The sequence below is a fragment of the Dendrobates tinctorius genome, unplaced genomic scaffold, assembly GCF_039654945.1.
Source record: "Dendrobates tinctorius isolate UK_male_01 unplaced genomic scaffold, ASM3965494v1 ptg000008l, whole genome shotgun sequence".
Lineage (NCBI taxonomy): Eukaryota > Metazoa > Chordata > Amphibia > Anura > Dendrobatidae > Dendrobates > Dendrobates tinctorius.
This window is the reverse complement of record NW_027361676.1, coordinates 20,571,207-20,715,385: the sequence shown is the minus strand read 5'-3', so window position 1 is coordinate 20,715,385 and position 144,179 is coordinate 20,571,207.

Sequence of the window (144,179 nt, the reverse complement as noted above, 5' to 3'; positions counted from 1 at the left end):
TGTAAAAATAGTTTTTGCATCACCACATATTGAGAGCTATAGTTTTTCCATATTTTGACCCACCAAGTCATGTGAGGTCTTATTTTTTGCAGGACGAGTTGACATTTTTATTGGTACCATTTTCGGGCACGTGACATTTTTTGATCGCTTTTTATTCTGATTTTTGGGACGCAGAATGAACAAAAACCAGCGTTTCATGAATTTCTTTTGGGGGGGTGCGTTTACACCGTTCCGCCTGCGGTAAAATTGATAAAGCGGTTTTATTCTTCGGGTCAGTATGGTTACATCGCTACCTCATTTAGGTCATTTTTTATGTTTTGGCAGTTTTATGCAATGAAAACTATTTTATATAAAAAATAATTATTTTTGCATCGCTTTATTCTGTGAGCTATAACTTTTTTATTTTTTTGCTGATGATGCTGTATGGTGGCTTGTTTTTTGCGGGACAAGATGACGTATTCAGCGGTGCCATGGATATTTATATGCGTCTTTTTGATCGCACGTTATTGCACTTTTTGCTTGGCGGTATGATAATAAATCATTATTTTTTGCTTTGTTTTTTATTTTTATTTTTTAAGGGGTTCGCTAAAGGGGTTAACTAATGGGACAGTGTTATAGGGCGGGTCGTTACGGACGCAGTGATACCTAATACGTGTACTTTTATTGTTTTTTTTTTATTTCCAAAAAATGGATTTATTGGGGGAATATTTTTTTTTTTTTCTAATTTATTTGTCGGCTTTTTAAAAATTATTTTAACACTTTTTTTTTTAACTTTATTACATAGTCCCAGGTGGGACATCACTGTCCTGTGACAGATCGCTGATCTGTCACATCACAGATCACTGTGACAGATCAACGATCTGTCACAGGCACTGCTGCAGACTTCCTCATGCATGCGCTTTGCAGACACTGAGGAAGTCAGCTCCCTGCAGGCCCCCGAAGGCCCCCGTCGCCATCTTGGATTCGGGGGCCTGCAGGGAAAGAGCCCCTTCCCTGCCGATGCTTCCCTTTAACCCCCGGTACACCGCGATCATGTTTGATCGCGGTGTCCAAGGGGTTAACGTGTCGGGGCGGTCCGTGACCGCCCCTGACACATTGTGCCGGGTGTCAGCTGTGATAATCAGCTGACACCCAGCTGCAATCAGCGGCGCTCACCACGTGGGCGCCGCTGATCGCGCTAGACGTACTATCCCGTCCATGGGCATAGGGTCCCGGGTCCCGTGGACGGGATAGTACGTCTGATGTCAGAAAGGGGTTAATATAGGATCGCATAGCATCATGTTCGGGTACTGATAAGCTGAAAAGCCGACCCTTGGGAAATTTACACCCAGGCATCAACTCAATTGCACAGTCATAACTCCTATGAGGAGGCAAAGACGCAGACTTACTCTCACTAAATACATCAGAAAAATTGGCCAGATAATCAGGAATATCATGAGACTGAGGAGAGGTGGAGAAAACAGGAGCATCCCTAAGAACAAACTGAGAACCCCAACTCACCACAGACCCAGATTTCCAATCCAAAACTGGATTATGAGCTTGCAACCAGGAAAAACCCAGAACAATAGTATCATGCAAATTATGCAGCACCAAAAATTTACAATTTTCTTGGTGGTCTGGGGCAACTCGCATTATCATCTGGGTCCAAAACTGAGGCTTATTCTCCGCCAAAGGAGTAGCATCAATACCCCTCAAAGGAATAGGCGTCCGCAGAGGCGTCATGGAAAAACCACAACGTTTAGCAAAGTCCAAATCCATCAGATTCAAAGCTGCTCCTGAATCCACAAAAGTCTTAGTGGAAAACGTGGATAAGGAGCAGATCAGAGTAATTGCCAAAAGGAACTTAGGTTGTACACTGCCCACAGCAAATGTGTTTCCAAAACGTTTCTCTCGTTTAGGGCAGACAGAAATAGTATGAGAGGTGTCTCCACAGAAAAAACACAGCTTATTACGCCTTCTAAACTCATGACCTTGCGCCCTAGTCAAAACCCCATAACATTGCATAGGTTCAGACGTTTGTTCAAAAGGTGGCAGCGCCTCCCGTGTAGTTTTACGTTCATGTAAACGCCGATCATCTTGAATGGCTAATGACATAGAATCATCCAGACCAGAGGGAACAGGAAATCCCACCATAACATCTTTTACGGTCTCTGATAAACCCTTCCGAAAGAGAGCTGCCAATGCACTATCATTCCATGTAGTAAGGACCGCCCACTTTCAGAATTTTTGACAGTATAACTGCAGAATCCTGACCCTGGTTCAATGCCAATAGGGCTTTCTCAGCTTGATCAACAGCATTAGGTTCATCATACAACAACCCCAAGGCTTGAAAAAATGCATCGACATTAGTCAGAATAGGATTTTCAGGTGTCAGAGAAAAAGCCCAATCCTGGGGATCGCCACGCAGCAAGGAGATGACAATTTTAACCTGCTGCGCAGAGCTCCCCGATGAGTTAGGCTTCAAGGCAAGAAATAATTTACAATTATTCTTAAAATTCAAAAATTTAGAACGATCCCCAGAAAACACATCATTAGTAGGGATCTTAGGATCAGCAGCATGTGACTGAATGAGGTAGGTGGAAATTCCCTGCACTTCAGCAGCAAGTTGCTCCACATGATCAGACAATTGCTTAATCTCCATTAGGAAAAAAAAAATCCTACTACGGCCCCAGAGCAAAAGAGGAAAAAATACATAAAAAAAAAATTCTGACACTTTTTTTTTTTTTTAACAATTCTTTCCTGCTTTTGAGTACTCTAGAATCTGCGGTATGGCTGGTGATTCTGTTATGAATGGGTCACCGAGGAGAAAAACTAATCAAGCTAAGTCACAGAAAACCAGAGAGGTTGGTAATTATGCAGATTGCAGATCCCTGATCCTAACCACACAACTAGCAGCAGCCGTGGAGCGTTCCTACGATGAATCTAGATGCCTCGTCACAGCCGGAGGACTAAATAAGCCTAAAGCCAGAAAAGGGGAAAACTAACTGCCCCAGAGCACACCCAAAAGGAAAGACAGCCCCCACACATGTATTGACAGTGAAACAAGATGAAAACACAAACAAAGGCAGGAAAATAGGCTGAGCAAATGATGGGGCCCGACTAACTAGAAAGGACAGCAAAGGAAAGACACTGCCTGCAATCTGCCAAAAAACCCTACAAAAATAATGTCCAACACTTCTGATAACGAAATTAACCCTGAAGTCACTAGACTTTTCCCACTATATAAGAACTCTGAAATATTCTGAGACAGAGCAAAAAGAGGCCAATCTAATAAGGGACAAAAAGCAAATTGGCAAATACAGATAAATAAGAGTGGAAATTCAGCACAGCCCCAGCTGGGGCAGGCTAACCACACAAAAAACTGAATAGACCAACAAAATCAAGTGTGAACATTAGCAGAAAAACTTAGCTTGAGAAGACTGGAACAGAGCTGAAAACCAAGACCTGAAAAGCCAGGAGGAATCACCAGCACCAGAATAGGGCGTTGGCTGTCTTAAATCCAGTCTGAGATTCCAGAGATCCAATCGTTATCCTCATCATCAGGTGGCAGATCTCTACTAACTAAATCAACCTCACTACCTCCTGTTACCACCAGAGGGAGCCCGGAAGGAGGACCAGAAAATGAGATCACAACAGTTGGGGTAATTTTTAAATCTACATATATATTTCAGGAGTAACACACAGACTCTCACAGGCTCAGTATGGATCCATACCATAATATAAAAAGAAGATCTGCAAGAAATAATCACACATGTGGGCCAATGTTCCAGGTGTCAATGATGCACTTAGAGTGGTGGGTGGAGGAGGACTTTCTGGCACAAAGGGTACTGTATCAATAGATGCCAGGTATATATAGTATAGTGAAAATAGAAAAAATCTCCGTATGTGATTCAGGAGGCAGACACAGACGCACTTAGGCCCAGTATGGATTCAACAAGAATATAGAAAGTTGAAAAAGGGTACAGTATCACCAGATACCAGGCATACATAGTATAGTTTAAACATTCTAAATCTCTGTATATATTTCAGGAGTCAGACACAGACGCTCTCAGACCCAGTATGGATTTGACAAGAATATAGAAAGTTGAGAAAGGGTACAGTAACACCAGATACCAGGTATATATAGTATAGTTTAAACATTCTAAATCTCCATACATTTTTCAGGAGGCAGACACAGACGCTCTCAGGCCCAGTATGGATTAGACAAGAATATAAAAAGTAGAAAAAGGGTACAGTATCACCAGGTACATATAGTATAGGTTAAACATTCAAAATCTCCATATATAGTTCAGGAAGCAGACACAGACGCTCTCAGGCTCAGTATGGATTACACCACAATATAAAAAGCATTAATAGGCTAATGGATCAGAAGCGTAGAGCTGTATACAGTGTAGGGGTCATTGTAAATCTCTGTATATATTTCCAGAGTCAGAAACAGACTCTCACTGGCTCAGTATGGAGTAGACCAGAATCTAAATAGCAAAAAAGGGTACTGTATCAGAAGCGTACAGCTGTATACAGTGTTGAGCTAATTTTAAATCTTGGTATACAGTTGTGGCCAAAAGTATTGACACCCCTGCAATTCTGTCAGATAATACTTAGTTTCTTCCTGAAAATGATTGCAAACACAAATTCTTTGGTTTTACTATCTTCATTTAATTTGTCTTAAATGAAAAAACACAAAAAGAATTGTCCTAAAGCCAAATCTAATATATAAAGCTCTAAGTTTGTATGTATGTGTGTGTGTGTGTGTATGTCCGGGATAGGCATGTGCACCGTCGCAGCTACAGCCACAAAATTTGGCACAGTCACACGTCTGGACCCCGAGAGCGTCCTAAGCTATGTTGTGAGGCGAAATTTTAACCCCGCGCGTTCCAATTCACCAAACAATTTTGCCCCTATCTACATACTGGTGGAAAAAGTGTGTGCGCGTCAAGCCCCGCCCCTCATTGTGATGTCACAATGCCTCTATTTGCATACTGGGGAAGCAGTGTGTGCGTATCAAGCCCCGCCCCTCATTATGATGTCACAATGTTTGCCATGGAGACGCTGATGTCATCAAAGGTTGCAAGCCCTGCCGCTGCTCATTATGATGTCATAATGGTTGACTATGGAATGGAGGATGTGTGATGAGTATATGGGCACCGGACTATGGGATGGAGGATATGTATGAAGGGTATATGGGAACGGGACTATGGGATGGAGGATGTGTGATGGGTATATGGGCACTGGACTATGGGATGGAGGATATGTATGACGGGTATATGGGCACGGGACTATGGGATGGTGGATATGTATATGGGCACGGGACTATGGGATGGAGGATGTGTGATGGGTATATGGGCACTGGACTATGGGATAGAGGATATGTTTGATGTGTATATGGGCACGGGACTATGGGATGGCGGATATGTATATGGGCACGGGACTATGGGATGGAGGATGTGTGATGGGTATATGGGCACTGGACTATAGGATGGAGGATATGTAGGACGGGTATATGGGCATGGGACTATGAGATGGCGGATATGTATGATGGGTATATGGGCACGGGACTATGGGATGGAGGATATGTATGATGGGTATATGGGCATGGGACTATGAGATGAAGGATGTGTGATGGGTATATGGGCACTCGACTATGGGATGGCGAATATGTAAGATGGGTATATGGGCATGGGACTATGGGATGGAGAATATGTATGATGGGTATATGGGCATGGGACTATGGGATGGAGAATATGTATGATGGGTATATGGGCACGGGACTATGGGATGGAGGATATGTATGATGGGTATATGGGCATGGGACTATGAGATGAAGGATGTGTGATGGGTATATGGGCACTCGACTATGGGATGGAGGATATGTATGATGGGTATATGGGCACGGGCCTATGGGATCGTGGATATGTATGATGGGTATATGGGCACGGGACTATGGGATGGAGGATAATTATAATTTTCTATAACTAACCACAGTTAGTTACTATGCCCGGGCAGCGCCGGGCTCTTCAGCTAGTTGGATATAATTCCACACCAAACATAAAAAAGAGGGTGGACAAAAGTATTGGCACTGTTCGAAAAATCATGTGATGCTTCTCTAATCTGTCTAATTAACAGCACCTGTAACTTACCTGTGGCACCTAACAGGTGTTGGCAATAACTAAATCACACTTGCAGCCAGTTGACATGGATTAAAGTTGACTCAACCTCTGTCCTGTGTCCTTGTGTGTACCACATTGAGCATGGAGAAAAGAAAGAAGACCAAAGAACTGTCTGCGGACTTGAGAAACCAAATTGTGAGGAAGCATGAGCAATCTCAAGGCTGCAAGTCCATCTCCAAATACCTGAATGTTCCTGTGTCTACCGTGCGCAGTGCCATCAAGAAGTTTAAAGCCCATGGCACTGTGGCTAACCTTCCTAGATGTGGATGGAAAAGAAAAATTGACAAGAGATTTCAACGCAACATTGTGCGGATGTTGGATAAAGAACCTCGACTAACATCCAAACAAGTTCAAGCTGCCCTGCAGTCCGAGGGTATGAGGGTACAACAGTGTCAACCCGTACTATCCGTCGGCATCTGAAAGAAAAGGGACTGTATGGTAGGAGACCCAGGAAGACCCCACTTCTTAACCCGAGACATAAAAAAGCCAGGCTGGAGTCTGCCAAAACTTACCAGAAAAAGCCTAAAATGTTTTGTTCTCTGGTCAGATGAGACAAAAGTAGAGCTTTTTGGGCAAAGGCATCAGCATAGAGCTTTCTGGAGAAAAAAAGAGGCATTCAAAGAAAAGAACACGGTCCCTACAGTCAAACATGGCGGAGGTTCCCTGATGTTTTGGGGTTGCTTTGCTGCCTCTGGCACTGGACTGCTTGACCGTGTGCATGGCACTGATATAGAAGAGCTAATGGTTTGCTTTATATCCCTTTAATTACCTTTAAGACGTCAACTGCCTTTTGCCTATCATTGCTATGTGTTATTCTTATGTAGACTATTAGTCTCTGTCTTCAAGAAAACTATACTTGTTATCATATTTGTTCTCAACAACATGTTCTGGGTACATTGTAAACAAGGTACGACCCTGAGGTGATGGTGGGGGCCAAATGAGCTCCATAGAGTCACATATTGTTGTAAATGGTATAAAAGTTTCCTTGTATTTCATTACGTCAGATAAAGTGATTTGACCACGGCTCATGTGTGTTGAGTCTCTTTGTCTCCAAGCGCTTGCAATAAGAGGGCGAAACCTGGTAATTCGGACTCACTGGTGATCTGGCATAGCTGACGCTTGGTCAGAACAAAAGCAGCTACGACAGTTTTTGGCACCCAACGTGGGGCCGTGGAAACCAGTCTATTCGGAATCTGTATGTGGGAGCTTCCTGGGAGGTTGAATATGCAGAATCCAGGCTGCAGCAGGTGAGAACATTTATTCTTACATTGATTCTACATCAGCAGCCTTTCTAAGGATGTCTACATATCTCTGGGTAAGACTGTACAAACAAGGTTCAAAAGAACCCACATCACCAGTGAGCAGTGAGTATGTCTGTATGAGAGTTGAATAATAGAGTAATAAGATAATGATTGTCATCTGTATTATCTGTTAATCTGTTCTGGCAATATACTAATATACTAACTGGTTGTATTCTGGTGTACTGTGTAGCACAAAGTCTGGGATAGACTCTGTGCAGTGGTTATTTTGGATTGGCAGTAAATCATATGAGGCAGTATTTTGTATAAGGATGTGGTTTTTGGTTGCTCTGGTTTTCAATGTTTCTTGTTGTTTAATAAGTTGGCTTTGGTTTTCTCGGAGTGTCAGTGGACACTGCTGTAGGTTAAAGTGTCAATCAAATCCAAAGTGCAAGATAGGCAGGCTGTGTGAATCCTTGTATGTATGTCTATGAGAACCTCTGAATGAGATGAGAGATGAGTAATTGAGTATAAATAAATCCCTGATTGATGAGGGGTTCCGTTAGAAGTAGTCCTCTGTATGTGACAGAGGACATTATTCGACTCACTTTGAGCTGAATTAGGCGGAGTGATTGAGATAAGGGATTTTTGTTATCTTCTCTTTGTAAAATCAAATGACCGCGGAAAAGTGAAAGAAAAAAAAAATCCCTGAATGAGCACGTATGAATGAATCATCACACATCATTTTTGTGTCAAGAGATTTGTTACCTTTCTAGTTGTGGGGGAATCCCGGACAGATGCATTATAGATATTTCAAATCTACATCTGAGACTGAATGAATTGAGTAATGATATAGCTCGTGTTATATGTGGCATTACATTGCAAAGTTTCCTGAATGCATTTGGCCATAAAAGGGCAAGACTTGGTTGCTCACATTATACAGTTATCTGCTCTTACAGTGAAATCCCGTGAGTTTTTTTTGTAGAAATTGAGTTTAAATTAATTGAGTTTAAATTAAGTCTAAAGAGCTACGGCATTCTGCTACTTATGAAGGACACTCATTCTGATGGGAGGAGGAAGGATGGCGCTGCGCACTTTCTCTTCTCCCCTTCTCTCGTCTTATCTCTGCTGAGTGTCTAATAAGAGGATTCACAGAGCTGCGCTCAAATTCTCTGTGGTTGTCCTTGATGAAATGCTCGCCATTTGATTTGTGCATTTTAAAGCAACAGTACTTAATTGAAGTGGAATGAAATTTTGTAAGGTGAAGTTGAAAGTAAAATTTGATGCCTTATTTAGAAGAAAATTGTAAGTGATTGTTTGGTCATTGTAAGTGATTTCTTGGTCATTAATGTGTTTTGAACCTGCTTCTAGATGTGTGATTGATTTGTTTAGCAAATTGTGGATCAACAAAGGAGGTAGCCGACTGTATGGCTGATAAAGTAGGTCAGAGGCCTATCACACCTGGGCCTTCTTACTTTAGCCAGCGGGTTTTTTTGTTGTGGGTGAGAGGAGAGGGGAAGGAGCCCTCTGGATATACCTTGGCAGGCTCACTCTGACTTGCTATGTGTGGGCTGTAAGACAGAGGTCCAGACACACAGAAGGGCATTTCAAAAGCAAGATGAGCTGTCTAAGTTGAAGTAGCCTTCCCACAATCCATGGAGCTGGGCTGGAAGGAAAAAGGCCTATTCCTATTCTAGCCAGCTGATCTAACGGGTGAGAGGCAGAGAGCCTTCTTGTTACATCCTGTAGGTCTAACGGGTGAGAGGCAAGGAGCCTTCCCACTACACCTTGGCAGGCTCTCTCTGACTTGCTAAGTGTGGCCTGTAAGACAGAGGTCCAGACACACTGGGAGGGCATTTCAGAAAAAAGGTGAGCTGTTGACAGTAAAAAGTTGAAGCCATGGCAACTTTTTCTGTGTACAGTCGGTGCCCCAATGGGATCCAAGATGGCTATGCAAATTGTAAAAGACAGAGAAGAAAGGAAGCAGTGAAACAAGTGGGACAAATATTGAAAAAGGCAAAAATACCAGAGTGTGAATGTTTGGATGTACAAAAAGGCACAGACAAGGGAATAAAATAGCAAGTGAATAAATGATGCTTGAGATTGTACAGCAGTATGAAGGGTGTATTATGAATGTTTTGATTGACAAAGGTTAACCAGAGACCCAGACAAAACAGATGGACTTGTACAGTAAACACTGTGATCAGACTCAGACAAACCCAGACTGAATAGCTACTTGTGTGACCTGTGCTACTGACCTAAGCGAATTGCGCTAAATCCTTTTGAGACAAGATCATATGTAGTGACATAAGAAGCTGACATAATAGTGTGGTTAGTGGGTAGTGGGGACATTGACCTTTGAGGAGTAAGCTGACAGTAGACATCAGACGACCAACTACATCAGGACCTAGAAGGGCGACTAGAATAAGAAAGATGCAGGTGTATTATCCCTGGTGCCCCTCTGACCAGGTAGCTTTGTTGAAGCAGTTGCCTGATCCTGAAGACCAACCATTCCCGTTTTACAGACACATAGAGGAAGTACAGCAGACATATATAAGTGTACCTGGGCAGACCTAGAGAAGTTGGTGAGTTTAAAGGCAGGTGACGTACTAGGACATATAATTAAGACACACACAGATGTGGCAAATAATCAGGCTTGGGGCATGGATGATAAATCTGCACTGTCTGGGGAGACGTACTGTGAGTCACTAAGACAATGGGCTACAGTGGAACATCAGAGCAGTCTGTACTCCTGACTAACGTGACAGAGCAAAGAGGAGAGAGTGTAGAGATGTACTTTGGACGGATACAGCTGAAATGGGCAGACATGGGGTACATTTGCATAAACCCACTTGATGTTAGAATACTGGTGAATGCATTCATTGACGGTATGAACAAAGACTTACGAGACGCAGTACAGACAGCCAGACCTGAATGGAGATACATAGATCCGAAAGACCTCCTTAAGGTAGCAAAAAAAGTTGAGCAAACAAGGACGGTAAGATGACCTGTCATGTATATTGGAGCACAAGGAAAAAAGTGGAGATGTAATAAGGGACCTAAGGGCATTGAAACAGTGAGGTGCTGGAATTGTGGTACTTACAAAACTTATTGTTAGTGACAATACCCTTATGAATTTACTGGGAGCAGATGTGCTGAGTGCGATCCTGGCCACCATACAGTACTGTCCTGAGGGTATTACAGTAACAAGTCCCCTCTCAGCTAAACATTTGTGTGAGATTGCGGCAATGGTGTATATGACAAAAGTGGTGAAACTAACACCTGACACCAAAATGCCTGAGGATGAGGAAATGGGACAGGTGCCAGACTCTGTTTGGGCAAGGGGAAAAACTAATGTGGGTCAGCTGCCCATTTCCCCTGTCATGATTAAAATGAAAGAAGGAAACACTCCTTGTTTAAAGCAATACCCCTTGAGCCTAGCCAAATCAATGGCCCCAGCAGAGATATTAGAGAGTATGTTAAGGCAGGGGTTCTGGTGCAAAGATCTTCCCCCTGCAACACCCCTTTGTATCCCATTAGGGAAAAAGTTGTTTTGCACACGTTCATGGGGAAAAAAACAAACCCTGTTCTTAATGCAGATTTTGAGTTTTTTGTAGAGGGTTCCAGATACCACCAGGATGGACGATTCTACACTGGATATGCAGTAGTATCCTCACATGAGGTAATCCAAGCTGAACCACTCCCTCCTCAAATGTCGGCGCAGGAGGCAGAGTTGAAGGCACTCACTGAGGCGTGTAGAGCCGCTGCAGGTAAAGTCGCTAATATTTACACTGATTCGAATTATGCATGGGGAATAGCCCATGATTATGGCTCTATCTGGAGAATCAGAGCATTCCTTACATCAGCTGGAAAGCCCATTAAAAATGCAGAGCTGGGGAAAAAATTGATGGAGGCATTGATGTTACCAGTCCAGGTTGGCTTTGTCAAGGTAAAAGCACACACAAAGGTGACTCCGTGGAGGTAGAGGGCAACAGAAGGGCGAACGAGGCTGCTAAAGTAGCACAAGGCGGCCTAGAGAGAGCAGTGGACGGTGGCGGGGAGTCAGTGTATTCCAGCCACATTGGGTCTAGATGTCCTAAAATCCCTCCGGCAAAAGGCTGCCCAAACAGAGAAGGTACACCGGGGGAGACTGGGAGCTGAGCTGAACTCAAATGGAGTATGGAAGAATAAGGATAAATTGTGCCCACCAAAGTCCCTGTTTCCAATCATGGCGCAAGCACATGGCCCCACTCACACCTCAAAAAGTCACATGTGTGCCATGGTAGATGCCTTCTGGATCGCTCCTGGTTTCAGTTACGCAGCCGCGAAACTTGTACAATCATGCCTCATCTGTGCACAGCACAACCCAGGTAAAACAGCAAAAGTCCCTAAGAAAGCGACACCTAGGCCTCGCTACCCGTTTCAGAAATTGCAGATTGACAACATACAGCTACCAAGGTAGGAGTGTATGCAAATGTCCTAGTATGTGTAGATCTCTTCTCTGGTTGGCCGGAAGCCTATCCGGTAAAATGTGCAAATGCTAAAACGACTGCAGACAAACTGATGAAAGAACTGATCTGCAGGTATGGTGTCCCAGAAACCACAGAAACAGATAGGGGTACACACTTCACAGGAGAAATAATGAGGGAAGTCATGCAGGCATTTCGGGGCCCCATACTGGCAAAATTTTCGGGGCCCCCTTTAGACTCCGCCCAGGCTCCATCCAGCCCCACCTCCACCCCTCGAACTGTCCACAGTCCCACCGCTCTCTCTTGGAAAAACTCCACTTCTCACCTATCACACATTAACAGTTCCCATCACCAGGTCACACATATAGCCAGCAGCTTTTGCTTTGGCCAAAAGATTGTTTTAAGCCGCCACCATAACAGGGTAGACACTTTTGGCCAGGCCCTACTCTTCTGTAACCTATTAAATATTTGTTAAAATATGCAATACAATTTAGGTATATTTTTATTCATTTTTCAATTATCACATACAAAAAACAAATACCACCGCACTATGTCCAGACCAGAACTTACCACCACATACAAGGAGCAAATACCGCTACACCATGTCCAGACCACATATTACCACCACATAGTGACCTATAATAAGACATACAAGGAACAAATACCGCCATACCATGACCAGACTACATATTACTACCATAGTGACTGAATAATATCACATACAAGGAACAAATACCACCGCACCATGAACAGACCACAAATTACCACCACAAAGTGACCAAATAGTAGAATATACAAGGGACAAATACCACTGCACCACGCCCAGACCACATATTACCACCACATGGAGACTGAATACTACAATACTGACATTAATAAAAAAAAACATAATACTATGACCATAAGAGACATTATACACACAAGATCTGTACTTAGTATGCAGTGTCTGTGTACAGGTAATATAGTGATCAATGACATTATACACAGGAGCTCTGTATATAATGTACAGGTAACACAGTGATCACCGGTGACATTATACACAGGACCTCTGTATATAGTGTCAGTGTACAGGTAACACACTAACTCACCAATGATGTCTCTAGGTGAAGTCCTTCATCTTTGGTTTTCATCTTTCATCCAGCACAGATCGCCATCACGTCTTCCAGCCAGGACTTGTCTCTGCAGGAAATAACACAGTTATCTAGAGCTCCGCTTGCAGAACACATTACTTATTTTTTCCCAACTTCTACATTACACCACATGAAGAAAAAAAGGCGACATAGTATCACTCTACACAGTAACAGGACCGCCCCCCCATTTACAACAGTATCCTCAAGAAAATAAAATAAATACATCACTGCGGTAATAATATCCCTTAATTAGCCCCTATGGTAATAATTAGAGTTGAGCGACTTTTGGTTTTTTAGGGTCGCGTTTCGTTTCGTGAAACCCGACTTTTCCAAAAGTCGGGTCGAGCAAGATCGTCCGATTATAGGGAAAAGTCGGGGTCGTCCCGAAACACGAAACCCGATGTAAGTCAATGGGGAATAAAAGTCGGCAGTGAGAGGAGGACAGGAAACACACCTACAGTGCCCATTTGAATGCCAAAAGCATCAATTCTTCTTTCTTAAGCTTGTCAACCTTAATTAACTTCATAATACAAGTTACGCACTGAAAAATGGGGGTTATTTGGCTACAAACTGTGGGGGGGAGGGCTGGCTCCAGGTTTTCATGTGCCCTGGGCGAAAGAGCGCCCCTTTAACACATACCACAACTCATCATGCTCCGATACGGCAGAGAAATAGCGGTATAGTACAATGAAAAATACCTCACTTTTTACATCTCATGACGAGGCCCATCTATTTCTCCATACAGAATCATTGGTCCCATATAATGTTTGAAACAGTATATGATGAGCTCCACATAATGCTACAGTATATGTTGGTCCCCATGGATGAAGCTCCACTGTCTTATGGGCCCAAATAATGCTCCAAACATAATGGGCCCCATTTCTAATGCTCTAGTGTATAATGGGCCCTGTAAATGCTGCTCCAGTGTCTGATGTCCACCTTTGGAATGTTCCAGTGTATGGTGGGCCCCATCTATCATTCTCCAGAGTATAGTGCTCCCCAAAAATTGCTGTCCCAACATTGAAAAAATAAGTCTCCTCGCTAGGGAATCCCTGTACTTGTCGGACAGGTGCTGTAGCTTGCTTAACAGCTCGCCAGCCGTTCTCACGCCCAGTATGGATTACACGTGATTGCACAAAGATGAGAAAGGGTACCGTATCCCCAGATAACATGTATGGATAGCGTACACATTCAAAATATATGTCTCAGGAGGCAGGCTCAGACGGTGTTAGGCCCAGTATGGATTGCACGTGATTGCACAAAGGTTAGAAAGGGTACCGTATCCCCGGGTAACATGTATGGATAGCGTACACATTCAAAATATATGTCTATACAGCATGAGGCAGGCTCAGACGGTGTTAGGCCCAGTATGGATTGCACGTGATTGCACAAAGGTTAGAAAGGGTACCGTATCCCCGGATAACATGTATGGATAGCGTACACATTCAAAATATATGTCTATACAGCATGAGGCAGGCTCAGACGGTGTTAGGCCCAGTATGGATTGCACGTGATTGCACAAAGGTTAGAAAGGGTACCGTATCCCTGGATAACATGTATGGATAGCGTACACATTCAAAATATGTCTTTACAGCATGAGGCAGGCTCAGACGGTGTTAGGCCCAGTATGGATTGCACGTGATTGCACAAAGGTTAGAAAGGGTACCGTATCCCTGGATAACATGTATGGATAGCGTACACATTCAAAATATATGTCTCAGGAGGCAGGCTCAGACGGTGTTAGGCCCAGTATGGATTGCACGTGATTGCACAAAGGTTAGAAAGGGTACCGTATCCCCGGATAACATGTATGGATAGCGTACACATTCAAAATATATGTCTATACAGCATGAGGCAGGCTCAGACGGTGTTAGGCCCAGTATGGATTGCACGTGATTGCACAAAGGTTAGAAAGGGTACCGTATCCCTGGATAACATGTATGGATAGCGTACACATTCAAAATATATGTCTATACAGCATGAGGCAGGCTCAGACGGTGTTAGGCCCAGTATGGATTGCACGTGATTGCACAAAGGTTAGAAAGGGTACCGTATCCCTGGATAACATGTATGGATAGCGTACACATTCAAAATATATGTCTCAGGAGGCAGGCTCAGACGGTGTCAGGCACAGTATGGATTTGACGGCCCAGATTACACAGCGGAGGAGCAGGGAGAGGTAAAGATTGCAAATGCTGGGGCCCTGCCCAAGCAAGGGGGGCCCACTTGTGGGTGTCGGTACTGGCACTGGGCCCCTCATAGTACAGCGGTGTGTCTGACGGCGGGTGTGCACCACCACCGTCAGAGACACTTGATTGCACTATGAGGGACCCTGTGCCAGTGCCCGCGCCCAAGAGTCGGCCTACCCACCTGTCCAGGGCAACGGCACTCGCACGGTGTCGTGCGCTAGGTGGTGACCCCGACCAATGGGGGGAGAGGCAGCACAGTTAGGGAGTTTTAGAAAGTGGCATATGTTGATGTTGGACATTCAGCTGATGCAAAAGGCGAAATAGGTGAAGTACCAGGAAGAGGTGGACCAAAGCAAGCCATTTTTCTGTCACCCTATGTGTCATCAGGGGAAGGTGGGACAAAATCCTTGGAAACCCATGCGTGGTTCATTTTAATGAAGGTTAGATCATCCACATTTTGGGTTGACAGACGGGTCCTTTTTTCTGTAAGGATTGATCCAGCTGCACTGAAGACTCTTTCCGATAGCACACTTGCAGCTGGGCAAGCGAGCTCCTGTAAGGCATATTGTGCCAATTCAGGCCAGGTGTCCAGTTTAGCGGCCCAATAATCAAAGGGGAATGACCTGTGTGGGAGAACATCAATATGGGAGGAAAAGTAGTTTGTTACCATAGTTGACAACTGCTGTCTCCTGTCACTTTCCATCGATGCAGTATTACCAGTTGTGTGAGCGGTATTTGAAAAATCAGTCCACAACATTGTCATGAAACCCCTGTCTCCAACGCCACTTCTGCTGTGTGCACCACGAACACCTCTGCCAAGCTGCCCCCGGCCCGTACGGCTCGTGTGAGAACCATCACCGCTGCTGTGTGCTGGGAATGCCTCAAGCAACCGATTTACCAGAGTTGCTTGTTTATTAGCCAATATTAGGTCAAGGTTCTCCTGTGGCATGATGTTTTGTAATTTGCCTTTATAGCGTGGATCCAGGATGCTGGCCAACCAGTAGTCGTCATCGTTCATCATTTTGGCAATGCGGGGGTCCCTTTTTAGGATCTGCAAGGCATAATCTGACATGTGGGCCAATGTTCCCGGTGTCAATGATGCACTGCGAGTGCTGGGTGGAGGAGCACTTTCTGGCAAATCCACATCCCTCCAGTCACGCACAAACCCTGTACCAGACCTTGCCACGCCAACATTTTCACTTGCCCCACGAGATGCATCCTCCTCCCCTAAGTAATCATCCCCATCATCCTCCTCCTCCTCCTCTTCTTCCTCCACCTCGTCCAGGAGAGGTCCCTGAGCAGACAATGGCTGAATGTCATCAAGGATTCCCTCCTCCTCTTCCTCCTCATCAACATTGGCTGCAGACGCCTGCTCCTTAAGGTGCGTCAAAGTTTGCATGAGCAGACGCATAAGTGGGATGCTCATGCTTAGGATGGCGTCGTCTGCGCTTACCAGCCGTGTGCATTCCTCAAAACACTGAAGGACTTTACAAAGGTCTTTCAGCTTCGACCACTGCACACCTGTCAACTCCATGTCTGCTCTCAAAGTGCCTGGCCGTGTATCCTCCCACAAATGCATTATGGCCTGCCTCTGCTCGCACAGCCGCTCCACCATGTGCAGGGTGGAGTTCCACCTTGTTGCAATGTCGATAATGAGGCGGTGGTTGGGAAGGTGGAGCAATCGCTGCAGCTTCTGCATACGAACGGAGTGTACAGGTGACCGGCGGTTGTGCGCGCACAGTCTTCGCACCTTCTGGAGCAGGGCTGTTAACTCTGGATAATTTTTGAGGAAGCACTGCACCACCAGGTTCAAGGTGTGAGCCAAGCAAGGTATGTGGCTGAGTTTTGAAAGGGCTATGGCTGCCACAAAATTACGGCCGTTATCACTAACTACCTTGCCTGCCTCAAGATGTACACTGCCCAGCCATGACTCAGTTTGTCGCTTCAAGTACTCGGCCACCACCTCGGCGGTGTGTCTGTCGCCCAAACACATCATCTGCAACACAGCCTGCTGATGCTTTCCACTAGCTGCTCGATAGGGGGACACATCGTGTGCAACAGTGGCAGCTGCAGATGGAGTGCTCGTACGACTGCGCTCTGTGGACGAGCTTTCGCTTCTGGAGGAGGTGGAGGAGGAGGAGGGTCGAACGCCTACAGCCAACTGTTTCCTATACCGTGGGCTAGGCAGCACTGTCCCACCACCGCTGTCCCCTGTGGACCCTGCATCCACCACATTAACCCAGTGCGCAGTGATGGACACGTAACGGCCCTGGCCATGCCGACTGGACCATGCATCAGTTGTGAGGTGCACCTTTCTGCTCACTGACTGCTTGAGTGCATGGACAATGCGGTCTTTCACATGATGGTGGAGGGCTGGGATGGCTTTGCGAGAGAAGAAGTGGCGACTGGGTAGGTCATAGCGTGGTACTGCATAGGCCATGAGTTCGCGGAAAGCTGTGCTTTCCACCAACCGAAAGGGCATCATCTCAAACGAGATTAGTTTGGCAATGTGGGCGTTCAAACCCAGTGTACGCGGATGAAAGACTGAGTACTTTCTTGACCTACTCATAGTGTCTGGGAGGGTGAGCTGGACTTGAGAGCTGCATATGGTGGAAGTAGCGGTGGACAGGGCGGACTGAGAGAGGGTTGATGATGGTGATGGAGTTGGTGTTCTTTCTGATGGCCTAGAATCAGTCTTTCGTTGATATAACAGTGGGATTCCCTGACTGCTGTGGCCTTGCAACGACACCTCAACATTTGCTGCTGTGCTAACCGGTGGGCTTACAGTGGGGGAAACAATGTAGCGTTGCTGACTACCTTCGTTGTGATCAGTTGCACATGTGGCACTTGAGGTTTGGTGTTGTGTCCACGCTTGCAAGTGCATGCTGGTTAAATGTCTAAGCATGCAACTGGTATTCAAATTTTTCAGATTTTTCCCTCGGCTAAAGGTCTTTGCGCACTTCTTACAGATAACCTTGGCCTGATCATGAGGATTTTGTTCAAAAAAGTGCCACACTGCACTCTTCCTACTTTGGCAGACATTTTGCGGCCTAGCACGCTGTGATCTTTTGACCCTCTGGACAAGCTGTCCAGCAACTCTTTTGATGTTTGGAACCTGTCTTTGGAGTGCTCTGGGCCTGCCAGATAACAGCTGTTGCGATGTCGATGTCTGCTGTGGATGCTCCTCATCTGAGCTATTGGAAGCAGCACCCTCTTCCCCCAATGGATGCCAATCTGGGTCAACAACTGGGTCATCCATCACCTCCTCTTCTATGTCATGTGCACCTTCCTCTGTGTCACCGTGTATGTGGTATAGTGTGCTGGAAGGGGCACCTGAGTCTCATCAGGGTCAGAATCTGGCTCTGTACACTGCGAGGACAATGTAGTGCTCTGAGTGAATGTACCAGCAGAATCATCCATCAGCGGCTGTGCATCAGTGCACTCCATGTCAGATTCATCTTGGCCTGGGTAATTCACCATTTCACTTGATAATCCAGGCATGGTATGTGAAAACAGCTCCATGCAGTAATCAGTAGTATGGCCTGCGTCATCCTTCAATCTTGGTTGGGGTGAAGGACACAAGGAAAGGTGTGGTTCATGAACATGAGCCTCCAATGACGACTCAGTGCTTTTACTTTTTACAACTGAAGAAGAGGAGGCCATAAAGCTGGAGGCTGAGTCAGCAATGTAAGACAAAACTTTTTCCTGATGCTCTGGCTTTAAAAGCGGTTTGCCAACTCCTAGAAAACTAAGCGTTCGAGGCCTTATGTAGCCAGACGATGACGCAGGCTCAACACCTCCTGCATTCGGTCCTATTTTGCTCTTGCCACTACCATCAGATCCACCACCAACACCATCATTACCAGCTGCCAACCCCCGCCCAATTCCACGGCCTCTTCCACCAGCCTTCCTCATTTTTGGTACAAATGTAGACAAAATCCAACAAACTATATAGTATGTAAAACAAGGTGTCTATAGGACAGAGGAGATTTTGAATTTCTGCACACACTTTTGGGCACTGGACACTTTTGGATTGTGTGAGGCCCACTGATATCTGAGCGCTATGTGACAGGCTCGATGGCACAGCTGTGACCTAAGTGACTAGAGAATAAGTGAGATTTTGAACCTCTGCACACACTTTTGGACACTGGACACTTTTGGATTGTGTGAGGCCCACTGATATCTGAGCGCTATGTGACAGGCTTGATGGCACAGCTGTGACCTAAGTGACTAGAGAATAAGTGAGATTTTGAATCTCTGCACACACTTTTGGACACTGGACACTTTTGGATTGTGTGAGGCCCACTGATATCTGAGCGCTATGTGACAGGCTCGATGGCACAGCTGTGACCTAAGTGACTAGAGAATAAGTGAGATTTTGAATCTCTGCACACACTTTTGGACACTGGACACTTTTGGATTGTGTGAGGCCCAATGAATATCTGAGCGCTATGTGACAAGCTCGATGGCACAGCTGTGACCTAAGTGACTAGAGGATAAGTGAGAGTTTGAATCTCTGCACACACTTTTGGACACTGGACACTTTTGGATTGTGTGAGGCCCAATGAATATCTGAGCGCTATGTGACAAGATCGATGGCACAGCTGTGACCTAAGTGACTAGAGGATAAGTGAGAGTTTGAATCTCTGCACACACTTTTGGACACTGGACACTTTTGGATTGTGTGAGGCCCAATGAATATCTGAGCGCTATGTGACAAGCTCGATGGCACAGCTGTGACCTAAGTGACTAGAGGATATGTGAGAGTTTGAATCTCTGCACACACTTTTGGACACTGGACACTTTTGGATTGTGTGAGGCCCAATGAATATCTGAGCGCTATGTGACAAGCTCGATGGCACAGCTGTGACCTAAGTGACAAGAGGATAAGTGAGAGTTTGAATCTCTGTACACACTTTTGGACACTGGACACTTTTGGATTGTGTGAGGCCCAATGAATATCTGAGCGCTATGTGACAAGCTCGATGGCACAGCTGTGACCTAAGTGTAATGCTGACGAGAACTATGTCAGAGAGTGGACCCTCTGGATCGCGGATCCGGAGCCCCTGGGCCGAGCACGCCAGGTGAAGACCGACCCCTATACAGGGACCGTTTGGGGCAGGACCACAGAGGACGGAGGCGCGATTGCCGGAACCAAGAGGGACGGCTCCACGAACAAAAGGCCTGGGGAGGCTGCGGACAGATATACTAGCAGGGACAGGTGGCTCAGGGAAGGACACAATACGGAATGGCAAGATAAAGGATCAGGGCGAACTGGAGACAAGGAACGGCCACAAGGAATGGAAGGAAAGGAGAGCCCGGACAGACTAGGGAGAGCGAGGGGGAACGACACAGAGGAAGGCAGGAAGGATAAGGCAGAGATTGGACTAACTACAGGAGAACTGTAGGGGCCAGATTGCTACACAATCATCAGGCGTCCTCCTAACAGCGAGGACGCCTGAAATATACCAACCCCCGGAAGTGCGTGCCCTGGGCCAGCCCCTCAGCGCCGCCCACAGCTGGAGAGAGAGGACGGGAGGAGGCGTGCGCGCGACAGAGAGCGGGAGCCAGGAGCCGCCATGAGGGAGCGTGGACGACGGGCGCGAGCCCGGACGGGAGCGCGCAGGTAGGGAAATGCTGCGGTGCGCGCTGCAACAGAAGGGGCATCGGCGGGCATAGCCGCCGATGTCACAGTACCCCTCTCCTTACGTCCTCCCTTACTGAGATTGGCAAAAAACTTTTTCATAATCCGGGGAGCATTGACATTCTCCCGGGGCTCCCAGGACCGTTCCTCTGGACCAAAACCCACCCAATCGATAAGAAAAAGGGTCTTACCCCGGACTCTTTTCATAGCCAAGATGTCCTTGACCTCGAAGACGTTGTCCGAGATAACAGGTGAAGGAGGGACGATGGAAACTGGTTGGAACCGATTCAGGACTACGGGTTTCAAGAGCGAGACATGGAAAGCGTTGGGAACCCGGAGCGATGCAGGCAACCTCAGTTTGTAAGCCACTTCATTAATGCGTCCAATCACTTCAAACGGCCCAATGTACCGAGGGCTCAGCTTATAAGAGGGAACTCTCAGACGGATATGTCGAGTTGAAAGCCAGACTTTGTCACCTGGATGGTACGGAGGCACGTCCTTCCGTCTTTTGTCTGCATGCTTCTTGATTCGGTTGTTGGCACCCTTGAACGCGTCCCTGGTCTCTCTCCAAATCTGCGAGAATTCTTTAGCAAGAGAATCGGCTGCGGGTACTCCTGTAGACGTGGAGAAAGGTAACGGAATACCTGGGTTTTGACCGGTTACCACAAAAAAAGGTGACTTGGTGGTAGATTCGCTGGGATGATTGTTGTGCGAGAATTCAGCCCAAGGTAAGAGCGCGACCCAATTGTCCTGATGGGCGTTGGCGAAATGACGTAGGTAGGTGGTTAACACCTGATTAATTCGCTCCACTTGCCCGTTGGTCTGAGGATGGTATGCGGAGGAGAAGTCGAGAGATGTACCCATAAGCCGGCAGAGAGCCCTCCAGAAGCGGGAGGTGAACTGGACCCCCCGATCCGACAGAATCCGCTGAGGAAGACCATGCAGCCTGAAGACCTGGTGGATGAAGATCTCGGCCAACTTCGGGGCGGATGGTAGTCCCGGTAAGGGAATGAAGTGGGCCATTTTGGAAAAACGATCTGCCACGACTAAGATGGTGGTACATCCGGCAGAGCGGGGTATATCAGTTACAAAATCCATGGCGATCTGCTGCCAGGGGACCTCAGGAACTGGCAATGGGTGAAGAAGACCGGCGGGCAAAGTCCTAGCCACCTTGTTCTGGGCACAGATTGTGCACGAGGCAACATAGTCCATCACATCCTGGCGAAGCGTGGGCCACCAGTAATACTGAGACAGCAGCAAGAGAGTCTTTTTAGTCCCAACGTGTCCTGCAATTTTGGAGGAATGCCCCCAGCCCAACACCTCTGTACGTCTGTTTTGAGGGACGAAAGTCTTACCGGGCGGAGGAATAGCAAAATTCACAGGGGCCACGGTGATCATCTTAGTAGGCTCGATAATATGGGATGGGACTTCATCCCTCTCCGATGACTGTAATGACCTGGAAAGGGCATCGGCCTTGATGTTCCTATTACCAGGTCGAAAGTGAAGTTGGAAGTCTAAGCGGGAGAAATACAGGGCCCACCTGGCTTGCCGGGCATTGAGTCTTTGGGCAGACTGCAGGTAAGCCAGGTTCTTGTGGTCAGTGAGGATGGTAAAGGGATGTACAGCCCCCTCGAGTAAATACCGCCATTCAGCCAAGGCCATCTTAATGGCCAGTAATTCTCGGTCTCCAATGGAGTAGTTGCACTCCGCAGGTGAGAAGACTTTAGAAAAGAAGCCGCAAGGAACCAACCGTCCGGATGAAGCCTGCTGGGACAGGACCGCTCCAGCTCCAGTGGAGGAGGCATCCACTTCCAGGACGAAGGGCCTGCTGGTCACAGGCCGATGCAAAATGGGTGCTGACGCAAAGGAACGTATCAGGGCTTGGAAAGCGTTTTCAGCTTCAGGGGACCAGCTGTTGGGCTTCATTCCCTTGCGGGTCAAGGCCGTGATGGGTTTGGTAACCGTAGAAAAATGAGGCACAAACTGACGGTAATAATTTGCGAACCCAAGAAACCGCTGGATGGCCTTAATCCCCACTGGACGGGGCCACTTGAGTACCGCACTGAGTTTTTCGGGATCCATCTTTAGGCCGGAATCGGTGACGACATATCCCAAGAAGGGCAGTGACGACTGCTCAAAAAGGCATTTCTCAATCTTGGCGTAGAGTTGGTTCTCTCGAAGGCGGTGCAAGACCAAGCGTACGCTTTTGCGATGGGAGGACAGGTCGGGCGAGAAAATGAGAATGTCGTCAAGATAGATGACCACACAGGAATAGAGTAGATCCCGGAATACCTCGTTGATAAATTCTTGAAACACAGCGGGAGCGTTGCAGAGGCCGAAGGGCATAACTAGGTATTCATAATGCCCGTCACGGGTATTGAAGGCCGTTTTCCACTCATCCCCTGCACGGATCCGGACCAAATTGTAAGCTCCCCGCAGATCTAACTTCGTGAAGATCCAGGCTCCTCTCAGACGGTCAAAGAGCTCAGGAATCAACGGAAGGGGGTAACGATTTTTAACGGTGATATTGTTTAGACCCCGGTAATCAATGCAAGGCCGCAGTGATCCGTCTTTCTTCCGGACGAAGAAGAAACCCGCGCCCGCAGGAGAGGAGGACTTCCGGATAAACCCCTTGGACAGATTTTCTTGGATATATTCCGTCATGGCAGAGGTTTCGGCAGGAGAAAGAGGGTAAGTTCTACCTCTGGGAGGAACCGCTCCAGGAATCAGGTCGATGGGGCAGTCATAGGACCGGTGCGGAGGCAGGGAATCCGCCTCCTTCTTGCAGAAAACATCAGCGTAGGCGTGGTATGGAGCAGGAAGGCCGGGGAGATCCGTTGGCCTAAGCTGAGGATGGGAACGAACCAGGGTACGTAAACAGCTAGCATGGCAGGTGTGCCCCCAGCGTAGGATCTCTCCGGAGCGCCAGTCGATGACTGGCTCATGCCGCCTAAGCCAAGGAAGTCCTAAGAGAATGGCATGGGATAATTGAGGCAGGATATAGAAGGCAATCTTCTCAGAATGAAGTGCGCCAATTTGTAGCTTTACTTCAATGGTAACCGTGGTGATGAGCCCAGGAAGAGGTTTGCCATCGACGGAGGTGATTGCTCGAGGGTTACTTAAGACGACCACGGGAATCTGGAGTTTGTCAACCTCCTCCTGGCGGATGAAGTTGCCTGCTGCGCCCGAGTCCACATACGCCTCCACAGAGCCACGCCCCCGACCTGTAATAAGCAGAGCTGAAAGAGTAAGTGGGAGAGAGGGGGTCAGATCACCTAGGGGGCCCTCTCCTACCTGGCCTAGGCGGATGCGTTTCCCGGTCTCTCAGGACAAGTGCGTACGAAGTGATTGGCCCCTCCACAATATAGACAGAGTCCCTTAGTCATCCTCTCCTTACGCCGTTGTTCGGACAGCTTGATGCGATCCACCTGCATAGGCTCGGGGACAGTGTTACTAGGAAGGGCAACGGTGCGCGGAATGGGAGCTTGGTATAATCTAAAGGACCTCTTCTCCCTGGCTGACTCTCTAGCGCGTTCCTGAAAACGCAGGTCAATACGGGTAGCCAGGGAGATGAGATCTTCCAGGGTGGTAGGAAGGTCACGCCCAGCCAACTCGTCTTTGATTTTACTAGAAAGGCCTCTCCAAAAAGCACCAACCAGGGCTTCGTTATTCCACCCCAGCTCCGAGGACAAGGTCCGGAAACGGATGGCGTATTGCCCTACAGTAAGGGACCCCTGGCAGAGGTTAAAAAGGGCCTCTGTAGAGGAAGCAAGGCGTCCGGGTTCATCAAAAACCTTACGGAATGTTTCCAAAAAACTCTGGATGTTAATCACCACCGGGTCATCCCTCTCCCACAACGGATTCACCCAAGCCAGCGCCTCCCCCTCTAGATGGGAGATTATAAAGGCCACCTTAGCACGGTCCGTGGGGTATTGTTGGGGCAGAAGATCAAAGTGCAATCTGCACTGGTTTAAAAATCCCCTACACAATTTTGGGTCCCCACAGTACCTAGGCGGCTTACCAAGACGGGGAGGAGGGAAAGAGACAGCGTCCCGGGCTTGGTTAGAAGCGGCCGCAGAGGACTGCAAAGAAAGCAGCCGATCATCCACGGACGCCATATACCCCAAAATGTGAGATTGCGCATCGTGCTGCTGTGCGAGCTCCTGCTGAAGACTGACTAAGAGAGGTGCATGCGCTGGGTCAGCGGTTTGCAAGGCGGAGAGCCGGGTGTCCATGGACTTCATGAACGACATGATACGGGTCTGATTTTCTCTTAGGAAAAGCAGTTCCTTTTGAGTGGCCGCCGCGGCACCGGCGGGGTCCATGGCCTGATGATACTGTAATGCTGACGAGAACTATGTCAGAGAGTGGACCCTCTGGATCGCGGATCCGGAGCCCCTGGGCCGAGCACGCCAGGTGAAGACCGACCCCTATACAGGGACCGTTTGGGGCAGGACCACAGAGGACGGAGGCGCGATAGCCGGAACCAAGAGGGACGGCTCCACGAACAAAAGGCCTGGGGAGGCTGCGGACAGATATACTAGCAGGGACAGGTGGCTCAGGGAAGGACACAATACGGAATGGCAAGAGAAAGGATCAGGGCGAACTGGAGACAGGGAACGGCCACAAGGAATGGAAGGAAAGGAGAGCCCGGACAGACTAGGGAGAGCGAGGGGGAACGACACAGAGGAAGGCAGGAAGGATAAGGCAGAGATTGGACTAACTACAGGAGAACTGTAGGGGCCAGATTGCTACACAATCATCAGGCGTCCTCCTAACAGCGAGGACGCCTGAAATATACCAACCCCCGGAAGTGCGTGCCCTGGGCCAGCCCCTCAGCGCTGCCCACAGCTGGAGAGAGAGGACGGGAGGAGGCGTGCGCGCGACAGAGAGCGGGAGCCAGGAGCCGCCTTGAGGGAGCGTGGACGACGGGCGCGAGCCCGGACGGGAGCGAGCAGGTAGGGAAATGCTGATGTGCGCGCTGCAACAGAAGGGGCATCGGCGGGCATAGCCGCCGATGTCACACTAAGTGACTAGAGAATAAGTGAGATTTTGAATCTCTGCACACACTTTTGGACACTGGACACTTTTGGATTGTGTGAGGCCCAATGAATATCTGAGCGCTATGTGACAAGCTCGATGGCACAGCTGTGACCTAAGTGACTAGAGGATTAGTGAGAGTTTGAATCTCTGCACACACTTTTGGACACTGGACACTTTTGGATTGTGTGAGGCCCAATGAATATCTGAGCGCTATGTGACAAGCTCGATGGCACAGCTGTGACCTAAGTGACTAGAGGATAATTGAGAGTTTGAATCTCTGCACACACTTTTGGACACTGGACACTTTTGGATTGTGTGAGGCCCAATGAATATCTGAGCGCTATGTGACAAGCTCGATGGCACAGCTGTGACCTAAGTGACTAGAGGATAAGTGAGAGTTTGAATCTCTGCACACACTTTTGGACACTGGACACTTTTGGATTGTGTGAGGCCCAATGAATATCTGAGCGCTATGTGACAGGCTCGATGGCACAGCTGTGACCTAAGTGACTAGAGAATAAGTGAGATTTTGAATCTCTGCACACACTTTTGGACACTGGACACTTTTGGATTGTGTGAGGCCCAATGAATATCTGAGCGCTATGTGACAAGCTCGATGGCACAGCTGTGACCTAAGTGACTAGAGGATAAGTGAGAGTTTGAATCTCTGCACACACTTTTGGACACTGGACACTTTTGGATTGTGTGAGGCCCAATGAATATCTGAGCGCTATGTGACAAGCTCGATGGCACAGCTGTGACCTAAGTGACTAGAGGATAAGTGAGAGTTTGAATCTCTGCACACACTTTTGGACACTGGACACTTTTGGATTGTGTGAGGCCCAATGAATATCTGAGCGCTATGTGACAAGCTCGATGGCACAGCTGTGACCTAAGTGACTAGAGAATAAGTGAGATTTTGAATCTCTGCACACACTTTTGGACACTGGACACTTTTGGATTGTGTGAGGCCCAATGAATATCTGAGTGCTATGTGACAGGCTCGATGGCACAGCTGTGACCTAAGTGACTAGAGAATAAGTGAGATTTTGAATCTCTGCACACACTTTTGGACACTGGACACTTTTGGATTGTGTGAGGCCCAATGAATATCTGAGCGCTATGTGACAAGCTCGATGGCACAGCTGTGACCTAAGTGACTAGAGGATAAGTGAGAGTTTGAATCTCTGCACACACTTTTGGACACTGGACACTTTTGGATTGTGTGAGGCCCAATGAATATGTGAGCGCTATGTGACAAGCTCGATGGCACAGCTGTGACCTAAGTGACTAGAGGATAAGGGAGATTGGATTGCTTTTAAAAAAGCAGTTTGCGGAGCAGTGGGTAAACAGCAATGCCAGCCTGTCAGGAAGCCTTAAAAGGCAGCCCAACAACCAACACCACTGATACACCACTATATAGCCTCCCCTTGCACTGCACACAGTGACTGGTGTGTTGTGCAGGCCAAATTGCTATCAGCAGCAGAAGCAGTTTTTTTTTCTTCTCAGCAGGACAAAAAAAAAAAATTGGGATTGCTTTTAAAAAAGCAGTTTGAGGCCCAATGAATATCTGAGCGCTATGTGACAGGCTCGATGGCACAGCTGTGACCAAAGTGACTAGAGGATAAGGGAGATTGGATTGCTTTTAAAAAAGCAGTTTGCGGAGCAGTGGGTAAACAGCAATGCCAGCCTGTCAGGAAGCCTTAGAAGGCAGCCCAACAACCAACACCACTGATACACCACTATATAGCCTCCCCTTGCACTGCACACACAGTGACTGGTGTGTTGTGCAGGCCAAATCGCTAGCAGCAGAAGCAGTTTTTTGGTCTTCTTCCCTGCCTAACGCTCTCCCTACAGAATCAGCAGCAACCTCTCCCTATACTGAGATCGGCAGAAGTAAGATGGCGGTCGGCGTGCACGCCCTTTTATACCCCCTGTGACGCCCACCAAAGCAAGCCAATCACTTGCATGCCCTTCTGAAAGATGGTGGTGACCCGTGCATATGTCATCACGTTGCCCACAGTGTCCGTGGATCCTGATTGGCTGAAAAAGAGCGCAAAACAAACTTTTGAAACGCGACTTTGGCGCGTAAGTCGCCGACCTCGTGGCCGACCTCATCCTAGGGTCGGGTTTCGTTTCATGAAACCCGACTTTGCCAAAAGTCGGCGACTTTTGAATTTTTTCGACCCGTTTCGCTCAACTCTAGTAATAATATCCCCCATCCTGACCCCCGTGTGTCTCATTTCTGGCTTCAGCCATATGTTCTCCCATCCCACCCTCATCAGTATCCATTCTGCCCCATATGATCTCCCCTCCTGACCAATCTGTCTAAATCATATCCATTCTGCCCCATGACCCTGCCCCATCTGTCTCCAATCATGCCCGGTATCTCACATTCTGCCCCCTCCTGTGTCTCACTGTCACATTCTGCCCCCTCCTGTGTCTCACTGTCACATTCTGCCCCCTCCTGTGTCTCACTGTCACATTCTGCCCCCTCCTGTGTCTCACTGTCATATTCTGCCCCTCCTGTGTCTCACTGTCACATTCTGCCCCCTCCTGTGTCTCACTGTCACATTCTGCCCCCCTGTCCAGCATTCTGCCCCAGTGTCTTGCATTCTACTCCCAGCGTCCAGCATTCTGCCTGCAGCATCCAGCATTCTGCCCCAGCTCACAGCCTGCCCCCATGTCCAGCATTCTGCCCCCAGCGTCCAGCATTCTGCCCCAGCTTCGAGCATTCTGCCCCATGTCCAGAATTCTGCCCCAGCGTCCAGCATTCTTCTGCCCCATGTCCAGCATTCTGCCCCGTCTCACAGTCTGCCCTCATATCCAGCATTCTGCCCCCAGCGTCCAGCATTCTGCCCCATGTCCATTCTGCCCCCAGCATCCAGCATTCTACCCCCAGCGTCCAGCATTCTGCCTCCAGCGTCCAGCATTCTGCCCCATGTCCATTCTGCCCCCAGTGTCCAGCATTATGCCCCATGTCCAGCATTCTGCCCCATGTCCATTCTGCCCCCAGCATTCTGCCCCATGTCCAGCATTCTGCCCCCAGCATTCTGCCCCCAGCATCCAGCATTCTGCCCCCAGCGTCCAGCATTCTGCCCCCAGCATTCTGCCCCCAGCATCCAGCATTCTGCCCCCAGCGTCCAGCATTCTGCCCCCAGCATTCTGCCCCCAGCATCCAGCATTCTGCCCCCAGCATTCTGCCCCCAGCGTCCAGCATTCTGCCCCCAGCATTCTGCCCCCAGCGTCCAGCATTCTGCCCCCAGCATTCTGCCCCCAGCGTCCAGCATTCTGCCCCAGCGTCCAGCATTCTGCCCCATGTCCATTCTGCCCCCAGAATTCTGCCCCATGTCCAGCATTCTGCCCCAGCATTCTGCCCCCAGCATCCAGCATTCTGCCCCCAGCATTCTGCCCCCAGCGTCCAGCATTCTGCCCCCAGCGTCCAGCATTCTGTCCCCAGCATTCTGCCCCCAGCGTCCAGCATTCTGCCCCCAGCATTCTGCCCCTAGCGTCCAGCATTCTGCCCCCCAGCGTCCAGCATTCTGCCCTCAGCATTCTGCCCCCAGTGTCCAGCATTCTGCCCCCAGCATTCTGCCCCCAGCATCCAGCATCCTGCCCCCAGTATCCAGCATTCTGCCCCCAGCATTCTGCCTCCAGCGTCCAGCATTCTGCCCCCAGCATTCTGCCCCCAGCGTCCAGCATTCTGCCCCCAGAATTCTGCCCCAGGCCCCCTGGATAGCCGCTCTCAAAAAAAAAAAAAAATCTTCTTACCTTGCTATCTGGCTGTGCTCCAGCGGCGAGGCTCCCTCCCTCTCCCAGTCCCACGTGGCACACTGACTGAATGAGGAAGTGGAGGAGCAGAGCAGTGTGTGACGTCAGGTGAGGGCGGGTCTGTGGCTGGAACATTGTGCAGGGGGGGCCTGCCCAAGGGGCCCGGGGGGCCCGGCAGGCGCTGAGTCTGATTTTAAAATATAGCTGCAGAAGCCTGAATAAAATGTAGGGGGGCCCCAGCGCGGATCGTGCTGCCAGCATGGTCGGGCCCCCCTAGTCACCGGGCCCCATACACATGTAAGGCCTGTCATGCCCTGATGGCGGCCCTGCATGCAGGCCCCGGGTGTACAGGAAGCATTTCATACACCATACTTCATACAAGGTAGTGGGAAAGTGGAAAGACTAAATGGGACACTTAAACTGAAAATTCAAAAGGCCATGGCAGACACAGGAGAGAGCTGGGTAGATTGCTTGCCTCTTGCACTCTTTTCAGACACACTCCAAATAGAAAGACTGGCTTGTCTCCCTTTGAAGTCCTGTTTGGTAGTGCACCAAAGACTGGTCTGTACTTCCCACAGATGCTACAAATGCAACACGGTTCTATGACAGCCTATGTCCAGGCCTTGCAGGAAAGACTTAATGTGGTGCATAAACATGTGTTCTCATACATTCCAGATCCTAATGCCAGTGCAGATGTGCATCAGCTGAATCCAGATGATTGGGTGGTAATACGCAGACACGTGAGAAGGAGCCTGGACCCACGATTTGACGGCCCCTTCCAAGTCCAGCTGACCACATCCACCTCAGTAAAACTTGAGAGAAAACCCACCTGGATCCACGCCAGTCACTGCAAGAAGGTCCTTTCACCAGTAGAATGACTGTACTCCTCATTACCTTGCTGGCAGTGACAGGGTTACTGCACTCTACAGAGACACAGGATAAACTCTTAAATGCTGACTGGACAACAAACTTATTCGGCATCATGCTCTTCTTATAAAGGACATGGAAGGACAGAAACCGAAGGACTGTTGGATCTGTACACACAGCCCTGTATCTGCGAGGACTATGCCGTACTTAGCCTTACCTCTGGAGCCATGGGAGGTATTAACCCCACACTGCATACACAATGAGACTTTGACTCAATCTAGGTTTTGGGGAAAAGATGTGCCCCGTGATATATCTGCCTCATTGGCTATAATCGGATGGGCCGCTAATCCCTGGTTTCAGTTTAACATAACGCGGCCTAAAGGTACAAATGTGATGGCGGGAATATGACTCAGATGTCGGAAATATGGTCGCCAGGAGGAGGACTGAAATCCCTCACTCAGACCCTATTCCCAATGATGGACTGTGGTTCAGTCTTCAACACACTGGAGCAAATACCTGTGGTGAGGACAATAATTGCTTCTGCATATACACTCGCGATCAAACACAGGTTAATGATGGTGTTGAAGGCTGTAAATCATCTACGGGTAAAATAATAAGGAAAGAAAGGGGTAAATGTACATCTGGTATAAGTGGAAAACAAATGAATAATACTTAGGGTGCCCATAAGCCTATGTCAGGACTTTTGAGTTTATACCAATGTATACAGACCCCTGGTCACGTTTGTGTTCTCCCCGAAGGAGTATTCTTGGTTTGCGGACATCATGCCTATAGGTGGGTGAGCCTAGACATAAGAGGGGTTTGCACTCTTGCCAAACTGACACTAGCCACTTTCATAGTTCCTCATAGTAAAATAGACACAGCAGCAGTTCCAATTCACACCTCGTATAGAAGGGCTGCAGACAATAAGCCCCGGCCAAATGGTAGGCCGCATCTAGGAGAAATGGGGATAACAAATAAAATATTCAGCAGTATGCTAGTATACCCATTCATAACACAAATGTTGGAAAAATTAGTGGAAGCTACCAACTACCTGGACGATTAGATTCTCCAAATTCTTGAAGTTCTTAATGAAACTAATACAATACAGAGACAATTAATCGTAGTTACTAACCAACATACTATAGTACTAGATTACCTGACAGCAAAAGAAGGAGGAATGTGTCAGATAATTGGTCCCACCTGTTGTAATTATATCGACCCTGCTGGCAATCTCCAGATCAGGGCCAGTATGGACAAAATAGGTGAACTTAGAGACCAATGGTTAAAACAACACAGTGCAACCAGAGACTCCTGGTGGGGTAACACAATCTCTTTTCTAAATCCAGCAAATTGGTTTAATGGCCTTGCAGGATGGATTTTTTTTGGCCTTATATAGACTTGTATGCAAATTTTGTTGTTTTGCTTATTGCTTTATGTAGCCGTAAAAGCGCTAATATATGTATTACTTAAGCTACTGGATAATATATGCATCAAAAAGAATCTAAGGCTGAACCTTATGTAGTGTATCATAGACCCCAGGTAGCCATTGCTGATGGGGAAAATGAGTGTCCACACTGGGGGTGGTTGGGCGAAGCAGGTAGGAAGCCCCCTTATGGGTACTAGACCCATGAGACAGTAGCTCCTTTGTGGACATCAGCTGACCCTGTGGCAAATGTTATACCATTTACAAAAGGGGGAAATTGATATAGAAGAGTTAATGGTTTGCTTTATATCCTTTTAATTACATTTAAGACTTCAAATGCCTTTTGCCTATCATTGCTATGTGTTATTCTTATGTAGACTATTAGTCTCTGTCTTCAAGGAAACTATACTTGTTATCATATTTGTTCTCAACAACATGTTCTGGGTACATTGTAAACAAGGTACGACCCTGAGGTGATGGTGGGGGCCAAATGAGCTCCATAGAGTCACATATTGTTGTAAATGGTATAAAAGTTTCCTTGTATTTCATTACGTCAGATAAAGTGATTTGACCACGACTCATGCGTGTTGAGTTTCTTTGTCTCCAAGCGCTTGCAATAAGAGGGCGAAACCTGGTAATTCGAATTCACTGGTGATCTGGCATAGCTGACGCTTGGTCAGAACAAAAGCAGCTACGACAGCATTATGAAGTCTAAAGACTACCAACAAATTTTGCAGCATAATATAGGGCCCAGTGTGAGAAAGCTGGGTCTCCCTCAGAGGTCATGGGTCTTCCAGCAGGACAATGACCCAAAAGACACTTCAAAAAGCACTAGAAAATGGTTTGAGAGAAAGCACTGGAGACTTCTAAGGTGGCCAGCAATGAGTCCAGACCTGAATCCCTTAGAACACCTGTGGAGAGATCTAAAAATGGCAGTTTGGAGAAGGCACCCTTCAAATATCAGGGACCTGGAGCAGTTTGCCAAAGAAGAATGGTCTAAAATTCCAGCAGAGCATTGTAAGAAACTCATTGATGGTTACCGGAAGCGGTTGGTCGCAGTTATTTTGGCTAAAGCTTGTGCAACCAAGTATTAGGCTGAGGGTGCCAATACTTTTGTCTGGCCCATTTTTTGAGTTTTGTGTGAAATGATCAATGTTTTGCTTTTTGCTTCATTCTCTTTTGTGTTTTTTTCATTTAAGACAAATTAAATGAAGATAATAATACCAAAGAATTTGTGTTTGCAATCATTTTCAGGAAGAAACTGAGTATTATTTGACAGAATTGCAGGGGTGTCAATACTTTTGGCCACAACTGTATATTTCCGGAGTCACCATCAGGCGCTCACTCTGTCTGGATTTGACCATAATGCAAAATGTTGAAAAATGGTACTGGATAACAAGATAGCAAGTATATATATTGTAGGGTACAATTTAAATCTCCGTATATATTTCCGTAGTCACCCTCAGATGCTCACTCAGTATGGATTTGACCATAATACAAAATGTCTAACTGTATCACAAGATAGGAGGTGTATATAGTATAGGGTAAAATTGTTATCTCTGTATATATTGAAGGCGTAAACCACACACGCTCACTCAGTATGGATTATACCGTAATAAAAAATTTAGAACTAAGGTACTGTATCAGCAGATACCAGGTGTATATAGTATAAGTGAAAATGTAAATCTCCCTATATATTTCCGGAGTCACATACAGATAGTCAGCATGTATTTCTCTGTGATACCAGCCGGTACACGGTAGTGTGTGAGGAGCGTACAGCTCTATACGGTGTGGGAAATAATGAACATTCGTTCACTGTGCAGAAAAAAAGAATAAAAGTAGGAGTGCTGTGTAAAAAGCAGTCTGCACAGCAGTGTACACATAGCAATACTGCTATAAGGCAGGCTAATAATCAGCGCTGCTGCACACAAAAAAATCCTCCCTGTCACTGACAGGCAGCCTAATAACTAACGCTGCTGCACACAAGAAAATCCTCTCCTGTCACTGCACATTAACTGTACACAACAATTGCGTTCAGCACAAGCACATAAGAGCTTCTGTTTACAGGCCTAAGTGTCTCCCTAATGATAAACAACATTAGCAACCTCTCCCTACTGTAAAGATGGGCAGAAGAAAAATGGGGGTCGGCGGTGAGGGCTTTTATACACACTCTGTATATACGTATTTCAGGAGTCACCCTCAGATGCTCACTCAGTCAGTATGGATTTAACTGTAATCCAAAATGTTGAACAAAGGTACTGTATCAGCAGATACCAGGTGTATCCAGTCTAGGGGTAATTGCAAATTTCCGACTATATTTCCGGAGTCAGAAAAAGACACTCACAGGCTCAGTATGGATTAGACAAGAATATAAAAAGTCGAAAAAGGTTAATGTATTACAAGCGTACAGCTGCATACAGTGTTGGGGTGATTTTAAATCTCCTTATATTTTACCAGCGTCAGACACAAACTCTCACAGGCTCAGTATGGTTTACACCAGAATATAAAAAGTAGAAAAAGGGAAATGTATTCGGTGTACACCAGTATACAGTGTTTTTCAGTCTCAGTAAGCCAATCCAGACTCTCCGCTACAGGAAACTAGATGGATACAAGTACAGATGGAAGGTCGACTGATTTCAGAAACTTGGGAATTACTAATCATGGGAAAACCTCCCGGGAGAATTCGCAGAGGCGATGCTGACCCTCAATTACTTTGTCTGTGGAGACAGCGAAAATGGTTCTTTGTGAAGAAAGAGTTGCTGTATCGCAGTAGCGTGGATCCCATCACCGTTACTCGTCTCCATCAAATTGTGATCACAGGGAGAGATGTAGACATGGTCCTCACTGCCTATCATGATCTGTCTGGTCACTTTGGAGTGCAAAAGACAGAAGCCACAGGCCGTAGGCGATTCTATTGGATTGGCATGAGAGGAGACATTGAAAAATGATGGCAGGAATGTCACACGTCTGTGACTAGGAAAACTGTGAAAGCTGAACATAAAGCACCACTGCATCCGATTGTGAGTCGACGTCCATTTCAAATGGTAGCCATTGATCATCTGAAGGTAGAGCCCAACAGGACAGGCCATAGCTACGTCTTAACCATCACAGATCAGTTCACCAAATTTGTAGTGGCCGTCCCTGTGAAGGATTTAACTGCCCAGACTACACAGCGGTGGAGCAGGGAGAGGTAAGTATTGCAATTGCTGGGGCCTTGAGCAAGCAGGGGGGGCCCATTCGTGGGCAAAGGGCCCCTCATAGCACGCCGGTGTGGCCACCGTCAGAGACACGTTATTGTACTATGAGGGGCCCTGTGCCAGTGCTGTCCCCCAAGAGTGGGCCCACCTACCTGTTCAGGGCAACGTCACTTGCCCGGGTGCGCCAGGTGGTGACCCCGGCCCTGGGGGGGACAGCCCAGTTAGGGATGTTGAAAATTTGGCATATGTTGATGTGTAGGCTGGACATTCAGCAGCTGTAAATGGAGGAATTGGAGAAGTCCGAGGAAGAGGAGGACAAAAGCGAGCCATTTTTCTGGCAACCTATGTGTCATCAGGGGAAGGTGGGACAAAATCCTTTGAAACCCATGCATGGTTCATTTTGATGAAGGTTAGATCATCTACATTTTGGGTCGACAGATGGGTCCTTTTTTCTGTCAGTATTGATCCAGCAGCACTGAAGACTCTTTCAGATAGCACACTACCAGCAGGGCAAGCAAGCTCCTGTAAGACATATTGTGCCAATTCAGGCCAGGTGTCCAGTTTACGGTTCCAATAGTCAAAAGGGAATGACCTGTGAGGGAGAACATCAATATGGGAGGAGAAGTAGTTTGCAACCATAGTTGACAACTGCTGTCTCCTGTCACTTGCAATCGATTCAGTATTACCAGTCGTGTGAGCGGTACTTGAGAATTCAGTCCACAACATGGTCATGAAACCCCTGTCTCCACCGCCACTTCGGCTGTGTGCACCATGAACACCTCTTCCATTTTGTCCTCTACTGCTCGTGGGAGAGCCAGAACTGCTGCTGTGTGCTGGGAATGCCTCAAACAAACGGTTTACCAGAGTTGCTTGTTTGTTAGCCAATATTATCTCTAGGTTCTCCTGTGGCATGATGTTGTGTAATTTGCCTTTATAGCGTGGATCGAGGATGCTGGCCAACCAGTAGTCGTGATCCTTCATCATTTTGGCAATGCTGGGATCCCTTTTTAGGATCCGCAAGGCATAATCACACATGTGGGTCAATGTTCCAGGTGTCAATGATGCACTGCCATTGGTGGGTGGAGGAGCACTTTCTGGCAAATCCACATCCCTCCAGTCATGCACAAACCCTGTACCTGACCTTGGCACGCCAACATTTTCTCTTTCCCCCTGAGAAGCATTCTCCTCCCCAAAATAATCATCCCCCTCATCCTGCTCCTCCACCTTGTCCAGGTCAGTTGCCCTCGCTGACAATGGCTGACTGTCATCAAGGCTTCCCTCCTCCTCTTCCTCCTCCTCTGCTGTAGATGCCTGATCCTTAATGTGCGTCAAAGTTTTCATGAGCAGATGCATAAGTGGGATGCTCCTGCTTATGATGGCATCCTCTGCGCTTACCAGCCATGTGCATTCCTCAAAACACTGAAGAACTTTACAGAGGTCTCTCAGCTTTGACCACTGCACACCCGACAATTCCATGTCTGCCCTCAAACTGCCTGCCCGTGTATCCTCCCACAAATGCATTACAGCCTGCCTCTGTTCGCACAGCCTCTCAACCATGTGCATGGTGAATTTCCACCTTGTTGCAATGTCTATGATTAGGCGGTGCTTGGGGAGGTGGAGCGATCGCTGCAGCTTCTGCATACGACTGGAGTGTACGGGCGAGCGACGGATGTGCAAGCACAGTCTTCGCACCTTATGGAGCAGGGCTGTTAACTCCGAATAATTATTTAGGAAGAACTGCACCACCTGGTTCAAGGTGTGAGCCAGGCAAGGTATGTGTCTGAGTTTTGCAAGGGCTATGGCCGCCACAAAATTACGGCCGTTATCACTGGCTACCTTGCCTGGCTCAAGATGTAGATTGCCCAGCCATGACTCAGTTTGTCGCTGCAAGTAGTCGGCCAGTACCTCCGCGGTGTGTCTGTTGTCGCCCAAAGACATCATCTTTAAAACAGCCTGCTGCCGCTTACCACTAGCCGTTTGATAGTGGGACACCTCATGTGCAACTAGGGCTGGACTGGGACTAAAATTCAGCCCTGGCATTTGAAGTTACACAGGCCCACTAGTCACATGGTGACTATATAATATCTTTGTACACTTGTAGGTTACAAGAAGTGAGAGGAGATTAACACGACTATATAACATGTAGTCAGAGCTGTGCCCAGTATTTCAGCTCAGTCCTATTTATTGCTTTTAGGTACAGTACTCCTCCCAAAGCTCTGTCCCCTTTTGTATGCACGGTGACAGAATTCCTGGCAGAACTGCTATCCATTGGGCAACCAGACCCCCTGGTCACAGCCGCCCCTATTATACCTCCCAAATTTTGAAGAAGGGAAAAAGGGAGAAAGACATCAGCGCGCACAGCGCGCCACTTCAAATTTTAGGCCACGCCCCGGCCACATCCATTTTGCAACTAGTCACACCCATGTCCACGCCCAACCGCACCCATTTAGCACTGCTGATCACACTGACTGGTACTGAGGGCACAGTGGCTGGCATTATGGGCACACTGACTGGCACTAAGGAAGAAAGAAAACAGAGAGAGAGAAAAAAGAAAACAGAGAGAGAAAGAAAGGAGAGCGAGAGATAAAGAAAGAACAGAGAGAAAGAAGAAAGAACAGAGAGAAAGAAAGAGGGGAAAGAAAGAAAGAACAGAGAGAGACAGAGAAAGAACAGAGAGAGAAAGAAAGAAGTAAAGAAAAGAAAGAAAGAACAGAGAGAAAGAGAGGAAAGAAAAAGAAAGAAAGAGGGGAAAGAAAGAACAGAGAGAGAGAGAAAAAAGAAAGATTAGAGAGAGAAAGAAAGAAAGAACTGAGAGAGAGAAAGAAAATGAGGGAAAGACAGAACAGAGAATGAGAAAGAAAGAAAGAAAAAGAGAGAAAGAAATAAATAAAGATTCTATAAAGATACTATGGCAGCCCGGCTCCCATTGTAGTGCCCACCTGAGCCTCCCGATGCAGGACATATCATGATCCACTCACATGGCCGGCATCCCTGATTCCAAAGGCGATCCTGCTGTCTGCGCTGTCGGAGGAGGACATGGTGATGGAACTGAAGCATTCCTAGTTCCGTCACAATCTCTTCATGAAATTATCTAATTTTCGGTCAGCTTCCAGCATATCACTTCCGGTGGAACGTCATGTGTGAGATTTAAAATGCTCCTCGGGGCTCCACCTTGTACTCCTGTGTCAGTGGGAAAAGCCCGCTTTGTATGCTTCGTACACAATTGGCTCCACTCCGTACATCCCGTACACATATGGCTCCACTCCGTACACACACGGCGCCGCTCCTTATACCCCATACACACGCGGCTCCGCTCCGTACACCTCGTACACACACGGCTCCGGTCCATACACCCTGTACACGCGCGGCTCCGCTCCGTACACCCCGTACACACACGGCTCCGCTATGTACACGTCGTACACACACAGCTCCTCTCCGTACACCTCGTACACGTGCGGCACCGCTCCGTACACCCCGTACACACACGGCTCCACTCCGTACACCTCATACACACACGGCTCCTCTCCATACACCTCGTACACACAGGGCTCTGCTCCATACACCTCGTACACGCGGCTCCGTTCTGTACACCCCGTACACACACGGCTCCTCTCCGTACACCTCGTACACACAGGGTTCCGCTCTGTACACCTCATACACACACGGCTCCGCTCCGTACACCTCACACACAGACGGCTCCTCTCCGTACACCTCGTACACATGGCTCTGCTCAGTACACTTCATACACACGTGGCTCCGCTCCGTACACCTTGTACACATGCAGCTCCGCTCTGTACACCTTGTACACATGCGGCTCCGCTCTGTACACCTCATACACAGGCGGCTCCTCTACGTACACCCCGTACACACGCAGCTCCGCTCCGTACACCTCATACACACACGGCTCCTTTCCGTACACCTTGTACACGCGGCTCCATTCTGTACACCTCATACACACAGCTCCTCTCCGTACACCTCATACACACAGGGCTCTGCTCCGTACACCTTGTACACGCGGCTCCATTCTGTACACACATGGCTCCTCTCCGTACACCTTGTACACACAGGGCTCCGCTCCGTACACCTCGCACACACAGGGCTCTGCTCCGTACACCTCGTACACACATGGCTCCTCTCCGTACACCTCGCACACACGGCTCCGCTCCGTACACCTCGTACACACACGGCTCCGCTCCGTACACCTCGTACACACGCGGCTCCGCTCTGTGCACCTCGTACACACACAGCTCCGATCCGTACACCTCGTACACCCACGGCTCCGATCCGTACACCTCATACACACACAGCTCTGCTAAATCTACCCTGTAAACCCCTCCAGACCCCACACATACTTACCTCATCCAGCACCATGACAACCAGCACAGCAGAGTCCGGCAGACACCAAGAGGAAGGGCTGTGCGCACAGGACCTGTGATGAGGTCACAGGAGGGGTGGAGTCAGGGGTCTCATGATCAGGGTTCTGGACAAAGGCTCCTGATCATGTGACCCCTGACTCCTCCCCTCCTGTGAGCTCATCACAGGTCCTTTGTACAGAGAAGAGAGTAGGCAAGCGATGCTGTGAGTGGCTGCGGGGGGAACCTCAAGCTAGGGCTAGGATGGGGTGCATGGTGGCTTATCTCCCTGCAGTGCGCGCAGAGGGCCGGCGGCAGGAACAACAGCCAGGCCAGTGGGCGCATCAGCTGGCAAGCGGCCAGATGAGTGGGCGCTGCCGCCATGGCCCACATGACAGCGGCCCAGCGGGAAAATGCCCAGTTGGGCATATTACCTATCCGGGCCTGTGTGCAACACTGGCAGCTGCGTACGGAGTGCTCGTGCGACTGTGCTCTGTCAACGAGCTTTCGCTTCTGGAGGAGGAGGAGGGACGAATGCCTACAGCCAACTGTTTCCTATACCGTGGGCTAGGCAGCACTGTTCCACCGCTGCTGTCCCCTGTGGAGCCTGCATCCACCACATTAACCCAGTGTGCAGTGATGGATACGTAACGACCCTGGCCATGCCTACTGGCCCATGCATCTGTTTTGACGTGCACCTTTCCACTCATTGATTGTTTGAGTGCATGGACAATGCGGTCTTTCACATGCAGGTGGAGGGCAGGGATGACTTTTCTAGAAAAGAAGTGCCAACTGGGTAGGTCATAGCGTGGAACAGCATAGGCCATGAGCTCTCGGAACACTGCGTTTTCAACCAAATGGAAGGGCATCATCTCTAATGAGATCAGATTGGCAATGTAGGTGTTCAAAGCCAGTGTACGCGGATGAGAGGATGAGTACTTTCTTGTCCTACTCAGAGTATCTGATAGGGTCAGCTGGACTTCAGAGCTGCACATGGGGGAAGTAGCGGTGGATGTGACGGACCGAGAGGGGGTTGGTGATGGTCTTGGTGGTGGTGGTAATGGCCTAGATTCAGTCTTTCGTTGCAAAAACATTGTGATTCCCTGACTGCTTTGGCCTTGCGACGACACCTCGACATTTGCTGCTGGTGGTGTGCTAACCGGTGGGCTTACAGTGGGGGAATCGATGGAGCATTGCTGGCTACCTTCAGTCGGAGCAGGTGCACATGTGCTACCTGAGGTTTTGTAGTCCGTCCACACTTGCAAGTGCATGGTGGTTAAATGTCTATGCATGCAACTGGTATTCAAATTTTGGAGATTTTTCCCTCGGCTAAAGGTCCTTCCGCACTTCTTAGAGATAACCTTTGCCTCATCAATAGGATTTTGGACAAGAAAGTGCCACTTCACTCTTCCTACTATGGTATACATTTTCAGGGCTTGCACGCTGTGCTAATTTGACCGTCTGGCCAAGCTGTCCTGCAACTCTTTTGGTTTTTTACCACGTTTTTGGAAAGCTACAGGCCTGCCAGATAACCGCTGCTGCGATGTCAATGCCTGCTGCGGATCCTTCTCCTCTCCTGAGCTATTGCCAGCGGCACCCTCTTCCCCCAATGGATGCCAATCCGGGTCAACAACTGGGTCATCCATCACCTCCTCTTCAATTTCATCTGCATCTTCCTCTGTGTCACCGTGTAAGGTGGTATAGTATGCGGGAAGGGGCACCTGAGTTTCATCAGGGTCTGATTCTGGCTCAGTACACTGCGAGGGAAATATATTGCTCTGGGTCAATGTACCAGCAGAATCATCTAGCAGTGGCTGTGCATCAGTGCACTCCATGTCAGATTCATCTTGGACTGGGGAATTAAGGATTTGACTTGATAGCCCAGGCACGGTATGTGAAAAGAGCTCCATGGAGTAATCTGAAGTGTGGCCTGCTGCATCCTTCACTTTTGATGTGGGTGAAGGACACAAGGAAAGGTATTGTTCCTGACCAGAAGCCTGCACTGACGACTCAGTGCTTGCAGTTTTTGAAACTTCAGAAGAGGAGGCAATAGAGCTGGAGGCTGTTTGGGCAATGTAAGCCAAAACCTGTTCCTGGTGCTCCGGCTTTAAAAGTGGTTTACCTACTCCCAGAAAAGGGAACCTTACAGGCCTTCTTGTGCCAGACGATGCCGCAGGCTCCACACCTCCTGCCTTAGCTGCTATTGTGCTTTTGGCACATAACCAGCAGATGCACCTCCATCACCATCAGTACCAGCTGTGCCCCCCCGCCCACGTACGCGGCCTCTTCCACCATACTTCCTCATGTTTGGGAAAATGTACCAAAAATACCAGCAGATATATGGTACTGTATGAGGAGCATACAGCTGTATAAGGCGTCGGGAAAAATTTAAATCTCCGCATATATTTCCTTAGTCACAGACGCTCTCCCAGTATGTATTTGACTGTAATCCAGCCAGCAGATATATGGTGCTGTATCAGAAGTGTACAGCTGTATACGTTTTGGGGAAAATGTTAATCTCCGTATATTTGTTTCTGGAATCACACACAGACGCTCTCCCAGTATGTATTTGACCATAATCTAAACAGCAGATATACGGTACTGTATCAGAAGTGGACAGCTCTATATGGTGTATGTATGGAAAAATGAAAATCTCTGTCTATTTTTTTACGGAGTCACACACAGATAGCATGTATTTGTCCGTGATACCAGCCGGTACACAGTAGTGTGTGAGGAGTGTACAGCTCTATACGGTGTATGTATGGAAAAATGAAAATCTATGTCTATTTTTTTTAGTAGTCACACACAGACGCTAACTCAGTATGGATTTTACCGTAATCTAAACAGCAGATATACGGTACTATATTAGAAGCGGACAGCTCTATATGGTGTATGTATGGAAAAATGGAAATGTCCGTATATGTATTTACAGACTCACACACACGCTGTCTCTGTATAGATTTGACCGTTTTCCAAACAGCAGGTATACGATACTGTTTGAGAAGCGGACAGCTCATACGGTGTATGGAAAAATGGAAATGTCCGTATATGTATTTCCGGAGTCTCACAAACACACACTGTCTCTGTATAGATTTGACCGTAACCCAAACATCAGATATACGATACTGTTTGCGAAGGGGACAGCTCTATACTGTGTATGTATGGAAAATTTAAAATCTCCGTCTATTTTTTTTTCTGGAGTCACACACACACACACACACGCTGCCTGTGTATAGATTTGACCATATTCCAAACAGCAGATATATGATACTGTTTGAGAAGCGGACACCTCTATACGGTGTATGGAAAAATGGAAATGTCCGTATATGTATTTACAGACTCACACACACACACACACACACGCTGTCTCTGTATAGATTTGACTGTTATCCAAACAGCAGCTATATGATACTGTTTGAGAAGCGGACAGCTCTATACGGTGTATGTATGGAAAATTTTAAATCTCCGTCTATTTTTTATGGAGTCACACACACAATGCCTCGGTATAGATTTGACCGTTATCCATCCAGCAGATATACGATACTGTTTGAGAAGCGGACAGCTCTATACGGTGTATGGAAAAATGGAAATGTCTGTATATGTATTTACGGACTCACACACACATGCTGTCTCTGTATAGATTTGACCGTTATCCAAACAGCAGATATACTAAATGTTTGAGAAGCGGACAGCTCTATATGGTGTCTGGAAAAATGGAAATGTTCGTATATGTATTTCCGGAGTCTCACTCACACTCGCTGTCTCTGTATAGATGTGACCGTAATCCAAACAGCAGATATACGATACTGTTTGAGAAGCGGACAGCTCTATTCGGTGTATGTATGGAAAATTTTAAATGTCCGTCTATTTTTTTCTGGAGTCACACACACACACACGCTGCCTGTGTATAGATTTGACCATATTCCAAACAGCAGATATTTGATACTGTTTGAGAAGCAAACAGTTCTATATGGTGTATGTATGGAAAATTTTAAATCTCCGTCTATTTTTTTCTGGAGTCAACAGCAGATAAACGATACTGTTTGAGAAGCGGACAGCTCTATACGGTGTATGGAAAAATGGAAATGTCCGTATATGTATTTCCAGAGTCTCGCAAACACACGCTGTCTCTGTATAGATTTGACCGTATTCCAAACAGCAGATATACGATACTGTTTGAGAAGCGGACAGCTCTATACGATGTATGTATGGAAAATTTTAAATCTCTGTCTATTTTTTCCGGAGTCAACAGCAGATATGCGATACTGTTTGAGAAGTGGACAGCTCTGTACGGTGTATGGAAAAATGGAAATATCCGTATATGTATTTATGGACTCACACACACACGCTGTCTCTGTATAGATTTGACCATTATCCAAGCAGCAGCTATACAATACTGTATGAGAAGCGGACAGCTCTGTACGGTGTATGTATGGAAAATTTTAAATCTCCTTCTACTTTTTTCTGGAGTCACACACACATGCTGCCTCTGTATAAATTTGACCGTTATCCAAACAGCAGATATACAATACTGTTTGAGAAGCGGACAGCTCTATATGGTGTATGGAAAAATGGAAATGTCCGTATATGTATTTCCGGAGTCTCACAAACACACGCTGTCTCTGTATAGATTTGACCGTATTTCCAAACAGCAGATATACAATACTGTTTGAGAAGCGGACAGCTCTATACGGTGTATGTATGGAAAATTTTAAATCTCCGTTTATTTTTTCTGGAGTCAACAGCAGATATACGATACTGTTTGAGAAGCAGACAGCTCTGTGCTCTGTATGGAAAAATGGAAATGTCCGTATATGTATTTACGGAGTCTCACAAACATACGCTGCCTCTGTATAGATTTGACCATTATCCAAACAGCAGATATACAATACTGTTTGAGAAGCGTACAGCTCTATATGGTGTATGGAAATCTGGAAATGTCCGTACATGTATTTCCAGAGTCTCACACACACATATAGATTTGACCGTAATCCAAACAGCAGATATACGATACTGTTTGAGAAGCGGACAGCTCTATACAATGTATTTATGGAAAATTTATATCTCTGTCTATATTTTTCCGGAGTCAACAGCAGATATACAATACTGTTTGAGAAGTGGACAGCTCTATACGGTGTATGGAAAAATGGAAATGTCCGTATATGTATTTACGGACTCACACACACACGCTGTCTATGTATAGATTTGACTGTTATCCAAACAGCAGTTATACTATACTGTTTGAGAAGCAGACAGCTCTATACGGTGTATGGAAAAATGGAAATGTCTGTGTATGTATTTCTGGAGTCTCACAAACACACGCTGTCTCTGTATAGAGTTGACTGTATTCCAAACAGCAAATATATAATACTGTTTGAGAAGCGGACAGCTCTATACGGTGTATGTATGGAGAATTTTAAAAGTCCATCTATTTTTTTCTGGAGTCATACACAAGCGCTGCCTGTGTATTGATTTGACCGTAATCCAAACAGCAGATATATGATACTGTTTGAGAAGCGGACAGCTCTATATGGTGTATGTATGGAAAATTTTAATTCTCTGTCTATTTTTTTCCGGAGTCACACACACGCTGCCTCTGTATAGATTTGACCATAATCCAAACAGCAGATATACGATACTGTTTGAGAAGCGGACAGCTCTATATGGTGTATGGAAAATTGGAAATGTCCGTATATGTATTTCCAGAGTCACACACACACGCTGTCTCTGTATAGATTTGACCGTTTTCCAAACAGCGCGTATACGATACTGTTTGAGAAGCGGACAGCTCTATACGGTGTATGGAAAAATGGAAGTGTCCGTATATATATTTCCGGAGTCACACACACACACGCTGTCTCTGTATAGATTTGACCGTATTCTAAACAGCAGAGATACGATTTGAGAAGCGGACAGCTCTATATGGTGTATGTATGGAAAAATGTAAATCTCCATCTATTTTTTTTCCAGAGTCACACACAGATAGCATGTATTTGTCCGTGATACCAGCCGGTACACGGTAGTGTTATGAATGAGTCACCGAAGGAGGAAAAAACAAAAATACAAGCTAAGTCCAGAAAACCGGAGAGGTTGGTAGCTATCGGATTGCAGACCCCTGATCCTATTCACACAACTAACAGTAGCCGTGGGGGGTTCTTACGGTGCCCTAGACCCCTCGTTCACAGCCGGAGAACTAAATAAGTCTAAAGAAAGAAAGGGGAAATCTAAACTGCCCCAGAGCAGACCCCAAAGCAATAGACAACCCCCAACATGTATTGTCGGTGAAAAGCAGATGAAAACACAAACACAGACAAAAAAACAGGTTGAGCAAACGATGGGGCCCAACTAACTAAATAGGAAAGGACAGAAAAGATGCTGGCTGCAATCTGCAAAAATTCTGCCAAAATAATGTCCAACACGTCTGATAGAAAAAAAACCCTGGAGTCAGTATACTTCAAAAATACTATATCAGCACTCAGGTATATTCTGAAGACTGAGCAAAAGATCAATTTGACCAGAGACAAAAATGGAGCTCAGCCTGTACCAACAAATGCAGGCAGAACACAAACACTAAGTAAACAGACAATATCTCATGGAAAAATAAGAGAGCAAATACTTAGCTTTCAGAAGACAGGTATTGAACTGGTTTGCAGGAGCTCAGAGCAGAAAGGATCACCAGCACTCCTGTAGGGCGTCGGCTGCCTTATATCCACTCAGTGATTCCGGGTGTCCAATCAGGCTCCACCTGTTCAGATGACAGGTTCTTCCCAACCCAATCAATTTCACTACCTCTTTTCACCAGCAGAGGGAGTTCATCAGACATCAACGGTGAAGGGGAAAATGAACTCACAACAGTACCTCCCCCTTGAGGAGTGGTCACTGAACCCTCATCCACGCCACCAGGACGATCAGTATGGGCCCGATGAAAAGCACGAACCAATCTTTTGGCATGAATATCGGATGCAGGGACCCAAGAATTATCCTCCTGGCCATAACCCTTCCATTTAACCAAATACTGGAGTCTCCGTCTAGCCAGGCGAGAATCCAGTATCCTCTCAACCTCATATTCCACATTACCTTCCACCAATACAGGGTCAGGAGGTGCCACCACAGGAACTACTGGCTCAACAAACCTCTTTAACAGAGTGTCATGATCTGACAGTTTTAAATTGCACTGGGTGAACTTTTTTTTACTTTGGAAAGTTCCAAGGTGTCTTGACTGTCCCCGGTGGTGGTTAGTGGTATTGCACTTTAGGTTTTTGTGCACTTAATTATGGATCAGGTGTGACACCCTATAAAGGTGTGCTAGGGGTGTGCAATCACTGCCTGTGATATTGTGAGATTGTGTTCACTCTGAGTTGGAGAGCCTGGTGGAAGGATGGAGCTGAAGAGGAGTCCTGCGCAGCTTAGCCAGGGGGGAAGAGTGTCAGCGATGGTGTCTGGATGAAGGGCTGGCATGGCGTGGTGGGGTCGCAGTGATGGTGTCAGCGGGAAGTGTCTGCATGGGCTGGTGGAGTGGCTACTATGGAGAGTGGCACTCACCATGTGGGACTTGGCTGCTGAGCTGGACTCAAGCATGCTCGACTTCGTGTCAGAAGCTGAACTCATCCTTGGGACTCTGGTACTAAGCAGCTGCAACTGGTGGTGGACCCTGCTCCAAGGCTGCACTAAGGTGAAGGATCCTGTTATGGTGATGGATCCGGGTGGAGGAGAAGACGCACGCAGGTGGTGGGCTCTGTTGCTGGAGCATAAGCACAGAGCATAAAGCTAAGTGGTGTTTCCCCTGTATTGTCTCTTTCCTCATGTGTGTTATTAGTGCAGTGGTGGGATTAGTCTCCGCACCGACCCATTCCCTAGTGAGGGTTAAGGGTCAGGGTGAGCAAGGGCGTTAAGGTACGCGTAAGGCGACAGGTTCGGAGCCTGTATAGGGAATGTAAGGAGTGCAGGGACACTGGCTCAGGGGAGCTTAGGAGGTCTCCACGTCCCCCATTCCCTATCGCAGGGCCCACCATTGTTATAGTTTCCCAGGTTCCCCCTTATTATTTAAATTCGCCGTACTGGAGGCGGTGTTTCCAGAATTATTGTATAACGTGTAATACCTAAATTCGCCAGGTGGAGGCGGCGTATCCACCGGCACGTTTTATTATTTAAATGCGCCCCACTGGAGGCGGCGTTTCCAGGGTCACGTGTGTCACATGGGTTCGCCTTGCGGAAACATCTGTGTCCTGACACACGTGACCATGACATTATCACAGGCCATACAGTTTTTTTTGTTTCTGGTGAGCCTTCGCCATGTGGAGACCTATGGTATTTGCTGCCGGGCCTCACTGAGGTGTGAGGAGCGGCAAGGTGTGTTAGTGCCGCTGCTGCAGCAGTTATCAGGGTCTGGGGCCTCTGCTCAGTTAACCAGAAAATCAAAAAAAAAAAACATGGCGGCTGCGGTCTGGCTAAAAGCCCCCTAGAGTCGCTGCTGGGGAGCAGGACTGGTTCATGCATGCGGGCGCACCCAGGCAGGTGGGAGGAATGGTGCCCCACGGAGCTGCCTGGTATTCCCAGAGGTGAAGGGGTACGCCCCTGTGGTGAGCTGACTGGTGTGATAGTCCGCGGGGTTTACGCCAAATCTTCTATACCATCGAAGAAGCCACCCCTCCTGGTCGTATGGAGGCGACCAGCGAGTGTATATATTTTCCTCCGTATTCCTGTGGCTCTGGTACTAAAGCCCCCTAGAGTCGCTGCTGGGGAGCGGGACTGGTTCATGCATGCGGGCGCACCCAGGCAGGTGGGAGGAATGGTGCCCCACGGAGCTGCCTGGTATTCCCCGAGGTGAAGGGGTACGCCCCTGTGGTGAGCTGACTGGTGTGATAGTCCGCGGGGTTTACGCCAAATCTTCTATAACACCGAAGAAGCCGCCCTCCTGGTCGCTTGGAGGAAGGCGACCAGTGAGTGTATATTTCATCCATCTTCCTGTCCCCTTCTCCTCCTGGTGTGTGCAGCAGGTGCGCTGCGGGGGAGTAGGGACAAGTCTCAACCCTCGCCATTGACCAACCCTGGGAGGCTTAGACCTCATGGTAAAGAGGGTCGGAGGGTGGTGTCCCGTGGTGAATAGCGGGGGTGTGAGTGTGGTGACTCAGGGGGATGCCTTTGTTAGAGTCCAGAATGAGTTCACCAAATTTATGACAAACGAATGTGTGCATTAAACGTTCAGGTCCGGACCTGTGTGTGAACGAGCATGTATGTGTGCCACCAAAAAACATCCTGTGGAAGTGTGTTGTGGAGCCTGATCAGCTCATAACAAGCAAACATACACATACATAAACTCGTTCCCCAGGTCGGCGCTGTGGAGAGGAGTGGTGCCTCCAAAATGAACCTTTTTGCCAATTCCAGCGGTGCGTTTGTCATAAACCTGAAGTGTCAGGTAATGGTGGGGTGAACTCAGGGTCTGGGCGTCCCCGCTGTAGGTATTTCCCTAATGAGGGGTGGTCTTGAGGGTCCAGAGGCCCCTCATTAAGGAGGGGGTACTGTTATGATCTGACAGTTTTAAATTGCACTGGGTGAACTTTTTTTACTTTGGAAAGTTCCAAGGTGTCTTGACTGTCCCCGGTGGTGGTTAGTGGTATTGCACTTTAGGTTTTTGTGCACTTAATTATGGATCAGGTGTGACACCCTATAAAGGTGTGCTAGGGGTGTGCAATCACTGCCTGTGATATTGTGAGATTGTGTTCACTCTGAGTTGGAGAGCCTGGTGGAAGGATGGAGCTTAAGAGGAGTCCTGCGCAAGTTAACCAGGGGGGAAGAGTGTCAGCGATGGTGTCTGGACGAAGGGCTGGCATGGCGTGGTGGGGTCGCAGTGATGGTGTCAGCGGGAAGTGTCTGCATGGGCTGGTGGAGTGGCTACTATGGAGAGTGGCACTCACCATGTGGGACTTGGCTGCTGAGCTGGACTCAAGCATGCTCGACTTCGTGTCAGAAGCTGAACTCATCCTTGGGACTCTGGTACTAAGCAGCTGCAAATGGTGGTGGACCCTGCTCCAAGGCTGCACTAAGGTGAAGGATCCTGTTATGGTGATGGATCCGGGTGGAGGAGAAGACGCACGCAGGTGGTGGGCTCTGTTGCTGGAGCATAAGCACAGAGCATAAAGCTAAGTGGTGTTTCCCCTGTATTGTCTCTTTCCTCATGTGTGTTATTAGTGCAGTGGTGAGATTAGTCTCCGCACCGACCCATTCCCTAGTGAGGGTTTAGGGTCAGGGTGAGCAAGGGCGTTAAGGTACACGTAAGGCGACAGGTTCGGAGCCTGTATAGGGAATGTAAGGAGTGCAGGGACACTGGCTCAGGGGAGCTTAGGAGGTCTCCACGTCCCCCATTCCCTATCGCAGGGCCCACCATTGTTATAGTTTCCCAGGTTCCCCCTTATTATTTAAATTCGCCGTACTGGAGGCGGTGTTTCCAGAATTATTGTATAACATGTAATACCTAAATCCGCCAGGTGGAGGCGGCGTATCCACCGGCACGTTTTATTATTTAAATGCGCCCCACTGGAGGCGGTGTTTCCAGGGTCACGTGTGTCACATGGGTTCGCCTTGCGGAAACATCTGCGTCCTGACACACGTGACCATGACATTATCACAGGCCATACAGTTTTTTTTGTTTCTGGTGAGCCTTGGCCATGTGGAGACCTATGGTATTTGCTGCCGGGCCTCACTGAGGTGTGAGGAGCGGCAAGGTGTGTTAGTGCCGCTGCTGCAGCAGTTATCAGGGTCTGGGGCCTCTGCTCAGTTAACCAGAAAATCAAAAAAAAAAAAAAAAATGGCGGCTGCGGTCTGGCTAAAAGCCCCCTAGAGTCGCTGCTGGGGAGCAGGACTGGTTCATGCATGCGGGCGCACCCAGGCAGGTGGGAGGAATGGTGCCCCACGGAGCTGCCTGGTATTCCCCGAGGTGAAGGGGTACGCCCCTGTGGTGAGCTGACTGGTGTGATAGTCCGCGGGGTTTACGCCAAATCTTCTATACCATCGAAGAAGCCACCCCTCCTGGTCGTATGGAGGCGACCAGCGAGTGTATATATTTTCCTCCGTATTCCTGCGGCTCTGGTACTAAAGCCCCCTAGAGTCGCTGCTGGGGAGCGGGACTGGTTCATGCATGCGGGCGCACCCAGGCAGGTGGGAGGAATGGTGCCCCACGGAGCTGCCTGGTATTCCCCGAGGTGAAGGGGTACACCCCTGTGGTGAGCTGACTGGTGTGATAGTCCGCGGGGTTTACGCCAAATCTTCTATAACACCAAAGAAGCCGCCCTCCTGGTCGCTTGGAGGAAGGCGACCAGCGAGTGTATATTTCATCCATCTTCCTGTCCCCTTCTCCTCCTGGTGTGTGCAGCAGGTGCGCTGCGGAGGAGTAGGGACAAGTCTCAACCCTCGCCATTGACCAACCCTGGGAGGCTTAGACCTCATGGTAAAGAGGGTCGGAGGGTGGTGTCCCGTGGTGAATAGCGGGGGTGTGAGTGTGGTGACTCAGGGGGACGCTTTTGTTAGAGTCCAGAATGAGTTCACCAAATTTATGACAAACGAATGTGTGCATTAAACGTTCAGGTCCGGACCTGTGTGTGAAGGAGCATGTATGTGTGCCACCAAAAAACATCCTGTGGAAGTGTGTTGTGGAGCCTGATCAGCTCATAACAAACAAACATACACATACATAAACTCGTTCCCCAGGTCGGCGCTGTGGAGAGGAGTGGTGCCTCCAAAATGAACCTTTTTGCCAATTCTAGCGGTGCGTTTGTCATAAACCTGAAGTGTCAGGTAATGGTGGGGTGAACTCAGGGTCTGGGCGTCCCCGCTGTAGGTATTTCCCTAATGAGGGGTGGTCTTGAGGGTCCAGAGGCCCCTCATTAAGGAGGGGGTACTGTTATGATCTGACAGTTTTAAATTGCACTGGGTGAACTTTTTTTACTTTGGAAAGTTCCAAGGTGTCTTGACTGTCCCCGGTGGTGGTTAGTGGTATTGCACTTTAGGTTTTTGTGCACTTAATTATGGATCAGGTGTGACACCCTATAAAGGTGTGCTAGGGGTGTGCAATCACTGCCTGTGATATTGTGAGATTGTGTTCACTCTGAGTTGGAGAGCCTGGTGGAAGGATGGAGCTGAAGAGGAGTCCTGCGCAGCTTAGCCAGGGGGGAAGAGTGTCAGCGATGGTGTCTGGACGAAGGGCTGGCATGGCGTGGTGGGGTCGCAGTGATGGTGTCAGCGGGAAGTGTCTGCATGGGCTGGTGGAGTGGCTACTATGGAGAGTGGCACTCACCATGTGGGACTTGGCTGCTGAGCTGGACTCAAGCATGCTCGACTTCGTGTCAGAAGCTGAACTCATCCTTGGGACTCTGGTACTAAGCAGCTGCAACTGGTGGTGGACCCTGCTCCAAGGCTGCACTAAGGTGAAGGATCCTGTTATGGTGATGGATCCGGGTGAAGGAGAAGACGCACGCAGGTGGTGGGCTCTGTTGCTGGAGCATAAGCACAGAGCATAAAGCTAAGTGGTGTTTCCCCTGTATTGTCTCTTTCCTCATGTGTGTTATTAGTGCAGTGGTGGGATTAGTCTTCGCACCGACCCATTCCCTAGTGAGGGTTTAGGGTCAGGGTGAGCAAGGGCGTTAAGGTACGCGTAAGGCAACAGGTTCGGAGCCTGTATAGGGAATGTAAGGAGTGCAGGGACACTGGCTCAGGGGAGCTTAGGAGGTCTCCACGTCCCCCATTCCCTCTCGCAGGGCCCACCATTGTTATAGTTTCCCAGGTTCCCCCTTATTATTTAAATTCGCAGTACTGGAGGCGGTGTTTCCAGAATTATTGTATAACGTGTAATACCTAAATTCGCCAGGTGGAGGCGGCGTATCCACCGGCACGTTTTATTATTTAAATACGCCCCACTGGAGGCGGTGTATCCAGGGTCACGTGTGTCACATGGGTTCACCTTGCGGAAACATCTGCGTCCTGACACACGTGACCATGACACAGAGACTTATGAAACACGTTATGGATCTTAAATGTAACAGGAAGAGCCAATCGAAAAGAGACAGGATTAAGAATCTCCAAAATCTTGTAAGGTCCAATAAATCTAGGTTTAAACTTTGGAGAAGCCACCTTCATGGAGATATTCTTTGATGACAACCAAACCATATCACCCACCTTAAACTGCCCCAGAGCAGACCCCAAAGCAATAGACAGCCCCCAACATGTATTGTCGGTGAAAAGCAGATGAAAACACAAACACAGACAGAAAGACAGGTTGAGCAAATGATGGGGCCCAACTAACTAAATAGGAAAGGACAGAAAAGACCATAGCTGCAATCCGCAAAAATTCTGCCAAAATAATGTCCAACACGTCTGATAGAAAAAAACCCTGAAGTCACTAGACTTCAAAAACACTATATCAGCACTCAGGTATATTCTGAAGACTGAGCAAAAGATCAATTTGACCAGAGACAAAAATGGAGCTCAGCCTGTACCAACAAGGGCAGGCAGAACACAAACACTAAGTAAACAGACAATATCTCATGGAAAAATAAGAGAGCAAATACTTAGCTTTCAGAACAGGTACTGAACTGGTTTGCAAGAGCTCAGAGCAGAAAGGATCACCAGCACCTCTGTAGGGCGTCGGCTGCCTTATATCCACTCAGTGATTCCGGGTGTCCAATCAGGCTCCACCTGTTCAGATGACAGGTTCTTCCCAACCCAATCAATTTCACTACCTCTCTTCACCAGCAGAGGGAGTTCATCAGACATCAACGGTGAAGGGGAAAATGAACTCACAACACGGTAGTGTGTGAGGAGCGTACACCTCTATAAGGTGTGTGAAAAAATGAACGCTCGGTAACTGTGCAGAAAAAAAGAATAAAAGTAGGAGTGCTTTGAAAAAAGCAGTCTGCACAGCAGTGTGCACACAGCAATGCAGCTATTAGGTAGCCTAATAAGGCAACCTAACAACCACCAGCGCTGCTGCACACAAAAAAATCCTCCCCTGTCACTGCACACTAACTGTACAGTGAAAAACACTATCAGCAGAAGCACAGATTTTTTTTTCTTTCATGCCTAACACTCTCCCTATTGAGAACGAGCAGCAGCAACCTCTCCCTATGCTAACATCGGCAGAAGTAAAATGGCGGTCAGCGGTCAGGGCTTTTATAGCCACTGTGACGCCACACAAAGTAAGCCAATCACTTGAATGCCCTTCTCTAAGATGGTGGTGGCCGCTGCCCATGTCATCGCATTGCCCACAGTGAGAGTCCTTGATCATTGACTGAGAAAAGGTGCTGGAAGCATTATGGGAAACACGACATGGCCAACCTCACTATGGTCGGGTTTCGATTGGCAAAACTCGACTTTAGCGAAAGTTGGCGACTTTTGAATTTGACCGACCCGTTTCGCTCAACTCTACTTGCAATCATTCTACATAACAACTTTTTTCTATTCGTTGACCAATTCTATTTTGAGATATGTGGCACCACAATGGGTTCAAATATGGCACCGGCATATGCTAATTCTATGCAGTGAAATAAGCTGGAAAGTTAATTGCGCAGTAGGGTTCTATTCGGGTAAAAGGTGTATTAGACAAATAGGGGAATTGTTTATCTGGCTTACATTGTGCAACCACAGCAACAGATTTTGCATGAAATAGGCTGCTGCAGACCCACATGGATTGAAGATTAACACTGGTGGAGATGAATTGGTTAATGTCTGAGCTGCCTAATGGGAGTACTGTTGATTGATGGACCCACAAACTTAAGTGAATTAAAATACGGTTTATTTGTTGGAGTTGAGTACAGGCTGTTTATTTTATACGGGGATATATAGCAATTGAAGAGGAGTTGTCAGAGTAGTGGACAACCCTTTTAAGCAACAATGCATGGGCCAATATTCCTCCAGCTGCAGTATATCTGAGAGATTGATTAACTCATGCAGAAAACAATGCAAGTTATTACTGCTAAAGATGGTTTCTACAATATGAATTAAAGCTTGGTGGCTTGAAATTCTAAAATAAATAGACTTGTCAAATGCAGTCAATTTCCAAAAGTGCTCTCTACTCTATCATATCAACCTTTGAAAATCTTCATGTCAGAGGATTTTATGGACCTGGTTGCCCATGGTCATGTCCTGTAGTCATCTAATGACAGGTCGCTCATGCTCAGTAGATACCTGCTATTCTAGCAGTCTTACTTAATGCTTGGTTGCACCATCCTCACTGCACAGAGTGGACATGGGCACTGTGGCTCTTCTTCTGTCTTCTTCTCCGACTGTGCTGCTTGGTCGTGTCATACACGCAACAGAGCAAGCACAGACATATGCGCCACTAAGCAGCCACCCATGGATTTTCTCATTAAATGCATGAACTTGTCTGTCCATACTTGGTATGATGACACTTCCTACTCAAACACTTTATAAATACATTTGGACTTTTATGTGTACTGTAAGAAGAGAGTACCGTAACGAACTTTGAACACAGCAACCCATCAGAGCTCAGCTTTCATTTTATAGATAGCCGTGGTTAAATGAAAGCCGTGCTGTGATTGGTTACTATGCACAACATAAAGCTAAGTGGAAATATAGCTAAAACACATAGGGTTCTTCAGCAGAGGATTATAAATCTATAAAAAGAGGCGGGGACAGAAAAGAATTACATTTATTGATATACTAGCAGAAGAGCCCGGCGTTGCCTGGGCATAGTAACCAACTGTGGTTAGTTATAACAAATTATAATGATTATATTGCACATAAAAAACGTGCATCTAATCCTATACTGTGTGATACTGACTGCTGAGCCGTGTATCTAATCCTATTCTGTGTCATAGTCTGCTTAGCTGTGTACCTAATCGTATCCTGTGTGATACTGTCTGCTGAACTGTGTATCTAATCCTATCCTGTGTGATACCGACTGCTGAGCTGTGTACCTAATCCTATCCTGTGTGATACTGTCTGCTGAACTGTGTATCTAATCCTATCCTGTGTGATACCGACTGCTGAGCAGTGTATCTAGTCCTATCCTGTGTGATACTGACTGCTGAGCCGTGTATCTATTCCTATCCTGTGTAATACTGCCTGCTGAGCCATGTGTCTTATACTCTCCTGTGTGATACTAACTGCTGAGCTGTGTATCTAATCCTATCCTGTGTGATACTGACTGCTGAGCCGTGTATCTATTTCTATCCTGTGTGATACTGCCTGCTGAGCCATGTGTCTAATACTCTCCTGTGTGATACTAACTGCTGAGCTGTGTATCTAATCCTATCCTGTGTGATACTGACTGCTGAGCCGTGTATCTAATCCTATCCTGTGTGATACTGGGCTCCCCCTGCAGTCTGTGTCAGAGGGTGGTCTGTGTTGGCACGGTAATAAATTGTGTTATTTCCAGCTTTACAGAAGGACGATAACACCATAGAAATAATAAGAATAATTGGCCTCAGTTACCACAACTGTCTACAAAGAAAACTGTTGCTGATAGCAACCAATCACAGCTCATTTTTCATCTTTTAACCCCTTACCTACAATGGACGTAATATTCCGTCCATGTGACCATGGACCTAATTACCATGGACGGAATATTACGTCATGCCCTTTAATGCGACATCGCGACTTAAGTCGCGGTGATCGCATTAAAATGCCGACGCCATCTTACCTCAGGATAGATGGCCTCGGCATCCCGGGCAGTCTCCGCCCTGGCCCGCCCCTCTCTGAGCTGTGATTGGCTGTTAAATTCAGAACAGCCAATCACAGCGCTTCTCTTTGTTTCAGCCAATCAGATTGGCTGAAACAACAGGATCCTAGGCTAGGATCGAGTACCGAGAAAAGCCCCCAGATTGGCGCGATCGCCGATATAATCGATCGCGCCAATCGCAGCGCACAGCGGCGCAATATCGCCGCTGTGCCCTGCCAGTACCGGCCCGGATCGGTGCTGTAATACCACCGATCCTAGGCCGGAGCCTAGGACAGGCCCAGCAGGGCCTGCAGAAAGTGGTTGGCGCGATCGAAAGTGGTTGGCGGGATCGATTAGATCGGCGATCGCGCCAGCCACAGGGCACAGCTGCGGTCACGCTGTGACCGCTCTGTGCCCTGCTGATGACCTGGCCATGACCTGCCTAGGAATCGGAGCTGTGAGCTCCGATCCTAGGCAGTTACCATGGTCACCAGGCAGAGCAGGGATTGATGGGATCGATGTAATTATTTGATCCCACCAATGACAGGTCACAGCAGTGATGTGACCGCTCTGTGACCTGCCCCAGACCTGCTTCTGACCTGTCTGACCTGTCTGCAGGGGTCCTCACTCTAGCTAAGGATTCCTGCAGAGAGGTTGGACGCAGCAAGAACTCCTGTGCTGGGTATTGTGGTGCCACAGCTTGTAGCATCACAATCCCTGCAGAAGAAAGAAGAAAGAAAACTACAACTGTAAGTGTTAATTGATCCCCGATCCGCTGCCCAATCTATCTTTAGCCCCCCACCTATCTTCTTCCCCCCATCCCCCGTCCACCCCCCCTTTAACTCCCCCTCACCCCCCTTTAACCCCATCCACCCCCCCTTTTGCGCTGCCTCCATGCAATTCACCGATCAACACTTGTGCTCGCTTTTTTTTTACTCCGCACACACATCCCGTTTTTCATTTTTTTTCCCCCCCTTGTGCCACCTAACTACAACCCTAACTGACCCCTGCCCAATCTTTCTTCATCCACCCCAATCCCCCATCCCCCTTCCCCCTATTTTTACCCCCCTCCACCCCACTTTTGCGCCACCTCCGTGCGCAGCCGCCGAGCGTTGATTGGTGACGCAGTTCACCGATCAACATTCGTGCTCGCTTTTTTTTCCTCCGCACACACATCCCGTTTTTCATTTTTTTCTCCCCCCTTGTGCCACCTAACTACAACCCTAACTGACCCCTGCCCAATCTCTCTTCATCCACCCCAATCCCCCCACCCCCCTCCACCCCACTTTTGCGCCACCTGCCTGCCGTTTTAAATTTTTTTCTCCCCTTTTTGTGCCACCTAAATACAACCCTAACTGTTGATCCCTGCCCGATCTCTATTCACCCCAATCTGCCCCCTCTTTTTACCCCCCTTTGTGCCGTTTCCATGTGCACATTTAGCAGCCGCTGAATTTTGATAAGTGACGCAATTCACTTATCAAAGTTCGTGCCGGCTGTTTTCCATCTTTCTTTTTCACCTCCCCCCCCTTTGAGCCACCCCTGTGCACACATCCAGCAGCCACTAAATTTTGGTAAGTGACGCCGTTCACTTACCATATCTAGGTCCTGCTGTTTTAGACTTTTTTTCACATTTCCTTTTAGCTTTTTCTTACAGGATAGTGTGCACCAATCACTAGCTCCCCACCACATACACAGTTATAAATAAAGTACACCCAAGCACCATATTTACACAAAAAAATGTCCCGCCCATCACGTTCCTCCCAACAAAGCTATTCAATGGAGGAGGCATATTCTTACCTTGCCTCCGACACTGATAGCGAGGATGACGATCCGACTTTTCTTTATTTTTCGGATTCTTCATCCTCTTCCTCTTCCCCTTCCTCCTCATCTTCCTCCTCGGGTCCTGCGGGACCGCCACGCAGACGCTCCAGGACAGAAGATGAGGCAGCGCCCACCATGCCCGCAGCTGATTCAGCAAACCCTGTGTGGACCTCGCCCCCCAAAAAATACGAGCCACTGATTCCTGATTTTGTAGCAGAATCAGGAATCAAGTTTGACACCACCGGCCTCACAGAAATTGACTTTTTCAAAGTCTTTTTCTCTGAGGATTTTGTTAACCACATGGTGGAGCAAACTAATTTGTACACTCGGCAATTTTTGGAGCAAAACCCACGTTCATCCTATACTAACTGGTCTCCTGTGGACGCAGTTGAAATGACGAAGTTTTGGGGCCTGGTCCTCCACATGGGTATCCTGAAGAAGCATGAAATTTCACAATATTGGAGTGTTGATATTTTATACAACACTCCAGTGTTCCGAATGGTCATGGTCCGGGCGCGTTTTCAGGCCATCCTCAAGTTTCTGCATTATAATGATAATGCACAGTGTCTCGCACGAGATGACCCCAACTTTGACCGTCTGTTCAAAATTCGGCCGGTCATCGAACACGTCAACAAAAAGTTTGCTGAAGTGTACGTGCCCCAAAGGAACATCTGCGTGGATGCATGGATGAGTCCTTGGTCCACTTTAAGGGCAGGCTCGGTTTCCGTCAATACCTGCCCAGAAAGAGGGCCAGGTACGGAATCAAACTCTATAAGCTGTGTAAGAGTACCTCAGGGTACACCCCTACGAAGGAAAGGACACCAGGATTGAACCCCCTGAGTGTCCTCCTGACCTGGGAGTGAGTGGGAAAATTGTGTGGGATTTGGTGCACCCACTGCTGGATAAAGGTTATCACCTCTACACTGATAACTTTTATACCAGTGTCCCACTCTACAAAGCCCTCTTTGCGCGAGGTACCGCAGCTTGTGGTACTGTCCGCAAAAATCTGAGAGGCCTCCCGAAGACGCTACGTGGGCAGATGCTCCGAAAAGGTGAGAGCAGGGCCCAATGTAGCGACCACCTGCTGGTGGTCAAGTACAAGGACAAGAGGGATGTCTTTCTCTTGACCACCATACACGGTGATGGCAGCGCCCTCAGCACTGTACGGGGTACCTTTGCACAGGTCAGCAAACCTGAATGTGTGCTGGGGTACAATAAAAACATGGGGGGCGTTGATCGCTCCGATCAACTCCTCCAACCGTACAATGCTTTGAGAAAGGCCAAGGTGTGGTACAAAAAGCTGGCCGTGCACATCGTCCAATTGACAATGCTCAACGCATTCCTATTGTCACAATGTGCATGCCCCAGCGATACGTCGTACCTTCAGTTCCAGGAGGTAGTGGTTAAGGCCCTGATGTTTGGCACTCTGGAAGGAGCGGGCCCCAGAACTTCCGGAACTGAAGGTGCTCGTATTGTACCAGGTCAGCATTTCCCGGGGGAGGTCCCGCAAACTGGAAAAAGAGATAAATCGCAAAAATGGTGCCGAGTGTGTTACAAAAGCGGAATACGCAAGGACACCATTTATCAATGCGACACCTGCCCCGAAAAACCTGTCCTGTGTATGAAGGATTGCTTCAAATTGTACCACACCTCAATGCACTACTAAATTTCTTTACCGGAAACATTAGATTAGTTGGGGCACATCTAGATAAGTTCCTTGGGGGTCTAGTTTCCAAATCAATGTCACTTGTGTTTTTTTTTTTCCTGTTTAGGCACATCAGGGGCTCTGCAAATGGAAAATGACGCCCGCAGACCATTCCATCTAAGTCTGCATTTCAAAACGTCACTCCCTTCCGACCCTGACGTGTGCCTAAACAGTTTTTTCCCACATATGGGGTACCAGCGTACTCAGGACAAATTGGACAACAACTTTTGGGGTCCAATTTCTCCTGTTACGCTTGGGAAAATTGAAAATTGGGGACTAAATGATCATTTTTGTGGGCACAAAATAGGATTTTTTATTTTCACGCCTGGGCCGTATAAACTTTAGTAAAACACTTGGGGGTTCAAAGTTCTCACCACATATCTAGATAAGTTCCTTAGGGGGTCTAGTTTCCAAAATGCGGTCACTTGTGGGGGGTTTCTACTGTTTAACCACATCAGGGACTCTGCAAACGGTACATGATGCCCGCAGACCATTCCATCAAAGTCTGCATTCCAAAGCGTCACTTCTTCCCTTCTGAGCCCCGACGTGTGCCCAAACAGTAGTTTTCCCCCACATATGGGGAACCAGCGTACTCAGGACAAATTGGAAAACAACTTTTGGGGTCCAATTTCTCCTGTTACGCTTGGGAAAATTAAATATTGGGGACTAAACAATCATTTTTGTGGGCACAAAATAGGATTTTTTATTTTCACGCCTGGGTAGTATAAACTTTAGTGAAACACTTGGGGGTTCAAAGTTCTCACCACATATCTAGATAAGTTCCTTAGGGGGTCTAGTTTCCAAAATGGGGTCACTTGTGGGGGGTTTCTACTGTTTAACCACATCAGGGGCTCTGCAAACGGAACATGACGCCCGCAGACCATTCCATCAAAGTCTGCATTCCAAAGCGTCACTTCTTCCCTTCTGAGCCCCGACGTGTGCCCAAACAGTAGTTTTCCCCCACATATGGGGTACCAGCATACTCAGGACAAATTGGAAAACAACTTTTGGGGTCCAATGTCTCATGTTACGCTTGGGAAAATTAAAAATTGGGGACTAAACGATCATTTTTGTGGGCACAAAATAGGATTTTTTATTTTCACGCCTGGGCAGTATAATCTTTAGTGAAACACTTGGGGGTTCAAAGTTCTCACCACATATCTAGATAAGTTCCTTAGGGGGTCTAGTTTCCAAAATGGGGTCACTTGTGGGGGGTTTCCACTGTTTGGGCACATTGGGGGCTCGTCAAACGCAACATGGTGTCCAATCTCAATTCCAGCCAATTTTAGGTGGAAAAAGTCAACCGGCGCTGCTTCCCTTCCGAGCCCTGCCGTGCGCCCAAACAGTAGTCCCCCCACATATAGAGAATCAGCATACTCCGGACAAATTGGACAACAACTTTTGGGGTCCAATTTCTCCTGCTACCTTTGGGAGAATAAAAAATTGGGGACTAAACGATCATGTTTGTGGAAAAAATATGATTTTTTATTTTCACGCCCGGGCGTTATAAACTCCTGTGAAGCCCTAGGGGGTTCAAGGTCCTCACCACACATCTAGATAAGTTCTTTAGGGGGTCTAGTTTCCAAAAATGGGGTCACTTGTGGGGGGTTTCCACTGTTTGGGCACATTGGGGGCTCGTCAAACGCAACATGGCGTCCAATCTCAATTCCAGCCAATTTTAGGTTGAAAAAGTCAAGCGGGGCTCCTTCCCTTCTGAGCCCTGCCGTGCACCCAAACAGTGGTCCCCCCCCACATATAGGGTATCAGCGTACTCAGGACAAATTGGACAACAACTTTTGGGGTCCAATTTCTCCTGTTACCCTTGGGAAAATTAAAAAATTGTTGCTAACAGACCATTTTTGTGACTAAAAAGTTAAATGTTATTTTTTTCCTTCCATGTTGCTTCTGCTCCTGTGAAGCACTTGAATGGTTAATAATCTTCTAGAATGTAGTTTTGAGTAGCTTGAGGGGTGAAGTTTTTAGAATGGTGTCACTTTTGGGTATTTTCTGCCATATAGACCCCTCATAGTGACTTTAAATGTGAGGTGGTCCCTAAAAAAAATGGTTTTGTAAATTTTGTTGTAAAAATGAGAAATCGCTGGTCAACTTTTAACCCTTATAACTTCCTAACAAAAAAAAAAATTGTTTCCAAACTTGTTCTGATGTAAAGTAGACATATGGGAAATGTTATTTATTAACTATTTTCTGTCATGTAACTCTCTGGTTTAAGGGCATAAAAATTCAAAGTTTGAAAATCGCAAAATATTCTAAATTTTCGCCATATTTCCGTTTTTTTCATAAATAAACGCAAGTTATAGCGAAGAAATTTTATCACTAAAGTGAAGTACAATATGTCACGAGAAAACAATGTCAGAATCGCCTAGATCCGTTGAAGCGTTCCAGAGTTATTACCTCATAAAAGGACAGTGGTCAGAATTGTAAAAATTGGCCCGGGAGTTAACGTGCAAACCACCCTTAGTAGTGAAGGGGTTAAACAGCTCTGGGACAGCGTGGCGAGTTTTGAGTGGTGACTTTTGTGTTTCGACTTTTATGTGGCGAGGTTGGTGTATGTGTGGTGAAATGTGTGCTGAGGGTGGTATATGTGTTGAAGTACGTGGTATGGTAGTGTGTGGCGCATTTTGTGTGTGTGTGTTCATATCCCCGTGTATGGTGAGTATCCCATGTCAGGGCCGCACCTTAGCAACTGTACAGTGTATACTTTTTGGCGCCATCGCTCTCATTCTTTCAGTCCCCCTTGTCCACATCTGGCAGCTGTCAATTTGCCTCCAACACTTTTCCTTTCACTTTTTCCCCATTATGTAGATAGGAGCAAAATTGTTTGGTGAATTGGAACATGCAGGGTTAAAATTTTGCCTCACAACATAGCCTATGACGCTCTCGGGGTCCAGACGTGTGACTATGCAAAATTTTGTGGCTGTAGCTACGACGGTGCAGGTGCCAATACATACATACACTTTTTCCCCATTATGTAGATAGGGGCAAAATTGTTTGGTGAATTGGAACGTGCGGGGTTAAAATTTTGCCTCACAACATAGCCTATGATGCTCTTGGGGTCCAGACGTGTGACTGTGCCAAATTTTGTGGCTGTAGCTGCGACGATGTGGACGCCAATCCCGGACATATATACACACACATACATGCTCACCCACATTGAGCTTTATATATTAGATTATTGATGTAATATTAATAATCAAATTAAAATAAAACAATAAGTATTGTCCCCCCCTGTTGGCCCTGCTGCTGTTGCCATATCTGATCAGAGAGTAGATTGGAGGAGAAGCTAATGTTAGCTGTGCCCAGGAGAGTACAGGAAGCCTGGACAAGAAGCAGGGGGTTGTGGGAAATGTAGTTTACGGCGGTCACATGGGCAGTACTGAAGGACCGCCCACTTCACATCGACCAGAGAGAGGAATGATGGAGAAGTTGGAGTAAGGACGTAGCCTATGAGTATCTGAAGGCTTCGTTGATTGCTTTTGAGAGGTTATTTAGCTAAAGAGCCTGTGAAAAAAATAACAGATTTCAGGATAATCCTTTAAAGACTATTACTTGTACAAAATGATGTTCAGTGTTGAAAGGGTTACACCAACTTAACAAACTGTAAAATAAATGTGCATGGCAGCCTCAATTCCTATAAGATGTGAATGCAATGAAATATATATGAAAGCAGTCTCCTTGCACTCACCGCATCAAATATTCATTAGTGGCTGTTTTGTGCTGAAGGTTTTTATCAGCTGCATTTAAGTGAATAGATTATAGATGCATTATAAATGTGAGTTATATAAGTGGTCATATTCAGTGGGTATGGAAAGTATTCAGACCCCTTTAAATTTTTCACTCTTTGTTTCATGGCAGCCATTTGGTAAATGTAAAAAAGTTAATTTTTTTTCTCACTAATGTACACATCTTGACTGAAAAAAACAGAAATGTGGACATTTTTGCAAATTTATTAAAATGAAAAACTGAAATATCACATGGTCATAAGTAGGGATGAGCGACTTTGCCTTTTTTAGGGTCAAGTCGGGTTTCATGAAACCCAACTTTCTCAAAAGTCGAGTCGAACTAAATCGGCCGACTATCGTGAAAAGTCAGAGGTCCTACTGAAACACCAAACCCAATGCAAGTCAATGGGGAGGCAAAGTCGGCAGGGAGTGGAGAACAGTAAACACACCTACAGTGCCCATTTCAATGCCAACAACATCAATTCTTATTACTTAAGCTTGGCAACCTTAATTTACTTTATAATAATAGTTATGCACTGAAAACTGGGGTTATTTGGCTAAAGTTGGGGGGGGTAGGGCTGGCTCCAGGTTTTTGTGTGCCCTGGGCCAAAGAGTGTCAGTGCGCCCCTTTTACACATACCACAATTCATGATGCTCCAATACGGCAGAGAAATATTGGTATCGTCCAATGACAAATACTTCACTTCTTACATTACATGACTGATATCTATTTTGAATTCTACAATAGCTCAAAAACCGGACAGTATATTCCTCCACACAGTATTATTGTTAGGGACGGCGGAACACACTAAATATAAATAATAGGAAGTGAGTTCGCCGCCCGGGGTCCACCGTGCAGTAGGTGTAACAACCGCTGCTAAGTAATGGCAGACTAGCTATATGGTGGTATACTGCACTCAGGTTAAACGTCACCCGAGGTGTGCAGAGCGGACTCTGTTAAACTCACAGAGGTGCTTTAGTACCAATAAAGCTTAAACACTGAGCCTGTTAGCGTCACAGGTCTCAGCTGGCGTGCTACCGTGGATGCCAGTAAGTGCTGCTAACTGCAGCGCGGCGGTAACTACTGCCGCTGTACGACAGTGCCGTGAGGCATCACACTATCAGACGCCAGTGTAGCGGTGCGGTATGCACTGTGGCGTATGGCTTGCCACTGACAGGCGCTGACGATAACTCTAGTTCCCTATCCACATGCGTAATATCAGAGGGAAGGGGTTTCAAATGAGTCAGTCACCAGAATCATACATCCGTCACCATTCACACATCTAGCAAGTATAGCCTATACTAGCGCATGGCCGAGCGGCCATGCGGGCCTTTTATAGCCAAGCGCTTCCGGGACCTTCCAGACATTTGAGATGGGCCAATCGGATCAGGACAAGGACCTGAGCACGTGACCCCCGATCTCCACTGGCAAGCCCAGTAGCACGGCGAGAGGACTTAGCCTCTGGGGTGGTTTCCTGCAAAGCAGGCTGCGCTACCATTGCTGGTCCAGAGGTGACAGCCACATCCAGACCCAGAGAGCTGGTCTGAGCAGGGCGCCTGGATCGCCGAGATTGCTGTGCAAGTCCCTGAACGGTCGGAGAGGAATGGGAGACCACTGGATGTATGGATCTGGATTCCTGCTATGCAGCTGCAGGAATCTGACGCCTAACAATTATGGCTGCCACATAGTGTGCCATACACAATAATGAGCCCCATATATTGCTGCACACAGAATAATTGGTTCCATACAGTATATGATGAGCTCCACATAATGCTAGAGTACATGATGGTCCCCATATAATGTGCCATACAGTATAGGACAGTCCCCATAGAGTAGAATGAGCCCCACATATTGCTCCATACAGTATAATGAGTCACATATAAAGCTCCATACAGTATATAATGGGCCCCATATATTGCTCCATACAGAATAGGCCTCATATGTGATCCATACCCTATATGATGCCCCATAAATAATGAACCCCATATGATGCTCCAGTATATGATGGTTCCCATGGATAATGCTCCATATATAATGGGCCCCATATAATGCTCTAGTATATGATGGGCCCCATATGATGTTCCAGTGTATGATGGGCCTATACACTGTGTGCACAATTATAAGGCAAATTAGTATTTTGATCACATCATCCTTTTTATACATGTTGTCCTACTCCAAGCTGTATAGGCTTGAAAGCCAGCTGCCAATTATGTAAATCAGGTGACTTGCATCTCTGTAATGAGGAGGGGTGTGGTCTAATGACATAAACACCCTATATAAGGTATGCTTAATTATTAGGTAATTTCCTTTTCTTTGGTAAAATGGGTCAGAAGAGAGATTTGACTGACTCTGAAAAGTCAAAAATTGTGCGATGTCTTGCAGAGGGATACAGCAGTCTTGAAATTGCCAAACTTTTGAAGCGTGATCACTGAACAATCAAGTGCTTCATGGCAAATAGCTAACAGGGTCGCAAGATGCGTGTTGATAAAAAAAGGCTCAAAATAACTGCCCATGAATTGAGGAAAATCAAGCGTGAAGCTGCTATTTGACGCCAGTTTTGCCATATTTCAGAGCTGCAACATTACTGGAGTATCAAAAAGCACAAGGTGTGCCATACTCAGGGACATGGCCAAGGTAAGTAAGGCTGGAAAACGACCACCTTTGAACAAGAAACATAAGATAAAACGTCAAGACTGGGCCAAGAAATATGTTAAGACAGATTTTTGTAAGGTTTTATGGACTGATGAAATGAGAGTGACTCTTGATGGGCCAGATGGATGGGCCCAAGGCTGGATCAGTAAAGGCCAGAGAGCTCCACTCTGACTCAGACGCCAGCAAGGAGGAGGTGGGGTACTGGTATGGGCTGGTATCATCAAAGATGAACTTGTGGGACCTTTTCGGGTTGAGGATGGAGTGAAGCTCAACTCCCAGACCTGCTGGCAGTTTCTGGAAGACACCTTCTTCAAGCAGTGTTACAGTAAGAAGTTGGTATCGTTCAAGAAAAACATGATTTTCATGCAGGACAATGCTCCATCATATGCATCCAAATACTCCACAGCATGGCTGGCCAGTACAGGTCTAAAAGAAGAAAAAATAATGACATGGCCCCCTTGTTCACCTGATCTGAACCCCATAGAGAACCTGTGGTCCCTCATAAAATGTGAGATCTACAGAGCGTGAAAAAATTACATCTCTCGGAACAGTGTCAGGGAGGCTGTGGTGGCTGCTGCACGCAATGTTGATCGTAAACAGATCAAGCAACTGACAGAATCTATGGATGAAAGGCTTTTGAGTGTCATTGTAAAGAAAGCTGGCTATGTTGGTCCCTTTTTTGGTTTTGAATGTCAGAAATATTTATTTCTAAATTTTGCGTTGTTATATTGGTTTACCTGGTGAAAACAAACAAGTGAGATGGGTATATATTTGGTCTTTATTAAGTTGCCTAATAATTATGCACAGTAATAGTTACCTGCACAAACAGATATCCTTCTAAGATAGCCAAATCTAAAAAAACCCCACTCTTACCTCCAAAAATATGAAGCTTTGAAATTTATGAGTATGTTCGGTTGATTGACAACATAGTTGTTGTTCAATAAAAAAAATAATCCTCTCAAATACAACTTGCCTAAAAATAATTATGAAAACAGTGTTTAATTCTCCATATATAATGGGCCCCATTTATAATGCTCAAGTGTATAATGGGCCCCGTATATGATGCTCCAGTGTATGATGGGCACCATGGATGATGCTCCTCTGTATGATGGGCCCCATTTATAATGCTCCAATGTATGATGGGCTCATATAATGCTCCATATGTAATGGGCACCATACGATGCTCCAGTGTATAATGGGCCCTATCTATGATGCTCAAGTGTATGATGGGCACCATATATAATTCTCCACTGTATAATGCTCCCCATATATTGCTCCAAACATTAAAGAAATGAAATACCTCTCCTCGCTGGGCACTGCTCTACTCTAGACTCCTCAACGTCGCCATCTTCCAGCTCTGTGCACTTGGACTGTTCAGGCAGAGGGCGTACAGACGTGACGTCATCGTGCTCTCTGACCTGAATGTCACTGTCAGAAAACGCAGAAGAGGTCACAGCGGTGGAGCAGGGAAAGGTAAGTATTGCAAGTGCTGGTGCCCTGAGCAAGCAGGGGGGCCTACTCGTGGGCAACGGCACTGGCACAGGCCCCTCATAGTACGATGGTGTCTGTAATGGCGAGTGGGCCCCCCCACCGTCAGAGACACAGGCCTACTGTGAGGGGCCCTGTGCCAGTGCCGTCGCACACAAGTGGGCCCCCCACCTTCTCAGGGCCCCGGCACTTGTCCGGGTGTGCCAGGTGCTGACGCCGGCCCTGGGGTGGGGGGACAGCCCAGTTAGGGAGGTGGAAAAACTGGCATATGTTGAAGTGTAGGCTGGATGTTCAGCAGCTGCAAATGGAGGAATTGGAGAAGTCGGAGGAAGAGGAGGACAAAGCGAGCCATTTTTCTGGCAACCTATGTGTCATCAGGGGAAGGTGGGACAAAATCCTTTGAAACCCATGCATGGTTCATTTTGATGAAGGTGAGATCATCAATAGCTTGGGTCGACAGCCGGGTCCTTCTTTCTGTCAGGATTGCTCCAGCAGCACTGAAGACTCTTTCTTATAGCACACTACCAGCAGGGCAAGCGAGCTCCTGTAAGGCATATTGTGCCAATTCAGGCCAGGTGTCCAGTTTACAGGCCCAGTAGTCAAAGGGGAACGAACTGTGAGAGAGAACATCGATAGGGGAGGAGAGGTAATTTTGAACCATAGTTGACAACTGCTGTCTCCTGTCTGTTGCAATCGATTTAGTATTATCAGTCGGTATTATCAGTCGTGTGAGCGGTCCTCGAGAAATCAGTCCACAACATGGTCATGAAACCCCTGTCTCCAACGCCAGTTTGGCTGTGTGCACCACGAACACCTCTTCCATTTGGCCCAGTACGGCTCGTGGTAGAACCTGCACCGCTGCTGTGTGCTTGGAATGCCTCTAACAAACGGTTTACCAGAGTTGCTTGTATGTTCGCCAATATTAGCTCTAGATTCTCCTGTGACATGATCTTCTGTAATTTGCCTTTATATCGTGAATCGAGGATTCTGGCCAACCAGTAGTTGTCATCCTTCATAATTCTGACAATGCGGGGGTCCCTTTTTAGGATCTGCAAGAGATAATCACACATGTGGGCCAATGTTCCAGGTGTCAATGATGCACTGACAGTGGTGGGTGGAGGAGCACTTTCTGACAAATCCACATCCCTCCAGTCACACACAAACCCTGTACCTGACCTTGGCAAGCCAACATTTTCTCTTGCCTCCCGAGAAGCATCCTCCTCCCCAAAATAATCATCCCCTTCATCCTCCTCTTCCTCTTCTTCCTCCACCTCGTCCAGAACAGTTCCCTGACCAGACAATGGCTGACTGTCATCAAGGCTTCCCTGTTGTGAATTCACTTTCGGGCCTACCTTTGGTTGCTGGTGAAGGTAGTGGAGATGGTTGCATTGACAGAGGGGTCGCAAGTTCTCTTTCCGGGCTCCCTCTGGTGGTTACAGGAGGTAATGGAGCTGATCTAATTAACAGAGGCCTGCCACCTGATAATGAGGAGGACGAGTGGACATTGGGAGTTTCTGACTGGATTTAAGACAGCCGACTCCCTCTATCCCTGCTGGTGATTTTTTTCCTGCCTCCTGAGGTCTTAGTTTCCAGCTCAGTTCCTGCATGTTCAAGCTAAGTGTTCTTGTCATGATCCCAGTGCAGGTTTTTGAGCTGCACACCTGGGGTTAATGTCTGGAGCTCGGCGCAGGTTTTGACCTGCACACCTGGGGTTAATGATTGTGGCCTCTTTCTGGTTCTGGGAGAGCTTCTTAAACCCCTGAGAAGCTTCAATCCCTGCCAGTTATACTTTTGCCTTTGCCTAGTGTGCTAACCCCTGTGTGCCTGTTTGTTACTATAGCTTGTTTATATGGTTCTGACCCAGTTCTGTTTCCCGTTGTGAGTTTGCCTGTTGATTTTGTACTGCGTTATTATCTCTGTGTATGACTCATTGCCTGTGACCTGACAACTCTCTGCTCGCCCCTCTTGTACCTTTGCAGCTATCTCTGTGTGTGACTCATTAGCTACGTCTTGACTATTCTCCCTGTCTATGCCCTCTGGTAACTTTGTCTCGCAGTTACCCTGCTAGGAGTTATCTTGCAGCGCCTAGCTCTGTGGAGTTTAGGCCACGCCCCTAGCAGTCACATGCTTCAGGTCCTGCGGCTCTGAAGTATGCATCTACTTGGCAGGCATCTTTGAGCACTATTCACTTTACTCAGGACATGCGCATTGGCTCAGTGAGCAAGTTCAGTGTGGTGTTCCTGACAGTTCTTTTGCTGTTGTTCACATTTGATTTGGTTTTGTCTGTTTCAGTTTTGTGTGGTCAGCCAGCCCTGGCTGGGGCTGTGCTGAATTTTCATCCTTATGTTACTGTTTGTGCCAGTTTGTTTTTGTCCCTTATTAGATTGGCCTCTCTTTGCTCTGTTTTCAGCATATATCAGAGTGCTGATTTAGTGGGCGAAGTCTAGTGACTTCAGTATTTTTTCTATCAGACATGTTGGGCATTTTTTGCAGGGCTTTTTGCATGATTGCAGACAGTGTCTTTCCTTTCCTGTCCTGTTTAGTTAGTTTGGGCCCCATCGTTAGCTCACCCTATTTTCCTACCTGCGTTTGTGTTTTCATCTTGTCTCACCGACAATATATGTTTGGGAGCTATCCATTCCTTTGGGGTCTGCCCTGGGGCAGTTTAGATTTCCCCTTTCTTGCTTTAGGCTTATTTAGTTCTCTGGCTGTGTCGAGGCGTCTAGAATCATCGTAGGTACGCTCCCCGGCTACTGCTAGTTGTGTGGCTAGGATCAGGGGTCTGCAATCCGCTTAGTTGCCAACCTCTCTGGTTTTCTGTGGCTTAGCTTGGTCTTGTTTTCCTCCTCGGTGACCCAATCATAACACTTCCCTCCTCCTCCTCCTCTTCCTCCTCCTCTGCTGCAGACACCTGATCCTTAATGTGCGTCAAAGTTTGCATGAGCAGATGCATAAGTGGGATGCTCCTGCTTATGATGGCATCCTCTGCGCTTACCAGCCGTGTGCATTCCTCAAAACACTGAAGGACTTTACAGAGGTCTTTCAGCTTTGACCACTGCACACCCAACAACTCCATGTCTCCCCTCAAACTGCCTGCTCATGTATCCTCCCACAAATGCATTACAGCCTGCCTCTGTTCGCACAGCCTCTCAACCATGTGCATGGTGGAGTTCCACCTTGTTGCAATGTCTATGATTAGGTGGTGCTTGGGGAGGTTGAGCGATCACTGCAGCCTCTGCATACGACTGGAGTCTACAGGCGAGCAACGGATGTGCGAGCACAGTCTTCGCATCTTATGGAGCAGGGCTGTTAATTCCGAATAAATATTTAGGAGGCACTGCACCACCTGGTTCAAGGTGTGAGCCAGGCAAGGTATGTGTCTGAGTTTTGCAAGGGCTATGGCCGCCACAAAATTACGGCCGTTATTATTGACTATCTTGCCCAGCCCTGGCTCAGTTTGTCGCTGCAAGCATTCGGCCAGTACCTCCGCGGTGTGTCTGTTGTCGCCCAAACACATCATCTTCAACACAGCCCACTGACGCTTACCACTAGCTGTTCGATAGTGGGACACCTCGTGTGCAACACTGGCAGCTGCGGATGGAGTGCTCGTGCGACTGCGCTCTGTGGACAAGCTTTCGCTTCTGGAGGAGGAGGAGGAGGGTCGAACGCCTACAGCCAACTGTTTCCTATACCATGGGCTAGGCAGCACTGTTCCACCACCGCTGTCCCCTGTGGAGCCTGCATCCACCACATTAACCCAGTGCACAGTGATGGAGACGTTGTGAGGTGCACCTTTCCACACACTGATTGTTTGAGTGCATGGACAATGCGGTCTTTCACATGCAGGTGGAGGGCAGGGATGGCTTTTCTAGAAAAGAAGTGCCGACTGGGTAGGTCATTACGTGGGACAGCGCAGGCCATGAGCTCTCGGAACGCTGCGCTTTCAACCAAACGGAAGGGCATCATCTCTAATGAGATCAGTTTGGCAATGTTGGCGTTCAAGCCAGTGTACGCGAAAGAGAGGATGAGTACTTTCTTGCCCTACTCAGAGTGTCTGCTAGGGTGAGCTGGACTTGAGGGCTGCATATGAGGGAACTAGTGGTGGACCTGACGGACTGAGAGGGGGTTGGTGATGGTGATGGTGATGGTGGTGGTGATAGCCTAGATTCAGTCTTTCATTGCAAAAACATTGTGATTCCCTGACTGCTTTGGCCTTGCGATGACAACTCAACATTTCTTGCTGGTGGTGTGCTTACCGGTCGGCTTACAGTGAGGGAAGCGATGGAGCGTTGCTGGCTACCTTCAGTCGGAGCAGGTGCACACGTGCTACCTGAGGTTTTGTAGTCCGTCCATGCTTGCAAGTGCATTGTGATTAAATGTCTAAGCATGCAACTGATATTCAAATTTCGAAGATTTTTCCCTCGGCTAAAGGTCCTTCCTCACTTCTTAGAGATAACCTTTGCCACACTGCACTCTTCCTACTATGGAATAAATTTTACAGAGCTTGCACGCTGTGCTGATTTGACCATTTAGGCAAACTGTCCTGCAACTCTTTTTGTTTTTTTTACCATGTTTTTGGACAGCTACGGGCCTGCCAGATAACCACTGCTGCGATGTCGATGGCTGCTGCGGATCCTTCTCCTCTTCTGAGCTATTGACAGCGGCATCCTCTTCCTCCAATGAATGCCAATCTGGGTCAACAACAGGGTAATCCATCACCTCCTCTTCAATTTCATCTGCACCTTCCTCTGTGTCACCGTGTAGGATGGTATAGTATGTGGGAAGGGGCACCTGAGTTTCTTGCTCACTAGACTGCAAGGCAAATGTATTGCTCTTGGTCAATGTACCAGCAGAATCATCTAGCAGTGGCTGTGCATCAGTGCACTCCATGTCAGATTCATCTTGGACTGGGGAATTCAGGATTTGACTTGGTAACCCAGACATGGTATGTGAAAAGAGCTCCATGGAGTAATCATAAGTGCGGCCTGCCGCATCCTTCACTTTTGGTGTGGGTGAAGGACACAAGGAAAGGTGTTGTTCCTGACCAGAAGCCTGCACTGATGACTCAGTGCTTGCATTTTTGGACACTTCAGAAGAGGAGGCGATAGAGCAGGAGGCTGTTTCTGCAATCTAAGCCAAAACCTGTTCCTGATGCTCCGGCTTTAAAAGCGGTTTACCTACTCCCAGAAAAGGGAACCTTCCAGGCCTTCTTTAGCCAGACGATGATGCAGGATCAACACCTTCTGCCTTACCTGCTGTTGTGCTTTTGGCATAACCAGCAGAGGCACAACCACCACCATCAGTACCAGCTGCCCCCCCGCCCACGTCCACGGCCTCTTCCACCAAACTTCCTAATTTTTGGGAATATGTACCAAAAATACCAGCAGATATATGGTACTGTATCGGGAACGTAAAGCTGTATACGGTGTAGGGGAAAATTTAAATCTCGGTATTTATTTCCGTAGTCACACACAGACGCTCTCCCAGTATGTATTTGACAGTAATCCAAACAGCAGATATACGGTACTGTATCAGAAACGTACAACTGTATAAAGTGTAGGGGAAAATTTAAATCTCCTTTTATGTATTCCCTTAGTCACACACAGACGCTCTCCGAGTATGTATTTGGCCGTAATCCAAACAGCAGATATACGGTACTGTATCAGAAACGTACAGCTGTATACAGTGTAGGGGAAAAATTAAATCTCCATATTTATTTCCGTAGTCACACACAGACGCTCTCCCAGTATGTATTTGACCGTAATCCAAACAGCAGATATACGGTACTGTATCAGAAACGTACAGCTGAATAAAGTGTAGGGGAAAATTTAAATCTCCTTTTATGTATTCCCTTAGTCACACACAGATGCTCTCCGAGTATGTATTTGGCCGTAATCCAAACAGCAGATATACGGTACTGTATTAGAAGCGGACAGCTGAATATGTTGTAGGGGAAAATTTAAATCTCTGTATATTTATTTCCGGACTCACACACAAGATAGTCAGCATGTATTTGTCCGTGATACAAGCTAGTACACGGTAATGTGTGAGGAGCGTACAGCTCTTTACGGTGTGGGAAAAAATGAACGCTCAGTAACTGTGCAGAAAAAAAGAATAAAAGTATGAGTGCTGTGTAAAAAGCAGTCTGCACAGCAGTGTGCACACAGCAATGCAGCTATCAGGCAGCCTAATAACCAGCACTGCTGCGCACAAGAAAATCCTCCCCTGTCACTGCACACTAACTGTACAGCACATGAGAAACTGGCTCTGAGCAGAAAAAGTAAATTAATGTGCATGCAAAATGTAATTGCATATGAACACATGACCTTTACACAGAGAAAACCAAAAACAAAACACAAAACAAATATCCTGGAAAAAAGTAAAAAATATATTCCAAAAATTGCATGAAGGTAGTAATAATAGTAATAATAAGGGTATTTAGTTAACATAATTTCGATCAAAATAATGTAGAAGCCATCCCGCCACGTCAAGGCAACCCCCGTGGGAAAGTCCTAAACTCTTGTATTTAAAACCTTTCCACTTGTCAAGTGACGTAAATGTGAACAAGGACAGAGGGACTGAACAACCAGTAATAGTATAGGCCAGACAGGATGGATTTTCCAACTAAGAAACAGGGCAGTCACACCCTTATATGCACAGAATGCACAATGAAACAAATGAGAAACTGGGTCTGAGCAGAAAAAGTAAATTAATGTGCATGCAAAATGTAATTGCATATGAATACATGACCTTTACACATTGAAAACCAAAAACAAAACACAAAACAAATATCCTGGAAAAAAGTAAAAAATATATTGTAAAAATTGCATGAAGGTAGTAATAATAGTAATAATAAGGGTATTTAGTTAATATAATTTTGATCAAAATAATGTAGAAGCCATCCCGCCACGTCAAGGCAACATTAATTTACTTTTTCTGCTAAATACCCTTATTATTACTATTATTACTACCTTCATGCAATTTTTGCAATAAATTTTTTACTTTTTTCCAGGATATTTGTTTTGTGTTTTGTTTTTGGTTTCTGCAGTACTCAAGGTTCCTAAGAGGACAGTGGCCTCCATAATCCTTAAATGGAAGATGTTTGGGACAACCAAAAGTATTCCTTGACCTAGCCGTCCAGACAAACTGAGCAATCGTGGGTAAGAGCCTTGGTTAGAGAGGTAAAGAAGAACCCCAAGATCACTGTGGTTGCGCTCCACAGATGCAGTAGGGAGATGGGAGAAAGTTCCACAAAGTCAACTGTCATAGCAGCCCTCCACCAGTCGGACCTTTATGGCAGAGTGGCCCGACGGAAGCCTCTCCTCAGTACCAGACATATGAAAGCCTGCATAGAGTTTGCTAAAAAACACATGAAGGACTACCAGACTATGAGAACTGAGATTCTTTAATCTGATGAGACGAAGATAGAACTTTTTTGGTGATAATTCTAAGCGGTATGTGTGGAGAAAACCTGGCACTGCTCATCACCTGCCCAATACAATTCCAACATTGAAACATAGTGGTGGCAACATCATGCTATGGGGGTGTTTTTCAGCTGCAGGGACAGGACGACTGGTTGCAATTGAAGGAAACATGAATGCATCCAACTGCAGAGATATCCTGGAAGAAAACCTCTTCCAGAGTGCTCAGACTTCCAACAAAATAATGACCCTAAGCACACAGCTAAAATAACAAAGGAGTGGCTTCAGAACAACTCTGTGACCATTCTTGACTGGCCTAGCCAGAGCCCTGACCTTAACCCAATTGAGCATCTCTGGTGAGACCTGAATGGCTGTCCACCAACATTCACCATCCAGCCTGATGGAACTGGAGAGGATCTGCTGGGAAGAATGCCAGAAGATCCCCAAATCCAGGTGTGAAAAACTTGTTGAATCATTCCCAAGAAGACTCATGACTGTACTAGCTCAAAAGGGTGGTTCTACTCAATACTGAGCAAAGGGTCTGAATACTTATGACCATGTGATATTTCAGTTTTTCTTTTTTAATAAATTTGCAAATATTTCTACATTTCTGTTTTTTTCAGTCGAGATGGGGTGCAGAGTGAACATTTGAATTTACCAAATGGCTGCAATGACACAAAGAGTGAAAAATTTAAAGGGGACTGAATGTTTTCCTTACCCACTGTATATAGTGAACTGCAGGAATATGTTGGTTCACTTTTTGTTTTTTCTTATTTATCTTTACCACTGTTTATGTTTGAAGAGTTAAAGCTGAACCATGAAATTGTGCAACACTTGTATAATAGGAAACGTTTAATAGGATTTTATGGTAAATGCTTGTGGTTTCATTCACATAGAAGGACTTTAACTGTGGCCTGATTAGGATCCAACCTCTTGGTTTCCAACCTTTTAACCCTTTTTGAAATGGGGTTGATTGAGCTTCACCAACATAGATGTGGATAGAGACTTACTCGCAACAAGGAATTATCACTGTCATAAACCCCCTGGGAAGTTTTTATAGGAACTACCACTCTCCATTACTTTTTTTAATGACCCCAAAATTATTAATGTCAGTGCTCCTCGCTTCTCATGGTACTATTGCTGTCAGTTACATCATCAATGAGGAAGAACAGTTGGGACCTCCGATGTGGTTATGCTGGTAAGTGAAACTTTGAGTTTGTGCAATTCTGATCAAAAGCTTTTTCTGTATCTAATATACTCTAATAGAGTGTATTAATTTTCTAGGATATGTCATCACTTCATGACAAATTGAGGGCTGGAAAAATCTTAATATTGAAGAACTTTAGCACTGATTTAGCCTTCTAGCCCTCTTCTGTCTTCCCCTACACAGTGAGTGGCCGGATACACCTGTGCAGGGGAACTACAGCACACCACTATTCAAATAAATAGTGCTAGCTGCTGCTCCCTGCTTGGTATAGTGGGCAGGAGAGCCCCGCTGCAGAGAAAGCTGTGAATGAGCTTCTGCACTGAGCCTGCCTCATTTTCAGAATCTGTGACTTCTATCAGTTTTTAAAAGCGTTGTCCATTAAGTGGATATCTCCTTCTCAATCCCTATTTAACCCCCCAGGAAAATAATAACACTAACATTCACCTGCAGTGCATGTATCATTTCAGTGGTGTCGGCTCTGACTCCCCCGGGGCTCGCGTGACATAAAAATGCAAGCAATTCCCTAGCCACCAGCACTGGCTTCATTCTCCCCTCCTTCGCACAAATCAAGATAACTGAGAAAGCAGCAGCTGTCACTTCCTCTGGATGTCAATTACGTCCTTGGAACAGGAGAGTGAAGCCAGTTCTGATTGGCCATATGGCACACGATACCCGGGAGAATCAGTGACGACTAGTGTTGAGCATTCCGATACCGCAAGTATCGGGTATCGGCCGATATTAGCTGTATCAGAATTCCGATACTTAGTTCCGATACTTTTTTCATATCGAATACCGGAATCGGAAGTTCCCATAATGCTAGGAGCCCGCTCGATTTGATTCAGCCAATGGGGATCCTCAGAAGTGTGGGCATATCCTGTTATGCATGTAGGCATGTTAACTACTGGCATGGCTGTGATTGGCTGCTGAAATGATGTCATGATGCACTATAAAAAGCGCTGCAGCCGCCATTTCTGGTCACTCTGCTGTGAATTTAGTTAGGGACAGGCTGCTGTTGAAGACTGTGAGGGACAGTTAGAAATAGCAATTCCACAAAACATATAGTGCTTAACTCAGGCTACATAAACCACCACTGTAGCTTGCTTTTCCCTAGCATCGCTGTTTTCACAGCTGTCTGCAAGGGCTGTGTGAGTGCAGACCCACGCTGTGTAGTGTGTCCTGCAGGCACGTCTGCTTGTAGGCCGGCCAGCGTGTGTCTCTGCCTCATACACATTTTTCTTTTATTGCTGCTTTTTTTTTCTCCTGTATAGTGTGCTTCCATACGTATCCATATACGTTGGTTGCAAACACTAAAGGAGTGGACAGCGGAGCCTTTCAGCAGCCTTTCAGTGCTATAGCCCATTTCTCTGCACTGTTTTTGGCTGTCTGATAGGTCTCTCTGTGTGTGAGTGCAGCTCACGTTGCAGTGTGTTCTACAGCCACCGCTAGCTGTAGTCCGCTCAGCGTGCGTCACTGCCTCATACATAGTCCTTTTTTTGCAGCTAATTTAGCCAGATTTTTGCTCCTATATTAGTGTGCTTCCAACCGCATCCATTGTCATTGGTTGGTTGCAAACACTATATAGGATTAGATAGAGGAGCCTTTTTGCTGGCTTGTGCCCTTCAGAGCCAGCCAGGCTAGTATCACCCTATTTTTTGGAGCCTCATCAATTGCATTGTAGGTTAGCTTCCTGCATTGCAATCGCTCCAAAAAGTTTGTGATACTATAGCTTTCAAACTTTGGTCACATCCTTTCCTTTCCCCCCACCCAAAAAAAAGGAAATAAAGTTCACCAAACACTCCACTTTACAGTTGTCTAGGCCACATTAGATCATATTAAAGTGTAGTACACACACTCTTAGCCAAATTAGTGTTTCTTATACTGGTTAGCAGGTGTTCAGGAATAAGAACACTAAGCCACCCCTTTTTTACTTTTCTGCCTATCTTTATCAGTCTACCTAGATGAATAAGGCAGGGAGTAAGGCACGTGGTCGTGGCCATGGAGTTTCAGCAGGGAGAGGACGGGGGGATTCAGCAGGGAGAGGACGTGGGGATTCGGTATCTGCTGCGGCCACCAGTGACCCGGCATCCCCCACTTTTACCAGGCAACAGTCCTTCATGCGCAGCTTTGTAGGACCTCGCCGTACCCCACTGCTGCGTGACGAACAAATTGAAGCCGTTGTCGGATGGATGGCAGCTAACACATCCACTTCAATGACTTCCGCATCCTCCCAAGGCCAGAGCACTGAAGAGCAACCATCTGTCTCTTCACCACCTGCCAAATTGCCCAGGCAGTCTGAGAGCCCTGGACAGGAGCCATCTCAATCTTTACTTCTGTTCTCAGAATCTGTTGGCTTGGAAAGAGGTGGCCAGCCAAGCAGCATTCTAGAGCGTGAAGAAGAGGGAGTATGCAGTGATGCGCAACTGCTTTGTCCCTCTGAATCTGAAGAGGCGGGTGGGCCAGTGCCTATGGTCAGCACACCTCAGTATGCATCAGATGATGATGAGACTCAGTTGCCAATTTCTGGTGCGTACGGTGCTGGCGAGACAACCCAGGACCAGCCGGTGCTTGAAGAGGGGAGTGGAGATGATGAGGTCCTTGACCCATCATGGCGTCAGCCACAGGAAGGTGGTGGGAGCAGCTCTGAGGAAGAGATTCCCCGAACGGCCAAAAGAGGAGGGAGAGGGCGGGGGCAGACTTGGTTGCCTGTAGCCTCCACTTTGGCACCCGTGAGGAGCAATCCTCTTCCAAAACACAAAACGGGCGCTCCCAGGACTTGCAGTGCGTGGTCTTTTTTTGACACAGTTGCAGATGACATTTGCTTTGTCAAATGCAAGCTGTGTTATCAGAAAGTGAAACGAGGGAAAAATGTGACCAACCTCAATACCACAAATATGTGGAAACATGTGCGTACCAAGCACGAGGTGGAGTTACACAGACACACTGAAGATGTAGGCCAACCTTCAGCAGCACCTACCACCTCTTCAGCTCGTGTTGGGGCCTCTTCCTCCAGCTCACACACAGCTGGTTCAGCTTCCTCACTGGAACGCCATGGAAGAACCACTGCCACTGTTTTCCAGAGACCCAGTGAAATTCCACCCACTGAACCACGTTCGCAGTCATCAGCACACTCCCAGGCCACTCACCAGCAATCGGTAGCACAGGCATGGGAGAAAAAGCGGCCATACTCGGCAAACCATCCCCGAGCACTGGCTCTGAATGCCGGCATTGCCAAACTACTGGCCCTTGAGATGCTGTCATTCAGGCTGGTGGAGACTGACACCTTCCGGAACTTTATGTCATTGGCAGTTCCACAATACAATGTGCCCAGCCGCTTTTATTTCAGCAGGCAAGCTGTCCCTGCCCTGCAAAAGCATGTGGAGGGAAAAATTAAAAATGCGCTACTAAATGCCGTCAGTAGCAAGGTCCACCTGACCACCGATGCGTGGACCAGTAGCCATGGACAGGGACGATACCGTTCCCTCACTGCCCATTGGGTCAATGTTGTGGAGCCGGGTACAGATCTGGAGAGTGGCTCTGTACGTATTCTGCCAACTCCAAGGATTGCAGGAATGCAGTCTGTACATATTGAGTCCTCCTCCTACTCTAGTTCCTCGGAATCAGCACTGCGTGAGCCTGTTAGGCCAGATATGAGCACAGGTGTGGCCAAACGTCAACAGGCCGTCCTTAAATTAATTTCTTTGGGGAATCGGAGCCACACAGCACAGGAGCTCTGGAATGCCATCAAGCAGGAGAGCGATGTGTGGTTTGTGCCAGCGAATCTCCAGCCAGGTTTGGTAGTGAGTGACAATGGCCGAAATCTAGTGGCAGCTCTGGGCCTAGGCAACCTCACTCACATACCATGTCTGGCACACGTGCTCAATTTGGTCGTGCAGAGCTTTCTGAGGGACTATCCGGATCTTGATGCACTGCTGCACAAGGTTCGCCTAGAGTGTGCTCACTTGCGGCGTTCCAGCATGGCAAGATCGCGCATTGCATCTCTGCAACGCCGATTCCGCCTGCCAGAACATCGCATCATATGTGACCTCCCCACCAGGTGGAATTCAACGTTACATATGTTGGAGAGGTTGTGTGAGCAGCAGGCAGCAGTAATGGATTACCAGCTGCATCAGGCGCAAACAAGTCGCACTGTGCGCCGGACACACTTCACCACCACTGAGTGGGCCACTATGAGGGACATCTGCCAAGTTTTGCGTGCCTTCGATGACTCCACGCGGATGGCCAGTGCAGATGATGCACTAATCAGCATGACTGTCCCCTTCATCTGTCTGCTTCAAAAAACCTTACAAGCACTAAGTGAGGAGGTTTTTGAAGAGGTCGAGGATGAGCAGTTAGAAATGCCATCTGCTTCTGGCAAGTCTGCGCAACGTGCTTCCACACAAAGGCCCAGGCAGGGGACACTTAGTGAGGAGGATGACGAGGAGTCAATGGAGGAGGAGGAACACATCTCTCCAGAGGAGGGAGGTACACAAGGCTCTAGTAGTCAGTGTGTACAGCGAGGGTGGGGTGATGCTGAGCAGGCAGAGATGCTGCCTCAAGCTGGGGACAGCGTTTCCGGTCCAGTTGGCAGTCTGCAGCACATGGTTGATTTCATGCTGCAGTGCTTGTTAAATGACCGCCGCATCGCCAACATTCTCCACACGGCTGATAATTGGGTGTACACCCTCCTAGATCCTCGCTACCGGGACAACTTACAAAGCCTCATACCACAGTTGAACCGGGAGCGAAAAATGCGGGAGTACCAAGAAACACTTGTGCAGGCCATCATGTTCTCCATTCCCCCCACAAGTGTTGCTGGTAGTGCTTTTCAAAGCAGCCATGTGGGTAGAGGCAGTGGAGGAAGCTCTGCACAAAGAGGTAGCAGAGGCAGTGCCGCAGGACAAGGCAAGGCCAGTATGGCCCAAATGTGGAAAAGTTTTGTGGGACCGCCACAAACGGCTACACCATCACAGACGGCTCCAGTCAGCAGGAGGCAACGTTTCCGTCAGATGGTGACAGACTACTTGTCGTGCCCTGTTAGTGTTCTCCCAGACGGCTCTTCCCCGTTCAAGTATTGGGTCTCTAAGCTGGATACATGGCCAGAGCTTAGCCAGTATGCATTGGAGGTGCTGGCTTGCCCTGCTGCCAGTGTATTATCGGAACGTGTCTTTAGTGCTGCAGGTGGTGTGGTAACAGACCGTCGCACGCGACTATCCGCCGATAATGTTGACCGGCTTACTTTTGTGAAAATGAACAAGGCCTGGATCTCACCTGAATTTGCCAGTCCTCTTCCAGAATAAATAATTGGCTGGCAACAGGATCCAGGTCTCCTGTTGTGTTCATGTTTCTATGACCTGAACTTTATTTCCTGGGCTACAGCAACGCCCGTTGTTGCTCAGAAGTGCTGTCCGCACAGACAAAACACTCGCTCATGTGTAAGTGGGGTTCGGTAACGTCAGCTGATTCCCTGCTGTGTGTACGGCAAACTCTCCTGCTGCCTACAACTTCTGACTACCTCTGATTTAATATGTTCTCTGATTTGCCCTCTGTCTCCACTCTGTTTTGAGTATTTCCTCCGGCCTACAACACCTCCTGTTTCTGCTCTCAAGTGACGTCTGCACAATCCACACTTGTTCCTGTGGTACCTGGGTCCTGTAACATCTGCTCATCTCCAGAGTTGAGCACGGCAATGTCTCCTGCTTTGTCTACATTCCCACTACTTGTAGTGGAAATGTGGACAGAGCAGGAGACATTGCCTGACTCACCTCTAGGGAGAAGCTGCTGTTACAGAACCCCAGTAACACAGGAACAAGTGTGGGTTGTGCAGACGGCATTTCAGAGCAGCAACTGGCGTGGTTGGAAGCCAGAGGAAATACTCGAAACAGAGTGAAGACAGAGGCCTAATTGGAGTACGTTGACAGTTAGTAGTAGTCTAGAAACAATCGCAAACTGCCACCAAGTAGGCCTCGGCCTACTACCTGATTTTCCCTGGGCTCCGACACCGCCAGTTGGTGCTCAGAAGTGCTGTCCGCACAGACAAAACACTCGCTCATGTGTAAGTGGGGTTCGGTAACGTCAGCTGATCCCCTGCTGTGTGTATGGCAAAGTGTCCTGCTCCCTCCACAGTCAAACAACCTCAGATTTACACCTGGCTCCAAGTAGGCCTCGGCCTACTACCTCATTTTCCCTGGGCTCCGACAACGCCCGTTGGTGCTCAGAAGTGTTGTCCGCACAGACAAAACACTCGCTCATGTGTAAGTGGGGTTCGGTAACGTCAGCTGATCCCCTGCTGTGTGGAGGGCAAACTGCTGCTGCCTCCAAATTGTAACTACTTCAGATTTAAACATTCTTTGATTTGGCCTCTGTCTCCACTCTGTCTCTAGTATTTCCCCTGACCTCCAACACCGCCAGTTCCTGCTCACAGTTGCCGTACACGCATTCCACACTTGTTCCTGTGTTCCTGGAGTTCTGTAGCGTGAGCTGATCCCCCAATGTGTGTCCGGCACTGTCTCCTGCGCTGTCCACCTTCCCACTGCAAGTGGTGGGAATGTGGACAGAGCAGGAGACATTGGCAGACAAACATCAGGGGATCTGCTGACATTACAGAACACCAGTAACACAGGAACACGTGTGGATTGGGCAGATGGCTACTGTACGAATAAACTGGCGGTGTTGGTAGTCACGTGAAATCCTGGAAACAGAGTGGAGACAGATGCCTAATTGGAGCACGTTGACAGTCTGTTGTAGCCTACAAACAATCTAAAACTGCCACCAAGTAGGCCTCGGCCTGCACCCTGGTTCTCCCTGGGCTCCAACAACGCTAGTTGGTGCTCAGAAGTGCTGTCCACACAGAAAAACACACTCGTTCATGTGAAAGTGGGGGTCAGTAACGTCAGCTGATCCCCTGCTGTGTGGAGGGCAAAGTGTCCTGCTCCCTCCAAAGTCAAAATACCTCAGCTTTACACCTGGCTCCTAGTAGGCCTCGGCCTGCACCATGATTGTCCCTGGGCTCCAACACCGCCAGTTGGTGCTCGGAAGTGCTGTCCACACAGAAAAACACACTCGTTCATGTGAAAGTGGGGTTCAGTAAAGTCAGCTGCTCCCCTGCTGTGTGGAGGGCAAACTGCTGCTGCCTCCAAATTGTAACTACTGCAGATTTAAACATTCTCTGACTTGGCCTCTGTCTCCACTCTGTCTCTAGTATTTCCCCTGACCTCCAACACCACCAGTTCCTGCTCACAGTTGCCGTCCACGCATTCCACACTTGTTCCTGTGTTCCTGGTGTTCTGTAACGTGAGCTGATCCCCCAATATGTGTCCGGCACTGTCTCCTGCGCTGTCCACCTTCCCACTGCAAGTGGTGGGAATGTGGACAGAGCAGGAGACATTGGCAGACAAACATCAGGGGATCTGCTGACATTGCAGAACACCAGTAACACAGGAACACGTGTGGATTGGGCAGACGGCTACTGTACGCATAAACTGGCGGTGTTGGTAGTCACGTGAAATCCTGGAAACAGAGTGGAGACAGATGCCTAATTGGAGCACGTTGACAGTCTGTTGTAGCCTACAAACAATCTAAAACTGCCACCAAGTAGGCCTCGGCCTGCACCCTGGTTCTCCCTGGGCTCCAACAACGCTAGTTGGTGCTCAGAAGTGCTGTCCACACAGAAAAACACACTCGTTCATGTGAAAGTGGGGGTCAGTAACGTCAGCTGATCCCCTGCTGTGTGGAGGGCAAAGTGTCCTGCTCCCTCCAAAGTCAAAATACCTCAGCTTTACACCTGGCTCCTAGTAGGCCTCGGCCTGCACCATGATTGTTCCTGGGTTCCAACAACGCTAGTTGGTGCTCGGAAGTGCTGTCCACACAGAAAAACACACTTGTTCATGTGAAAGTAGGGTTCGGTAACGTCAGCTGATCCCCTGCTGTGGGGAGGGCAAAGTGTCCTGCTCCCTCCAAAGTCAAAATACCTCAGCTTTACACCTGGCTCCTAGTAGGCCTCGGCCTGCACCATGATTGTCCCTGGGCTCCAACACCGCCAGTTGGTGCTCGGAAGTGCTGTCCACACAGAAAAACACACTCGTTCATGTGAAAGTGGGGTTCAGTAACGTCAGCTGATCCCCTGCTGTGTGGAGGGCAAACTGCTGCTGCCTCCAAATTGTAACTACTTCAGATTTAAACATTCTCTGATTTGGCCTCTGTCTCCACTCTGTCTCTAGTATTTCCCCTGACCTCCAACACCGCCAGTTCCTGCTCACAGTTGCCGTCCACGCATTCCACACGTGTTCCTGTGTTACTGGGGTTCTGTAACGTCAGCAGATCCCCCAATATGTGTCCGCCACTGTCTCCTGCGCTGTCCACCTTCCCACTGCAAGCGGTGGGAATGTGGACAGAGCAGGAGACAGTGGCAGACACACATCAGGGGATCTGCTGACATTACAGAATCCCAGTAACACAGCAACACGTGTGGATTGGGCAGACGGCTGCTGTACGCATAAACTGGCGGTGTTGGTGGTCACGTGAAATCCTGGAAACAGAGTGGAGACAGATGCCTAATTGGAGCACATTGACAGTCTGTTGTAGCCTACAAACAATCTAAAGCTACCACCAAGTAGGCCTCGGCCTACACCATGATTGTCCCTGGGCTCCAACAACGCCAGTTGGTGCTCGGCAGTGTCTTTGGCACGGGGACTCCCTGTTGCCCAGCCTGGTTCCAGCACGCCTGCTGTTTCCGGGTAGTGTCAAGGTCACTATGCCACCAATCCGTTGTCCTGTCGTCTTGCGGCCGGGTTAGCCGACTCTACGGTGCCTGCAGTTTAGGTGACTCCTATGTGGGCTGCGGGAACTGGCACTGAAGGCTGGATCCGTAGTGCCAATGGGACATGGACCCCCTGTAGGACTGTGGGTTTCGGTAACTGCGGCCGGCTTGCGGCCTGGCTACTTTGCTTTGAATGGTTACCTTCTGCTACCCACCCGGGTTCCAGCACTGTCTGCTGGTTCTCGCCAGAGCCTTTGGCCTAGGTGCCTCCATCTCGGTATCCGAGGTCCAGCACTGTCAGCTGGTCCTTGGTAGTGCTTTCTAGCACAGGTACCTCCTGCCTAGTAACCGTGGTCCAGCACCGTCAGCTGTTCCTCGGTAGTGCCATTGGCTCTTGTAGCTTTTGCTACCTATCTGGGTTCCAGCACCGTCACCTGGTCTCGGCAGTGTCTTTGGCACGGGGACTCCCTGTTGCCCAGCCTGGTTCCAGCATGCCTGCTGTTTCCGGGTAGTGTCAAGGTCACTATGCCACCAATCCGTTGTCCTGTCGTCTTGCGGCCGGGTTAGCCGACTCTACGGTGCCTGCAGTTTAGGTGACTCCTATGTGGGCTGCGGGAACTGGCACTGAAGGCTGGATCCGTAGTGCCAATGGGACATGGACCCCTGTAGGACTGTGGGTTTCGGTAACTGCAGCCGGCTTGCGGCCTGGCTACTTTGCTTTCAATGGGTACCTTCTGCTACCCACCCGGTTTCCAGCACTGTCTGCTGGTTCTCGCCACAGCCTTTGGCCTAGGTGCCTCCATCTCGGTATCCGAGGTCCAGCACTGTCAGCTGGTCCTTGGTAGTGCTTTTTAGCACAGGTACCTTCTGCTTAGTAACCGTGGTCCAGCACCATCAGTTGGTCCTCGGTAGTGCCATTGGCTCTTGTTCCTTCTGCTACCCATCCGGGTGCCAGCACTGTCTGCTGGTTCTCACCACAGCCTTTGGCCTAGGTGCCTCCATCTCGGTATCCGAGGTCCAGCACCGTCAGCTGGTCCTTGGTAGTGCTTTTTAGCACAGGTACCTTCTGCTTAGTAACCGTGGTCCAGCACCGTCAGTTGGTCCTCGGTAGTGCCATTGGCTCTTGTTCCTTCTGCTACCCATCCGGGTGCCAGCACTGTCTGCTGGTTCTCGCCACAGCCTTTGGCCTAGGTGCCTCCATCTCGGTATCCGAGGTCCAGCACCGTCAGCTGGTCCTTGGTAGTGCTTTTTAGCACAGGTACCTTCTGCTTAGTAACCATGGTCCAGCACCGTCAGTTGGTCCTCGGTAGTGCCATTGGCTCTTGTTCCTTCTGCTACCCATCCGGGTGCCAGCACTGTCTGCTGGTTCTCGCCAGTTTCTCAGCCTTCTTGTACATTCTGCTACATTTCCAAGATCAAGCTTTTTGAAATTGTCTTTGGTAATCCTTATTGATCTCCATGACGATGACCCTGATGATGACGACCCTGAAGACCACACCAAAGAAGACCAGAAATATGACCCTAAATAATAAGACCAAGAGGACAAAGAACATGAAAACAACCACCAAGATACAGAACAAAAGACAGAAGAACAAGAAGCAGAAGAAGCAAAAGCAGAAGAACAGAAAGCAGAAGAACATTAAGCATAAGACAAAAAATCAGCATAGAAGAAATCAAAATTATAAGCAGAAGAAGACTAAGCAGTAAATGGGGGTGAGTCCGTTCCTCCTCGTGGTGCCCCTGGAAAATGCCTGCTGCTGCAGGCCAAACTGAACGCGGACAAATCCTGTTGTAAATCTTTTGTGACAGGCAGAACGTAAGGTGTAATCTTATAACTTTTATAGATAAGTACTACAGGAATGCCTATCACCATAAGAAAATGAAGAAAAAGAAGAATAGGAAGAAGATGAAGAAATAGCATATGAAAATTAATAATAGCTGAATAAGAAGAATATGAAGAATGGAAAAAAAAAATTAATGGGAAGAAGGTGAAGAAGAAGATGAATAAGGTGAAGAAAAAGTTGATGAAAAAAATGCTACTGCTGCGGATCATGAAGTGTGGGAGAAGTACAAAAGAAGGTGAAGAGCATGGAAGTTGCGAAACATACATATCTGACTAAATATAAAAAAGTTAACATAGTCAATATCTTTTTAACTCCGAACGTCTTGAAAAAAAAAAATTGGAATTAATGCTATGCCATGTGATTTGAATAAACCACTATGCTTTTAATGTCTCCTCCACCTCCCACAATACATTCTACATGATTCTTATTTGTTTTCAATTATGTAGAATTAGCCAACAAGGAAATAAATGCCTTTTTTTAATTCCGATACCGGAAGTCCCATTGACTTGAATGGGACTTCCGGTATCGGAATCGGCGATACCTGATATTTTTTTCGTATCGGGCAATACCATCCGATACGATATTTTTGGGTATCGAACGGTATCGCTCAACAGTAGTGACGACACAGCTGGAACAGTATTGGCATCATAGGGTAGTATACGTGTTATTATTTTACTGGCGAAAACATAGGGGTTGTCCGAACAAGTCCTTTAAGCGATGGCAGTTTATGAGATCAGAATCCCCCTTTAATTTGGAAGTGTGCCATAAGAAATCCCCTAACTTCACTGCTTTCTTTTGCAGGAAGAAACATTTGCAAGACATTAAGTTTGTTATTTTATTACAGATCTTTATCTGCCTCGCAAATCAAGAAGTCTTCAAAACTCGGCACACGGGTCTCTGCTAAGTCCCGATATTTGGGAACATTAACATTAATGGACATGCCTATTAATAAAGAAAGCAGTGAAGTAGAAGCGGCTGATAAACTGCGTGCTACTGTTTATCAGGTAACCAATTTATAATGGATTTATATGACTGCGATATGGGAGGACACTCAATAACTGCGTTCTGCACAACTAACAGATTTCAATCAATTTCTTCTATCATTTCCTGCAGGGCATTCATTGCTTTTCATTCTGTTGTGCTCTTTCTTGCGAATCAAGTGCTCTAACTTATTTAGTTTTATTATTTATATGGCGCTCACAAGACAACATATAAAAGGTGATTGTAATGGATCATACATGTACAGTGTTTCAGTGAAAGCCATTTCTTCAATAGTAAACCTAGATAACTTAATACAGACATGCTTTACTTTTGTGGTCCACACTGAAAAACATGACATTTGGCGCGTGTCAGAACGAACAGAGGAGCGTGCACAGTATTGCATGATTGTTGGGTAATACAGCACACAATACCTTTCATGGTAATGGAAAGTTTTTCCCACATTAACTCTCACTGAAGAAAATGAGAGTTGTGCCTTTGTCTTCCAGACATATTTACCGTAGTTTCTAACTTCCATGTGCCAGAGAAGCCCATTAGGTTGCAATTCAAACCCCAAGTGTTTTTGCAAAATGCAAAAAACTAAAGTTTCAGAGGGATTGTATATTTTCATGTTGCCCTTACGAGCTTCAAATCCCCGTCCTTGCATAATGCATACGTCATGTAATATCACAACTCATTTTGTGGAAGTCGTGACAGCTATGGTTCTGCATTAATTTAAACATGGTTTTTACTTTTGGGCCAGCAAGGGTTAATGTCAGTTTTCCTTGCTGGAAGCTGCTGTGTTGCTGGTCAGCTGATGTGGGTGATGACCACTCCCACCATCTTTGAATTAGTCCCCTGATGCATCAGCTGACTGTTGGTGATAGAGTTTTTCTCTGGTGAGCAGCCGATGAGTGTGGAGCTCTCTGGTGTCAGTGAGTATCAGCTGCTTGAGATCCTGCTTCCAAATCCTCTGTTATGTGGAGCTTGCAGTAGAAGCTTGAAAGCTAAGTTTCCATATTTCCTGTCTTTGTCAGTCTTGTGCTTGTCACTACCCCCTATGTTTACAGCATCTGCAATGGTGAGGCTACAGTCTTTACCGGGCACTTGCCAGGGTATATAGTGAGGTGACAGCTAGAGATGAGGCACATGACGGCGGCGGGGGGAAGGAGCCACATAGGGCACTAAGGGAGATTAGGGATAGGCACAGGCTGTGTTGTTAGGGTGTGCCCCATCCCTCATTCCCTATTATTAGGGCCTTCCTCCCCCTTTTGCCATCTCTGTTCTTGGAGTTTATTGTGCCGTCCGCCGTAACGACCCTTGTGGTACGTGACAGTTAGTTAGGGGTATGCATAAGGCTGCTTTTGAAGATTACAGGGGTTAGTGCTTATTGCTGCCATAGATGGGTCCAAATGAACAGGAAAATCAAAATATACTGCTTGTGAAAAAATGTCAGTGAACTTTGGGAGTATAATAATGCGAGGCCATATGCAAATAAAAAGAAATCATGCAGAATCACTGTTTTTAGAAATAAACATGATGTGCCATTGGGCCCTTATTCTGTGCTGATCGGATTTTCAGCACAGAATTAGATGTCACTAATATCTCATTAATGATAGTTAACCTCTTAAGGTACTGTCACACTTAGCGATGTACCAGCGATCCCGACCAGCGATATGACGCAGTCAGGATCACTGGTACATCGCTAAGTGGTCGCTAGTGAGCTGCCAAACAGGCAGATCTCACCAGCGACATCGCAGGAGTCGGGGGTCGCTACTTACCTGTCACACTAGGCAATGCTGATGTCCTCCCGCCCGGCTCCACGCTCGTCGCTCGTCTCTCCACAGGAAGCGCCGCAGGAAGCTGACAACGAGAAACGGTCCAGGATGTTCTCGCGCAATCAGCAATAATCAGGGGGGGAGCGGGTCGTAGATACGTATCACACACAGCGATATCGCTAGCAATATCGCTATAACGTCACAAGTTATAGCGATATTGCTAGCGATATCGCTTAGTGTGACAGGCCCTTTAGTGACAGAGCCAATTTAACCTTAATGACCAAGCCAATTTTTACAATTCTGACCACTGTCACTTTATGAGGTTATAACTCTGGAATGCCTCAACGGATCCCACTAATTCTGAGACTGTTCTTTCATGGCATATTGTACTTCATGATAATGGTAAAATGTATTCAATATGACTTGCATTTATATATGAAAAAACAGAAATTTGTCAAATTTTTAAGGTTTATCAATTTTTAAACTTTTAATTTTTGTGCTCTTAAAGGGAACCTGTCAGCAGTTTTGTCCGATATAAGATACAACCACTGCCTTTCAGGGCTTATCTTCAGCATTCTATAAAGCTGTAGATAAGCCCCCGATCTGACCTGAAAGATAAGAAAAATAAGTTTTATTATACTCACCCAGGGGCAGTCCGGTCCGATGGGTGTCGCGGGTCCAGGTCCGACGCCTCTCATCTTCTTGCGATGCCACCCTTCTGCTTGCTTCACAGGCTCCCCTTCTTTGCGCTCTTGCACAAGCGTACTTATCTGCTCTGTTGAGGGAAGAGCACATTCCTGCAGTGTGCAGGGGCTGGGCCTCTCTGACCTTTCCCGGCGCCTGTGCACTGCAGTACTTTGCTCTGCCCTCAACAGGGCAGAGAAATATGCCTGCACAGAAGCGCGATGCAGTGGAGCCATGAATCAAGCAGGAGGGCGGCATCGCAAGAAGATGGGAGGCGCCTGATCCGTGACACCCATTGGACCGGACCGCCCCCCCGGGTGAGTATAATAAAACTTATTTTTCTTATCTTTCAGGTCGGATCAGGGGCTTATCTACAGCTTTATAGAATGCTGTAGCTAAGCCCTGAAAGGCAGTGGCCGTATCTTATACTGGTCAAAATTGCTGACAGGTTTGCTTTAAATCAGAGAGTCATATCGCACAAAATAGTTCATAAATAACATTTCACACATATCAACTTTAGATCAGCATAATTTTGGAAACATTATTTTTTTATTAGGAAGTTATAAGGATTAAAACTTGAACAGCGATTTTTCATTTTTCCAACCGAATTTACAAAACTATCTTTTTTAGGGGCCATTTCACATTTGAAGTGACATTAAGGGGTCAATATGACAGAAAGTACCCAAAAGTCAAACCATTCTAAAAACTGCTCCCCTGAAGGAGCTCAAAACCACATTCAAGAAGTTTATTAACCCTTCTGGTGCTTCATGAGAACTGAAGCAATGTGGAAGGGAAAAACATATTTCACTTTTTGTTTAGAAAAAATTTACTATAGACCCAAACTTTTTTTTATTTTTGCAAGAGTAACAAGAAAAAATGGACCACAAAGTTTGTTGTGCAATTTCTCCTGAGTGCACAGATACCCCATATGTGGGGGAAATCCACTGTTTGGGCTCATGGCAGGACTCAGAATACAGGGAGCACCGTTTGACTTTTTGAACACAAAATTGTCTGAAATCGATGGCAGGCACAATGTCGCATTTGAAGATGTGCCTAAACAGTGGAAATTCCCCACAAGTGACCCCATTTTGGAAACCACACCTCTCAAGGATTTTATCCAGGGGTATAGTAAGCATTGTGAACCCATAGGTACAAAACAGAATTTGATAAGATTAGGTCGTCATATTAAATTTGTCGTCATTAGTGTTGAGTGCAAGTGCTTGCTACTCTAGGATGCTTCAGGGTATGCACCGAGTATCACGGGTGCTACAGTGGCATGCTCAGATCCCTGCTTTGCATGTTTTGCAGCTGTTAGACTCAGACCATCCTCATGGAGTCGACTTCTAACCGTTTGTGCAGACACATGCACATTTGTGGTTTGCTGGAAGTCATTTTGCAGGACTCTGGCAGTGCTACTCCTGTTCATCCTTGCACAAAAGCTGAGGTAGTGGTCCTGCTGCTGGGTTGTTGCCTTCCTACGGCCCCCTTCACGTCTCCTGGTGTACTGGCCTGTCTCCTGGTAGTGCGTCCAGCCCCTGGACGCTACGCTGACAGACAAAGCAAACCTTCTTGACACAGCTCGCATTCATGTGCCATCCTGGATGAGCTGTACTACCTGAGCCACTTGTGTAGGTTGTAGAATCCGTCTCATGCTACCACGAGTGTGAAAGCACAACCAACATTTAAAAGTGACAAAAACATCAGCCTGAAAGCATTGGTACTGAGATGTGGTCTGTGGTCCCCACCTGCAGAACCACTCCTTTATTGAGGGTGTCTTGATAATTGCCAATAATTTCCATCTGTTGTCTATTCTATTTGCACAACAGCATGTGAAATTGATTGTCAATCAGTGTTACTTCCTAAGTGGACAGTTTGATTTCACAGAAGTTTGATCTACTTGGAATTATATTCTGTTGTTGAAGTGTTCCCTTTATTTTTTTGACAGGTGAATAAGGGAGCAAAATAAATAAATAGTACAAATTATCATTGCAAGATTAAAATCCTGAGATGCCTGGCATAATTCTTTGATATTTTTTTTCTAAATGTTACTATTATTGTGTATTGATGCTGCATCTTTTTAGGATAAAGACAGAATATTGATAAAGATGACACATAAATTTGTGTTTGACAGAAATATGGGACTTATCTTTATATGTATAGATATCTTCTCATGTACATTACTTGCCTTTCCAAATGTGTTGTCCTTTCTTAACAAGACATAGCTCTGTTTCATGGTAATCCCTTGGCTTAATACTCCGTAGCCTCATCAAAATGTCAGAGATTTGATTCTAGGAAGCGAAAAACGCAAGTGCTGCAATACATAATAATCAGATCATGGCTCCGGAAATGCCGACCAACATAACACCTGGGTATTGATGTGTCATGAAATGCTTCTAATCTATATTACTGAACTCAGACTAGTCCGAAAATCTGTCACATTATATACAGTGAAATATTGCAGATATCAAGAAAACACATACATAAACATTGTGATTTCCTTCTTCAAACCATGGTGATGTGAAACGTTTACATGTCACACATGATGCATAAATTGTAGTATTTCTCACTGTGCAGATTACTGCAGATGAGGAGCTACTCTGGTGCTACTATTTTATCATTCTTATATAACGCCATACTTTAAAATGAGACATTTAGCAAACAATTGATCAATTCTTTGAGTCACCCCGCCACGTCATGGCATTCTCATATGGGGCTACATTTAGTACATTTAGGAGGCCATAATGGCACAGCGAATATAAAAAACGTAGAGTAGGACTGCCTCATATGAGAATGATGTGTCGGGGTGGCTCAAAGAATTGATCAATTGTTTGCTAAATGTCCCATTTTAAAGTACAGTTAAAAATCAATATGTGCATATGCACTTTATGTATTGCGTTCTGACCATAGGCAGCGCTGGCTTCTCCCCTTTTTTATAACATATATGCAGATGTTGTTCAGGTCTGTGGTGGGATTTGAACCCAGGACCCCAGTGCTGCAGAGCAATATTGCTAACCACTGAGTCACCATGCTGCCCCACTAGAAAACTAATAGTGGAATTTGCTTTCAATGTCTGTTCTAAGTCATCCCAAGGTTGTTTAATAGTTCAAAGTCAAGTCTCTATATAGACCAGTCAAGATCTTCCAGAGCAACTTACCCAGCCATGTCTTGTGGACCTGGCTTTGTGCCTTGTGACACATTCATCCTGGAATGGGACTTAAGAGGGCCTTATGCTTACTTCAGTTGGTAGAAAATATACAATAGTCCCAGTAATACATCAGTTCAGACTTTTTTGATTATTGAAAGCTGATTTTGGACTTTCCCTATATGGTAGAATATTGCACACTCTTATTTTTCTTTAACATAAACTGCCTCCTCCCCACCCCATCCGCCAATTGCTCTTGGTTACAAAGGTCCCAGAAAGATGATCACAGAGTTTGCAGTTGTGACCCCTAGCAAACAGCTGTACTCTAAGAGGGAGCATCCAGGTATCATTCAACTCTACACTTATAACACTCTGGCGTCTTTTTCTGTATTTGATTTACAGATGTGCCTTAAACATGTAAGTCCACTGTTAGGGTTCTAGGTAGGAACCCGAGAGTGGACACTCTGGGTCGTGGCTCCAGAGCCCCCAAGGGCGAGCGGACCAGGTGATGACCACCCCCTATACAGGGAGTGTTAGGGGCAGGCCCAAGGGAGATGGAACCACGACAGCCGGAACCAAAGGGACGACCCGGGGTGTATTCAGGAGAGAGGATCAGAGTGCAGGAGAGCATATGAGGGAGGGTATGGACCCGAGGCAGGAGGAGGCAGGCTGTGGGGGCCTGGGATGGATCATGACGAGCAGAGACCAATAGCTGAAATAGATGGGGGACACAAGGAGACACTGGACCAAGGGGTACTGGCAGATCACAAGATGTGAGGGAAGAGGCACAATACACAGGAGAGAGACAACTACAGAGGCAACGGTACAGGCAAGGAACAGGCACGGTAGTAATACAGGATGACTAGCGGAGGAACAGGAGAGGGAGGTAAGATGAGAGGACGGAGGAGGGAGTGAGAGCAGGGAGACACCGGACGGGGATGCCAGGCGGGAAACAAGGCAGAAAGCTGACCGCAGCACAGAGGGTGTGCAGGGACCTGAGAGTTGGGGGTGACGCTGCGCATAGAATGCTTAGCGCCACAGAGATTGACAAACAGGCATCTTACCTGCCAAGACGCCAAGCAGAAATACCCAGTGGGAGCCTCCATGATGGGGCGTAGCCACCGGGTCACGAAATCCCAGGATGCCTGGCGGCCGTGGAAGAGCGAGCGTGCATGCACGGACCTCTGATGCGCCGCGACCCTGCAAAGCCAGATGGGGAACGGCGAGAGAGCGGACTGGGAGGGCGCCGGGAGGAGGAGGTCCCCAGGTGAGAGTCCGCTGGTGTAACAGTACCCTCTCTCTTACTCCCCTCCTTCTTAAGGCGTGACAGAAACCTTCTCATGATGTGAGGGGCATTGATGTTATCCCGGGGCTCCCATGACCTCTCCTCAGGACCGAACCCTTTCCAGTCAATAAGGAAAAGGGTCCTACCCCTGATGGTCTTCTTCGCCAAGATGTCCTTGACATCAAAGATGTCTTCAGCGGTGCTAGGTTGAGGAGTGTGGGATGAAGCTGGGTGAAAGCGATTAAACACCGTAGGATTGAGGAGCGAGATGTGGAAGGTATTGGGAATCCGCAGAGAGGCAGGTAGTTTTAACTTATAGGCCACGTCATCGATGCGACTCAAAACCTCAAAGGGACCAATATAACGTGGGCCCAACTTATAAGAGGGAATCTTAAGTCGGATGAAGCGCGAGGATAGCCAGACCTTATCGCCCGGATGATAAGGAGCGGCATCAAGGCATTTCTTGTCGGCGTACCTCTTCATCCGATCGTAAGCTCTCTCAAGGGCTCCTTTTGTCTCCTCCCAAATTTTAGAGAATTCTGAGGACAAGGAGTCCACCGCCGGCACGCCCGAGGCAGGGGAAACGGGAAGAGGAATGCCTGGATGCTGCCCAAAAACCACAAAAAAGGGAGACTTGGAAGAGGATTTGTTGGGGTAATTGTTGGAGGCGAATTCGGCCCAAGGAAGCAACAAGACCCAATTGCTCTGGTGTGCATTAGAAAAATGCCGACGATAGGAGGTTAACACTTGATTGACTCGCTCCACTTGGCCATTGGATTGCGGGTGGTAGGCTGAGGATAAATCCAGGGTTACCTTCATTAAACCGCAGAGGGCTCTTCAGAAACGAGAGGTGAACTGAACACCGCGGTCTGACACGATATGCCGGGGAAAACCATGAAGTCAGAAAATATGGTGCAAGAAGATCTTCGCTAACTCGGGAGCAGAAGGCAGACCAGGCAGAGGGATGAAGTGGGCCATTTTGGAAAAACGATCCACCACCACCAAAATGACGGTTCAGCTGGAAGAGGGAGGTAGATCTGTGATAAAATCCATGGCTATATGGCTCCACGGGACCGAAGGTACAGGCAACGGATGCAAGAGACCACAGGGCAACTGTCTTGGGACTTTGTTTCGGGTGCAGGAGGAGCAAGAAGCGGTGAACTCTAAGACTTCCTGGTGGAGCGAGGGCCACCAATAATGGCGGGAGATGGGGGATAGAGTTTTCTTGGCTCCAGCATGCCCGGCGACTTTAGAGGAGTGTCCCCAATGCAGAACCCTTACTTTGTCATGGTCCAATACCAAGGTCTTGCCAGGTGGTGGATTGACCAGATTTAGAGGAGCTAGGGTGACGATCTTAGCTGGATCGATGATGTGGGCAGGGCTCTCCTCTTCATCGGTAGGGAGAAACGACCTCGATAGAGCATCTGCTTTAGTATTCTTATTACCCGGCCGAAAGTGGAGCTCGAAGTCAAAGCGTCCAAAGAATAAGGACCATCTGGCTTGCCGAGGGTTGAGCCTTTGAGTAGACTGAACGTAGGCCAAATTCTTGTGGTCGGTAAATATGGTGAAGGGATGGGCGGCTCCTTTGAGAAGGTAACGACATTCCTCTAAAGCCAGTTTTATTGCAAGTAGTTCCTTGTCCCCGATGGAATAATTGCGTTCAGGAGGAGAAAAGGCTTTAGAGAAGAATCCACATGTGACAGCCCGACCAGTGGAGGTTCTTTGCAGAAGAACTGCTCCTGCTCCAACAGATGATGCGTCGACCTCGAGAATGAAGGGCCTATCGGCATCTGGATGGTGGAGAACAGGCGCCGAGGAAAATTCCTTCTTCAGAGTTTGGAAGGCGTCCTCTGCCTCAGGGGACCAGAGGTTGGGATTTGCCCCTTTGCGTACGAGAGCAGAGATAGGCTTCATTAAGGTGGAGAAATGAGGGATGAATTGCCTATAATAATTGGCAAAGCCGAGAGAGCGTTGAATGGCTTTGAGTCCAAGGGGACGAGGCCAGTTAAGGACAGCGGACACTTTCTTGGGATCCATCTTCAGACCAGACTTCGAGACGCTGTAACCTAGAAAAGGCAGGGACGGTTGCTCGAAGACGCATTTTCTCCAACTTGACAAAAAGGTGGTTCTCTCTTAGACGTTGTAAAACTTGCCGTACATCTCGCCAATGTGTAGAGAGATCCGGAGAAAAGACAAGGATGTCGTCTAGATAAACCACGACACAGGAGTAGAGGAGATCCCGAAAAATATAGTTGACGAGCTCCTGAAATACTGCTGGTGCATTACAGAGGCCAAAAGGCATCACAAGGTACTCATAGTGACCGTCATGAGTGTTGAACGCGGTCTTACACTCATCCCCAGCACGAATTCGGACCAAGTTTTAGGCTCCTCGAAGATCAAGTCTGGTAAATATTTGTGCTTGTTCTTTATTGTAATGCTGTTTAAACCTTTGTAGTCGATGCACAGACGGAGCGAGCCGTCCTTCTTCTTGACAAACAAGAAGCCTGCGCCCGCAGGAGAGGAAGACTTTTGTATGAAACCCTTGTCCAAATTCTCTTGAATGTACGACATGGCCTGTGTCTCTGCTGGCTAGAGCGCATAAATCCTACCCCTCGGAGGGATGGCTCCAGGGACGAGATCGATGGGGCAATCGTAGGGTCGGTGCGGTGGGAGGTTCTCGGCTTCCTTCTTGTTAAAGATGTCCGAAAAAGAACTGTAAGCGATGGGCAACTCGGGGGAAATGGAAAGGGAACGGGGACCACCCACGGGACGCACCGGCAGCAGACACCTCACCCCACAGGACTCCCCCCAGTGCAAAATACTGCCCTTATGCCAGTCCAAGGTAGGCTCGTGTGCCCGTAACCAGGGAAGGCCAAGAAGAATAGGATGAGAGATGCCCGCTAAGACATAAAAGGCGATTCTCTCCTTGTACAAGGTCCGAGTTCTACTTCGTGGGTGACTAGGGTAATGGTCTCTTGAAGGGGTTTGCCGTCCACGGAAGCGAGGATCCGTGGGGTCTCTAAAGTCTTAACCGGGGCCGAAAATTGAAGGACCTCCTCGAGCCTAATAAAATTTCCTGCTGCCCCGGAATCCACATAGGCTGCCAAAGAAAAATGTTTACCACCAACGTGCAACAAGAAGGACAGAGTGAGGGGTAGAGAGGTATCACACACACCTAAGGAGGCCTCTCTTACCTGACCTAGGCGGAGGAGTTTTCCGGACATTCCGGGCAGGCACGGACCAAATGAGAGGCACTACCACAGTAGAAACAGAGACCCTGGGTGCGCCTCTCCTCACGGCGTTGTCCAGATAGTCTGAGCCGGTCCACTTGCATGGGTTCTGGCAAAGAAGCTGAAGCAGATGTCCCGGACCGAGGACAGGGCGGTCCACGGATGGCTGGGGAAGAACGAGGAAACCTCCTCTCACGAGCACGTTCTTGGAATCGAAGATCGATACGCGTGGCAAGCAAAATCAGATCTTCTAAGGCAGTGGGGGTATCGCGACCAGCCAACTCATCCTTAATTCGACCCGCGAGACCTCGCCAGAAGGTCCCTACCAACGCTTCGTTGTTCCATCCCAAATCAGAGGACAGGGTATGAAATCAGATGGCGTACTGACCCACGGTTTGGGGCCCCTGGTGAAGGTTAAATAAAGATTCCATGGTAGAGGCCAGGCGACCTGGCTCGTCGAACACTTGACGAAACGTCTCTAAAAAGGTACTTAGCTGGGAGACCACAGGATCGTCCCGCTCCCAGAGATGGTTAACCCATGCCAAAGCATCTCCCTCAAGGTGGGAGACAATAAAAGCCACCTTGGCCCGCTCAGTGGGATATTGCTGAAGCAGGAGTTCAAAGTGGAGGCGGCACTGGTTCAGGATACCCCGACACAGCTTGGGGTCCCCGTTGTAACGAGGTGGCTTAGCTAGGCTGGGCAGTGGGTGAGGAGCCAAAGCTGGGGCGGGAGATGCGGCGGCCAACTGCAGAGAGAGTAAGCGGTCGTCTACACGGGCCATATAACTGAGGATATGGGTCTGGGTATCTCTCTGCTGAACCAGCTCTTGTTGCAGTCTAGCCAATTGGGAGGCGTTCCCTGGATCGGAGGCCTGGAGCGCGGAGAGACTGGAGTCCATAGACTTCAGGAAAGCCATGATACGGGTTTGATTCTCCCGCAAGTAGACTAGCTCTTTCTGAGCCGCAGCGGCTCCAGTGGGGTCCATGGCCTGTTTTTTCTGTTAGGGTTCTAGGTAGGAACCCGAGAGTGGACCCTCTGGGTCGTGGCTCCAGAGCCCCCAAGGGAGAGCGGACCAGGTGATGACCACCCCCTATACAGGGAGTGTTAGGGGCAGGCCCAAGGGAGATGGAACCACGACAGCCAGAACCAAAGGGACGACCCGGGGTGTATTCAGGAGAGAGGATCAGAGTGCAGGAGAGCATATGAGGGAGGGTATGGACCCGAGGCAGGAGGAGACAGGCTGTGGGGGCCGGGATGGATCAGGACGAGCAGAGACCAATAGCTGAAATAGAAGGGGGACACAAGGAGACACTGGACCAAGGGGTACTGGCAGAACAAAAGATGTGAGGGAAGAGGCACAATACACAGGAGACAACTACAGAGGCAGCGGTACAGGCAAGGAACAGGCACGGTAGTAATACAGGATGGCTAGCGGAGGAACAGGAGAGGGAGGTAAGATGATGGAGGAGGGAGCGAGAGCAGGGAGACACCGGATGGGGATGCCAGGCAGGAAACAAGGCAGAAAGCTGACCGCAGCACAGAGGGTGCGCAGGGACCTGAGAGTCGTGGGTGACGCTGCACATGGAATGCTTAGCGCCACAGAGATTGACAAACAGGCATCTTACCTGCCAAGATGTTAAGCAGAAATACCCGGTGGGCGCCTCCATAATGGGGCGGAGCCACCGGGTCACGAACTCCCAGGATGCCTGGCGGCCGGGGAAGAGCGAGCGTGCATGCGCGGACCTCTGACGCGCCGCGACCCTGCAAAGCCAGACGGGGAATAGCGTGAGAGCAGACAGAGAGGGCGCCGGGAGGAGGAGGTCCTCAGGTGAGAGTCCGGAGGTGTAACATCCAACTTCTCTTTATCTCCCCATTCTCTGCCTCTACAAAACCAGAGCTGTCAATCAAATAAAATGTTTGGCCACACCAAGGGTGCACCAAGAGCCTGTACTTGGTTTAAACAGAGACTTTGTGCTGACATACTACCATTAACTTGTCTCTAAACCTGACATATCTCAAGATGAATGTCTCATTATGTTGGAGACGGTCGGACATCAAACTTTTTTTACTCCATGTAAATGCAAGATTGTGCTGAATTGGTATAAAGACAAATTAACTTAGTGCAATTTGAAAACATTTCAAGGGGTTTTCTACTACACCAATACTGATGGCTGTCTGTAGCATAGGTCATCTATATGAGAATGCTGGGATCTGACAACCTGCTACCCCACAAATGAGCTGCTTGCAGCACTCAAGTGTAAGCAGTATGTGGAGAGGAATACTGTGTTTCCATCACACTGTTTAGATCCTGTTCTGCAATATTAGTGGAGAACAACTTTAAAAGAAATCTGTCTGCAGGTTTTTGTGATGTAATATGAAGACAGCAGGAGAGAGAGGCTGAAACACAGAATTCAGGGATGTGTCACTTGTCAAAGTGCAGGCTTTTGTTTACTAACTGTAAAGGATTTGTCACAAAGAGATTGACATTGCCGGCAACAATACACCTCACTGTCTATGGAATTTGTACAATGAGAGCCCGGTGTGGGCGGGGTTAGCTTTCTCAGCTCTGCTTTATCTAAAATCTAAAATCTCTGACTGTCAGAACTTCTGCAACCAGTAATCTAAGTGACACATTGCTGGATTCAACTTCTTTCCCTACATCATGTTGCTCTCAGATGGAGGTAGCTAAAATCGGCTGACAGATTCCTATTAAGTGTGGACACATCCAGATATAGATTGCAAGTTCTAACGAAAAAAGTTATTGAATATAACATAATATATTGTATGGTTAGATAGCTGTAGCCGTGATATTACAATTTTCTACTAAAATTATTAATTATTTGTATAGAGTAGGAATCGTCACAGCTCTGCTAAGTACTGAGAGGAATATCTATATGAGTGACTGGTTCTACTTGAGGACTCTTTGGGCTTTTAGACAACTGGGTTTGGCGTTACCATATTTGGTCTTGAAGGTTTATTTAATATGTTTATTAACACTTCATGGGTGTAATGAGGCTCTGGCAGTAGTCACCTAACAGCTCTAAAATGGCTACCACGGACAGGCTTAGCACAAGCTACTCCACTTACCAGATCCCAGCGGCCTTCACTCTTTAACCCCTGTACAGGGATCTAAGCAAGGGCCCCTGAGCTGGGGCCACGGAATAAGCTGCTGTTTGATGAAGACTGGCAGGAGTGGTCTATTAGCTGGGTTAGAACCTAGAGGGCAAGAAAAAGACAAACTCAGAAGACGCAAGGTTAGTTAATAAAACAGGCCAAGGTCAAAACAAGAAATAATGATACTAAACAGGAGCTGAACATTAAGAAGCAAACCAGAGGAGCAAGGCTATATCTGGCAGCTTCCAACAGTAAGCTGGAAGCTTTATTAGGGTGTTGTGCTTTCCAGGGAGCTGATAACTCCAGGTGGACAACACACACAACCATACTGTCAGACTAAACGGCACTGCAAGTCACAGCCACTCTAAATGGCTGTACAGACCGTCCATCCATAACTTCTAGTTCCGATATCTCTTGTATCACTAGCGCCGCCTGCAGAGTGAATACAGCAGCGCATGGCAACTGAAGCAGACTGAGCAGGAGCGAGTACTGGTGGAGATGTGACAATGGCGCTCAGTGTATAGGAGCCTACGGGCTAACTTTACATGCTCAGGCCTTGTAGTCAGCGCTATTGAGGGAAATTAAGGGGATTGTCCAGCAAACTAAAAAAGAATGAAATAGCTTGTCTGAGTCTTGTTTTTTACTTGTCATGTTTATTTTTGCTTTTTACTCATATGATATTTATTACCTACATTCCCACGTTTCCCAGCTGCAGCATATCGGGACTTTCTCCTCTTTACTACAAGCCCCAGGATTCTTTACAGTTCTCATTTCCCTTCCGTCTCCATGACACAGTGCTTGTCCAGCGTATATCCCAGTGTCCGTCCCTTCCTCTCACTGCACTAGTCTCTGTCTTGTGTAAAATCGTACAGTCCCTGTACTTCCCTTCCAGCTTCTTTGTATCTCTCCTTATTCATATTGACCTTTAATGCAATTTTAATATGACCCCTTTCACCCTGTATCTCTCCGAGGTCTGATAACCTAATTCTAAACATTGTATATCTACTTCATTCAAATTCCTCTGCCACCTTCTCCGTAGGCCAGAGTTCACACGGTGATAGGATTTTTCACAGTGTGTGCTGCTTTGGGAGATGCACCTGTCAAGTTTTCATAGAAATTTATCATCATTTTCTAGAACTGTTTTCGTAAAGAAAAACAGTTAAAGTTTAACCGTCATTTTAGTTTTTCTTTCACAAATCAATAGTACAGATAAAAATAAGATTTCTTATCCAGGACTCCCTAAATTATCTGACTACTGTGAATGCAGATTTTCCCATTACTGAGTTAGGAGATGGCAGCTAGTGCTCATAAAGTTCTATGGAGATCTGTAACTGTTGTTTCCGGAGAACTTGCAGCAGGATGTCTGTGTCTGCCTCCAGTGGCCACCCTCTCTATAGAACTTTAAAAGCACCAACTGTCATCTCCTATATCAGTAATAAGAAAATCTGTATTCACTGAATACAGGTTCTACCCATGAATTGAGAGTGAAATATCAATCCGGGAGGACAAAGAAGCAGATTTCTCTTAAAATATGTTAAAAATGTCTTATTTTCTTATTGATTCATGAAATAAAACATGAATTAAAACTAAAACTGATGGTTACGGTTTAGCCCATCACCTACATCTGCCGTACATGTACAAGTCGGTAGCTTGTATATGTAGCGGGCTCATGGCAGGTGATGGCTATGTGTTCAGCCAGGACCCGATTGCGATTGTTAACCTGTTAAATGGCGATATCAAGCTCATGTCAGTGTGTTGGCATGTCACTCTGTGCACCAGTTGATGCCACTGTGACGTGATCGTGGGGTGCCATTGGGATGCTATGACAACAGGAGGCCTGTTGAAGACCTCCATGCTTGTCATTACGGATCTCCCTTGAAACAGTACGGCCATGTGCACACATTGAGTATTTAGCGAGTTTTTTACCTCAGAATTTGTAAGCCAAAACCAGGAGTGGAACAATCAGAGGAAATGTATAATAGAAACACGTCACCACTTCTTTAAACAATTAACTCACCAGCCTTTTCTCCCATTAAAGATGAAGATAATAAAAAAACAAAAACAGAAAATTATTGAAAAAAATTAATAGCAATTTTTTTTGGGGGGGTCGCTGCAGTACCACATAAAATACTGTAACAAGTGATCAAAATATCCTAATTGTCCCAAAATGGTATCAATAAAAAAGACGTCAAATCTCACAGAAAAAAAGCCATCACACATCTCCATCGACCAAATAGTGAAAACGTTATGGGTCGCCGAAAAATGGCGACTTGTTTGGCATGATCATAATCGCACTGATGAGCAGGACTATACAGCCAGGTCATATTTTTATCACACAATGTGCTCCGTAAAATCAGTTCCCAAAAAACTATGTCAGAATTGTATTTTCTTCACAACTTCACCACACTTGGAACTTTCCCCCCCCATTTTCCACTATATTATACAGTAAAATAAATAGTGTCCCGGTCAAGATTGCATTAATTAGTAAAGAAACCTCTGCTTTTTTCATCAAGTGAAGCACGCCATGACATTGTTGATTTCTATGAGTCCAAAGACATACAGAAGTACAATGTGACCCCCCTAAAGTGTCATGCTCTGGCTCTGTACAATATGGAAGTCTTATCTGCCGCCATCCTTTAATAAAAAATAAGCTCACATATGATTTTTGCTGGATACGAGTCACAGATATAGAAAAGAGACAGAAACACATGATGATGTGCCGATTTCTATATCCACTGCATTAAGTCTCATACATACTTTGCTGTAATCCCGTATACATATTTTGTTCCCGTTTAGTAATATACTAGACACTGGTTGGTCTAATACTTTTCAAGTGCGTTAAATAAATCCTTTATTTATGTGCATGGGAATCTCCAGCAATGCCTGTAAAATAAATTGCTTGCTGTGGGGCTTATGAATCATATCCCACCGATGATGTAGTGTGGAAGAAGAAGGCATTTAAATGCAGCTCGAAGCAGAAAAAGAAAAGAAATAAACTGAAAGTGCAGTGCCTGAAAATAAAGCATCTAAGAAAAAACTTTATATTCTATGATATACTAGTTGGACCATGCAAAATTTTTGCACATTGGTTGTCGGGGGCGCAGGCAATTTCAGAAAAAGCATGCTGGTCAAATGTAAATGTATTTCATGAGATGATGAACACAGACAGGTATTTATGTATGTAGATTGATAATACAATAAAATGGTTTGATAAGTAGAGGCCAAAAAATGTCTTCCGGTTGAGGTGCCACCTGCAGGTCATTGTATCTTTCTGCAAGTTTATGAAAATTAATGTTTAAACTGTATATAGTGATAAAATCATGAATGTGTGGTTTGTTTGGCTGTTTTTTTGCTGACGGGGGCAAGTTTACCTTTCAAATGGTATATCATTTGTGTGTCTGGGGCGAAGTAATCAGTGAAAAAGCAGTGCATGTTTACAAATGTGTTTGCATATGTGACTCACCATTTGTATGTGTGGGGTGAAGTAATCACTGAAAAAGCAGTGCATGTATACAAATGTGTTTGCATAGGTGACTCACCTGCAGTGAAGTGTGCAATCCTCCAATGTGCCTCAAATAAGCTGGGCAAGCACTTGAGCAAGCTGGAAAGACACCAAGGCAAATGTTTGTATTTTTTTGTGATGTCTATAAGTAGCTTTGTGGTAGTTTGCTTTGGGGTAGTGTGCTGCCACCTGCAGGTAATTTGACCTTTCAAGTGGTGTATCATTTGCTTGTGTGGGTGGAGTATGAATGGAGCAAGTGTGCAATTCAATAGGCACTGCATGTTTACAAATGTGTTTGCAAATGTGCCTCACCTGCAGTGAAGTGTGCAATCCTCCAATTTGGCTAAAATAGACTGGGCAAGCAGTTCAGCAAGCTGGAAAGCCCCCAAGGCAAATGTTTGGATTTGATTGTGAAGTCTGTAAGCAGCATTGTGGTAGTGTGCTTTGGGGTGCTGTGGTGCCACATGCAGGTCATTTTTCCTTACTGCAGGTTTATGAAAATTAATGTTTAAACTGTATTTTGTGATCCAATTGTGAATGTGTGGTTTGTTTGGCTATTTTCTTGCTGAAGGGGGCAACTTTACCTTTCAAATGGTGTATCATGTGTATGTGGGTGCAGTATGAACGGGGATACAAAGTGATCACCGAAAAACAGTGTTTAGAAATAATAGAATAGATTGTGTTTCTCATGAAACAAAAGAGAGTAACTACAAACATTTGTGTCATTAATGATCATGTATTTTACCGTTTTGCTGGAATGCCGTTGTAATTGCTGAGATCAATTTAGAATATCACATGTGCAGATATTGATCTTCTCTGGGTTATAGTTCCAAATGAGTTGAGCAATAATTAAAAGGAATAATTTAAAAGTCAGACTGAGACAATTTTTGTCATCCAACCCCTAGAAACTAGGTTGCTGTCTAAGGATGGTAGCTAAATGTAAGCACTCACTGTCACATACGCATCTGTCATGCCCATTCTTGCAATACCTAAGGCTCGGTTCTCTCTGACAGCTGCAGACCTCACTGACTATAATAAGGCCTGTTGTAGATTAGACCTGTCGCACTCCACAACACATAGGGTCCACCGAGTTTTGATGGTATGCATCATAATCTTAAAGTGGTTGTCTCATGTTATTATGATAAATTGGTAAAATTGCAAAGTACCTATATAAACAAGCAACTTTTCAATTTACAACTTTACAGATTTGTTGCCATGGTTATCAGCCACCTTTGCCGGCCATCATAGGTGGCCTATTTTCTTGGCAAGGAGTGTGTGCTTACAGTTTGCTGTCCAGCTAGAAAGCACTGCTCTAAAGCTGAGTGGAACTTTAGTGTCACTGCGCTCCTCCAATGCCGCTCACAGAGGCAAATTTCAGGCCAGCGGCTTAGCCATGCCACCACCCAGAGCTGTCTAACATCAGGATCACATGTACCTCTGGAAAGTAGGAAGCCAAAAGGCATGGAAGCAGCGTGCTACTGAAGACAGGATCCTGAGACAATCCCTTTAAATAAGATTCATTCTATACTTCCAGATTGATGTATGTCAAAATAAATCTCAGTAACCTATAGGCAAAGGAACTCAGAAAACATTGAACCAAGAGTCCATAAAGCTCTAATAAAATAGCAATTGTGTTGTAAATAAATATATATTTTTTCATGCACTTTATTGCCACTTTGAAACCACATAGGTGTAAGTATTCCTACTATCCATCTACATATAAATGACTGTATGTTGTGTTCTTTAGTTGATTTTGGCTGTTCCATATTGATGGAATAACATTTTACTATATTCTGCATCAATCTCTATAATCCGGCTTTTTCCAAGGATTTTTTTTAATTGAAATAATATATCATATATATGTGTGTTTTTAAATATTGACAATAATAATGTTATTTTATTGTAGCTTTACAAACTCTTGGATTGTAAATTGGATTGTGATTGGAGTAATTCTCTATAGCAAGCAAACAGCAAAATAAACTGTCTTAAGGAATTAACACAAGTGACATGCAAAAGAAGAAAACATGTCAGACAAAAAGTAGAAATAAAAAGTAAATCTTTAATGAAAGAATTTTTGAATAGAAATGGGATAAAAAGGAGATCCAAACAGACATAAAGTAACATGAAACAGAAGGTGGGTATGATTGCAATTAATGACTGCCATAATAAAAATGTGTATGTATAGATAACAAGCCATAACCAAGTTAATCTTAAATAAAGTGCCAGTACAGAGGAGCAATCTGAATGAAACCCTGATAGTTAAGACCAAGGTAAAGGAAAGTGTAAAACAACTTCACATGTTTCAAAGTTAAAGGACATATCATCAGCGTACAAATTACCAAATATGATGTCACACCATGAGCAAGCATGAGCATTTTAAAACGTAAGTCAATGAAAACCATTGACATTCCAGCAGCCAGGAAAAGAACAAAATAGCTAAGGGCATATAGCCATATTGCATGGAGGAAACATAGCCAACCACAAGAGCGCACCCGACGCGTGTTTCACCTGACCTTCGTCGGGCTTGTCCTGCGTCACACCCCAGACAAATTTATTATTGTAGTCATTAATTGCATCCATGCACAACATAGAAAAAGATTTTCCAGCATCTCCAGGAGATAAAATAACAATTGCTTTATTGAAAATATAAAATCTTCTTACCATCAAGTAAAAACAACATAAAGAGGCATATGGAGGGGAGCACTTTCCTACGCGTTTCACCATGAAAGGGCTTAATCATGGAATTCCATGATTAAGCCCTTTCAGGGTGAAACGCGTAGGATATTGCTCCCCTCCATATGCCTCTTTATGTTGTTTTTACTTGATGGTAAGAAGATTTTATATTTTCAATAAAGCAATTGTTATTTTATCTCCTGGAGACGCTGGAAAATCTTTTTCTATGTTGTGCATGCACTATACATCCGGGTCAGGGTGTTTCCGTGCCTCGGAGGTGTGATAAGGAGTGAAGAGGGGTGAGCAGAAAATTTCCTTTTGTGCATTAATTGCATCCATACCCACTTTTTTTTCCTTTTTATCCCATATCTATTAAAAAAAAAATTCAGATTTATTGGTTTTTATTGATATTTTTGTCTGACATTCTTTTTTTCTTTTGTATTTCATAGATGCAAAGACAGGTTAAGGTTGCATTCACACTCAGTCTGTTTTCTGTTACTCTGTGGAGAGCTGTGAGATCTAAGATCTCATCTCATGATCTATGTCTTGCCAAAGTGCAGTTTTACAATCTGTATTGGCCTTTACCTAGTCCACCTAGTGCTAATGTGAACTATATATCTAGTTTTTACATCCAGATGATTTAGGCAGTACTTGTGACGTCCTGTCCTGTCATTCACGGTGTCCTATCCATTCGATCACTGTCAGGCACTGTCCTTGCAAATGCCACCGCTGAGGACAGTGAGTGGCTGCAGTGTGTTCATGTATGTTGGATAGGAAGTTGTCACTGTAGGACCAGCAGGGACCACCAGAGTGATGGCATCAGAGCTGCAGGGGACTGTTATTTCTTTATTTTATACCCTACTCCTGACTTTAGTAACTTTTGAAAACTCCCAGAAAACCCCTTCAACTGCATAGAGAATAAAATGCAAAGGCAAGCAGATGTAACGTAAGAACTCAATTTAATTAAAATGAAACTAACCAGACATATCTGCAAATTATCAGCAGGTTTGGCTTAATTACGCACGATGCCATGTCAGCAAAATATTTCAGATGTTGTAGTTTTCACTTTTTTTTCCATTTTTGTTTGTAAGCTAATTTTGTAAAAGCAGTAGTTGGGCTTAACACTAGATATGTAATAGTGTGTGCTTCATATTGTAATAGTCTACGACAAGCGGGCAGAACCCTTACTAAAGCGTGTTTTGCTGTTTCCAGTCTACTCAATAATGGTATTTTCACGGCAGAACTGGCTGGGAAAGAAGAAAATATTTCGTCATGAACTGCAAAAAATAAAAAATGCTGAAGAGGCACTTGAGAAAGAAAAAGCAAAACAGGTAATAGATTATTTCTACTAAAGCTCTGCTGTAGGAAATAAAAAAAAGAATCCAAGGCTCTGCGAGACCAAAACATTTCCTTTCACTGTTTGTTACCTGGTGGATAAGAAAAGATGACATTTAAAGAGGACCTTTAACTAGATTTTGTTTCATTTTAAATCATGTAGCAACTGCAATCGCTGTTACTGCATGGATTCTGAGGCACCTGATGGAGGGGATGGACCATCCCTGAAACGCGTAATGCCATTAACCTTTTCATTTTATGAACAGGCTGGTCTCCATCGCAGCACCCAAAACATATCAGCCCCCTCTTTTTCCTCCTGAATTGAGCTCCACTGGTTGTGGACACAGTTTTTTTCTTTTTCTTTTGTGCCCCTCCATTCCAAAGTTATGCTTCTGTAACGTGAACATTTTTCTTCATCCATCTGTGTGTATATCAGACAACTTCCCGGTGTGTTTTCCTTTTCTCCTCTGATGATGGTTGCTTACTTTCCCTTTGTCTCCAGCTCTCCCTCTTCTTTGATTGACAGCTCTGGCTTTATAGAGCTAGAGAAGGGAGGACATGGATGGAAAATAAGCAAGTGGGAAGATGCATTTGGATGCTTGACTACACCATGATGCACTGAACGCCTCAGGATAGGTCATCAATGACTGATCGGCTGGGGTCCGACACCAGACAACGCCTTCCTGGACAGGATATTGGCGGCTTCTGGCAGGAAGTGCTCGCTTGCCGAGTTGCTCCATCTTCTGGTAGTGGCCGGGTCTTGGTATTCTACATCCACCTCCTATTCAAATCAAAAGGAGGCGGATGTCTAGTACCCTGCGGCGGCCACTATTAGAAGACCAAGCAGCTCGGCAAGCGAGTACTTCTGGCTGGCGTCCGTTGACATGAACAATAACTGATCGGTGGGGTTCCAGACTCCGGCCGATCAGACATCAATCACCTAACCAAGGAATTGGTCATCAATGTAAAAATATTGGACAACCTCTTTAACTTTCTTCAGTGTAATGAATAAGTGATGTAGATGCTTTCACATGTACTCATACAGTATCTGAATTTTGCATAGATTAATTTTGAAAAAGATTGCCAAGATGCAACCATTTCTCTGCTGCACACAAGTAGCACTTGACAATAAATTTAATAGGTTGCCCCCAAATGCAGTCACTGACCCCATCTAATGACTCCCATAACTACATGTTACAAGTACCGCAAAAGTATATGCTTCACATAGAGGAGAAATACAATAAGCTGCCCTTTAATTTTATTTTTATGTGCGGAGGAAAGCACTATGAAACAAGAAGAAGCAATAGCTGCTTTCAGGGCTTGGAAAGCAGAGAAGAGGAAAGAAATTAAACACAGTCAAAAAAAGAAAACTATGGAAGATTTGAAAAAGATGGAAGAGATTCAAGAAATTGCAAGTAGAAAGGAGGACTGTAGAAAGGTACATCATTTATTGGTTGTGTTGAGAATTAAATTCCTTAGGAATACTACATACAGTTGTACTCAAAGATTTACATACCCCGGCAGAATTTTTTGCTTTCTTGGCCTTTTTTCAGAGAATATGAACGATAACACCAAAACTTTTTCTCCACTCATGGTTAGTGGTTGGGTGAAGCCAAAACATCCAAATGACCCTGATCAAAAGTTCACATATCCCATTTCTTAATTCCGTGTATTTTCCCCTCTCACATTAATGACAGCTTGAAGTCTTTTGTGGTAGTTGTGGATGAGGTTCTTTATTTTCTCAGATAGTAAAGCTGCCCTCAATTCTTGGTAAAAGCCTCCAGTTCCTGTAAATTCCTGGGCTGTCAAGCATGAACTGCACGCTTGAGATCTCCCCAGAGTGGCTCAATGATATTGAGGTCAGGAGACTGAGATGTGTTTTCAGAACCTTCACTTTGTTCTGTTGTAGCCAATGACAGGTTGACTTGGCTTTGTGTTTTGGATCGTTGTCATTTTGGATTGTCCAAGTACGTCCCATGTGCAGCTTATGGGGTGAAGATTGCAAATTTGCCTCCAGTATTTGCTGATAATGTGCTGCATTCATCTTTCCTTCAACTTTGACCACATTTCCTGTGCCTTTGTAGCTAACACATCCCCAAAAGATCAGCGATCCACCTCTGTGCTTTATAGTAGGAATGGTGTTTCTTTCTTCATAGGCCTTGTTGATCCCTCTTCAAATGTAACGTTTGTGGTTGTGGACAAAATGTTAAATTTTGGTCTCATCACTCCAAATTACTTTGTTTCAGAAGTTTTGAGGCTTGTCTCTGCTGTTTTGCATATTGTAGATTAAATACTTTGTGGCATTTGCGCAGTAATGGCTTTCTTTTGGTGACTCGACCATGCAGCCCATTTTTCTTCAAGTGCCTCCTTATTGTGCATCTTGAAACAGCCACGCCACTAATTTTCAGAGAGTCCAGTATTACAACTGATGTTATTTGTGAGTTTTCCCATAGATCCGTTGACAATTCTTTTGCTTTCCCCATTACTCACAATCCGGAAATGTCAGTGGCTAGATGAAAGATGCAAGAGTCTTTTGGGATCCCAGAAACTCACTCAGCTTTTATGCACACACACCGATTACAAGCAAACAGGTCACAGGTGAGGATGTTACCTTTAGTAGCCTTTCAAACCCATTTGTGTCAACGTCTGTGCATGTTATCAGGCCAAAATCACCAGGGTATGTAAACTTTTGATCAGAGTCACTTGGATGTTTTGAGTTGTCATTATGATTTAAAAAGAGAAAACAGACTAGATTAACAAAAAATGGCTTCACCCAACCATGAGTGGAGAAAAAGTTTTGGTGTTATCATTCATATTCTCTGAAAAACAACCAAAAAGCAAAACTTCTGCCGAAGTATGTAAACTTTTGAGCACAATTGTTTCAGAAAAGCTAAATGCATCCTCTTTGAATTCTACTGTTTTATGTATCGAAACATAATAAAATAAAACAACATCTAGTACTTGAAAAGTCTTAAAAATTAGGAAAATATAACCTAAGATAAATAGTGATGGACGACACTAAAAAGCTCGGGTGCTCGTTGCTTGGGTAGAGCAAATTGGAAATGCTCGAGTACTTGACCCAAGCAGCGAGCCCATTGTAAGTTTATGGGAAACCCAAGCACTTTTGCCGCAACCCTCCCCCAGGGGGTCTTTTTAGGGTCTGGAAATGTCTGAAATTGATGGGAACAGTGCTGAAATGACATGGAAACATCATGGGGAAGACCCCCTGGAAGCATTTCTGACTCCCAGGTCACTGCTATGAACAATGTTGTCAGAGTCTTATGCCACTTTTCCAGGCGCACAATAAAACATACAAAAACAAAAACAAAATTGATTTCCTGGGAAATATGCTAAGGAACATCCTTTCCAGGGTAGTGATTTGTATGTAAGGCCAAATAAATAACCCAAAACAAAAATGTTCCTCCACCACTTTGGCTATGTTTACACATAGCGTTTTTGATGCGTTTTTCAACTTTAGCATTGCCTTCAACCAAGACAAATGCATTCACTGAGAAATGTCATTTTAATATTTTACAACCTTAGCTGGTCATGTGGTGTGTGACACATCATCAGACACATCTTGTTTCATTTAACCCCTTAATGACCGTCAATACGTCTTTTAACTGACCTGAGATATAAGAGAATAACATCCCCATACAGATAACAATCCAGCAGCTGTTGGCTGTACATTATAGCTGACAACTTGCTGCATCAGCCATGATAAGTGTTGTCACCGTCCTTATCTGTTTAACCCTTAGATGCTGCTGTCAATAGTGACAATATCATATAAATGGTTAAAAGAGTGTGGTTTCTCCCTCTTTATCCCCATCGACATCCTGAGGTCATGATTGTGTGGTCCTGATGTTTGCCATGGCAATTCATGAGCAAATGTCGGCCTTAGAGTCTGCTGGCTATAGCGACCTCTTCAGAAGTCAGTGACATTTAATTGGTAAAAATAAAATACACTTTTTCATTCCTATCATGCCACTTTTTATTAATTCTTGAAAATCACCTGAAGGGTTAATAAACTACCTGACAGCAGTTTTGAATATGTCAGGAGGTGTTGTTTTTAAAATGGTATCACTTTTGTGGGTTTTCCAATATATAGTGTTGAAAGCTTATTTTCGGGTTTGCCTCTGGCTTCTGGTGAGGGTTATGGAGCTGGCTGTGCTGACAGAGGAGTAGTGAGTTCTCTATCTGGACTCCCTCTGTTGGTGAAGGGAGGTAATGAAGCTGATCTAAATGGCAGAGACCAGCCACCTGAGGAAGAGGACTGTGATTGGACATCAGGAGTTTCTGATTGGATTTAAGGCAGCCGACTCCCTAGTTCTTGCTAGTGATTTTTCCTGACTGTGGCTTCTGGTTTCCAGTTTGGTTCCTGCCTTCCTAAAGCTAAGTTTTCTCTGCTATTGTTCATATGAGTTTTGTCTGGTTTACTTAGTTTTTGTGTTCAGCCAGCCCTGGCTGTGACTGGGCTGAATCCCCATTTTGTCTCTGATCAGTTGATCTCTTTTGCTCTGTCTTCAGAATATACCTGAGTGCTGATATAGTGATTTGAAGTCTAGCGACTTCAGGGCCTTTTTCTATCAGACGTGTTGGACATTCTTTTTGGCAGGGTTTTTTGCGTGATTGCAGACAGCAGCTTTTCTTTCCTGTCCTTTCTAGTTAGCGAGGGCCCCATCGTTTGCTCAGCCTATCTTTCTATCTGTGTCTGCGTTTTCATCTTGTTTCACCGACAATACGTGTTGGGGGCTGTCTATTGCTTTGGGGTCTGCTCTGGGGCAGTTTAGATTTTCCCTTTCTTTCTTTAGGCTTATTTAGTTCTCCGGCCATGATGAGGCGTCTAGGACCACCGTAGGCACGCTCCACGGCTACTGCTAGTTGTTGTGGATAGGATCAGGGGTCTGCAATCTGCTAGTTACCAACCTCTCCAGTTTTCTGGGCTTAGCTTGCTTTTTGTTTTTTCCCCCACGGTGACTCATTCATAACATAATCACCAGCCATACCGCAGATTCTAGGGTACTCAAAAGCAGGAGAGAATTGTAAAAAAAAAAAAAAAAAAAGTGTCAGAATTTTATTTTTTTGGTGTGTATATTTTCTCCTCTTTTTTTCCTGGGGCCGTAGGAGGATTCTTTTTTTTTTTTTCTTTTTCTCCTTGATGGAGATTAAGCAATTGTCTGATTGTGTGGAGCAGCTCGCTGCTAAAGTGCGGGAAATTTCCGCCTATCTCACTCATTCTCATGCTGTTGAACCAAGGATCCCTGCTCCTGATGTGTTTTATGGGGATCGGTCTAAATTTTTGAATTTTAAGAATAATTGTAAATTATTTCTTGCCTTGAAGCCTAACTCATCGGGGAGCTCTGCACAGCAGGTTAAAATTGTCATCTCCTTGCTGCGCGGCGATCCCCAGGATTGGGCGTTTTCGTTGACACCTGAAGATCCTGTTTTGACTAATGTGGATGCATTTTTTCAAGCCTTGGGGTTGTTATATGATGAACCTAATGCTATTGATCAAGCTGAGAGAGCCCTATTGGCATTGAACCAGAGTCAGGATCCTGCAGAGTTATACGGTCAGAAATTCCAAAAGTGGGCGGCCCTTACTACATGGAATGATAGTGCATTGGCAGCTCTCTTTCGGAAGGGTTTGTCTGAGACTTTAAAAGATACTATGGTGGGATTTCCTGTTCCCTCTGGTCTTGACGATTCTATGTCATTAGCCATTCAAGTTGATTGGCATTTACGTGAACGCAAGACTACACGGGAGGTGCTGCCACATTTTGAACAAATGTCTGAATCTATGCAATGTGATGGAGTTTTGTCTAGGGGGTAACGTCAGGAATTTAGAAGGCGTAATAATCTGTGTTTTTTCTGTGGAGATGCCTCTCATGTTTTTTCTGTCTGCCCTAAACGAGAGAAACGTTTTGCACACACATTTGCTGTGGGTGGTGTACAACCTAAGTTTCTTTTGGCAATTACTCTGATCTGCTCCTTATCTACATTTTCCGCGAAGGCTTTTATGGATTCAGGAACGGCCTTGAATCTAATGGACTTGGATTTTGCTAAACGTTGTGGTTTTCCTATGACACCTCTGCAGATGCCTATTCCTTTGAGGGGTATTGATGCTACTCCTTTGGCGAAGAATAAACCTCAGTTTTGGACCCAGGTGATAATGCGGGTCGCCCCCGACCACCAAGAAAATTGCAGATTTTGGGTGTTGCATAATTTACATGATACCATTGTTCTGGGTTTTCCCTGGTTGCAAATCTATAATCCGGGTTTGGATTGGAAATCTGTGTCTGTGGTGAGTTGTGGTTGTCGGTGTGCTCTTAGTGACACTCCTGTTTTCTCCACCTCTCCCCAGTCGCATGATGTTCCTGACTATTTGGCTGATTTTTATGATGTATTTAGTGAGAGCAAGTCTGCGTCTTTGCCTCCTCATAGAAGTTATGACTATGCAATTGAGTTGAGACCTGGGTGTAAATTTCCCAAGGGTCGACTTTTCAATTTATCTGTACCCGAACACGAGGCTATGCGATCTTATATTAAGGAGTCGTTGGAGAAGGGTCATATTAGACCATCCTCTTCGCCCTTAGGTGCTGGGTTTTTTTTCGTGGCCAAGAAAGATGGTTCATTTAGGCCTTGTATTGACTATCATTCCCTCAACAAAATTACGGTAAAATTTCAGTATCCGTTACCCCTGAATTCTGATTTATTCTACAGAGTTAAAGGTGCTTGCTGGTTTACTAAGCTTGACCTCAGGGGGGCGTATAATCTTATTCGCATTAAGCATGGGGATGAATGGAAGACGGCGTTTTATACTCCGGAGGGACATTTTGAGTACCTGGTGATACCTTTTGGGCTCACTAATGCCCCTTCTGTCTTCCAATCCTTCATGAATGATATTTTCCGGGACTTTGTGGATAAGTTTTTGATCATCTATCTGGATGACATTTTGATCTTTTCCAGGGATTGGGATTCTCATGTGGAACATGTTCGGACTGTGTTCCGGATTTTGAGGGAGAATTCCTTGTATGTTAAGGGATCGAAGTGCCTTTTTGGTGTACAGAGGATTTCATTTTTGGGATTTATTTTGTCTCCGTCAACTATTGAAATGGACCCGGCCAAGGTACAGGCCATTTATGATTGGGTTCAACCCATTTCTTTGAAGGCTCTCCAGAAGTTTTTGGGTTTTGCTAATTTTTATCGGAAATTTATAGCTAATTTTTCTGGTATTGCTAAACCACTGACTGATTTAACTAAGAAGGGTGCTGATGTGCTGAATTGGTCTTCAGAGGCTGTTTCAGCCTTTCAGGAGCTTAAGCGGAGGTTCACTTCTGCTCCGGTTTTGCGGCAACCTGATGTCTCACTTCCTTTTCAGGTGGAGGTAGACGCTTCAGAGATTGGGACAGGAGCTGTTTTGTTCCAAAAAGATCCGGTGACGTCTAAAATGAATCCCTGTGCCTTCTTTTCCCGAAAGTTCTCCCCATCTGAACGCAGCTATGATGTGGGGAATCGGGAATTGTTAGCCATGAAATGGGCATTTGAGGAGTGGAGACATTGGTTGGAGGGAGCTAGACATCAAGTTGTGGTCCTCACTGACCACAAAATTTGATTTACCTTGAGTCGGCCAAACGCTTTAATCCTAGACAAGCTAGGTGGGCCTTGTTTTTTATGCATTTTAATTTTGTGGTCTCCTTTCTTCCAGGCACTAATAATGTTAAGGCAGACGCCCTTTCTAGGAGTTTCTTTGCTGATTCTCCTATTGTGACCAAGCCTACTACCATCCTAGGTGAGGGGGTAGTTCTTTCTGCCATTTCGCCCGATTTGAGACGTGCTCTGGAAGAATTCCAGGAGGACAAACCTGAGCGTTGTCCTATGGGAAAATTGTATGTTCCTGACCAGTGGAGGAAGAGAGTGATGTCTGAAGTTCATTGCTCCGCATTGACTGGTCATCCAGGTATTTTTGGTACCAGAGATTTGGTGAGTCGGTCTTTTTGGTGGCCTGCCTTATCTCGTGATGTCAGGAATTTTGTGCAGTGCTGTGGGACTTGTTCCCGGTCTAAACCCTGTTCTCGCTCTAGTGGGTCGTTGATGCCCTTGCCGGTGCCTAAGAGGCCATGGACCCATATTTCAATGGATTTTATTTCTGATCTTCCTGTTTCTCAGAGAATGACTGTTACCTAGGTGATTTGTGATAGATTCTCTAAGATGGTCCATCTTGTACCACTCCCAAAGCTGCCATCTTCCTCAGAGTTGGTTGGTTAGGTGGTTCGGTTGCATGGGATTCCTGATAACATTGTATCGGACAGAGGAGTTCAGTTTGTTTCCAGATTCTGGAAAGCCTTTTGCTCCAAGCTGGGAATTTAGTTGTCCTTCTCCTCTGCGTTTCACCCTCAGACCAATGGGCAGACGGAGAGAACAAACCAGACTTTGGAGTCTTATTTGAGATGTTTTATATCTGCTGATCAGGATGATTGGGTTTCATTTTTGCCCTTGGCCGAATTCGCTTTAAATAATAGAGCTAGTTCTGCCAACTTGATGTCGCCCTTTTTCTGTAACTTTGGGTTTCATCCTCGATTTTCTTCAGGGCAAGTGGAATCTTCAGCCTGCCCAGGTGTTGACACTGTGGTAGAGAGAATGCAGTAGATTTGGGACAAAGTAGTGGATAAGTTGTCTCTCTCCCAGGAAAAGGCCCAGCGGTTTTCTAACCGGCATAGGACCATTGGTCCACGGTTTAAAGTGGGTGATATGGTTTGGTTGTCATCAAAGAATATCTCTATGAAGGTGGCTTCTCCAAAGTTCAAGCCAAGATTTATTGGACCTCACAAGATTTTGGAGATTCTTAATCTGGTTTCTTTTCGATTGGCTCTTCCTGTTACGTTTAAGATCCATAATGTGTTTCATAAGTCGCTGTTGAAGAGATATGTTGAGCCAGTAGTTCCTATGGCTGCACCTCCTGACCCTGTATTGGTTGAAGGTAATGTGGAATATGAGGTAGAGAAAATACTGGATTCTCGTCTGGCTAGATGGAGACTCCAGTATTTGGTCAAGTGGAAGGGTTATGGCCAGGAGGACAATTCTTGGGTGTCTGCCTCTGATATTCATGCCAATAGATTGGTTCGTGCTTTTCATCGGGCCCATCCTGATCGGCCCTGGTGGCGTGGATGAGGGTTCAGTGACCCCTCCTCAAGGGGGGGTATTTTTGTGAGCTCATTTTCGGGTTTGCCTCTGGCTTCTGGTGAGGGTTATGGAGCTGGCTGTGCTGACAGAGGAGTAGTGAGTTCTCGATCTGGACTCCCTCTGTTGGTGAAGGGAGGTAATGAAGCTGATCTAAATGGCAGAGACCGGCCACCTGAGGAAGAGGACTGCGATTGGACATCAGGAGTTTCTGATTGGATTTAAGGCAGCCGACTCCCTAGTTTCTTGCTGGTGATTTTTCCTGACTGTGGCTTCTGGTTTCCAGTTTGGTTCCTGCCTTCCTAAAGCTAAGTTTTCTCTGCTATTGTTCATATGAGTTTTGTCTGGTTTACTTAGTTTTTGTGTTCAGCCAGCCCTGGCTGGGACTCGGCTGAATCCTCATTTTGTCTCTGATCAGTTGACCTCTTTTGCTCTGTCTTCAGAATATACTTGAGTGCTGATATAGTGATTTGAAGTCTAGCGACTTCAGGGCCTTTTTCTATCAGACGTGTTGGACATTCTTTTTGGCAGGGTTTTTTGCGTGATTACAGACAGCAGCTTTTCTTTCCTGTCCTTTCTAGTTAGTGAGAGCCCCATCGTTTGCTCAGCCTATCTTTCTATCTGTGTCTGTGTTTTCATCTTGTTTCACCGACAATACGTGTTGGGGGCTGTCTATTGCTTTGGGGTCTGCTCTGGGGCAGTTTAGATTTTCCCTTTCTTTCTTTAGGCTTATTTAGTTCTCCGGCCGTGATGAGGCATCTAGGACCACTGTAGGCACACTCCACGGCTACTGCTAGTTGTTGTGGATAGGATCAGGGGTCTGCAATCTGCTAGTTACCAACCTCTCCGGTTTTCTGGGCTTAGCTTGCTTTTTGTTTTTTCCCCCTCGGTGACTCATTCATAACAATATAGAATCCTTAACCACTGTCTGTCATGTGACGTACTATCCCGTCCATGTGCCCAGGGACTTAATTCACGGACCGCCCGACACGTTAACCCCTTGCACACCGCGATCAAACACGATTGTGGTGTACCGGGGGTTAAAGGGAATCATCGACAGGGAGGGGGCTCCCTCCATGCTTCCCTGAGCCCCCCACAGCAGCACAATGTGCAGCGCTGCTGCGGGGGGCTCCATCCCTGCAGGTCCCTGAATCCAAGATGGTGACGGGGACCTTCGGAGACCTGCAGGGAGCTGGCTTCCTCAGTGCCTGCAAAGCGCAGGCATGAGGAAAGCCTGTGCAGTGCCTGTGACAGATCGCTGGTATGTCCCCCCGGGACAATGTAATAAAGTAAAAAAAAAGAAGGTGTAAAAATAATTTTAAAAAATCGCTAAATAAATGTAAAAAAAAGAAATATATTCCCTAATAAATTCATTTTTTGGAAATAAAAAAACAAAAAAAACAATAAAAGTACACATATTTGGTATCACCGCGTCCGTAATGACCTGCCCTATAAAACTGTCCCACTAGTTAACCCCTTTAGCGAACCCCTTAAAAGGGAAAAATAAAAAACTAAGCAAAAAATAATGATTTTTTATCATACCGCCAAACAAAAAGTGCAACAACGCGCGATCAAAAAGACGTATATAAATATCCATGGTACCACTAAAAATGTCATCTTGTCCCGCAAAAAACAAGTCACCATACAGCATCATCAGCAAAAAATTAAAACGTTATAGCTCACAGAATAAAGCGATGCAAAAATAATTATTTTTTATATAAAATTGTTTTCATTGCATAAAAGCACCAAAACATAAAAAAACGACCTAAATGAGGTATCGCTGTAACCGTACTGACCCGAAGAATAAAAGGGCGTTATCAATTTTACCGAAGGCGGAACGGTGTAAACGCACCCCCCAAAAGAAATTCATAAACTGCTGGTTTTTGTTCATTCTGCCTCCCAAAAATAGGAATAAAAAGCGATCAAAAGATGTCACATGCCCAAAAATGATAGCAATAAAAATGGCAACTCGTCCCGCAAAAAATAAGACCTCACATGACTCAGTGGGTCAAAATATTGAAAAATTATAGCTCTCAATGTGTGGTGATGCAAAAATTATTTTTACAATAAAAAGCGTCTTTTAGCGTGTGACAGCTGCCAAAAATAAAAACCCACTATAAATACTAAATTAAACCCCCCGTTATCATCCCCTTAGTTAGGGAAAAATAATAAAATTAAAAGAAAATGTATTTATTTCCATTTTCTCATTAGGGTTAGGGCTAGGGCTAGGGTTAGGGCTAGGCCTAGGGCTATGGTTAGGGCTAGAGTTAGGGCTAGGGTTAGGGCTGAGATTAGGGTTAGGGGCGTGTTGAGGTTAGGATTGGAGTTATAATTGGGGGGTTTCCACTGTTTGGGCACATCAGGTGCTCTCCAAACGCAACATGGCATCTGATATCAATTCCAGCCAATTCTGTGTTGAAAAAGTCAAACGGCGCTCCTTCCCTTCCAAGATCTACCATGCTCCCAAACCGTGTTTTACCCCCACATATGGGGTATCAGCCTACTCAGGACAAATTGCAAAACAACTTTTGGGGTCCAATTTCTTCTCTTACCCTTAGGAAAATAAAAAATTGGGGGCAAGAATATCATTTTTGTGGAAAAAATGATTTTTTTATTTTCACGCCCGGGCGTTATAAACTTCTGTGAAGCACTTGGGGGTTCAAAGTGCTCACCACACATCTAGATAAGTTCTGTGGGGGGTCTAGTTTCCAAAATGGGGTTACTTGTGGGGAGTTTCAATAGTTTAGGTACATCAGGGGCTCTCCAAACGCACATGACATCCGCAGACCATTCCATCAAAGTCTGCATTCCAAAACATCACTACTTCCCTTCCGAGCCCCGACGTGTGCCCATACAGTAGTTTTCTCCCACATATTGGGTATCAGCGTACTCAGAACAAATTGGACAACTACTTTTGGGGTCCAATTTCTCCTGTTACCCTTGGGAAAATAAAAAAATGGGGACTAAAAGATCATGTTTGTTGTAAAAATACGATTTTTTATTTTCACGCCCGGTCGTTATAAACTTCTGTGAAGCCCTTTGGGGTTCAAAGTGCTCACCACACATCTAGATAAGTTCCTTCGGGGGTCTAGTTTCCAAAATGGTGTCATTTGTGGGGAGTTTCCACTGTTTAGGTACATTAGGGGCTCTCCAAATGCAACATGACACCCGCAGAGCATTCCATCAAAGTCTGCATTCCAAAACGTCACTACTTCCCTTTTGAGCCTGGACGTGTGCCCATACAGTAGTTTTCTTCCACATATGGGGTATCAGCGTACTCAGGACAAATTGGACAACAACTTTTGGGGTCCAATTTCTTCTGGTACCCTTGGGAAAATAAAAAATTGGTGACTAAAAGATCATGTTTGTGGAAAAAATACTATTTTTTTATTTTCACGCCTGGGCGTTATAAACTTCTGTGACGTAAGGGGAGGGGGGTGCAAAGTGCTCACCACACATCTAGATAAGTTCCTTGGGGGGTCTAGTTTCCAAAATGGTGTCATTTGTAGGGGCTTTCCACTGTTTTGGTACATCAGGGGCTTTCCAAACGCGACATGGTGTCCGATCTCAATTCCAGCCAAAAACGTCAAATGGAGCTGCTTCCGTTCCTAGCTCTGCCATGCGCCGAAATAGTGGTTTACCCCCACATGTGGGGTATCAGCGTACTCAGGACAAATTGCACAATAACTTTTAGGGTCCTTTTACCCTTGGAAAAATAAAAATTGGGGGTGAAAAGATCATTTTTGTGGAAAAAATATGTTTTTAATTGTACCGCTGTACGTTATAAACTTCTGTGAAGACCTTGTGGGTTCAAAGTTCTCACCACATATCTAGACAAGTTCCTTGGGGGTCTAGTTTCCAAAATGGGGTGACTTGTGGGGGGTTTCCACTGTTTAGGTACATCAGGGGCTCTCCAAACGTGACATGGCGTCCGATCTGAATTCCAGCCAATTTTGCATTGAAAAAGTCAAACGGCGCTCCTTCCCTTCTGACCTCTGCCATGCGCCGAAACAGTGGTTCCCCCCCACATATCAGGTATCAGTGTACTCAGGACAAACTGCACAATAACTTTTGCAGTCCAATTTCTCCTGTTACCCTTGGTAAAATAAAAAAAATTGAATCTGAAATATTTTTTTTGTGAAAAAAAGTTAAATGTTCATTTTTTTAAATATTCAAAAAATTCCTGTGATGCACCTGAAGGGTTAATAAACTTCCTGAATGTGGTTTTGAGCACCTTAAGGGGTGCAGTTTTTAGAATGGTGTCAGTTTTGGGTATTTTCTATCATATAGACCCCTCAAAGTGGCTTCAAATGTGATGTGGTCCGTAAAAATAAAATGGTGTTGCAAAAATGAGAAATTGCTGGTCAAATTTTAACCCTTATATAGCTTCCTAACAAAAAAAATTTGTGGTTCCAAAATTGTGCTGAAGTAAAGTAAACATGTGGGAAATGTTACCTATTAAGTTTTTTGTGTGCCGTATCTCTGTGATTTAAGTGCATAAAAATTCAAAGTTGCAAAATTGCAAAATTTTAAAATTTTTTGCCAAATTTCTGTTTTTTTCACAAATAAACGCATGTTATTTGAATGAAATTTTACCACTAGCATGAAGTACAATTTGTTAAGAGAAAACAGTGTCAGAATCACCATGATCCATGGAAGCGTTTCAGAGTTATTACCTCATAAAGGGACAGTGATCAGAATTGTAAAAATTGGCCTGGTCATGAACGTGCAAACCACCCTTGGGGGTTAAATGGTTAAAGTCACTCCAAACTTGGATAGGTCACTCAAATAAATAATTTTGTAAATTTCCATGAAAAAATTAAAAATTGCTGCTACATTTTTAAATCTCCTAAAATGCTATCAAAATAAAATAGCATTTTACAAATGGTGCTGATGTAAAGCAGGCATGTGGGAAATGTTATTTATTAATGTTTTTCTGTGGTATGACTATCTGAATTAAAGGGATAATCATTCAAAGTTTGAAAATTGCTAATTTTTTCCATTTTTGTCAAATGTCTGATATTTTTTTATAAATAAACACAAAGCATATCAACCTAAGTTTACCATTATCATAAAGTATAATGTGTCACGGAAAAACATTCTCAAAATCACTGGAATTTGTCAAAGCGTTCCAGAGTTATTACCACATAAAGTGACACTGGTCAGATTTTTAAAATTTGGCTCTGTCACTAAGGGGTTAAGAAGGAGGGACTGTTAAAGGAGGAGGGCGATCAGGCAGACTTTAATCTTCTTAAAGGGACAGCAGTTTGTCATCACTATTCTTAGAGAGCCATCTTTACTAAGTCACAGTCAGTGAGCACCCCGACACCTTGCACATGAAAAGACAGGTGAAGTCCCAACTGTCATGATCCAAGGTGGATCTGACAGTTTAAATGGAAAAGTGAACTTTTTTCCTTTGGCTAGGTGCCAAAGTGGGTAGATTGCCCCCGGTGGCCATTAGAATTATTACACGTGGTGTTTCATTCTAAGTTGCCCGGTGGTGGTGAGTGGTATCGCACCTTAGTTTTAGGGTTAATGTGCACGCAATTACAAATCAGGTGTTAGGCTCTATAAAAGAGAGCCAGGTGGGTTCAATCACTGTTGGTGATATTGTGCATTAGTCATTCACAAGGAAGCCTGGGTGAAAGAAGGAGCTGAACATGAGTCCTGCGCAGCCCAGCCAGAGGGGACAAGTGGCAGCTAGGTGGTCTGCAAGAAGGGCTGGCATGGCGAGGTGGAGTCACAGTTTAAGGTGTTGGCAGGAAGTGCTTGCATGGCTTGGTGGAGTGACGACTATGGAGAGAGTTGCACTCAGCATGCGGGACTTGGCTGCTGAGAGCTGGACTGAAGCATGCTGGACGTTTTGGCAGAAGCTGATCTCATCTTTGGGACTCTGTTACTGGACAGCTGCAATTGGTGGTGGACTCTGCTCCAAGGCTGCACTATGGTGAAGGATCCAGTTATGGTGATGGATCCGGGTGAAGGAGAAGATGCACGCAGGTGGTGGGCTCTGTTGCTAGGAGCGTATGCAACAGAGCAAAGCTAAGTGGTTTCACCTGTTTTGTCATCTTTCATCTTTGTCATGTGTGTTTTAGTGCAGTGGTGAGATTAGTTTCCGCACCGACCAATTCCCTAGTGAAGGTTTAGGTCAGGGCGAGCTACGGTTTTTAGGTTCCTGTTGCGCGCCCGGTGCGGAAGCAGCATTGGGAACGTTAGGAGTGCAGGGACACTGGCTTAGGGGAGCTCAGGAAGTCTCCACTTCCCTATTCCCTATTGCAGGGCCCACCATTGTTAATGTTACCCAGGTTCCCCTTTAAAATTTAAATTTGCCTTACTGGAGGCGTGGGTTCCAGACTTGTATATACGTGTAATGTCTAAATTCGCCAGTTGGAGGCGGTGTATCCAGCTGCACGTGTTTATTATTTAAATTCGCCCCACTGGAGGCGGTGTATCCAGGGTCACGTGTGTCATATGAGTTCGCCTTGCGGTACTCGCTGCGTCCAGACACACATGACCGTGACACCAGTCCTGCGGTACAGTCAGTTACCTTCAGAACACGTTCACTTCTGTTGCAGGGGACGAGGTCTCAAAATACACCACAAGCCAAAGTTCTGTTCCAATGGCAAAACTTTACTGAACACCTTGCAAACAAGACAAAATTTCCTGCTCTATCCCCGCAACTTCCTTACATGTGAAATATAAAACAGAAGAAACATGTTTATGGGTGTGTTCACACAACAGTGCGTTTACATTGTGTTTTTTCCCCACAATTTTTCAAAATTGGTAAATGTGTATTTGTATTGCATATCCAGAAAACATTGTAAAAAGCGTGGATTTTTTTAGAAAATTAAAGGGAATCATGTGAACATACCCTATTGGTTTCAAGTTAATCAGAGGATTTTTTTGCTGTATTGCAATCTTTATTAGAGATCTCAAAAAACATCAGACCTGTGGATATTACAGAACATTCCATACTTGATGGAAACTTGGACTTTATGAAAAAAATTTGGGGACAGGTAGGCATTTTGTAGGAACCTAATGGTACGGGTTTCTCTTCTAGGGAAATTCCTTTTTGCTTCACTAGCTCTACATTTACTCTCATCTTGTCGAGTTAAAATCATGTGAAATAACTGTTCCATTATTGCTTTACCAAAATGTAGGAATGATCGGAAGGAACACGTATTAAAAGAAAAGAAAAAACAAGAAATTCATGAGAATCAGAAACTGAAGACACTGCAGGCTGAAAGGGAGAAGAAGGAGAAAATAGCTATGGAAAAACATGAAGAATGGCTGATACGTTACCATAAAGATTATGTACAATGTATATGTCCAGGTTTGCTTTCTTTTTGTTATCCATTATCTTTAATTTTATGCACAATTTGTCCTTTTCTATTTCTTTTCTGCTAACTCTTTCTTAGATAACTGTTTTCCCCATGAATGTAAAAATAACATCCCAGATATCTATTCATGCTATTTTTATTTTTCCAATTTGTCTCTGCTATCTCCATATTCCATCTAGTGGTTACCTTTGTACTGAATGAAAACCAAGAAATACGAGATCAGGAGATAGGCAAAAATTCTGAATGAAACATTAGAAATATCTTAGCACAATAGGTCATTATCCTTTGAGTCTTGCTTTATTAACCCTGCTGTTCTGTTTGTATTGTTTATAGGCCACTAGTTGAACCAGCTGATATTATTTTTCACTAAGTGGCAGGATTACTTAATTATTAATCAATTTCAGCTGGTTTTCTGACTTTCCGTGGCTTTCTGCACCTCTCTTCGTGTGTTAAATACTCTTTCCGTGCCAATGATTGATTGCAGTAGACATAACTTCACTTCTGCAGCTTGAAAACAAAGACCGGAGCAACGATAGAGAGACATCACTGGACCTGGGGAGGGCAAGTATAGCTGTCTGCAGTTGAGTCGCCCCCACTGGCTTCACCCAGGGCTGTGGGGTACTCGGTACCGGGCCGGTGTCAGGGGGATGATGTGTCACAGCAGCGGTGACCCGGTCCGTGGCCCTGGGCCCCAATATCAATGGCGGTGGTGTATGATTGTAATATAAAGTTTGTGACGCCACGCGTGGTATTTGGCAAGTGAGGTGTTAGCCAACGCTGCGTGCAGATCCTCTGGGGCTGATGGTGTGTCGCAGCTTAGATGGTGTAGCTCCCCACAGGTGAAGCTGTAACCCCAGGGCAGTGTATAAGTGATGGGCACAGGGATGTAGCAGTGCCGACAGGTTAGGAAGCAGACACAACACAGCGGGGTGCAATTTCTGTACCTTTACTTGGTAACTGCAGTCCAGGGTCCTGATCACAGATGGTATTGGAGCAGGGTAGCCTGGAAGCAACTCAGGGATTCTCTCTCTCAGACAGGTTGTGCAGTCTCCCTAATAGCGCTGTGTGTGTGAAGCACTCCAGTCCTTAGTTACTCTGAAGTTCCTCCTGTCAAATGTTCCTAGACTTCCACTTGCACGGCAGACAGCTGTAGCCTCTCTCTCTCTCTGGGACTCCTCTCGCTCTCCGAATCCCCGGCTCTCTATCCGTTTTGCTGTTGTGCCTCAAGTCTTCTAGGGGAGCAGGGCATCTACAGCCTCCTACTCCTCGGGTATCTGTGGCAGGGCCGTTAGTACCCGTACCACCGTGGAGACCCGACTCCAGTTCTGTGTGCTCTCAAGCTGAGGGAGCTCGCCTGCTGCAGCTCAACCTCCAGCTTCGCATTCCCCATCTGCACACTTCACCCTCTGCAGACTAACTTACTCTTCTTCCTCCTAGCCCTCAGGGATCACTCCTCCTCTCAATCCTGGGTCAGAGCTCCCCCTGCTGGTCAGGAGGGGAACTGTGTTGTATGCATGGATTGACTGTGAGAGAGTCCCATCATTGCCTCCAAGCCTGGCATTACCCTTCTCTGGGGGAAGGCAAAGCCAGTGTGACAACTGTACTCCTGGGGGTGCCACATTCCCCCCTAGTGAAAGTCAGCACTCCTGGGCTGAACAAAAGAAAACATGAAAAACAACATATAAACATTTGAACAATAATATTTGTACAAGATTTGAAAAAGGAAAAATGTACAAAAACCAAGTGTTTCCAAAAATGCTCCTATGATGGTAAGTCCAGCATCAATGTCCATGGTCCATTCCTGGGCAAATGGTAAATTATTTATAAATAAAGTTTTTGACCACACACAAGTCCTGTGGTTCAGTGTCCATAAAAATCAAAGGGAACTCTTATAGGTTACCTGTAGGCACAAAAGCTTGAAAACAGTTACATATTTACATTTCAACAGTTTCATCATTCACATTTACTTTAGATGCGGTATCTAACTGGTAGTACTCCCTGTGTGGTACGTGTAGATCTGCGTAACACTGGAGCTGTAGTGTGTGAGGTACTGGGTACACTACTAGGGATTCTACATGGCACAGGGATATGTGTTTGTCTAGTGACTCCTGGACTCCCCAGGGGTACAACAGGCTCACCAGTGGCAGGGCGAGGGTTCTCTGGCTCCACTGATGGTGTGGCTTCTGCTACCTGATTCTCCTGATCTTCTCGAGTCACGTCCTCCTGTGCTTCCACTTGAGGGAATAACAACACTGGTGCTGACCTTATCTTCCGCCTCTATCGGTTGGAGGTTATCGGATTCTTCTTTTCTCTCTTTTAACTGGTCAGGGCACAACTTCAAATGGTCCCTGGATACCACTGCTGAGGTCTCTCCTCCATCTTTACTAACAAGGCATACTTTAGAATTATCAAAGTTTGAGGGCAGAATGGTGTAAGGTTCAGCCTCCCATTGATCATCCAGCTTGTGCAACCTCCTCTTCCTTTTGAGGACTACTTCTCCCGGCGAAAAGGGGACAGCAGGTGCATTCTGATTGTAAAGCTTCTCCTGCCTTTGCCTTGCCTGGGCCAGACTCTTCTCCACACACTCCTGTACCCTTCTGTACTGCTGCTGCCTCTCCTTGTCCCAGTCAGTATCTGGTGACGTGGCCTCTGGCGTGAGGACTCCCATGTCCAAATCTACAGGCAGCCTACCCGGTCTTGCTCTCATCAGGTATGCTGGAGTACAGTTGGTAGAGTTCGCTGGAATATGGTTGTAGAGGTCTACCAGATCTGGTAACTTCTCAGGCCACAGATTCCTCTCCTCCAAGGGCAGCGTCTTCAGCAGGTCAATCACTACCTGGTTCATCTTCTCGCACATGCCATTGGTCTGTGGGTGATAAGGTGTTGTCCGGATCTTCTTACAACCATACAAGTTGCATAACTCATGGAACGCTTCTGCCTCGAAAGCTGGACCTTGATCTGTGAGTACTCTTTCAGGATACCCATGTGGCCTACAGAAGTGTTGGAAAGCTCTGGCTGCTGTCCTGGCAGTGAGATCTTTGACAGGTACAACTACCAGGAATCTTGAGTAGTGGTCCACAATGGTGAGAGCATAGCTGTAGCCCGACCGGCTTGGAACCAGCTTCACATGGTCCAGGGCTACCAACTCGAGGGGCTGTTTGGTAATGATTGGTTGCAGGGGAGCTCTCTGGCTGTCTCGATCCTTTCTGCGCAGGTTACATCGTCCACACTCCCGGCACCACCTCTCAATAGCTTTCCTCATACCAGCCCAGTAGAACCTCTCTCGGAGCAATGCTTCCAACTTCTTCCATCCGAAGTGTCCAGCTCCTTGGTGATATGCTTCCAGGACTATTGATGCCTCTCTCTTCGGGACTATTACCTGCTAGACCAGCTCATGTGTGCGGGCATTGATACTCCTCCGACACAGCTTCCCTTCGTAGATAAACAGCAGGCCTCTCTCCTTCCACAGCTGCTGGGTTTCTTGAGGAGCATCCGACTCTGGACGTGAGTCAGCTCGTATCAACAGCTCTTTCACCAGGCGGACTGCTGGGTCACTATCTTGCGTTTCTGCCCAGTCATGATGGGGCAAAGGATTCAGGGTGACCTCCTTCAAGCCAGACAGTCTGTCTCTCACTCCTTGAGCACGTTGGGCAGGCAATGGCCTGTGGAAGGGAGGCAGTTCGATCTCCAGAGCCTCAGGGTCTTCTCCTGCATCTGGTAGGTTCGGCATCTTGGACAGCGCATCAGCATTGGCATTCTTATGCCCCGCTCGGTACTTGATAGTGAACTCGTAATTGGACAGCCGAGCCATCCATCGCTGCTCCAGGGCACCTAGCTTTGCAGTATCCAAGTGGGTCAACGGATTATTATCCGTGAAGATTGTAAACTTGGCAGAGGCTAGGTAGTGCTTGAATCTTTCGGTGACAGCCCAGACTATAGCAAGGAACTCCAACTTGAAAGAACTGTTGTTATCAGGGTTCCTTTCGGTGGGACGCAACTTCCTGCTGGCGTAGGAGATCACTCTTTCTCTTCCATTTTGTACCTGAGACAGTACCGCTCCTAGTCCCACATTGCTGGCATTGGTGTACAGCACAAAGGGTTTCTCATAGTCTGGGTAGGCCAACACTTCGTCACCGGTGAGAGCCATTTTCAATCGGGTGAAGGACCTCTCTAACTCTTCAGTCCATTCAATGGTGGAATTCTTCTGCTTGTTGTTCTTGGACTGCCCCACCAAAAGGTTTTGCATAGGGGTAGCTATTTCAGTAAAGCCCTTGATGAATCTTCGGTAGTAGCCTACCAGTCCAAGGAAGTGGCGTACCTCATGGAGGTTTCTGGGCTTCGGCCAGTCCCTGATGACTGTGATCTTGTCCGGATCTGGTGCCACACCTTCTGCACTGACCACATGACCGAGGTATTGTACCTTGGGCTTCAGGAGGTGGCATTTGGAGGGCTTCACCTTCAAGCCAAAATTTGACAAATCTTCAAACACTTCAGCCAAGTGTTCCAGATGCTCTTCATAGGTTTTGGAGAACACGATGACATCATCCAGGTACAACAGGACCGTTTCAAAGTTCATGTGTCCCAGGCAGCACTCCATCAGCCGTTGAAATGTCCCTGGAGCAGTGCAGAGCCCAAATGGCATATAATTGAACTCACAGAGACCCATTGGAGTGGTAAATGCGGTTTTCTCTTTATCTGCCTCTGCCACGAGAACCTGCCAATACCCACTGGTAAGATCCAAGGTGGAAAAGTAATTAGCAGTTTTAAGTGCAGCTAAGGATTCCTCAATCCTAGGTAATGGGTAGGCATCTTTATGTGTAATGCTATTAATCTTTCTGTAATCAACACACATTCTCATGGTACCATCCGTTTTCTTTACAAACTCAATGGGAGCTGCCCAGGGGCTACAACTGTCTCTGATAACCCCAGCCTCCTTCATCTCCCTCAACATACTCAGCACACTGGTACTGTGTTGGGGGTATTGGTCTGTACCTCTCCTTTATGGGTGGATGGTCTCCTGTTGGGATATGATGTTGGACCCCTTTTGCCTGCCCAAAATCTAGTGGGTGTTTGCTGAATACCCGCACATACTCTTGTGTCACTCTGTAGACCCCATTTCTATGTTATGAAGGTGTAGAGTCAGTTCCCACCTGCAGTTGCTGGCACCAGTCCTCTGGCTGTTTCACATTACCATTGTCCTCCACCTGATCAGATGAGACCAAAGGCTCTGCTGCCTGCAAAGAGTTGTTGTTAACGGTGAGCAGCTTAGCAACTGTGGCGCACTGAGGTATTGTGGCTTCCTCTTCCCCGCAATTCAGAAGACGTACAGGTACTCTCCCTTGTTTGATATCAACCACCCCTCTGGCTGTCAGGACAGTGGGCCTACTTTCGGAGTATACTGGTTCTACCAATGCCTGGTAATCTCTCCCTCTAAGACCTATGGCTGCCCGACACCATACCAACATTTCACATCTGGGGGGTATTGCAATGGGGAAGGCATCACTCACTCTGACGCTGCCAATCTCGCCACCAGCGAGTTCCACTTGTTGCCTTTGCATCAGGGCTCGGATCTCCTTCTACAGGACTCTTTGTTCTCCGGAACCAGCAGTTTCAGCCACCTGTTGCAACAAGACAATAACCTCGGACAGACAGTTTTCAATTACATTGGTACCAAGAGTCATCATAGGCTTAAATTCTCATCTATCAATATCAACAATTATCAGACCTTGAGACTTTAATTCCACCCTCCCCACTTTGACAGTAATCTCCTTACATCCAATCTGCGGTAAGGTCTGACCATTACTAGCAACTACTGTCAGTTCATCAGTGGGACCACGGGTGAGTTCAGAATCAGCCCAATACCTCTTGTAAAGAGTATAGGGCATGGTGGTCACCTGGGAGCCAGTGTCCAGCAATGCGTTCATCAATCACCACAGGAAGGATTGGTCTCCCTCCCACATACTTGGCTCTCCAGTTCCTTGGGCCTGGGGATCCTACTCCTGGGGGTTGGCCCTCTGCCCCAGGGGTTGCTCGTTTAAAGGACTGTACCTGGCAAGATGACATGCCTTGTGACAGCGACGACAGATGGGACGTTTGTCCTGGTCATAGCGATCATTGGTCCTTCCTCGAAGTGGTGGGGCTCTCCTTCTCCGGAGCCATGGGACATCCTCTGGACTGGAAGCAAGCTGGATCTTGTCTTTGGAGGACATCTGTAGGGACTGCATGGTTTTAGTGAGTGCAGCCATTCCTTTGGTCAACTCCTGGACCTGTAGACGCAGCTCCTCAATGGGGTCCTTGTCCAAAGTATGTGCATCAGCCTCCGCAGGGATGGAAGGAAAAGACGTCGCTTCCTGATGATAGGTGATCGCCGGGTGTCTAGGGGGCGCTGGACGGCTGTCAGTGGATTCCTGCAGTACCCGGATAGCCCTGTCCTTGAATTCAGCAAAGTGCAGATCAGGGATTTGCAGGGTTATTATAGGCAACTGTCCTCGGTGGGTACTGGACAAGAGGCCTTCAATGAACTGCTCCTTCAACAGTTTATCTTCTTCCTTTATGCTGTCAGGATCAACTTGCTGGACTGCTCGCAGCGCCTCCTGCAGGTTGAGAGCATAGTCTCTGATACTGTCCTGTGCCCTCTGCTTGCAGCCAAAGAACCTCATCTTGATCTCAGCGGCAGTATGGGTGTCAAAAGTGCTCTTCAGCTTGGCCAGGACCTTTGCAACAGACCTTTCAACAGTCTCTTTATCAGTGTCCTGCCAGGCTTTCACCTCCCTCAGTGCTGCACCCGTTAGCTGTCCAATCAGGATATTCACATTCTGGCTTTCAGACAGGTGGTAAACTTTAAACAAGCTGCACAGTCTCTCTTTAAACTCACTCAGGGTGTGTGACTCACCCGAGTACTGCGGTAGCCAGGCCGCTCCCGGTATGTAGGGCATGGATAGTGGCATTATGGGGACCGCTGCGGCGGTTGCTCCTCCTGGCGGCACCGCGGGGTTGGCAGCGGCGTCCGCCGCTACATTGGCTTGTGGCGCAGACATTCTCTCCCCCCCTAGTTAACGTTAGCCAGGGCCGGGGGTTGCGGGAGCTCACCAGCGGCCGCTTCGCAGGCCCGACGCTCCGGGCTGTAGGCCTCAGCTCCTCCTCCTCTCGCGCGCTGTCCTCTCTTCCCGCGCGGCACTTCTCTTCTTCGCGCTCTGCGGCAGGCTCCGCCCACGAAGGCCGCCCCTCTTTCTTCCTGTGCGCGCCAAGCAGCGCGGCAATGGCGGCAACTGGCGCCAAATTCACACAGTTCACAATCACAGTCTATGGCACACAGGACCCGGGGATACCGGGCTCCGTAATCCTGTTCGTGACGCCAAAATTGAATCGCCCCCGCTGGCTTCACCCAGGGCTATGGGTTACTCGGTACCAGGCCGGTGTCAGGGGGATGATGTGTCACAGCAGCGATGACCCGGTCCGTGGCCCTGGGCCCCAATATCAATGGCGGTGGTGTTTGGTTGTAATATAAAGTTCGTGACGCCACCCATGGTATTTGGCAAGTGAGGTGTTAGCCAACGCTGCGTGCAGATCCTCTGGGGCTGATGGTGTGTCGCAGCTTAGATGGTGTAGCTCCCCACAGGTGAAGCTGTAACCCCAGGGCAGTGTATAAGTGATGGGCACAGGGATGTAGCAGTGCCGACAGGTTAGGAAGTAGACACAACACAGCGGGGTGCAATTTCTGTACCTTTACTTGGTAACTGCAGTCCAGGGTCCTGATCACAGATGGTATTGGAGCAGGGTAGCCTGGAAGCAACTGAGGGATTCTCTCTCTCAGACGGGCTGTGCAGTCTCCCTAATAGTGCTGTGTGTGTGAAGCACTCCAGTCCTTAGTTACTCTGAAGTTCCTCCTGTCAAATGTTCCTATACTTCCACTTGCACGGCAGCCAGCTGTAGCCTCTCTCTCTCTGGGACTCCTGTCGCTCTCCGAATCCCCAGCTCTCTATCCGTTTTGCTGTTGTGCCTCAAGTCTTCTAGGGGAGCAGGGCATCTACAGCCTCCTACTCCTCGGGTATCTGTGGCAGGGCCGTTAGTACCCGTACCACCGTGGAGACCGGACTCCAGTTCTGTGCGCTCTCAAGCTGAGGGAGCTCGCCTGCTGCAGCTCAACCTCCAGCTTCGCATTCCCCGTCTGCACACTTCAACCTCCGCAGACTAACTAACTCTTCTTCCTCCTGGCCCTCAGGGATCACTCCTCCCCTCAATCCTGGGTCAGAGCTCCCCCTGCTGGTCAGGAGGGGAACTGTGTTGTATGCATGGATTGAGTGTGAGAGAGTCCCATCATTGCCTCCAAGCCTGGCATTACCCTCCCCTGGAGGAAGGCAAAGCCAGTGTGATGACCGTACTCCTGGGGGCACCACACAGTGCTTTGAGGAAATAAAAGGGGTTAAAGGGATTGCTTGAGATCTATTTTTAAGGCTTATGAATAATGTTGACCACAACTGTCCTATATCTTGTGTCACGACAGATAAACAATACCTGACTGAACTATTGAACACATAATATAGGGACAGGGAACAAGAAAAAATTAGAGGTAAAGAAAAAGGATATGAAAATGGAGTGGAAAAAGAAAGACCATCACACATGGGTGGACCTACCGCCAGTTCAACTGGTGTAGTTGCACTGGGGCCTAGAGGGAGGGGGGCCCTTGCAGGCAGGGGCATACTGCCAGGGGCCCGGCTTTCTGCTGCTTCATTAAATCGGTGCCGGCACTGTATTAGATGTGCAAGTGCCAGCCGGCATCCCCGTATTGCAGACACTCCAGGCTGTGTGTCTGCTGATCTAACATCAGCTGCACACCTGTTTCACTCTCCCGGAGAGGAGAGATGAGGTCAGCAGAGCCAGGGGGCCAGGGCAGGAAGTTATATGATGGGGCTTGATCTGATTCCTGCTATCTTATTTGAATTCTGCAGAGGCTCTGTCTGCACTGTGAGATTTATTGCACCATCTTACACTTACATACAGATAGAGTCACTCTGTCAGTGGGGCCATCGGCTCCAGCGTCACATGATTTGTATGTAAACTCAAGCTGCGGCAATAACTCAGTGATCCTCAGATAGAGACTGCAGTGTGTGACCCTGGGGGTATGTGCACACGTTGTGGATTCTACCACGGATCCACAGCGGATTTGGCCCTGTGGGTCCGCAGCAGATTCTGCTGCGTTGTACAGTACCATTAAAGTCAATGGAATGTGAAAAAGACTGTGTCACTTCTTTGTGCAGATCTGCAGCGTTTCTGCACCCATTGACTTGCATTGATCCCCAGCAAAACCGCATGTCTCAAAAACATCTGCGGCTTTGCTGTTGATGAAACGCTGCAGATTGGGAGGGGGGAAGAGTGTTTGCGGTGACTGTGTGCGTGTATGGTGTGTGGGCGGTGACTGGGCGTGTATGTGTGTGTGGGCTATGTGTGCATGCGGGGGTCTGCAGGGCTCATCGGGCTGCCGGGGGTCTGTGCAGGGTCTGTACGATGGTCATCGGGCTGTCGGGGGTCTGTGCGGGGCTGTCGGAGGTCTGTGCGGGGCTCATCTAGCTGTCAGAGGTCTGTGCAGGGCTGTCGTGGGTCTGTGCGGGGCTCATCTGGCTATTGGGGGTCTGTGCGGGGCAGTCAGAGGACTGTACGGGGCTCATCGGGCTGTTGGGAGGTCTGCGGGGCTGTGTATGTATGTGTGTGTGTACTGTATGTGTATGCAGGCATTGTCCGATGGGACTACAAGTCCCATCCGGTGATGCCTGCTACCCTGACAGTAATTGACACATTAGCCAATGATGAGACAGTAGTAGTCCCATCATTCGGCTAATGTGTTGAATGTAAAAAAACAAAAATAAAAAAACATACAACATATAACATACAGAACATATAACATTCAGAACATACATGTAACATACAGAACATACAACATATAACATACAGAACATACAACATACAGAACATATAACATACAGAACATACATGTAACATACAGAACATACATATAACATACAGAACATATAACATACAGAACATACAGAACATACATATAACATACAGAGCATACATATAACATACAAAAAATACAACACATAAAATAGAGTACGTACTCACCGCACACACCTAATTCCCCGAAGCCATCGATCTCCTGTAATAAAGATGAAATAATAAACCAACCTATATTTACCTCTCCGCCGTAGTCCAGTTAATATCGAGGGTCCCATGACGATCTCCTGTGGAGAACAGCCGCATCAGCTGATGTGACCACCACTCTCCAGGGGCTCCAGCACTGAAATGACAGGTGGAGGTAATCCTCCGCTGTGTATCCCACCGCTGGGAAAGAGATCCCGTAACCCTAACCCTAGCCCAAACCCTAGCCCTAACCCTAATTCTCACCCAGCAGTGCTGTAAAGTGAGACTCTGAACTCAGGTAACCTCAGTGATGGACTGCAGGAGGCATTGTCTCCTGTCAGTTCATCACTAGGAGGCCCCATAGAGCAGTGACATCACCTGATGTCACTGCTCTATAGGGGAGATCACAGTGAGACCCTCGTTATTAATTGGACTGTGTCGGACAGGGAGTATACGGTTGGTTTATTATTTTTCGTTTTTTTCTAGGAGACGAGGGCGTTGCTTGGATCTGGGAGTTAAATAAAAAGATGAAACCCGTGTTGTGTTTTATTTCATTAAAACTTTATTCTTATGTGTGTGGTATTTTTTTTTAACCCTTTCAGTGTCTTATTGACGCCTCTCCATTATTAACCGGGCTTAATGTCACCTTCCAATAGCAAGGTGACATTAACACCTTATATTACCCCATATCCCACCACTACACAGGAGTGGGAAGAGACGGGCTAAGTGCCAGAATTGGCGCATCTCATAGATGCGCCATTTCTGGGGGGCTGTGGGCTGGTATTCGTAGCCAGGGGTGCCAATATCCATGGCCCCTTCCTAGGCTATGAATAATAGCCCGGGAGGTGTCTGCGTAGCCTTTTTGGCTATAAAATATAGGGGGATCCCATGTCATTTTTTTGGGGGGGTTCCCCTAGTTTAATAGCCAGTAAATGCTATGCAGACAGCTGCGGGCTGATAATCATAGCCTGGGAAGGGGCCATGGGTATTAACCCTTACCCAGGCTACAAATATTGGCCCTCGGTTGTCGGCCTTCCCCCTCTGGCACAGAAAATTGTGCGGGAGCCCATGCCATATATGGAAATATCTATGGATAGTTAGATAGATCTATCCATATATCTGTATCTAACTATCTATCTATCTATCCCATATTTATCTATCATCTATCTATCTTTCTATCTATTATCTATCTATCTAGGCCATATTTATCTATCATCAATCTATTTATCTATCAATCTATCTATCTCATATCTATCTATCTATCTATCTATCCCCTATCTATCTATCTATCTATCTATCTATCTATCTATCTGTCTGTCTGTCTGTCTGTCTGTCTGTCTGTCTATCTATCTGTTTATCTGTGTGTGTAATGGAGTGTGGGTTGGACAAATGTAAAAGAGGTTGGACAGAAATAACATCACAATTTTTTTGTTGTTAAATAACATATCTTTATTTAGCGTGCAAAAACTCATACAAATCTGCAGGAAAAACCCCACTGAAAAACAGCATCAAATCCGCGGCAAAAACACATCTGTGCTTTCTGACAAGAACTGCGTTTTTTTTGCGGAAAAATCCGCTGGAGAATCCGCAACATATGCACATAGCCTGAGCCCGGCTCCAGGATGTCCTGCATTATATATCACATATATGTTATAATGTGAAGTCCTGCAGCCTGGTCATTGCTCAGTCACTGTATATGTGTACAGAGTATAGTACATAACACCAAGTGCACAGATTAGTATATGGCTCATATATAACAGACCTGGGCAAAATGTGGAAATCGGACCGGGCTATCTGTGATAGTCAAATGCCAGAAAGCACTGTCCGCAGGTTGCACCATATGGCCGACCTGCATCTAGATTTCACCGTTAGGCCGGAGTCACACTACAGCAGATACTGCCGAGTCTCACAGGTTAAAACCAAGCTCTGACAGCGGACTCAGGAGCGGAGCGTGCAGCTCCATGTATTGCTGTGCGGCTGCACGCTCCGCTCCGGAGTGCCGGCGCCAGAACTTGGTTTTAACCTGCGAGACTCAGCCGTATCTCGCTGTGCGTGATCCTATCTGCATCTTCAGGATGCACATAGCGGTGAATATAATGGTGGAGGACAGAACCACCGACTCGTTCCACCAGTCACAGTGTGTGCGACTGAGACAGCAGACGCGATGATGTCACTGCATCATTTCTGCTGTGCGGAGAGTCAGTGCACACAGCAAAGACGGAAGCAAAGCGCCGGGGAATGGGAGCGAGGTATGTTTTTTTTTATGTGTGTATGTGTGATTTGTTCCTGTGTTTAGATGATATATGATGGCTCTTACTGTATATAGGGGGCTATGTCATGGCTCATACTGTATATAGGGGGCTATGTGGGACATCATGCTGTATACATAGAGGCTCTCAGATGGAGGCATACCCCTAAAACAAATTTGCTGATTATAAAACTTAGTCTTTCTAACTAAACAGTTCTTGTAATTGCACATATTGTAGCAGGAAGAATACACTGTTCTGGAGTGAAGAACAAAATGTGGAGGAAAATGCAACTATGTGGCAGAGTTTGTTCTAAAGATGAAATAACACCAGCAGGGCTAGAATGAGAGGTTTACATCTGGTCATACAATATCTGTTTAGTTCCATCAATCCTTATATGAGAGATGAATGTGCCAAGTGACGCGGTGCACCAGGTTCCTGCCTGTAAAGGTAAGAACTGCTGTGTGCAGAAAACATGATTTACTCGATACACTTGCATTGAGCAAGGCCGTGGCCATATAGTTGCCACTTGACCACATTTATGCTGCTCACATACTGGCTATATTGTGCCTGCCGGCATCGGAGAATCCTCAAAATGTGCAATGTGAGGGTTCACAAGTCTGCAGTCACATAAAGACTTGCAGCCATAAGACCGGGCAAACCCTTTCATGAAGCAGGCACGTCTTAAAAGTGTCATGAGTAGAGTTGAGCGATACCGTCCGATACTTCAAAGTATCGGATCGGAATGGATCGGCCGATATTAAAAAAAAGTATCGGTATCGCCGATTCCGATACCGGAAGTCCCATTCAAGTCTATGGGACTTCCGGTATCGGAATAAGAAAAATCCTGTTTTTCCCTTGTACAGCCTCTCTGGGGTCTGTACGGGCCTTTCGGGGGGCTGTGCCGGCCTGCCAGGGGGTCTGTGCAGGCTCCGGTGGTCTGTGCCGGCCTGCCGGGGGGCTGTGCCGGCCTGCCAGGGGGGCTGTGCAGGCTCCGGTGGGCTGTGCCGGCCTGCCGGGGGGCTGTGCCGGCCTGCCAGGGGGGCTGTGCAGGCTCCGGTGGGCTGTGCCGGCCTGCCGGGGGGCTGTGCAGGCTCCAGGGGGCTGTGCCGGCCTGCCGGGGGGCTGTGCCGGCCTGCCAGGGGGGCTGTGCAGGCTCCGGTGGGCTGTGCAGGCTTCGGGGGTCTGTGCAGGCATCGTCCGATGGGACTACAAGTCCCATCGGGCGATGCCTGCTACCATGACAGTGATTGACACATTAGCCAATGATGGGACAGTAGTAGTCCCATCATCCGGCTAATGTGTTGAATGTACAAAAAAAAAAAAAATTACATGCTACATACATACAACATGCATACTACATACATGCTACATTCATACTACATACTACATAAATGCTACATTCATACTACATATATACTACATGCAACATACATGCTACATATATACTACATGCAACATACATACTACATGCATGCAACATGCATACTACATATATACTACATGCATGCAACATGCATACTACATATATACTACATGCTACATACATACTACATATATGCTACATACATACTACATATATACTACATGCATGCTACATACATACTACATACATACTACATATATGCTACATACATACTACATATATACTACATGCATGCTACATACATACTGCATGCTACATACATACTACATATATACTACATGCATGCTACATACATACTACATGCTACATACATACTACATAGATACTACATACATACTACATGCTACATACATACTACATATATGCTACATACATACTACATATATACTACATGCATGCTACATACATACTACATGCTACATACATACCACATATATACTACATACATACTACATGCATGCTACATGCTACATACATACCACATACATACTACATACATACTACATACATACTACATGCTACATACATACTACATATATACTACATGCATGCTACATACATACTGCATGCTACATGCATGCTACATACATACTACATACATACTACATGCTACATACATACCACATATATACTACATACATACTACATACAATACATTCATACAATACATACATAGACATACAGTACATATAACATAGAGTAACATACTGACCAATACTTGTCACATTGTTCCCCGAAGCCATTGTCTTTTACAGAATAAATATTAACATAACAAACCACAAAAATACTCACCCACGATCCGAAGCAGTCCACGAGTGTGTCCCACGACGATCTTGGGTAGAGAACTGCAGCATCAGCTGTTGCTGCCGTTCTCTACGGGCTGCAGGAATCCAATGACGGAAGGTAGGTATCCTTCCGCACTGTATTCCTCCGCCACTTAAAAAAAAAAAGTCCCTAGTCTCACTTTATGCCATTGCTGTGTGGGAAATTCCCACGCAGCAATGGCATAAAGTGAGACTAGGGACTTTTTTTTTTTTAAGTGGCGGAGGAATACAGTGCGGAAGGATACCTACCTTCCGTCATTGGATTCCTGCAGCCCGTAGAGAACGGCAGCAACAGCTGATGCTGCAGTTCTCTACCCAAGATCGTCGTGGGACACACTCGTGGACTGCTTCGGATCGTGGGTGAGTATTTTTGTGGTTTGTTATGTTAATATTTATTCCGTAAAAGACAATGGCTTCGGGGAACAATGTGACAAGTATTGGTAAGTATGTTACTCTATGTTATATGTACTGTATGTCTATGTATGTATTGTATGAATGTATTGAATGAAGTATGTAGTATATATGTGGTATGTATGTAGCATGTAGTATGTATGTAGTATGTATGTAGCATGCATGTAGCATGCAGTATGTATGTAGCATGCATGTAGTATATATGTAGTATGTATGTAGCATGTAGTATGTATGTAGCATGCATGTAGTATGTATGTAGTATGTATGTAGTATGTATGTAGTATATATGTAGCATGTAGTATGTATGTAGCATGCATGTAGTATATATGTAGTATGTATGTAGTATGTATGTAGTATGTATGTAGTATACATGTGTTATGTATGTAGTATGTATGTAGTATGTATGTAGTATATATGTGGTATGTATGTAGTATATATGTGGTATGTATGTAGTATGTATGTAGTATGTATGTAGTATGTATGTAGCATGTAGTATGTATGTAGCATGCATGTAGTATGTATGTAGTATGTATGTAGCATGCAGTATGTATGTAGCATGCATGTAGTATATATGTAGTATGTATGCAGCATGTATGTAGTATGTATGTAGTATGTATGTAGTATGTATGTAGCATGTAGTATGTATGTAGCATGCAGTATGTATGTAGCATGCATGTAGTATATATGTAGTATGTATGTAGCATGTATGTAGTATGTATGTAGTATGTATGTAGTATGTATGTAGCATGCAGTATGTATGTAGCATGCATGTAGTATATATGTAGTATGTATGTAGCATGCATGTAGTATATATGTAGTATGTATGTAGCATGTAGTATGTATGTAGCATGCATGTAGTATGTATGTAGTATTTTTTTTTTTTTTTTTAACATTTAACACATTAGCCGGATGATGGGACTACTACTGTCCCATCATTGGCTAATGTGTCAATCACTGTCATGGTAGCAGGCATCGCCAGATGGGACTTGTAGTCCCATCGGACGATGCTTGCACAGACCCCCGGACATCAGCACAGCCCCCCGGCAGGCCGGCACAGCCCCCCGGCAGGCCGGCATAGACCCCCACAGGGTGCACAGACCACCGGCAGGCCGGCACAGCCCCCCGGCAGGCCGGTACAGACCCCCACAGGGTGCACAGACCACCGGCAGGCCGGCACAGCCCCCCGGCAGGCCGGTACAGACCCCCACAGGGTGCACAGACCACCGGCAGGCCGGCACAGCCCCCCGGCAGGCCGGTACAGACCCCGGGCAGTCCACACAGCCCCCCGGCAGGCCGGCACAGCCCCCCGGCAGGCCGGCAGAGACCCCCGGAAGGCCCGAAATGACGGCGCATCATGATGCGCACACACCGCGCATCATGATGACGTCAGGCTGTCAATCAACTTTGAACTTCCGATTCCGATGCCGACTTCCGATATTGAAAAAATATCGGAAGTTGGTATCGGAATTCCGATACAGCAAGTATCGGCCGATACCCGATACTTGCGGTATCGGAATGCTCAACACTAGTCATGAGGCTAGCCACATATCTTACTCCAGTTAGTGACTGGAATAATATTTGCAGCATATGGTATGCCACAGATTGTCATGGATTAGAATGTCGGTATGCCCAGTCTCGCCCATTTTGGTGGAGTTGGCTGAAACTGGTGTGAAAACGCCAAAAACTGCAACGTTTTTGCAACTTTTTAAAGTATTTTAGGCCATATTACTGCCATAAACATCAGGGGCCTATATAGCAAACCTTCAGGCCCATGATTTGAGGTTCTTTGCGCAAATTTGGATCCTACTGTTTAAATACATCAGCTAAAGTCAAGGAGATCTTTCCAGACGGGACCTGAAATTGACAGGTCTCCTGGGCATGAGCTACAAAACAAAAAGCACACAAGATTAAGCTATACTATGCTCTAAATAAAAACAGCCTTTTGAGAAAGTGTCAGCTACACATTAGTGATGTACATAAAATTCGACAGAAAATAGATCTGATCCTAGTGAAAGGAAATAAGTGCACAGGTGCAGGTTGCTGCGACTCTAATGCAGAAGCAAACAAACACAAATATGGGCACTTTGGGAGCACTAAAGTATATGCTAACATTAGAAATGAATATTTACTCTCATTACTGCTGTGTGCGCGATAAAATGAAAGGGCAAAACTGATTCCACTATATTCTGCTCTAATGAAAAACAGCTGGTTTTAATCTAGGCAGAGTACAGCTGGATCCTGTCTGCCCTCTCATTTTATATGCGACACTCTGAAATAGAAACATCAGGATTAGATGCGTAGTTTAGTAGATTAAGGAAATCCAAAACAAAATTGATTTTTTTATGGGTTTAATTACCTATTTGTAGTCACAAATATTTATATTTTTTTGCTTGTAGTTTCTTAAATTTTAGGTTTTTCCTTGCAGGTCATGTCAACCTTTATTTTTAATACATTTATACTCATGTTTGTTTTAAATTAATGTATTCAATAAGAAAGTTTTTAATTTAAAAAGCATCCATGCCTTTACTAAGTAAAGGTGTCCATAAATAAAACCCCCCACTGTACTGTATAGTACTATATCAACCCTTCCCATAACAGGGTGTCCTAATAACAATAATGGGAATTCCCAGTACAATCAACAAACAACACACCAGAAAAAATAAAAAATCCCTTTTTTCCTTTGTAGACATTTATTTATTTATTTATGGAGACATTTTTCTCTCATAGTGCATAGATCATATGCAGTAAGAATAGGGGTATGGAAAGAGGTCTCATTATGGCTGTTTTATAAACAACAAAGACCTTAGCCCTTGCCTATGTAATCAGGCCATCCATTTACCGCATGCATTACAATGACGGTTGCCAGACAAACTATGATCCTCACTAACATACACAATTGCATATGAGATCCCATACATGTGGGACACAGGATGACAGAGCCAATCCATAGATCACCCGCATCAATGTGGACCAATCGTATTAAGCAAAGGAGGTGAGCGAGGTGATATAAAGGACAGGGCACTTGGAGGGGCCGTACCTTGATAAAGAAGGGCTGTGCCTTTCTAAACGCTTTGGTCATTGACCCACATACAAGCCTGTCACACATGGCTGGTGATGCCACCATAGCCACGCTCCCCACTCACCTCGCTACTGCACGGTGGCGCACCGCCATACCGCATCTTTTAGTGTGCAGGAGGGGTCATCTACCTACAGGAGGACGCTCTCTAATGCGGCACTTCTACTGAACTCCACAGCAAGCACGGGAACTATAGGATGCTCTTACATCCCAAGTCTTCAGCAGAGTAAGTGACCACATATGTAACACCGTCAGCTAGGTCTAACTGACATCCTTTTTGTGCCACATATGCATATACATACAGTGGGGCCATATACTGGGAGTGCGACAACTTTCCATGTGACTGCAATTTCTCCTTATTAAGACAGAGCACAGAGCACTTATTACACAGAATACATACAGAGCAGCAGAGCATCATGTGGTAACATAGCATGCCACACTGATCAGAACATATCAATACGTCCATATACATCAATTTCCTACTAGATAACGATCAGTGTGCAACACCTCAAACTCAAAATAATGGCCCCATACCATCCTTACCCATGCCTGAGCTCAATCCAAAACACTTGCGCTTTGGTATTGGTATGTTCTTATCAGTGTGGCATGCTATGTTACAGCATGAGATATTTTTTCTTGCCTCCTATCCTCCCTACTTCTGCCTGTATCTTATGTTGATACTTTTCGGGTTGTGCAAAATAATGTATTATGCTGTTATGTATTGCACTATGCACTTTAGCATTTAATGTTTACCCAGCTGCACACCTGTATGTATTTATTATGACGCCCTCCATGGCTTTATGGTTGTATTGCTGCCCGCTTGTTCCTTAACATGCTATTTTTTAGCACCAATATTTTGGTATTAATATTTAATTGACTGTTACACTTAATGAAGACAATTTGCACTTCTTATGGAAGCTTGTCTTTTGACTGTTTTTCGTATTTTGAGTACATTGTTGGTAATAGGATCGAAAAAACTCTCGGCTGCTCTGTATGTATTCCCTAGTAATTTCGAGAGTATCCTAAA